The sequence below is a fragment of the Puma concolor genome, chromosome B3 (genome assembly GCF_028749965.1).
Source record: "Puma concolor isolate L17-30 chromosome B3, mPumCon1.1.hap2, whole genome shotgun sequence".
Classification (NCBI taxonomy): domain Eukaryota; kingdom Metazoa; phylum Chordata; class Mammalia; order Carnivora; family Felidae; genus Puma; species Puma concolor.
The window spans coordinates 112,715,767-112,858,167 of record NC_141672.1 but is presented as its reverse complement, the minus strand read 5'-3'; the positions used below and the strand labels follow the sequence as shown (position 1 = coordinate 112,858,167).

The 142,401-nt window shown below is 50.4% G+C and overlaps 1 protein-coding gene, 1 long non-coding RNA gene and 1 pseudogene across 6 annotated transcripts; 1 reads left to right on the top strand and 2 right to left on the bottom strand.

Moving 5' to 3' along the window:
- Positions 1–68,306: 68,306 nt before the first annotated feature.
- LOC147580298 (uncharacterized) lies at positions 68,307–85,809 on the bottom strand. Its single transcript, XR_015252750.1, has 2 exons — positions 85,465–85,809; positions 68,307–68,623 (listed from the first exon to the last, which is right to left on the bottom strand). It is a non-coding gene; the product is annotated as an uncharacterized LOC147580298 (long non-coding RNA).
- A 217-nt stretch (positions 85,810–86,026) lies between these two features.
- On the top strand, positions 86,027–87,850 carry LOC112855536 (suppressor of cytokine signaling 5-like; annotated as a pseudogene).
- A 5,047-nt stretch (positions 87,851–92,897) lies between these two features.
- NOX5 (NADPH oxidase 5) lies at positions 92,898–138,529 on the bottom strand. 5 transcript variants are annotated; one of them, XR_015252749.1, is made up of 18 exons: positions 138,338–138,529; positions 132,860–132,983; positions 131,071–131,221; positions 126,288–126,498; positions 124,502–124,736; positions 122,596–122,749; positions 122,233–122,411; positions 121,114–121,296; positions 119,499–119,631; positions 116,118–116,254; positions 113,696–113,887; positions 111,540–111,584; positions 111,015–111,139; positions 110,655–110,739; positions 109,885–109,984; positions 106,182–106,348; positions 94,743–94,857; positions 92,898–93,862 (listed from the first exon to the last, which is right to left on the bottom strand). XR_015252749.1 is itself a non-coding variant. In XM_086711063.1 (17 exons), exons 1-17 carry the CDS (start codon positions 138,385–138,387, stop codon positions 94,798–94,800), a joined length of 2,331 nt encoding a protein of 776 aa, XP_086567189.1. In that variant the 5' UTR covers positions 138,388–138,529; the 3' UTR covers positions 94,580–94,797. The 5 variants fall into 5 exon arrangements, 4 of the variants coding, with proteins under 4 accessions (XP_086567189.1, XP_086567187.1, XP_086567190.1 ...); XM_086711063.1 differs by lacking the exon at positions 92,898–93,862 and having other exon boundaries at positions 94,580–94,857; XM_086711061.1 differs by lacking the exons at positions 92,898–93,862; positions 94,743–94,857 and adding an exon at positions 99,041–105,151 and having other exon boundaries at positions 138,338–138,524.
- Positions 138,530–142,401: the final 3,872 nt, after the last annotated feature.

Below are 142,401 nucleotides of genomic sequence, written 5' to 3'. Positions count from 1 at the left end.
GTGTTGGACTTCAGCTCAGGTCATGATCTCACGGTTCGTGGGTTCAAGCCCCATGTCAGGCTCTGTGCTGACAACTCAGCCTAGAGCCTGCTTCGGATTCTGTGTCTCCCTCTTTCTCTGCCCACCACCACCCCCCCCCCAAGCTAGCACTCTGTCTCTCTCAAAAATAAATAAACATTGAAAATATGGCAGACATGATGGTATATGACTTCTGAGACTAGGTTGTAAGAGGCATTGCAGCTTCTTCTGTGGTCTCTCTCTTTAATTGCTCACTCTGGAGGAAGCCAGCTGCCGTGCCATAAGGACATTCAAGCAGAGGCTAACATGGCAAGAAACTGAGGCCACCAACCAACAGCTATGCGAGTAAGCCATTTTGGAAACTCCAGTCCCAGTTAAGCCTTCAGATGCCTGCCACCCCAGCCAACACCTTGATATAACCTCATGAGAGACTTTCAGCCAGAACCACCTAGATTCCATACAGAAACATGTGAGATAATACATGTCTGTTGCTTTAAGCTAGTTCATTTTTTGACACCATTTGTTACGCAGCAATAGATAGCTAATACAAGAGTGTTAGAGTTGTTTGGTCTTCTCCTATTCCCAGACAAACATCTAAAAACTCACCTCCTGCCATTCATCAGGCACTAACATTACCTAAGAAGCAAAGAACAGTGAATTTGTAGCTATACTTGCTACATCTACAACCCAAGTGGTGCTGATCCAAACGAAAGTGGAAGAAACCATTTCTTGGTGGGAACAAAGATTCCAGTGCCTTCAGACTATTTAGAGCATCATGGCAATTAGTGATAGCAACTGTGGTGCCGTTTGGAGGCAGTTAATAGTAGCCTGGAACAGTAGAGAAACTTTTCACTCTCAAAAGCTTGGAGTGTTTTACAAACATACTACTGTTATCCAGTCTTATGGGAAAGTATACGTTTCCATGAAAACGGGGAGGGGGGAGGGACCTCAAACATCCTCTTGCCCATCCATATTAACTGAGTATGAAGAGCTGAAAATTCCATCTATCAGGGCCCTGTCAAAATTAAATTGACATCCTGACACCATTAAGAGCCCGTGTGAAAGTAGAGTGTGTTTGACAGCAAGAAGATTGAAATTCTCTCTGAATGAAAAAACTGTGTTTCTGAAGTCTTAACATTGTGAATTAAGATTCAGTGGGAGAGCAATTTCCCTATTAAAAAAAATGAGGAAAAGCCATAGAAAGAGGAGACCAGTTAGCCAAATTACATACACTGCCTGTCTAAATTCGTTTTACATGTGTAAGAACTCTATAGATGGGCCATACATACAAAGAGTCGAGTAATTTACAAGTTGAGGGAGAACTTACAGCCAAGAAGATATATCTGAGATGCATCCGCATCTCCATGATCCAAATGACTGTGACACAGATGTGGTGCTTTTCCATTTTCTTTAGCAGTGAGGGCAAAAATTAAGTCTTCAAACAAGATCCCAGAAAGACTGACTTCTTGGCCCTTCTCTCAACCCCTCACCATCAAATTTTTAAAACCAGCCAATACTCAAAGAGGTTAGAGTGGGAGAGAGCCAAAGCATAAGAGACTCTTAAAAACTGAGAACAAACTGAGGGTTGATAGGGGGTGGGGGGGGGGGTGATGGGTATTGAGGAGGGCACCTTTTGGGATGAACACTGGGTGTTGTATGGAAACCAATTTGACAATAAACTTCATATATTGAGAAAAATAAAAAAAAAAAGAAAAGAAAAAGAAAAAGAAAGAAAAAAAACCAGCCAATACTTCATTGAATAGCTACTAAGTGCAAGGCATTGTAAAGATGCAAAGTATAAGCCATAGTTCCTGCCATTAAACAGAAAATGTCATATGGACTAGATACGAATCAGAAATATATAGCGCCTTGCATGTGGTAAGTTCTCAACCGCTAGCAGATAAGTTGATTAAAAAAAAGTATCCAGGTAGCCACTCTTGGTGACCTAGCCGATGGCAAGGACCTCACCCCTTCCTTCCTTCCTTCTAACAAAACCTCGCTTTTGTTCAGCAATGTGCTCAGCCCCAGGAATGAAACATGTTTGGGCTAATCCAACCTCAGCTATTCCACTCCCCTTTGCCAGATATTCATTTTCCCTGCCTCCTTGCCAAGTGATCCAAATTTCTTGGATGGCCTCTAAGGAAGCTTTCCTGTCTCTGGAAAAGTCCTTTTTCCAACTGCTCCCTTCTTCCTTCTGCTCGGAATACTAGCATTGAGTTGTGGTGGTTGGGACTCTGGCAACCATCTGATGACCATGGGGAAATAAATAAATGAATAGGGTAGACAAAAAGAGCAACAGAAATTTGGAACCAGGAGAGTCCACTCACATTTGGAGAGTTGGAATGGATCTGGGCTGTTTTTGCCTGCCTGGCACCCATCCTTCCTTCTTCTGGTAACCGTATCTCATTTTTCCTTTGGGGAGCCACCCAACTGTCATTCTTCACGCCCGCAGGGCTGACCCCACCCATGGGTCCCAGGAGTAGACATATGACCCAGACCTGGTTAATCAGAGCATCATAGCCGTAGGCTTTCAGGATGGGCATGAGACCCATCCTTCTCTGGGACTTCTGTTAGAACTTTTAAGAAAGATAAGTTTTTTTTCCCTGAGGTTGTTAAGATGATAGGATGTGAGCCTTGAGTTTCTGGGGCTACCACGTGAACCTTAGGTTCACCCACTCCACCCAACTCTGAATGAAATCAACAGGTTAGACGAATCAACACAATCAGAAGAGATAAAGGTCACTAATGATATTTTATGTAAAGTCATACTTATAGTCTATCATGGACTTATTGATCAGGTAAACTAATATATATATGTATATACGTATATATACGTATGTACACATATATATGTATACATATATATACATGTATATATATACATGTATGTACATATATACATGTATATATACGTACATATATATACACGTGTATATATATACGTATATATATGTGTGTATATATATACACATGTGTGTATATATATATACGTATATATATACACATGTGTATATATATACGTATATATAGTACATATGCAGAATATGCATAAAATAATATATATAAATAAATATATGAATTATAAATAAACATATAAATAAATATATAAATATATTTTTATACTTATGAATCTATAAATTTATAGATATATATATTTACTTAAACAAGTTTGGGGTTTGCCTCACTATTTGCAACTGTAAGTGTCCTAATACAGGTGGCTCAGGACTATTATACAGGGAAAGTGGGATATGAGCTGTACTATCAGGATGGATAGAAGTTTGATAACAGAAGAAGGGGAGCTTCTGGATGGAGCAAATAATGTAAACCAAAGCTTAGAGTCAGTGAAGAAAATTGTCTGCTGGAACAAACAATTCGCTTTAGAAAGCAAGCTGACACAGAAATATAGGTCAGAATCAGATTACAGACAGGCCTGAAGGCCAGGCCAAGTCTGAGCTTTATTGTGTAGCCAGTTCTACTTCAGAGGCTTTTAAGTAGAAGAGTGATCTGGTCAAACCAGTCTTTGGGGAAGACTAATGCAGGAGGATCTCACAGGCTGGACTGAAGTGGGGAGAGCCCAGGTATGAGACAACCTGGACAGAATCCAAGGACAGAGTCTGCCCAAGATGAGATGACCTCAATAGTAAGTGACCACCCAGCAGAACAGAACGAATCGGTTTTTTATTGCCAAATAGTAAAGGAACTCTTCTTGATGGAGATTTGACTTAGAGACAGAGTCCTTACGATTGGTCATGCATACATTCCACAGACATTTACTATGAGCCCAGCGCTCTGCCAGGTGCTTGGAACATAATAATAGATAGCTGTGAACACTAGTCAATGAGGTATACTTCCATGAAACAACCAGACACAATCACGATAGGTGCTCTGAAAATTATTGGGTGCTGTGAGATCATGTATCAGGGCACCTAATCCCAGTCGTATTAGGTTCTTAGGAGTCAGGGAAGGCTTCCTAGAGGAAGCAACACTTAAAAGGAGACCTACAGCAGGAGTAGGAGTTAGCATGGTGGAAGGGATTGACAAGTAGAACACTTCAAGCAAAAGCATGCTAAGCATGCTAAGGGATTTCTACCAAAAATCTGATGAAGTTCCAATGTAGTTTTCCTCCAAGGTGTAGAAAGAGCCTAAAGAGTTGAGCAGAAGGCTTTACCATGCAGGGTCTTACGTGCTGTGAAAAGGATTTGGAGATTTATCCTGAGAGCCGTGTTAGCATGTTTTTCTGAGATCAGTCAATTCCGTTCTCTGACTTGATCATAAAAAGGGGCCAAGGAAAGGACCAACCCCATGCATTTTCCAAGTGGGTGGTCACTAGACGGGGGGGGGGGGGGGGGGGGGGGGGGGGGGGGGGGGGGGGGGGGGGGGGATGGGGGATGGGGGGGGACGACTCTAAGGTTTTGCAGAAGGTCTTCTACTTTGCAAGTATCTCCCCTGCTTGCAAACTGATGTTGAAAGTTTCATGAATAGGCAACCATTTGATACAACAAGGAAAGATCAAATGTCAAATGCTAATTCCTCCAGGAAGAGAAGCACATTTGCACGAAGGTGCAAATGACTGATAGCTGAACTTCCCTGGGGATGGTTTTTGAGGTCAAAGAGAGGGAGAGGACAGGAGGAAGGAAAGCAAGAAGCAGAAAAGTCACAGAGAGGGGAGACAGATACAAAAAAGAAACACTGGAGGCATCAGAGAGAATGCCTAGTACACGCTCAACAAATGTTTGTAGGAAGAAATGGAAGAAAGGAAGAAATAAACTTCATAATTCTACCAAGGCTTGGCATCTATTTCAGGCAAGCACGTTGGCTCTTTCCTCCCTGAGTCCACACATGTGATGCATTCGAAAGACCAGGGGAAAGGAAAGGAGACAAGAGAGACAAATCTATTCTCTGGAAGTCCAGAAGCATGCACGGAGCATGGCTTGTGATCCAGCTCATTCCTGGGACCAGAAGCTTAGAGTATGGCTTTGCCTTCCAATGAAGAGGAAACCCAACTTCTCCCCAGGAAGGCCGGGTACCTGGGGAATGGGCTGGGACCGAGCCCTGTGAGCCAAGCAAGCAGATAACCGTGACAGACATTGCATTTCCATGTCTGCGAGCTGGAGACCCAGCACCTGCACTGTGGCGACTCTACATCTAAGGTCTCACTTGCAGAAGCCATTGCCTTTCTTCTGACGTTTCTTTAGTAGCACCTGTTCATTAGCAACCCCTAGAGGATTTCTTTAAGTATTTGATATTGAATCATTGTTACTGACCAAGAATCATCCACACCTATAGACACTTTTCCCACATATGTTGGGGCAGAAGAGTCTGAGACAAACTGTTTTTCGGTAATTAAGGATGGTTTCTTTCTTCCTTTTCATGCGATACAAAAGAGGAACCTCCCACCTTCCTTGTTCACATTTCCACTAAAGATATATTTTCGCCATATTCTTATAAGCCTCTGCTGTCAGAATAAAAATCCTTCTGGAAGAGCTTAGTAAATGCACCGTGTTAATGGTAACTTGACCTTTCACTGATTTCAAATTAACCAACAGGGAAACCGTAAGTTGCCTTAATTAAAGCATTATCTTCATTAAAGATTATTAGATGGGCGAGAAAAGGCTCCCTGAAAACCAGACATGTGCTCTGTGGTTGTAACAACCCGGCACCTTGAAGGTAGCCTGATTGAAAAGTTGTGCTGCGAAGCCAGAGCCAGGATACTGAGTTAAGACTATGCGGCTATGACCTGCTGAGGGGAAGGGCAGCCGTGGGGGCCCAGGTCAAGAGCGAGTGAGAAATGAGAGAGCAAGGTAGCAAGCACCTGTTACTTATAAGGCAGCTGGGGTGAAGGCCACTAAGTTTTCACAGGCTCAAGTCCCCGGGAGCAGAGCAGAGCAGAGTGAAGCAGGAGGGCAGGAATCTGCCAAGGAAACTTGGGGGAGGAATCCTAAGCTCTGGTTCCTAACTAAATATCAAGACTCTGGGTATGAGCAGGGTTGTCATACTGTGACATGCCTCAGCAGCAACTCAAAATAGCTGTTTTTCCATCACAAAGGTCCAGAATTGAATTTGGTGATTGGATATCTCTGCAAAATACGAACCATGTTAACAATGATTCCTTCTCCCCAGTGTGTTCTAAAGATTGTTTCCATGGCAATCTACATTGTTTTGTCTAAATTATGCTTCATGCCATTTTTTTCCCCTCCATCTAGATATTTGCGAAGCACCTATCGCTTGAGTATCTCTTCTGTGAACAAGTCCCCAGGAGGGGACAGAGAATTTTTCTTGGAAGAAATGAAAGGCTGGCACTTGTCAAAAAGAGCCCAATTTGCAAGATTATATGGGGCCTGAGGTTCTCTGCAGGGAGGCCTCCCCTGCTGGGATCTACCTTGTGCTCTTGTAGTGGCAAGGCGAAAGCCCTTCTCCACGTTTTCCGTCATCTCCGAGATGTCTTCCGAGGAGTCCAGTCCTCCTTAGGCTTTGGACGGAATGATAAACTGGACGGGGAGGGGATGGCCCTTAGAAAAACAGCTGTCCCCACTGCGTAGCTGAGACAATGCTACCTGATTCCATTTTCTCCTGGCGCACGGGAGGATTTCACTTTCTAGGTGCAACCAGGAGCAAGTTGTAGCCAATGTCAAGGGCAGAAGCAATGGACACCACTTCTTGGTCAGGCCCTAAAATCTCCTGAGATATCCCTTGCTATCTCTCCTCCTTCCCTTCCCTGGCTGGCTGGACACAGAGGAGCCAGTTAAAAATTCCAAGGGCCTGGAAGACGGAGGGGCACCGGATGGAGGGAGCGATCCTGAACTGCCATTCGGTAGACTGTCAACACTCGAGCTGATGCGAGTGAGGAATAAACCTGTTCAGTCCTAAGCTACTGAGATTTGGGGTTGTTTGTCACAGCAGTTGGCCCACCCTGGCACTGACTGATGATCTATGGCAGGTTTCTGGACAGACCCAGTGACAGATGGCAGCAGGAAGTGTATGCGGGGAACGAAGTGCAGTGGCCAGAAAAATAAGGTGGACAGGAAAAAGGTCAGATTCCAGATCAGGGCCTTCAAAGTGATATTAGCAGCCATAGCCCAACATTTGCTGAGTATAATAAGAGAGACTCTTTGGGATCCAAAGACTTGGGCTCCCACTGGACTCCAGCCTCTGGGACCTGGTTAGCATAGGGAGGGCAAGACGGGGCCTTCATTCCGAAGGAATGAAGTGGAACATTTCGAAAGGAGTCGGGCAGGGCAGGAGTTCGAGCAAGGATAAGACATAGGCCTGGTGACGAGGACCTCAGCACAAGGCAGAGAGGCTTGGACGTGGGAGAACAAGGCAAGAAGTTGTGTCCTGGCCCAGGGACATGAGAGAAATAGAAGCGATGGCTACAGCAAGGGCGACTCAATGGCAGTCTTCTGGGGGTGATATTATCTGAGGAGGGATTGGGTACTGCTGTACTTAGTGGGGGACACCAAGGGGCCTTGGCAAGCAGTCAGAGGACAGCAGAGCCTGGAGAAAAGGCACTGAGCTCTGTGGGAGATCAGGTAGCCAGAGCTCAGGAAGTGAGAAAAGAGTGAGGAAGCCATCTATGGGATCAGGCAGTGAGAGACAGTGGGAACAGGAAGTTAGAAGAAGAATCTGAGAAAAAGCAGCAAGAACAGAGCTTAAGGATCAGTCAACTGCCTGCTAATACCAGGTCAGGTAGACTGGGAGATGAGAAGGGGCGCCGATGAGCCAGCCGGTCAGGCAGTACCTGACAGCAATCAACAAGGGAAGGAAACCAGTCACCCAAGGAAACACGCTCATTCGTCCCTGGCGGCACCGTGAATCAATGGTGTCAGCACGGTGGTGAAACCTGGCTTTCCCTGAGCATCGCTCGAACCTAGCTGCTCTCGTGTAAATAACCAGCCCTCACCTCATTCAGCTAGTAAGAAGAGGTCGGATCACCACTCCAGCTGTAGGCACTGGACAATCGCCGGTTACTTAGACACCGTAAAAGAGTTTTTATAGGCAGTGAGCGATGAGACTGTTAACATTTACATTTTGCCACATGTCTAGGAGTTTGACTTGCCATATGTGAAGGGTAAGAGTTCCGCAGGCTGATCATTATGGGGCACGCTGTATTTTATTGGGAGAAATGGTTGGCAGCTCTTGGGATAATGGAACTCTCATCCAGAATACCAAGGGAGCTCAAATACCCAGATACCAGGGATGGTGCAGGCACACTGAGCTGGGCAAATGGTTAGTTCAGTCCAGGATTCTGACTCTGGTGAAGAGTGGCAGATGTGTTTCTCCATAAGACTCTTAGGCTGGGATTTCACTGGACTGGGAATTATCTCCACGACGTTCTTTCAAACAAGAAAGATACAACCTTTTGTTTTACACGCTGAAATACAATTTCTTTCTTTCTTTTTTTAACGTTTACTTATTTTTGAGGGAAAGGGCGCAAGCAGGGGAAGGGCAGAGAGCGAGAGAGGGACAGAGGATCTGAAGCAGGCTCCACACTGACAGCAGCGAGCCCAATGCATGGGACTCGAACTCACGAACTGTTGAGATCATGACCTGAGCCGAAGTCAGGTGCTCAACCGACTGAGCCACCCAGGCACTCCTGAAATAAAATTTTTAACAAGAAAAAAAAAAAAAAACAACCTCTCTAAGAAACAACACATTGACTTATAGGCAATAGATAATCTCATTTATACTATAGTGTATATGACTGATAGCAGGCACTTCCCAGGGCAGATTTTAATTATGGAGAGGCAGAGAGCAGGATCTCAGAACTGGGGTAGAACTACGAGGAAAAGGAAGCTCACAGGAAGGAGGATGGCAAGGAATGCTAATGGTACTCCTTTACAAGGTGACCTCTGCTTACTTCTCTCCCCGCTTGTCTGGCCATCTTTCACACCTGTCCTCCTCCAACACTGACCAGATACCTCCTTTTTTCAAGACACATCATGGCCTGTTATGTCTCTGTGCTCCTATGTGTATTCCCCATGTTTGGAACTTTTCGCACCCCACAATCTCTGTCTGGACAGCTCTTAAGTCTCCCTCCTAGGCCAGATTAAATGTTTTCTCCCCTGTGAAGCCTTCCAATCTACCAGGCAGTGCCTGTTGCTGCTTCCTCCATGTTCCGTCAGCATTTTTGTTCAGGCTCTGTGTCAGTGCTGGTTGTTTTAGGGATCTCTCCCTTTGGGCTGAGGGGCTTTCGACGGCAGGGACCATCACTTGTCTCTGTGTGGAGCGTAGGACCAGGCATTGTCACGTCCCAAAAGATGGCTGCTGGATGGATGAAAAATTTTTCTGTTTTGCGACTGCCCCCAACATCTAATTCTTTCCTCAGATTCCACCCTGTCTCCTTGGCTCTTAGTCTCTCAGCCCTCATTTTTCTCACTGGTAAGTTGGAAGTAAATACACTTAGGTATTGTGAGAATGGATGAAGAGAAAAGTAAGCTCCAAGTAGGAACGATCAAAGCATCAAAGCCACCTAAGAGAATTGTTTATATGGCCTTGACTTTGGGAAGGGTTTAAAATCAAATGTTGAGGGGCGCCTGGGTGGCTCGGTCGGTTAAGCGTCCGACTTCGGCTCAGGTCATGATCTCACAGTCCGTGAGTTCGAGCCCCGCGTCGGGCTCTGGGCTGACGGCTCAGAGCCTGGAGCCTGTTTCAGATTCTGTGTCTCCCTCTCTCTCTGCCCCTCCCCTGTTCATGCTCTGTCTCTCTCCGTCTCAAAAATAAATAAACGTTAAAAAAATATTTTTTAAATCAAATGTTGATTCATTAAAACACAACAACACAATCTTTTGCAAAGTACTGGTTATGCTTCAGATGCTGGGCTGAAGGCTACCCTTTTACCTTTAATGGGATTTATGTACGTTTTCCATTCTAATTTTCCGAGAACAGATGAGACCAAATGTTTCATCCACTAGAAGATATTGTTCTTCTGGGCTGGTCACCCATTACCACGACGAGGCTTCATATTTGAATCAAGTCTATTCATGAAAGTAGTGACCAGTTAATTCAGAAAGATAAAACCCCGAGCCGAAAGCAGCGTGGTAAATAGGACTGCAAATCTGAAGGAATTGGCTTAATAAACTCTGCCCTGAGGAGATGCGTACCAATTCTTGGTCTCTTCATCTTTCACACGAAGAAGGCTCGGCAGACTGTATTTTCCAACGATGGCCACGATATTATCTCCCTTTCGATCCCTTCTTGTCCTCTTTTTTAACCGTGGTTGAAACTCTGGGACTGCCTCAACCAGTAGAGCACAGAAGCAGCATTTCATGACTTCTGAGTCTAGATTATTCTAAAAACCTTGCTCTCGGGACACCAGCTCTTTGACCTCAGCTGCCATTGTGTGAGGAAGCTTAAGCACGCCCGTGCGACACAAACCACAGAAAAAGGCCATGTGTAGGTAGGTGCTCAGTCCATAGACAGATGTGAGTGAAGATACATCCAGAGGAGTCTAGCCGTTAGCCATTGAGACACCACCCCCTCCCTCCCGCCCCGTCAGCCTTCAAGCCTTTCCAGCTGGGGTCCCAGACACCACGGAGCAGAGAAAAACACTTCTCATCGCGCCTGTCTGAAATCCTGACCCAAAGAATTTGTGAACATAATAAGATGGTTCTCTCATGTTATCAAGTTTTGGGGTGGTTTGTGCAGCAATAATAACTTGGAATGGGAGGTAATATCTGTCCTGGCTGCCTCATGAAGTTGTGACCGCATTAGATCAGTATGTAAGATCGTTCTCTGCACATTTTCAAGTAGCCTACAGATCAAATTCAATAAGCTTACGTGGAGGCAACTGGGTGGCTTAGTCAGTTAAGTGTCTGACTTCAACTCAGGTCATGATCTCACGGTGGGTGAGTTCGAGCCCCACGTCAGGCTCTGTGCTGACAGCGGGGAGCCTGGAACCTGCTTCGGATTCTGTGTCTCCCTCTCTCTCTGTCCCTCCCCCGCTCATGCTCCGTCTCTCAAAATAAATAAATAAATAAATAAATAAATAAATAAATAAATAAATAAATGAACATTAAAAAAATTAAAAAAAAAAAAAAGCTTACGTGAAGTGGCCGTGCCTGGCACTCGCTTACCTCCCCCGCTCCCTGCCCGTGCAGCTTCTACGGCACCACCGTGGACCAGTAAGACGTTGAGGAACCCGGTTTGCAAACCCCTGTTCTCATCCAACCTATTGTTCTCTGGATGAAAAATCACCGGCCCAGAGCGGCTCGTCCCCAATCACCCAGCCAGCTATGTGCTCGCTCCAATTTGTCACGCTGCCTCCCCAAAGAGAACTATTTAAGGCAGGACCATCCTTGCCTGAGAGCCAGAAAGTCGCAAGCAGGGACGAGCAAGATCATTATGCGATATTTCTTTTCAAGTCTGGGGCAGACACTCTGAGCTGTTGCCCAAGCATGCCAAAGACAAGCCTATTTCATTTCCCCCGTTCCCTCCCCTGCTCCTCTCCCACTCGGTCCTAGGAGCATAGATCATTTCGTCGGGTAAAACAGAAAGACTGAGAGGCATGTTCTGCATCGAGCTGTGCAGGCTGTCAGCTCAGTGATGAATGGAGAGCTGAGCTAACGCAGAGGTCCGCCGGGGTGCGGGTGAAGCTCTGTTTGATCACCCATCTTTGGCGCTCCCGGAGAGCTCCTAATTGTCACTTGGGGATGGGGTGCTGCGCTGTGGTTGAGCGCGTGGGGTCCTCTCTGGGCTATTAACCTCTGTGTTGTCCCTAAAAGCAGTGAGGGCAAAGGCAGGCTGGCACTCTGATCAAGTCACATTTAATGCACTGCTTCTCTTACTCAGCTAATACCTCAACTATTTCAATGGAAGGGAAAAAAATTAATAAACCCCCAAACCAAACCAAGCAGGAAGGATAAAGGTGAAAACTATTGACCTGAATACAGTAATGTCTTTCCATCTGGCGTGATATGTTCCTCTACCTGGAAAGGCCCTGTGGGTATTGATGAAGGACCCCTGACATTCTGAAAGCCACAGATTCATAAATCACTGGGTTTGAAAGAGGCTTTGATGCTTGTCCCCTGAAATAAGGGTGTCGTTCATTTAGGATTTATGGCTCTGGGGAAGACAATTTATCTAAATGGCTACAGAGAACATTAATGGGAGACTTTAGTGTTTCTGAGCCACGGAGCTGGGAGCTTTCCATGGGGACCCAGGAGTATCAGGTTTAAATAAACCTTCAAAAAAAAAAAAAATCTACGGATGCGGTAATCACTGAACGATCATTCGGTTGGAATATTAGTGTCTGCATACGCGAGGAAGAGAAAATGAATTATCTTTAAAGGCAAAGCAAGATGTTTATTCCAGTGCTTCATGGCAGAGAACAGGGATTTTGAAATTTAAAAAGATTAAAAAATGAGCATTTTTATTACCGTAAAAGCGCATGTTCTCTGAAGAAAACTTGGTAAAAATAGAAAAGTGTAAAGAAAAAATTAAATCGCCCATATCCCCATACCGCAATGATAATCACGGGAGATATGCTGGGTGTCTTTCCTTCCAGTGTTTTTTCTTGTGTGAGTATGTGTCCTCACGCACACACACGTATGCATACACACACTTGATTTTGTCATATATATATACATATGTACATATACACATATATATACACATATACATATATATACATATACATATATATACACATATGCATACATATACACATATACGTATATGTGTATATGTATGCATATGTGTATATATATGTATATATATAAATTTGTACAAGTAAATTCCCATGTAATTCAAAAAAATAAAAATAAAGATATATAATTAAAAATGAAGAACTTCCGTACTATTGATTCGCATTCTGCTTCTTTACTTGAGATTATGTGATATTATTATACATTCTGTGTTTTGTGGAAGCCATGTAACATTTAGTCCCCTTGTATGTGGCAAAGCGCATTCAATGACTCCCCCATCACTCGACATCTAGTGCTTGCCAGCTTTCACGCTGTCTCTGAAATTTTCTTTAGGTGAAATCCTAGAAGGGAGATTTCTGGAAGGATATATACTTTTTTACAAGGCACTGGACACAAATTGCCTTTACAATTTTCGATCACTTTATGTTCTCGTTTCTGTTGCAGTGTGAGCCACGGGGCTTCGGCCTGGCTTTTCAACCCCTCCTCCAAGGATGATCACGGGGAGCCTCATCCGCCCCCCCCCCCCCCAGCAACCACTACCCCCCCCTCCCTCCCCAACCCAGCTCCCTAATTCCAAGTTTGGTTGCGTGTGTTTACTTACTCCCACACCTTTCCTGCAAATTTGTTTACTCGATGTTCCCCGGACGTTTGCTGCCTTTGCCACTCGCACTCACCTTCCCCTTTTTTCCCCTTCCACAGACCCCACCCACCCTCGGGGTCTCCCTTAACTCCCTCCTCCCCCACAGAACCCTCCCAGACCACTCTATCCACAGGCTTGTCTCCTGAACGGCCCCATAATTTACTGTCTTCACACTACTCCTCCGACAATTAATCACCACTTACCAGCTGTATGACCTTCAGTAATCCCAGAAGCTTGTCGTGAGAATTTAATGAGATCAAGCCTATAAAATAAATACCTATCACAGAGTGGGGAGCGCACTGCAGCTGAGCAATAAATGGAAGCTCTTATTATTATTACGGCCAGTTCGCCCTGTGACATTTCTTCTGTTTAATGTTACACACGCCCGTCTCCGCTGCTATTTAACCGCGTGCGACCTGGATTCCTGAGGCCCTGAGGGCGGCCGCCGCGTGGCACCTAGAGCTGCGTCCTTCCCGAAGAAGCTCACCGGGAACTTTGCTGCTTGTGACCAGGTAGTTGGGTCACCCAAGTCTCTCTCCCTTGCTTTCCCCCAACTAGCTTAGCTTCTTAGATGACCCTGGCACCCCAAACTCTGAACGTTTCTGCCTCTCGAATGACTGCGGAAGCTGCTGACGCATGTGGTAACATCAGCGGGGGGCGAGGGGGCCGTGGGTCCAGTTGGGGCCAGTTTGTACTTAATTTGATGGAGAGGTGGAGATGTGACTCTGTATGTGCATCAGCGTTTCTGAGTTGGAAGAGGGCATGGAGGTCCTTTGTCCCTTGTACCCATTGTCTGGATACGAGATACCTTTTCTCTCTCTCCCTCTGACCGTCTCCGCAACTCTCCCTCTCTCTCTCTAAAATAAAAAATAAAATTAAATGAGAGGGTTGGCCTAGATAATATCTGAAGTGCCTTGCAACAAAATTCTATGAAACTGAAGCCCAGAGAGGTTAGGAAACTTTCCCTAAAGTACGAAGAGCAGAACTAGAAATACGACTTACATCCCAGAACGTTGTCAATCCTCCAGCCCATCTCGCCAACCAGAGGCGCTCATCTCGTGCCTCCCACACGCTAGACGCCTGGAAGGATCACGCACGGGTGTACGTCAGGGCCCCAGTTCTCCCAGAGCTTAGAGTCCAGCTGGGAACACGGACGCAGAGAGAAAATTACAAACGTGCTAGTTTGTTCCCCAATATCTACTCCCCCCTTTTCGCTCACGCAATTAATAGAACTCCCAAGTTTAACTGGCTAGGTAGCGACACAGAATAAAGTTAAACGTCTCAAGCTTTGTTGCAGCTAAGTGCGGGCATGTGATTGAGCTCTAGACAGCGGGACGTGATCAGAATGTTCTGGGCAACCTCCAGGTCACTGCTCTCCCTTCACTCATTTTCCTGTCTCCCACTGGCTGGAATAGAAGCAGAGTGATGAGCCGTCTTGGGCCACGTGAATGAAGGCACTATGCTAAGAATGAGGGAAAAGATAGCAGTCTTGTGTGTCCCTGATGCCCTGGGGCCACCACAGTACTGATCATTCTTGCACTGCTAAGGAAGACAGACATATATTTCTACGTGTTAAATGAGGCAGAAATGTGACTCCGGGTCACTGTTACCGTTGCAAAACTTACATCTTTACTAATATATGTAACAGCTGAGGGTCAAAGGTATTCCTGGAATACAGGTAAGCGGGCCATTCCTGGAAACTGTGGTGGTCAAGGTCTTCAGAGAGGTGACAGAGTGTGAGCTGAGTTAAAGGCATGATGGGGAGAAATAGAGAAGAGCCAATCTAAGTGAGGTCTGTGATGTCGAGCCAAGTCACAGAAATGGGATTATAGGTGGCAATTTCGAGAGGGACTAAAGGGAAGGTTTGTGTAAGACAATGGTTTCGAAACCAACCAGTCACTATAATCACATGGGAGGCTTAGAAACAGATTCCTGGGGCACCTGGGTGACTCGGTGAAGCGTCTGACTCTTAATTTCGGCTCAGGTCATGATCTCATGGTTCGTGAGATCGAGCCCTGTGTCGGGCCCCCGCTGATAGCTTGGAGCCTGTGGGATTCTCTTTCTCCCTCTCTGCCACTCCCCCTGATCTCCCGCTCCCAAAATAAATAAATAAAACTTAAAACAAAAACAAAAACAGATTCCAGGATCCCAGCGCCAAATATTATGATTACAATAAACTAGGGATGGGATCCAAGAATCTGAATTTTAAAGTTTCCGGGTGATTCTAATGACGGAAGGCACTTTGTCTGCCATAAGGAGCAGCTGGGGTGGGACCAGATCGCGGAGGGTCTTAAATACCATGCGAAGCATCCATCGTTCCCCCAGACTGTGCTTGGTACACATAAACTTCTTAAATTGGGTCTTTAAAGCTAATTGTCAGGTAGGAGGAATTCTAAGAGAGAGCCCACATGGTATCCTAGCAATAAGTCAGACCCGACTCCCATTCCGGCTCTTCCCTTTGCCAACTGTGTAACCCCAAAGCATGAGTCTCAATTTCTTTATCAGGGAGAATAGAGACGATAAGCGTTGCTGTGGGGATGAAACGGGAAAGTGTATGCACAAATATCTAGCTCGGCGTAAACATGCAGTCATGCCACTGAAATGTTAGTTGCCCCTCCAGGCACGATGCTCTTGCTCTGCCTGCTGTGCATGAGGCAGGTTGGCAGGAGGAAGTGGGGAGGGTGGTCTAGAGACCAGGGCTTGGGTCCTGCCTCTGGCATCCAATCACCTTGGACCGGGGGACCTTGGGACGCTGGCACTCTGCCAGAAGTGGACTATGCCATCATGAGTCATTGGCCCCTGGATAAATAATTCAACCTTGTTATTATTTAGCACCCTGTGGTCACTGCTGGAGACCCGCCAATGTCAGGCCAGGCCTCGGTGACACTAAAGGGCTCTCGTGGGCATCCCTGCAAGCTCAGCCTTCAGCCTTGATTTCCATTAGTTCAGGATGGAGGAGAAAGGGCACATTCTAGAAGCTCCCAGGGTTCTGCATTGTGACTTGGTGAAAATAAAAGGGCTTAATTACTTTGGGCTAAAGCACACAGGCATTTGACATTTTGAAAAATGGTTTTATGACATTTCTTTAGATAGGTCTGGACCAACGGCAGCTGCTTACTTTTTAGGGAGGTGACAGAAAAGGAGAAGGGAAGAAAGCAAGGGAGGGACCTCAGTATTTTAAGAATACTCCCTGGGGCGCCTGGGTGGCTCAGTCGGTTGAGCATCCTCGGTTGAGCATCCGACTTCGGCTCAGGTCGTGATCTTATAGTTTGTGGGTTCGAGCCCTGCATCAGGCTCTGTGCTGACAACTTGCTCAGAGCCTGCAGCCTGCTTCAGATTCTGTGTCTCCTTCTCTCTCTTTGCCCCTCCCCAGCTCATGCTCTGTCTCTCAAAAATAAATAAATGTTGGGGCGCCTGGGTGGCTCAGTCGGTTGAGTGTCTGACTTCAGCTCAGGTCACGATCTCGTGGTCCGCGAGTTCGAGCCCCGCGTCGGGCTCTGGGCTGATGGCTCAGAGCCTGGAGCCTGCTTCTGATTCTGTGTCTCCCTCTCTCTCTGACCCTCCCCCGTTCATGCTGTGTCTCTCTCTGTCTCAAAAATAAATAAACGTTAAAAAAAAAATTAAAAATAAATAAATAAATAAATAAATAAATAAATGTTAAAAAAATTTTTTTTATTTATTTTTTTTTTTAATTTTTTTTTTCAACGTTTATTTATTTTTGGGACAGAGAGAGACAGAGCATGAACGGGGGAGGGGCAGAGAGAGAGGGAGACACAGAATCGGAAACAGGCTCCAGGCTCTGAGCCATCAGCCCAGAGCCTGACGCGGGGCTCGAACTCACGGACCGCGAGATCGTGACCTGGCTGAAGTTGGACGCTTAACCGACTGCGCCACCCAGGCGCCCCTTTTTTTTTTTTTTTTAAATTTTTTTTTTTTTTAATTTTTTTTAAAGTATACTCCCTTATATTTACAAAGTGCTTTATACTTTTTAAGGCAGCTTTTCATTCATTACCAAATCATTTGATTTGCACAATTATTCAACAAGGGAGAACAGGGGAGGGAGGAAATACTGCCATTTACTAACTGGATGAGCCTTGGTAAATAAACTTCTCTGGCCTCAGTTTTCTCTTCTATGACATGGGGATATTGCCTGCTGTGCAGGCTAGTGGTGACAATTAAACTACATGCAAACTGTAAAAGTCCCTAGCATAGCAGCTAGCAGAGTTTCTGTATTCTCCCATTATACAGATGAGAAAACTAGGAAAGAAAAATAAAGTGATAGGAACCAGTGTCTGGGTCATGCCTGGTCTGGGGATTTTTCTTACTATATGTAACACATGGACTCTCAGAAACAGCAATTTCACAAAATAAAACAAAACTCTGCTTTCCATATTTCCCCCCTCAGTTCCATACTGGGAGGAGAGCCTGAAATGGAGTCGTGGGGGTCCTAATATACAGCAGGAGAGGCAAATGGCTGCAGAAGAAACTTACCAGGAGGGCAAGAGCCCAGCAGGTGGGTGAGGGGAGAAGGAAGCTCCTGGAGAGTCTGGCTTCGGGCAGGGCGTCTTCTCCGCCAAGCCGCTGGTGGAACCAGCTGGAAGAGGACACAAATGAAAAGCATCCAGAGCTAGAGGAACTTCCCACACAAGGCTGGGAGGACCAGCCGTAGCAATGCATCACCAAATCACGGCTGGAAATTACCTAGGCAGATTGAACAAAAGCAATGAGACGAAACCCAAAAGAACCAAAGCCAGGCTCCTGTGCTGGGTTTAAAAACCCAGTAGCACAAAACACTGAATGAGGAAAAACTGACTTGAAAGCGGGAGATCCTGAAATGACAGCCAGCCAGGAGGCAGTCTGATACGGCAGGGAAAGAGCAGGAGATCAGGAATTAGGGGTCCCCGCTCTGCCCTGGTTCTACAGAAGCTGTGAGTCACTTGACCTCTCTGGGCCTCAGTGACCTGTAAAATTAGTGGCTTGGACTGCTAGATAATTCTTACGGTTTAACCTTAGCCTACAACTCTATCTATTTCCCAGGTCGAGAAGACTGGGTACTTTGAGCTGGCTGTCCATTCAATAAGAGCTAATAGTATGCGAAGAAGTGGTTAATGTGAATTTAGGGTGCACGAGTAGGAGGGTAGTGGTCGCCTGAGACACGGCTGTAGCCCAGCTGACCTCAGCTGCTGGGCAGACCTCTTTGTAGTGGTCAGTTTGGGAAGAAAGCACAGTTTGGGAAGTCTATAGGAAAACTAGAGTCTGTCCAGAGAAAGCTCACCAGGATTGCTAGAGGTCATATTTGAATTTGGGAAAGTTGAGGAATTGGAAGTACTTACTCTCAAAAAGAAAATCCTGAAAAGGAACATCATAGCTATAATCCCAACATCGGAAAGGCTGCGGCTCAAAAGATGACTTGGGATTATCCTGAGCTCTGTAACTTCTGCAGTCCGGACAAAGTGGGTCAACTTGAGCTCAGTTTCTGAGTGGCACTGGGACAGGGGAACCATCGTGCGGGGCGCACAGGCTGCTGCCGGGAGGTGTGGGCCATCGCCCAGGGACCGGCTTCAAGGAGGCAGGCCAATGCTTCTCCCTCTGAGCTCCACGACGAGGGGAGCAAGGTGAGGGGAGGTAATGAGGAGAGAGGGCCCGGCTGTCTCTGGATCTGCTGCATTAATTATGCGGCCAGAGCAGGCAGTTAGCAAGTGGGCAAGAGGCAAAGCAACATGGCGGGTCGGCTGCCCCCTGCACCCTAAATGGTAGGCCACTGATGAGGGTCCATGGAGCCAGAGGTTTCTGATTCCTCTCGGCTTTGTCTTGTAGATTGTTGGACTCCAGAGAGCAGGATCTTGTTTCGATCTTTCTGCTTCCCCCTGGGTTAGCTCCTGGCACCATTTCAGACTCACCGCCAGGGCTCAATACGTGTCTTGTCAAGTGCCTGAATGAATGGATGGAGGAACGGCGGGAGCTCAATAAATAGTTATTGACTTAATTAATTAATTAATTAATGGAGAATTGACCCAGCCTTTCATTCTGATCTCAGGAGGGTGAAGGCCTGAGAGGTAAGCTCACAACGGAGACAAAGACGAACGTGATAAAAACTAATAAAAACTAAGGAGGCAAGGCCCGTGTTGGGGGAAGGTAAAGCGAGAGGAAGTAGGGAGAAAAACAAAAGGCGAATAAAGATTGGTGAGAGGGGACCATCAATCCTGGCACCCAGGAATGGTACTCCATCCAACCATCCATCCATCCATCCATCCATCCATCCATCCATCCATCCCATTACTCCTTTATTCATTCCTTTGACCAGCCTTTCTTGAGGGCCTGCTGTCACGCCAGCTTGTTCTAGAGACTACCTAAGACAGCATGAGGCATAAAATCCAGCGACTGCCTCCGGTGTCTATACGAGATGCTCATGAAAAGAATACTTCTCAAAAAAAAAAAAAAAAAAAAAGGTGTAAGATGCACGATGCCTCGAGATCACGCACCAGCTCTGTAGGCTTCCTAGGTCACCAGGGGCTGGGCTGGAGGGGATCTCTAAGAACACGATTTTTAAAATGTCTATCTGGTGCCTCCTACCCATTCTGTGGCACCTCAAACTTCCTTCCGCGTTACTTCTGGGGGTTCCCAGTGGGTGACACGTTGTGTTCATGGGGGCCGCAGTGCACCTGACAGCAGCCTGCCTCTCTGTTTTGCCTTGCTGAACTGAGGTCTTTGGTTACCACCAGTGGTGCGTACGGCAGCCACAGAAGGTGCCTGGCAAAGCCTGGTGCACTGGGGGCGCCACCCAGGTCCCCGCTGCTGTACTCTCTCATATTTGTGCCAAAGCCGCTCGTGCCCAACACCTATCCACGCCTAACACCCAGCATAGGTGTCCAACCTGGAGACAGTGTCTCTTCCCACTGGGGCAGCAGTTGCTGACCCCAAAGTGGCAGCTCTCTTAGACCATTAGGACCCATGACCACCGTTGTGAAGCTGCTGGGGTTTTTGTAGCCTTCCTACACAAAAGGGCTCAGCCATCAGTCCAGTGGGGCTGGGCAGAGGTCATTCTGAGCGACAGGATCTACATCCCCCTCCCCCCCCCCCCACTGGGCCATTATCCTTAAATCAAACCTCCGTGACTCCCTTCTCTCTTCTCTTAGGATAAATTCTTTCCCAGGAGGCTCCTTTGCTCCTTATGGAAATAGATCTCCAGTGGGTCTCCCGATAGTCCCCCAAATTGGGACTCCCCTACTATTAAGGGAGGAACCAAATGAGTTGCACAGAACGTGGTTCAGAAACTGGATGTGCAGCTTGGAATCCTGGATTGAAGATTTAGGGCTTTATGTAAGCTTAGCAGGACTGAGCCCAGTGCAGTCGTTAATTACTGGTGCCTGCCATATGGGCTGGAAGGGTGTGGGCACGATGTGTGCTCCGTCTATGCCCTCCCTGGTCTAGGTTACTGTTTGCCTTAGGAGGGCAGAGAGCAGTAGGAAGGGGTGGGACTTAAGATTTGCTTATACAAATATTTGATAGTGGATCTCTTTTTTCTTTTTTAATGTTTATTGTTGAGAGAGAGAGAGGGAGACAGAGCACAAGGGGGGGAGGGGCAGAGAGAGAGAGGGAGACACAGAACCCGAAGCAGGCTCCAGGCTCTGCGCTGTCAGCGCAGATCCCCCAACATGGGGCTTGAACCCCTTGAACCGCGAGATCGTGACTTGAGCCGAAGGTGGATGCCCAAGTGACTGAGCCACCCAGGCGCCCCCAGTAGTGGATATCTCACTATATCTCACAACTCTGAGAGATATTGTTAACAACCCTTTTTCTAGATGAAAATCTACAACTCGGGGAAGGTGAGTAATTTGCTAACAGCCAGAGAGCTACTAAGTGGCAGAGTCAGGATCCACACGCTGGTTGGCCTGATTCCCGGAGCTGTGCTTTGTCCGCCACCCAACGTGGTGTCCTAGAGGTCGGCTGAAATGGGAGGGACCGCAAGACCACTGGCAATGAGGACTCAGGTCCTATCCCGGACAGGGCTTTAACCAAACATCGTACATAAGCAGGCATTTCAGTAACTTTCCCTGGCAATGACGATGGCTGATCATGATAAAGACTGTGGGGCTATTGCCCAGGTCCCCACCCCCCTCACGAAAGGTTAGACTTCACAGCAGTAGAGAAAGGGTGAGTTGCCCCCAAATCATCTTTGTAGGTGATAGATGATCAGACAGACTCGTGATCATTTCAAAACTCACATATTCATCTGCATTATCCACAGAAGCACTCAGCCCACAGACGTACCCGAAGGCTTTCCCTAACTGCAGACTCTGACTTTGTCCTCCTTGCTGATACCAACCATGGCAGGGCAATCACCTTTGACCGCTGGCTGCCCTTGACCGTTGAGGCGTCTGCGTGCAGTAACTGTATTTTATGCATACAGCTTCCCCGTGACATTTTACGGTTTACCAAATACGACACAGGCACGCTTCGATTCCACATCAGGCACCTCCAAATCTGGCCACTCCCGTTAAGGGGTGTGAAGTTTTCACGGGAGGCAAGTAGAGTACGCTCCTGTGTCCGCCCTCCTCCAAGCCACGCACCCGGCAATTTTCACCTCCCTCGTTCCGTGCCCCCCTGAGGGTCAGAAAGTGGAGTCCTAGCCCAGAGGTTCTTCCAGTGACAGCTGTACGGAGCACTCAGCCCAGTGCTGATCACTGTGGAGGAGATAAGAAAAGACAGAATTCACAGAATTCACCCTGCCTCCAAGAGATGGGGAGACCACCCAGGCACAGCTGTACCGCATAGCAGAGAATTAAGTGCTGGATTTGGAGGAGGAGGAGGAGGAAGAAGAAGAAGGAAGGGGAGGAGGAGGAGGAGGCAGGGGAGGAGGAGGAAGGGGAGGAGATCTTAGGGAAGGCCTCATGAAAGGTGGCTTGCAGGGATTAAATCTAGTTCTTACTGAAGGCTAGGATTAGACTTTGAAGAAAACTCTAGGCTTGAATCTGGGCTCAGTCCTTCACTGTCTGGGTAACCTTGGCCGTGTGCCTTTTCTGAGTCTGTTTCTGAATCTCATCAAATAGGATAATCATATTCCCTTCTAGGGCTATGGTCCTGCCCCACCCCCCTGCTACCAACCGCCCAACGAAGTGTTAGAATTACAGCACAATGTGTTGATTCTGGTATCCCTGACGCGCTGAGAACAAAAAGTGATTTTTGTAACTCATTGGGCAGCCACATCTGACCTGACCTGATGTATTGGGTGAAAGAAACCTGGCTTGGATTAATAACCTTATGTATCCCATGTACGTATTTCACTACAGAAAAAATTAACGTGTTTGATTTGGGCACGCTGCCTCAAACCCCACGGTGGGTGACACATAATACACTATTTATTACGTATCTGTGTGCTAAAATCTGAACGGTTCCGAGCTCTGGAACACCTCCGGCCACAAGAGACCTGGATTATTATCACACCGCCTCAGCTAGGAGGAGAGCAGCAGGCATTTCCAACCCACTCAGCCCTATGACTGTTACGATTGCTATGGAGAGCGAGGCTTGCAGACTTTTTTCTGTGAAGGTCCTAGCGGTAAAAATTTTAGGCTTTGTGGGCCACCTATGAGCTCTGTTGTAACTATTCATCTCTGCAGCATGAAAGCGGCTACCACAAATGGGCATGGCTGCGTTCCAATAAAACTTTATTTACAAAAACAGACAGCTCGCTGGGCTTGGCCCACGGGCTGTGATGGACGAACTCGGAGGTAGAGGAAGGGGACGGAGAACTGGAACGAGCCCCAGCGGTCACCTGCTCCATCCTACTCCCGTTTCACATTCTGGTCCCTGAGAGGGGCAGGAAAACCCTGAACCGGGTCCAGAGTCCAGGCTGTGGCTCTCTCCATGCCCACATCATTCTGGTAAGTCCTCAAAGTAAACTCTGCCCTGCCGTGCAGGCCTGTGACACCTGGGAGCAGGGCAGAGGGCCAGCGAGCCTCTTTGATCCTGACCCAGTGCCAGAGAGCACTGGACACCGACAAGAATCTGAATTTCCTCATTCCACTAAATGAACAGGGCAGTTCCAAAATCAAAAGCGATGAGACGTATAAAACCGAGTCTCAGTGCCCTTCGTCTCTAAAGGGCATTTGACTGACTGCCCGGGCTGCAGGGTGCATGCTGCCGGCCAGGGGAGACCAGAGCCAGAGTGAGAGTGGCAGATGACAGCCACCCAGGGCCCGGGAGCGGAGCAGCTCTGCTCACCATCTGCTGTCCTCCCTCCCCTTCCTCCGTCAGAGGGGGAAGAGCCCTGCCTTTTGGCCAGGTACCGCGAGGGGCCACCTCCTTCCCCAGCTCCACGCCAAGAAGCAGGAAGGCAACGGCAGATGCTCACCGAAGGCCCTGAGATGGGAGAGGAGCCGCCAGCCTGTGGCTGCAGGGAAGAGGGACAGCGTGGGGCAGAAGCTGCACAGCCAGCCTGAGCCCAGGAAGCCAATGGAGAGATGGGGTCCCGGCAGCAGTGATGGAACCACAGAGCCTTAGCACAAAGGAGCCTTAGCAGTGCTGTGCTTCCGCCCCTGCTTTCACCGTACGGATGAGCAGGCCAAGACGCAACGTCACACGCTCGTCAGTGGCAGAGGGGGATCTGCAAGTCCTGTGTCCTGATTCTTGGCCCGGGCCTCTTTCTACCGGAGGCACGCGTTACCAAAAAGGCTTTCGTCCATGGGAAATGCGCCAGCGTGTAAAAACTGGATATGACAGCAATGCCTATGTCATGGGGTTATTTCAAAGGTTAAACGAGTAGGGGCGCCTCGGTGGCTCAGTCCGTTAAGCGTCTGACGTCCTCTGAGGTCCTGATCACGCAGTTCGAGGGGTTCAAGCCCCACGTCCGGCTCTCTGCTGTCAGCGCAGCGTCCGCTTTGGATCCTCTGTCTCCCTCTCTGTCTGCCCCTCCCCCAACCCAAAATAAATAAGCGTTAAGAAAATAAAAATTTAAAAATAAAGGTGAAACGAATAACTACACGGCATAAGCTTTTGCAGAAGTGGGTTTCGTCACTTAGACTGTCCTGTTCCTCTTCTCTGTTGGTTCAGACCAATTGATTTTTCTGTGGACAAAAAGCATGCTCTGACTGGTCATGATCAGCTCAGCATAATGACTTCTGCCTTTGTTATTAGCCGAGAGAGAAGGAATGATATCCCGCTGATATGTACCTATGTATACGTACATGTTTATATATCCATTCTCCATCTGTATCTGTCTCCTGTATCTTTCATCTTTATATTCATGTGTAAGTACACACACACACACACACACGCACACACACACACACTTAACCTTGTCCTAGAGACCTGCTCAGAAACAAACCAAATGGTCACCTTCCAGTGGCTCCCCCTCCTCCTCGACAACACAGCGTAGGGTCAGATAGCCCGGAAAGGCTACTCCGGCATCCCGGCCTCTGCAAGTAGGCCTTCCTCTCAGGAGCCCCAGGAGGCATCACCACTTGGCTGGAAGCTTCCTCTTCTCCACACACTGGCTCCCTTTCTCTATTATACTGATGGAGACAGCCTCACACAGGCGCTAAGGATTGAGAGTCTGGGAGCCAGGATGCTGGGTTCACGTGTCAGCCCTACCATCTGCTTGCTGGGTGACCTTGAGCTAGTTAAGCTCTCCGTATGCCAGTTTCCCTGTCTGTAAAACGGTAGCTACCTTAGAGGATTGCGAGGATCCACAGTTAACACACTATACGTGCATATTGAACACCAAACAAATGTGAGCTTACAGCGTCGCACACCTACAGATAGAGCTCTTACTTTTCCCAGGCCCAAAATGCGGGGCGGGCTCGGCCCTGGTCAGCCTGGGCCCCCGACTCTGTGCCCCAAACGTGCTTTCTGCTCCCCCCCCTCCCCTCACCGTGACCTCTGCCGACAGTGGCTTTTCTGTGCCCTGAAACCTCAGAGCGCACAACTCTGCCCTTCTCAGGGTCCACCCCTCAGACACTACTTGCCCTGCTGGTTTCTTTCTGTTTCTCCTAAAGAGGAAGAGTTAGTTGGCTTTCCAAAGTTTTTATTTCGGAACGCTCGAATGTAACTACCTACCCTGAGCCAGCTCTCCTAACAAGCTCAATCCGTGGGGACAGTCACACCCTGCCCCTCCTTCCGTCCTTTAATATTTCAAACCAGTGGTCAGCTTTCAAGAGTGGCTACTTTGTGGGGCGCCCGGGTGGCTCAGTCGGTTAAGCGTCCGACTTCGGCTCAGGTCACGACCTCACGGGTTTGTGGGTTTCATCTGGGCGTCGGGCGCTGGGCTGACAGCTCGGAGCCCGGAGCTGGCTTCGGATTCTGTTGTCTCCTTCTCTCTCTGTCCCTCCCCCGCTGGCGCTCTGCCCCGCTCTCTCTCAAAAATAAACATTAAAAAAAAAAAAAAAAGAGTGGCTACTTCGTAAAGTACCTGACAATGTTTTCTCTCTAGTACAGGCCTCAAGGCAGTGGTCAAGCACCACACTGTGGTTCTGTTCCCCAGGACACCTTAAGAAACGCTCAGTGAAGACAGACCTACCGGTCAATTGATTGGCTGGCTGATTGAACCGGGCGGGGTTCCAATGAACCGGGCGGGGTTCCAATGAACAAGGCCCCAGGGCCAGCTCCCTGGCCAGCAGTAGGGAGAGGAAGTGAATCTCAACTCCGCCCTCCTTTCTTTGATCTGACTTCAGTTTCCCCTCTCCTAGGGGCACACTTAGGCCCAAACCGGCTCCTGCAAAGATCCTGCTGGGATCCTGCTCTATCAAGGCCAGAAAACCAGCTCCCATGAGTACTGGAGCAGCCTTGATGAATTCTGCCTGGCAGGGGGACCGTAGCCCAGTTTCCCAATCGATGGCGCTCAGCAGAAACCTTTTCAGAACAGAGCCAAAGAAAAATAGAAAGGATGGTTTGCTTAGTACATGGGACCTTGCTGGATGGGGACGGTATTTTCTCTCTTCTTTTGCTCTTAGTTACTTGTCAGTTATTCTAGCTTCTCCTTCTTCCTCTTTTCCCTCCTCCGCCGTCTTCTCTCACTCAACACGGTAAAAGGTATTGTCTGTCTTCCAGTAACAAAGGAGTGGCTCTCAGCTTTGTTACATCTGCTTCAAATAATGTTTGGAAAAAGATGAGGTGTAAAATAAATGAATGGGTCCGTGATGGTTGAGTGGGTCACAGCAAACTAAGCATTCAGCGTTTGAGTTTGTTGTTAAAAGGGACTCTTTTTTCACTCGGGTTCCTAAAACCATCAGGACAGGGACCAATTAAAGGCTGGCTAACACTTCCTGATAATTCTGTTTTCTTTAAAGTGGGGTTCCTCGCTTGTATTTGTGGGTTGGGTTTATCAGGATATTGCATATTTCCAGAGTAATTGATCTGTAATCTAAGAACACCTGGCTGTCACCAGGTGGCAGGTGAGTGGTGCCCCCTTTGCGACCTGCTGTCCAAATGGCGAGTTTCCACAGCCAATGCTAAGAAACGCAACGTGAACTCCCTCGTTTAACATCGGGGAAACTAAGGATTAGTGGGACTAGGTGAGGGGTCCAAGGTCGTGCAGTGAGTTAGTGATAGAGCCAAGGCTATGGGAGACAAATGGCCTGACTTTCCTGGACCCCTAGAGCAAGGTTCTTTGGGATTAGAGTCAACTGAGGGCTTCCTGCAGTTGGAAGGGTAGAGGAAATTCCAATGATCGGAATTGCCAAGAGGCATCCCTCAAAGTTAAGCCACCTTCCTCCTGGATCTCTAATTTCTAGTTGCTAATATTTGTGAAAAAGGACAGAGTGGTGATTTTTTCCCCTTCAGATACATTTTTTAAAGACGAAGAGGAAAAGAAACAGAAAACAAAAAGGTGCTGCGAACATCGTCAGACTTACGCCTGAAGAGGAAAAGAGTTGGTTTGTAGAACCTGGGAGAAAATGTAGCGGACATCTGTGGGCAGCCCAGGCAACCACTGGGGCCAGAGGGGTAGGCATCTGGGTTGCTGAAGAGATGAAAACTAGATACCAGCTGGTCCCTGGCCACAATGCCTGCCTGAACCACCTCCAGTGCCCTGGGCCTGAGCTGTGGGCCTCCCTGAGTCCCCAGAAACCACCCCTCCCCAGCAGAAGACACCTGCCTGTGGCTCCCTCCGTTTGCTGGGCCCGTAAAGTGATCTCTGAGAGCAGGACAGGCTACTTGACAAGTCTCAGGAAACATATCCCTAAAACTGCCCTGAGTTCTGGCCTCAGATCATTCCCTCGCCTAAAGCAAACCTCAGCCTGCAACGGCGTCAGGCTGTTAAACACAGATTACTGTGCCCCACCCGGGTCTGGCGGGTCTGGCGTGGGGCCTGATAATTTGCATTTCTAATAAGTTCCTGGATACTGCTGATGGCGCAAGTCCTGCCATCGAGAATCTTGGCTTCAAGCATCACCCTCGTCACTGGCTCCATCTTTTAGGAGGTGAAATGGCCTGGTGAGATGGGAGGAAGCCTCGATTTGGAATCAGGCTCACCAGCCTTGTGAGGTGTCGGGGGGGGGGGGGTGGCGGTGGGGGCAAGTCAGTTCGTCACGTCACCTCCCTACGTCTCAGTTTCCTCACCTGGAACATGAGACGTCTACTGAATAGAATATTCTTTCCCTGAAGTTTTTGTCTTAGACACACGGTGACGTTGATGTGGTTTTCTTTCCAGGGCTCCTGTCCCCACCCCCCACCCTCCCACACACGTTGGAACCACCCCGGGGGCTTGTTAGAATCGCGCAACCTTTATTCGGCCATCATTTGGAGTAGAGACTGGAAAGTGTGTTCTCCTTTGTGCCCCTCCCCCTTTCTGCCAGGAGAGAGAGTCTTGAACCAACTTCAATCAAAAAATATATATATATGTATTGAGCGTCTACCATGTGCCCGGCACTCTTGGGGGCACTTGGAATACAGCGGTGAATAAGAAGGACAAAGATCCCTGCCCCAGTGCAGCTTACAGTCTAAGAGGTGGAGTCACACATCACCTTCTGGGGGCCACCATTCAACCAGCTACGGGCACCAAGAAGCACGTGATGTATCGCCTCAAAGCGTGTGCTCAGCCACAGGGCTCCGCGAGTCAGATGGACTCTTTCAGTCCGCCGGGTGGATGTCTACGAAGTGGGCCAACACACTTGGGCTGCTGAATGTGCTGTGAGGTGCACTCCAGCCCCGTGCATGTGCCAGTATAGACTAAAGGTTACGAACAGCCCCTCCTGTACCACTTTACTCTTACAAAACAGGTTCACCTCTTTTTACCTGATCTGATCTGAAATCAACCCACAAAGGAAACAGTCATAAAGTCACATGGAGGAGATCTAAGAATATTTATAAAGCAGTATGTGGCGGGGGGTGGGGGGGTGGGGAGGCGGCCGGGAGGTTCAGTCAGTTAAGCGTCTGACCTCAGCTCAGGTCATGATCTCACGGCTCGTGAGTTCAAACCCCATGTCCGGCTCTGTGCTGACAGCTCAGAGCCTGGAACCGGCTTCAGTTTCTGTGTCTCCCTCTGTCTCTGCCCCTTCCCTGCTCATGCTCTGTCTCTCTCTCTCTCTCTCTCTCTCAAAAAGAAATTTACATTAAAAAAAAATTTTTTTTTTTAATTCAAAAGGTGATACATAAACAAGACACCGACCTCAATGTCTCAGCTCTGGATGGAAGAAACAAGGGGTGATATGAGCACGTGAACAAGGGTAAATCTTGGCTGGGCTTTGACTGAGGAAAACAAACTTGGGAGGCTCAACGCTGTGTAGTCTGAGGATTATAAAAACCACCATTTCTCTGGTGTCCCAGGAGTTAACGTGTTGGGCACCGCGCATACACTATCTTCTATCATCACAGCCAAGGGTGATGCTAACATATTTAACAACCAGGAAGACCTGATATCAATCTGCCAGAAACATCTCTCTGGAACCATGTCTGCAGGCTCCTGCTGGTGGGACATGAGCCTCGGGCTGGATGTCTTGGGGTCCCGGAAGGGGGTGGCTAGAATATTAGAAGCGGAAGGAAACCCAGGGGCTCAGGGCAGTGGCTCTTCAGCAACCGCTATGGATGCATTCGAACATTCTCACAACTGGAACGCCTCCACTTATGGGTGCAGGCTGGGTAACAAGCCTTGCAAGGTAGGCACTGATGTGATGTCCCCACTTTATAGATGAGGGTGCCAAGGCTCGAAGTGGGGGGAGATTTCCCTGAGGGCTAACAAGGGAGATACTTGGCTGGGAAGAAAGGATGCCAGAGTCGCCGGGAGGGTGTGGGAGCGTCTGGGCCACAGCTTTGGAGAGTGAAAGATTTCAGCTAAGAAATCTCCCCTGACGGTTGTCATCCGAGGAGCTTAGAGCAAAACAGCCACTCATCGGTTAGCTCACAACGGGTGAGGGGGATCTCAAAGCAGCTTCTTCCTCCCCAGGGAGCCCGGAGCCTCATGTTAAATAGGATGAAAACTTATCAGGCGTGCCCAGACGCTGAGGCCGCCCTCCCCACGAGGGACAGCGCGGCGCTCCAGCTGCCCAGCTGGGCAGTCCGGTGTGCAAGACACAGAATGGAATGGAATGTCCAGACACTGCCGGGCAGAGGGCCATGGAACAGAACATTTCAACGTGGCGGCAGGAAAGGGCTGGCAGAAATCAAAGACACTGGCCGATCAGGGGTATTTAGGAAACACTTGGCATGTGGAGCATAAGCCGTGTAACAGGTCAGCCAGGAGTCCTCTGCCAGGGTTTCAAATCACGCAACCGGCAAGCAGGGGGAGGCTGTGTGCCGCACCCCTGCTTCAGCCACAGCGCTTCTCTTTCACTTGGTTTATGCATTAGGGTGCCGATTCCAATTGCACGAAAGGGTTCCGCGGCTCAAAGCCATTTCCCTGGGTTGGCAAACCACCGACCTCATTCACTGGGCCCATTTTACTGATGAGGAAACTGAGGCACAGAGTTGGAGTGAGCGGCTGTCACCCAGTGGGTGTGGTCTCCTGACGGCTAGTCCAGTATTCTGTTCACTTGCCCCCCGCCCCCACCTCCTTATCTCTGCTAGGCACAGGGTTGGGGGAAGGAAAGTAAAATAATGCTTGTCCTTATGGGCGAATTTTGTTATGGAGAAAAGATTGAAATCCCCAAAGCTCTCATCCCCGGGTGGATTATGTCTGGCAGGGATGGGGAGGTCAGTTGTTCTGGAAGGTTGGTGACGAGGGGGTGATCAGCCAGGCCCCACAGGATGAGCCGGACAGGAAGGGGCAGAAAGGAGCAAGGGGGACGCTGGGGAGGAAGGGCGTGAGGAAAGCGGTGGCAGCCGGTGGTGGAAAGATCCCGAGGAGGCCTGGGACGTTGGCCGTGACCCTCCGCCAAGCAGCCAGTGTCTCAACCACAACTGGTCTCCAACTGTGTAACAGATCAGTTTCCCAAACTCCACTGGCCGACAGAACGACCTGGGGGCTTCTTCATAACACAGGGTCCTGGGTCCTGGCCCTTCTGAGGGAGGTCGTTCAACTAGTGCACTGTGAGAATCTCAAGACCCCCTGAGTTCCCCTCCCGGCTCTGAAATTCTCTGACTTTTACGATGCTTCCACGGGCATTTGGATCTCTCCCCATAGAGCTCAAACAGCATCCTTTTCTCCACCAGAGAGGAGTCCTTGACATGTGCACCTGTCCAGAGCCTCCAGGAACAAGAAGAGCTGCGTCTCTCAAGGAGGGAATTGGGTTTACGACTTCGGCTCAGGTCATGATCACGTGGCTTGTGGCTTCGAGTCCCGTGTCGGGCTCTGTGCTGACAATTCAGAGCCTGGAGCCTGCTTCCGATCCTGGGTCTCCTTCTCTGTCTCTGCCCCTCGCCCGCTCACGCTCTGTCTCTCTCTCTCTCTCTCTCTCTCTCAAAAATAAATAAACATTAAAAAAATTGTTTAAAAAAAGAAAGAAGGAAAATCACCCCAAATGTCATTTTTAATCATACCTGGTATTGAGATTCTGAGATATGTTCTTCTAAACTTGTTTCTATCCAAATGAAATCCTGCTCAATTTCTTTGGTAAATTCACTTCCCCCGACACTTCTCGTCTTGCGTTTCTTTGAAAGAACAGAAGCCCGGGGCGCCTGGGTGGCGCAGTCGGTTAAGCGTCCGACTTCAGCCAGGTCACGATCTCGCGGTCCGTGAGTTCGAGCCCCGCGTCGGGCTCTGGGCTGATGGCTCAGAGCCTGGAGCCTGTTTCCGATTCTGTGTCTCCCTCTCTCTCTGCCCCTCCCCCGTTCATGCTCTGTCTCTCTCTGTCCCAAAAATAAATAAACGTTGAAAAAAAAAAAATTAAAAAAAAAAAAAAAGAAAAAAAAAAAAAAAAGAACAGAAGCCCTTAATAGCTTCTCGTCACCAGGCTTTGAATGCCCCTCCGTCTTTACATGTCCTGGTCGTTCCACCTATTGTGACGGAAGTGGGTTTTGTGCATGTCAAAAACCAACCCCCCCTTCCCACCGGGGCACTGGATGCCGGCCTCTCTCTCCTCCCAGGGACCCCACTTGTCATTGCCCCAGCTGTCTTACATCCTCAGGGTCTCATGCCCCGGATCATCCCCAGTAGCATACGAACCTGCTCTAATATCTCCTCTGTTTAAAAATCCCCTCCTTGGGGGGGCGCCTGGGTGGCTCAGTCGGTTAAGCGGCCGACTTCGGCTCAGGTCATGATCTCGCGGTTGACGAGTTCGAGCCCCGCATCGGGCTCTGTGAGGACAGCTCGGAGCCTGGAGCCTGCTTAGAATTCCGTGTCTCACTCTCTCTCTCTCTGCCCCTCCCCCGCTCACGCTCTCTGTCTGCAAAATAAACATTAAAAAAAATTAAAACAAAAAATCCCCTCCTTGGGGCATCTGACTGGCTCAGTCAGTAGAGTGAGCGACTCCTGATCTCGGGGCTGTAGGTTTGAGCCCCGTGTTCGGTGTAGAGATTTCTTAACCATAAAATCTTTTTTAAAATTTTAAAATAAAAATCCCTTTTAAAATTTTTTAAAATAAAAATCCCTCCTTGGCCACTGTATTACTTTCCCAGGGCTCTTGTGACAAAGTACCACACACCAAGTGGCTTAAAACATCAGAAGTATATTGTCTCACAGGTCTGGAGCCTAGAAAGCCCAGATCAAGGTGTTGGCTGTGTTCCCTCTGAAGCCTGCAGGTGAGAATCCTTCCTTGCCTCCCCCCAGTTTCTGGGGGTGGCTGGCAATCTTTCATGTTCCTCGGTTTGCAGCCACATCTCTTCAATTCCTACCGCTGTCCTCACGTGGCCTCGGTCCTCTCTCCTTTCGTCTGAGTCTCTCCTCCTCTCTCACAAAGACTGCCCCGTTGTCCTTTGGGATTAAAATCCCACCGGACTCCAGTAGGACTTCATCTTAATTTACATCTTCATGACATCGGCAAAGACCCTATTTCCAAATAAGGTCACAGTCACAGGTACCAGGGGTTAGGACTCAACAGGACTCTGGGGGGGTGGGGGGGTGGGAGGGGGACGCAGTTCAACCCCCAACCACTGCTGCTTCCCTCCTGCACCTGCTCTGTCTCTGGTTCCCTCCCCCGACACATCTGGAAGCTGGTTCCATCACCCCACCCCCACCGCTCCCAATCCCACCCCCTCCCTCCTTAATCCCCTCGTCCCTGCGCACCACGGGGCTACTTGTGCCATCATCCAAGCCATTGCTACCCTGCCCTTCCAAACTTGTACCTGGCCTCTCTGCTCCCACTCTCGCCCCTGGATTCATTCGTTCACTGAACCAGAGTGCTCTCGTAGAAGTAGAAACCAGCTCTGCTTAAAACCCTCCAGTAGCTTTGTATCACACTTGGAATAACATCTAAGTCCTTCACGTGGCCTGTGAGGGCCTTCGTCCTCTGCCCTGCCTGCTTCTCTCACACCAACTCCCTCATGTGTCCCTTCAGGCGCTGACCGCGGTTTAGGGTCTCCCCCCTCCCCCTCCCCTAGAAGGTGAGCCCCCGGAAAGCAGACGCCTTGTCTTTTTATGTCTGTACATTGGGGGTGACAGCCTCCAGGATGATCCCCAATGACCCCTGCCTCCTAGGATTCCTGCCGCTTCCTGCAGTCCCACACTGAAGAGGGCGGATTTGCATAATCAAAGGAATGTAGCAGGGGTGCCAAGGTGTCCCTTCTGAGGCAGGTCCTGACAGACCCTGCGAACTTTGTCCCCTTCTCCGGGATCACTTCCTCTGGTGAGCCAGCCGCCATGTTGTGAGGGCACTCAAGCTGTCCTACGGAGGCCTCCTCACAGCCACATGAATGAGTCCTCTCGGAAGCAAGCCTCTAGCCCTGTCAAGACTACAGGTGACATGGCTGCCCCTGGCCTTTTGACCATAACCTCATGAGCGGCCATGAGCCAGAAGCCACTTCTGAATTCCCAGCGCGCAGAAACTGTGAGGTAATAAACATTCGCTGTTTTAAGGCACAAAGTTTTGGGGAGTCATTTGTTACACAGCAATAGATAACTAACACACTTATAAATGTATTTTTTATTTTACTAAGAGTATTTATTTTGAGAGAGAGAGTGCGCGAGCATGGGGAGAGCAGAGAGAGAGGGAGAGAGGGAGAAACCCAAGCAGGCTCTGTGCGGTCAGTGCAGAGCCCAAAGTGGGGCTCGAATTCTCAAACCGCCCGTGAAAGCGTGACCTGACATGAAGTCAGGAGTCTGACGCTGAGTCCCCCAGGCCCCCCAAATATATTCCTTCGGTAAAAGGTGGCATCCTAAGATACATACTGTTCAGAAAGCAACTCTTTCGTTTAAATGGTGTCTCATGATTTTCCTAGGATAAATTCTTAGAAGTGGCATCTCTGGGTTAAAGAATGTATTTTGGGCTCCATGTTTTCAAATTGTGCTTCCAGAAAGCTTATGCGATCCTTTCCAGTAGGATCTGAGAACACCTGTTCAGTAGGCAAAGCCTGCAAAAACTTTTGCCATTTGCCCATCTGATAAGTTTTTAAAATAGCCTTTGATTATGGGAAGGTACATTCCTTTGATCCTTAATTACAGCAGCTTTGAAACTGCCCGAGAGCAGCCCTGGGTGGGTAGGATGCACAGGTGAGGGCCCAGATGGCACTTCTCCCCACCCCACCTCCCAACAGCCCTTGCAAGAGCCTGCACTTCCTGGGTCTCTAAGCTCCCCCCTCTTTTCCTCTCCCCAGGGAGAGAAAGGAATAAGGGCTTTCCTTCTGGAGGCCAGGCTGGGGTCTCAGTTTGTCCCTGCAGGTGAAGGCGCTGCCTTTGCTGAGCCCCCCCAGGCTGCAGACCCGACCTGCTGGCAGGGTGAGGTCCAGCGGTGGGACCTCCCCACTGAGCCGCCTGTTCCCCATCCTGAGGAGAAAGCCCAGCCTCCATTTCCCCACGCCCAGTCCATTTGTCCAAGGTGCTTAAGAAATGGCATTTAAATTAGTAATGGCACTGACCAAACCTGGGTTAGCTTCCAAGTGAGACTGAGCCATTTAGAGCTCCACTCATCAGAAAGAAGGGGGGTTCCCTGCTCTCTGGGAGGCCTCCTGATCTTCTGCTTGGGGTGCCCACAGACCTCTGCTGGGCTCGCTTCCCTCTTTCTGGGGAGGGGGAGGGGGACCTCGGGGAGGGAGGGAGGGGGGGAGCAGGGGCCAGCAGGGAGGGAGGGAGAGAGGGAGGGGAGAAAGGGGAAGTGGGGAAGAGAGAAGAAAGGAAAAGGGAGATAGAGGGGACCAAGGAGGGAAGGAGAACAGAGTAAAGAACAAGAAGGCAGCCAGGCGGATGGGTGCCTCACTCACACACACACACAAACACACACACACACACACACACCCCAGATTTGTTTGGCACTTAGTGGTGTCACCAAAGCATACAACTCAACTCCAGAGCGGGGGTGAGGAATGCTGATTTTACGGGCTTCTCTTGCAGGGAAGGAGCAGGTCACATGACACCCCAGCATAGTAGTCCCTCATCAAATGCTCCCCTTTTTCCTCTCCCCTAACTCTCCCAAAGCCTAGTTTTGAAAGGTCTCTTCAATTTGTGGGGGCTTCAGAACCCCACAGAGCAGGACCGCTCCCTGGTCTGCAGGCTGGCCACGCCTCTGGCCCCCGGAAGCCCTCCCTCTCCTCTCTCCATCTCCCAGCTCCCCTGGGTTATTCTAGAAGCCAGATCAGCCCTCTGGCCAGAGTTGTGTGGTTCTCCGAAGGCTTCTGTCTCCCTGCAGCCCCCGCAACCCATCAAAGGCCCAGGTAACTCATCCAGCTTCTCCCTAACTTATTTTTGCCCAAGAACAGGACAGATAGCGGCTGCCTGGTGGACGTAAGGGCGTCCAGAAAAAATTCACTGGGCCTCTGGATCCGTCTGTTCTTGGAGCATGCGTGTCTCCACCTTCAGTCCGCGTAATGAGCATTCTGACCTCGTACTACCTGGTGCCTGTTTCCACGTTTCTACACAGCTCACAGCTCCTTAGAGATGGAGTGAGAGGCAGGGAAGAAGAGAAGCCCTGGACTGTCCCCTGTACTTGCAGGACTCTGAACCACAAAATGGATCATTTGCTCAAGGTCACAGGGTTAAAAGGTCCGAGGAAGCACCACGGCTTTGTCTCTCCAGTCCCCGTTCAAGTCTCTTCCGTACCCCCTGCTCAGGACTGAGATACGATTTCCCTGAGCCCTAGGCACTTTTGCCTTCATGGACCCCTTCCACCATAAAAAGTATATTTTAGGATTGTGTTGGTATGAAGACAGACAAAATCCCAGCCGGATTCGTTATTCCGTGTTCATTAGTATGATACGCGTTTTTTTTTTTCCTTCGGATTTTACAACAAGCTGAAAACCTTTTCGTGGCCCCCGAGAGTCCCGTGGGCCCCCGACACGGCGCCTGCTGTCCTCAGGGACCAGCGGGCCAGCCCTGCAGCCCGGCATTAAATGCTCTGCCCACTTTCTGAAGTGTTTCCATGACGTGGAGAGAGAGGAGATTATTAGGAAGAAGAAAGATCTAGCTGATTAATAATGTAAATACCCATGTGCCTCACAGGCCTCCAGCTGGGAAACACACAACAGCCGGAATTGATCCCCCAAGCAGCCAGGAGGCTGGAGTTCAGCTTCCCCTCCGGTGCTTGGGTTCCACTGGGTCCCCCTTAACCTCTTAGTACTCCCTCCATCCTTCCTACTCCATCACACCGAAACTAGCTTCCGGATCTGTGCACCAAACACCTGTCACTAGGGCCACTACAGAGACAGATTCTTCGCTCTCTCTCCCTGCGAGTCCACATCAAGGACGCTTATCATGAAGATCAACGGGAAATGCGTGGTGACTGGGGACATCACCGATGGTCCAAAGTGATGTCCGGAGAGCGTTCAATTAGGAGGCCAAGTCGCTCCTTCCATGTGAGCCTTTGAAGTTCTCAGGCAATGGCTTCTATAATTCTCCTTCAGGTAATGACAAGGGTCACGGCTTGTCTTTGGCCTTCAGGGGGGAGTCGACTAGAGCACAGACGGCACCTGTGGTTTGGAGATGCTACGAGGCCCCCTGCCCAGGGCGGAGCAGACATTTCCACCCCGTCACGCACTCCGTCGAGGCTGGGGTTGCCCTTGGAATCCTTCACAGCCCCGGCAGGGTGGCGTCCCGCTGGCACCCGCCAGACCACACCCAAGCGAGCGTCCTGCTGGAGACCTGTTAGCTAATCCCTGATCTCAGCCCTCCACGTCAGTCCCTGTCCTCCATTCTTTTTGTAACCTTGAAGAAATGTGTTCGTTAGGAATCCAAACAGCACTGCCTATTTCGAACCCTTGAAACCATAAGTATGTGTGTATATATATTATAAAAAATATATTATCACTGTACACATAAATAACCACGGTCCCCGTTTCACAAAGGCTGAAAGTGAGGCTTGAAGAGGTGGAATATTGAACCCAGAACATAACAACTAACAAATGGTAGGGCCGGGGTATGCAGGCAGACGGAGTAGCCCAAGCCCAGAACACAGCTCAATGGAGATGTGAATTCTACTAGGGATAAACCCTTACACTGATGATGAAATGTTGACTCTGGGATTCCTGGCGGTGGGGAGGTAGGAAGATCGGGGTGTCATTACCCCAGAATCACATCATGTGAGCCTGCCTCGTGAGACTGAGATCTTCATGTGCTCTCCCCTCAAAGGCTTTAAAGGAAAGGGTAAGCGGGCTGCTGTGGGGCCATCGATCTGCTTCTCCAGGGCTCACTTGCCTCTCCTGGGAGGCTCTCAACCTCCTTGGGAGACCCTGGCAGTGTCTGGGCAAGAGGCAGATCTCCGCGGCGGCCTCCGCAACAACGGTTGGCTCTCCTCTTAACTCTAGGGACCCAGAGTTACAGGAAAGCTCACCGCTTCTCTATTTTCACCAGTCATCTCCCCAGAGGAACCCTTGAGACCTGTAAGTCATGCGCCCAAAAGAGATTAGAATAAAGCAGGGGGAAGGAAGCATAGAATCGGCCCCACGCTGCATGCTTGCATCAGGGAAGGACGGTGTTGAGGCTGCAGTTTGAGGGTTTCTCCTTATTCTCTTGTCTGCTCCTCTCTTCTCTCTTGGCCTCCTATCCGCTTCCACTGACTTCCTTTCCTGGTCCAGGCCTTTGGGATAGCCCTTTGAATTGGTTGCACAATCTGAATTTTACAATACAAAATTGAAGACATTAGGTAATTTGCCCAGGGTCACGCTGCTGGACGGCAGAGCTGGGAGTCTGTCCCATGTTTGTTTGGCTGTAGGAGCCAGGTAGGACCTTCCCTCCCTGCCTCCTGTCCCCGTCCCAACCTCCTCCCCGCCCATCAAGCTGAGCAATACATCAGAACTATCATACGGATGGGTTTTATCCTTCTGGGTATCATCATCCCTTCCGTGGGGTCACCAGTGCCTCGGAATCACCAACAGGGCGGGTGAAACACAGATACCCTTCCCCCCCAGATCCTAATGCAGGAGGTCTGGGGAGGGGCCTTTGAACTTGCGTTTCGAATGAGCTCCCAGGTGCTGCTGCGGGGGGACCCCACTTTTAAGACCTCCCAAATCATAAGCTTGGCTGTCTAATGGTGGAGTTCAGGCTTATAACAGAAAACTAGTTGAGGCTTGAGGGATTTTTCCAGCGACCCTGGAATCACACCAAGCAGGCAGCTGCCTCCTCTCCCCCAGGCAGGCTGCTTTTGCGCAAGTCTTTGATGTTCTTCAAGGTGGAGCCAGAGAATGTGCTGTGTAACTGGATCTTTGGGGAAGGAACCTCGGCGGCCCTGGCCCTGGCCGTGCCCAAGCGCAACAAGAAAACAAGAGGAAAAACCGGGACAGCAGGTGTGGGGCCACTCCAGAGGCTGCAGTGAGCTTTTCATTAGCAGGAGCCCTATTTGTCCTCAGGGTGAATCTGACAGGGGGTTGACAGGCCACAGCAGCTGTGGCCCAGTCACAGCAGCTGCCCCCACCTGGCCAGCAATTAACACAAAGCATCACGGGGGCGGGGGTGGGGGGTGGGGGGTGGGGGGTGGTGAGTCAGGGACTTAGAAGGCAGAGCAACTGCTCCCCTCGGAGGACTCCACCGGGGGTCAGGGTAGCTGTCCCACTGCCTGACACGTGGAGGGCACAGGGAAGTGCTTCCTGGTCACCCAGCTGCCCCCTCCTTAAGAGGGTGGGAAACCCAGGTTCAAGAGGAGGTAGGTAATGAGGACGGCGTCTGAATGACCATACAGGCTCAAATACCGGCCCCCGGCCATTCTAATAAGAGCCTAACATTTATTGGGCATTTACTAGTTCCAGGCACTGGGCAAAGCACATTAAATGGATCCTATCATTTACTCCCTGCAATAACACTATCAGGACTTTACAGTCCTCATTTTGCATGTAGGGAAAGTGGGGTGCAGGGAGATTGAGTAACTGGCCTGAAGCAGCACAGCTAGTAAGCAGCAGAGCTGGGATCTGAGCAGAAACCTTCCCTCTCCAGATCCCATGCTCTCTGTTACACTGCATCCCGTGTGAGCCTGGATTCCCACCGGTCACTGCTGCTTTCAGTCATACATGCATTCGTGGATTCCCTCGCTTAAACATATTAGGCCCTAGGGGCCCCTGGGGGGCTCTGTCGGTTAAGCGTCCGACTCTAGCTCAGGTCATGATCTCATGGGTTGTGAGTTCGAGCCCCGCGTCGGGCTCTGTGCTGACAGCTCGGAGCCTGGAGCCTGCTTCGGATTCTACATCTTCCTCTCTCTCTGCCCCTCCCCTGCTCATGCTCTCTCTCTCTCATAAATAAACATTGAAAAACCAACCAAACAAAACATATTAGGCACTGGGTAGTAAGAAAGGAAGACAAGTTCACAGGATGTGGAGAAGAAAAACAAGAGATTCATAGCATGACAAAGGCCCTGAAGGGTTAAGAACAAGGACTGGGGTTGTGATATGAAGGACCCTCACCCTTAAGGGCAGGGAAGGCGCCCTGGAGACACCATTAGAAGTTGTAACACTTGAATAAGTAAATGAATCAACCAGTCTCCTGACCCGTTAGGGGCTCACTTGGTCTGGACGTGACATAGGTTAGGCAGATAGTCCCATCTGGGAAGCTTGAGAACCTCCTTTTCTGGTGGTGTTCACTTGGGAATCATCTGGAGACCTTCCAGAAATCCCTACGCCCTGCCTCATGCCCGTCAATCAGAATTCAGGGCGGGGACTTCCCAGATGACTCCAAGTGTAACAGAGTTTGGCATCCCTGTTCTAGACAGTTCCCGTGCACTCCAATAGAGAGCTTAGCAAGCTCTTACAGGCTTCTTGCTCCTGTTTTGCAGCGAATGAGCCAGGGTTCGAGGAGAGCTAGAGTGGATCCCTGGTGATCCTGGAGTTTCCAGCAGAGGCACTGCAAAGAAGGGCCTGGGGGCACCAGCTATGCTTTTCTGACTGCTTCCGGCTGAAGTTTCAAACTTGAGAACAAACAGTGTTTGTGAGGAGGGGTCGGCTGGATAGACGTGTAAAGCGAGATTGGAACTCCAGATCTGTATTTATCTTTCCCTCTCTCTCCGTGCATACACAATCACAGAGTCGAATCTCTGGATCCGGGATTCCAGACCTCGGCTGATGCCGAAGAAACGGGTGCCTCCTAGCAGAGGGATTCAGTGCATCTCAGCAAGACTTGGAAGAAACTTTTTGGTAAAAATAACGTGAGCAACAGCAATGGCCATTTCTGAGTTCTCACTAAAGGCTGCTCCAGGCCAAACACTGTTCCTTTAACCCTCACACCAAATTCAGCAGGGAAGTATTAGGATTATTCCCATTTTAGGAACGAGGAAATGGAGTCCTAGGGAGGCCGCCCGGCCCCTAAGGGGAAGAAGCAGGGTTTGAGTCCAAGTTCCAAAGCTCTTCCCACTAGACCATGCCGTCTATGGAGTATAAAGGAGTCACCGACGTGAGAAAGGGAGGCTTGACCCAAAATTTAAGGGGGATGAAGGAGTCCAGATAAAACTGACTCCACGGAAGGCTCCTTCTCCCACCAATCCTTCTATTCGATCATTTCCATCAGTAAAACCTCCATCTTTTAAAAGGCCCTCCCTTGACCCCACCAGCCCTCTGGTTACTGCTCCAATCTTGCAAAGTGCCAAGTTATCTGTGTTTGCACGAGAAGGTATGTATGAGAGATGAGCTGGAGGGAGACGCAGGGGTATCCCCTGGATTGGGAGGACTCTGTGTCCTCGGAGCTGTTGGGGGCGAGCCCATTCTTATCTTCCTTCCCCCGTTTCTCTCTCTGCCTCCCCAGGAAGGACCCTGTCGAGGCTGGGGCAGACGAAGAGCTGTGGATGGCCAGACAAGGGTGAGGGCCTAGGGAGCCCGGGCCACGAGCTGAGATAGGTGCCTGGGTCCTGCTCACGGGCGATCCGGCCAGCACGACCTGAGATGTGGTCATTATCCAGACTTTATTCTCCCTCGAACGGTTAGGCCCTGGGTTATGTAATTGGAGTCTGAAGGAAGTCCTAATTTGTAGGAAACCCACAGTATGTGAGATGCGGCGTCAGGATGTTTAACATACTTTTATTTCATTCACGGCCCAAGCAGTGAAGTAGGGAATGTTGCCTTCGTTTTCTGGAGGAGGACACAGGCACAGGAAGGCAAAGACCAGCACATGTCGAGCCAAAAACTTCAGTCCAAGAAACAGCTTGAGGGGGCAGGGAGTGGGGGGGTGGGGAGAACCTGCCTTGCTGGCTGTCTCTCGAAGAGTATTCCGAAGAGTATGTGGGTGGGAGGAAATGGTAGCTTCGGTGGCCACGGAAAACCCACCCACGCTGTCATTTCGTGCTTCATGCCCTTGGAGGCGGACAACCTGACTCCAGCCCCGATACTGGGTCCGCTCACGGGGAACGTGGCACGGTGATCGCCAGACCCATGCGTTGCGTAACCCCACACGTCAGGACGAGCACCTGATGCCGTCGTTTTAAACGGGATGTCAAGAAACAAGCGAGGGACTAACCGGGGCAGCCTCTTGATCCGCCCCGCTTGCCGGGGAAGCTTCTCGGAGGAGACGGGGTTTCAGAACGGCTGGGTCGGGGTGGTGGCTGGAAGGGGGTGTGGGACTCAGCGTGCTTTCTCACCTGGCTCTGCTTACCAGCTGTGATTACTAACTTCTCCCAGCCTCAGACTTCCCATCTGTAGAATGGGAACAACCTTTCTTCACAGGGCTGCTGTGGGAGTTAAAGGAGACCCAACATGTAGGGCCCTTGGCACAAAAATGGCAGCTCAGTGAATGGTCGCCCGCTGACAGAGAAATGGCTTGGCTTTCAGAAGTGAAGGGAGGGGAGCTATAGCTTAGAGAGGAGGGAAGCTGTTTCTTTGTACCCTCGGACCCGAGAAGGGACAAGGGCAGCCCCTTGCCAGCCCTTCAGGATTCTTGGAGAAGAATCCCAGGAGTTCATGGAACTTCTCCACAGATTCCTGGAGAATTCTGATCCCGAGCTGCTAAAAAAGGAGAGGATGTCTGGATGCGGCTCTTTTCCCTGCGGTTCCTTGTGAAGAGAGGACGAGAGGCTTAGAAACAGCTTCACCCCTTAGACAAGACAGTCTGCAAGATGTGGAGACCACAAGGCATGTCCCTGCTTTCAAAGAATGTACTGTGCAGCCAAGAGCACAGAGGAAAATCACAAAGCATGTTATTAAGGATCAGAAGGAATGTTCCAGACAATAGGCGTGTGAACCGTTTGACAGAGACAGATCTCTGGAGTCTGGGGTGCAGCAGGGAAGGCTGAACAGCAAGTGTGGGGTTTGGGCTGGCCTTGGGAAGAAGGATTTTACTAGGAGACAAATGGAAAGGATTTTTCATTTGTTTGTGTTCTTTCCCCAGATGGGGCGGCTGGCACGAGCAAAGGTGTGAGGGCGGGAAACTGCAGGGCATGTTCAGAGGCAAGCAGGTGGCCAATTTTTAAAGGGCAGCCTGGGTCCGGGCAGGAGAGGAGGCAGGGGAAGTGGGTGATGTTGTGCCTACCAGGCCAGGGCAGGCGGTGAAAGACGGCCAGGACAGGTGTCCGGGAGGCTTGGACTTGACTGTACGGGCAGAGGGGAGCCGTGGCAGGGTCTTGAGCCTGGGAGTGGCCCGTTACAGCTTGGCAGAAGTGTACAGGGCGGATTGTGGGGTCGAGGAGAGGATGTAGCAATGCAGGGGCACAAGAAGTGAATGGAGACGAGGGCCCAGACTGCTCGTGGCAGCCACGGGCACAGACAGCAAGAGAGAGTGGCAGGTGCCATTGGGAAAAGACCTGACGGGGTGAGGCGACTCCCTGCCCGTGTAGTTGAGGGGAGGTAGGAGTCTGATGAGACTCCAGCTCTCCAGCTGGAGAGACTAGATAAAAGGTGTCCTAGAACCACGGAAGGAAATGAGGTGTGGGAGAAGGAGCCAAGTGTTCAGGGGAATCTGGCAGGAAACTCGGATGTGGAATAGGGAATAAGGAATCTGGAGTGTGAGACGGGTCCTGAGAAGGTGTCTCCGAGAATCCAGAGACAGTGCCAACAATATCAGATGCTCACTGGGGAAGCCTCAGAGCAGATGCACTCCCATCTTTACCTCCTGGACCCCTCTTCTCCCCGACCCCTCGGTCATGAGTAGAGGCTCCAGAAAACAGCCCCAGCACTGCCCTGATGCCCTCATCCCAAGTCATCATTTAATTATTTCACGCTCCAATAATAGGGGCCATGTAATAATGATGTTATTGCACCCAACAGCAAGTGAACAGTAAAAAGGTTAATTACATTTGTTTTTTTTTAAAATCTGTGCAAAAGGAAGATGTTCAAACAGTTGGGCAGACTAATTGAAAGCTAATGTTGTCACTAAATTGAATTTCAAATGAATTTTATATCCACAGTTCACTTTGTTAATTTCATTCTCGGCATCCTGTAATTTGTTGACAGTGATTGATTATTTAAGTGAATAATATCTGTGTACCAGGATCATTTAATGATAGAAAATGCCACCCACGATCGTAACATCAATGAATACCGTTTACTTAAATTTTCACCACCTACTTAGATTGTAAAAGGTACTGGGTTAAAGGAACTAGCCCTGAGATTCAGGGGATCAGAGATTAGAGCGACTATGGGGGGGTGGGGTGCATGGGCATTGGGGGTGACCTTCACAGTCGAGACTGGATGGATCCCTGTACCTGTAAGACACCAGGCTACACCTTGATGTATTCATGGGTCGTCTGTCACTATTTTTTTTTTCCCCCAGCAAAAACAAATTAGAACCACAGACAGATATCTGGGTTTGGAATCCAGGAATCTCTTCTGGATAGATCACTAGCTATGCTGGTGATGAAGAAAGCATGACTTGTGTGTGGGGCATGAGGAGGAAAGGTGAAGAGAGGTTTGAGATGGAGTCAGGGTAGTGCTATCTGGATAGAGTTACATGCAATCTCCACTCTTGGGGAAATCTACGAAGAGGACTTGGAATCTGCACACTGAAAATAAGCACCCAAAGTTATGCTAATGTGGGTAGCCGTTGATGACAATTTAAAAAACACTGTTCATCCCTAAATATTCCCGGGGACCTGCCTCCCACTCTTTGCCCAATGGTTTCTGATCCACTCTAGTCCTTGCTGCCTTTTTTATAATAAAGTCTTTTATAATAACGTGTTTTTTTTTAATTTGAATCTCCCCCCACACCCACGATGTATGCTTTTTTCTTTTCTGCCCAGTTTCCTTATCATTTGCTATAGCTTGCTTATTTTGGATTCATGCAGCCTATGTTGCAAATCTGTCTTATCTAGTAAACTGAAAATTATTGCTTTAAAAAAACACCCGCAAAACACCCTCTCCCACCCTCCAAACGACTTTATGAAATAGCCGCTATTGTAATCTCCGTGTTATAACTGAGGAATGGGAGGCCCAGAGAGGTTAAGTACTTGTACTGATTATAGGTCCAACTTTTAGAAAAAAATCTTTTTTTTTTTTTTAAGATCTTAAATTCAAGTTAGTTAACATATAGTGTAGGATTGGTTTCAGGAGTAGAATTTAGTGATTCATCACTTACATATCACACCCAGTGCTCATCCCAACAAGTGCCCTCCTTAATGCCCATCACTCATTTAGCCCATCCCCTCCCCCGCCCTACCTCCCTCCAGGAACCCTCTAGAAAAGAATCTTGCTTTTGGTTCTCACTGTGTAAACCTGGGTGACTGAATTACCCAGCCACTCTGAGCCTCAGTGTTTTCAACCGTAAATAGGGATTCTAATCCCTCCCTGACAGAGCACTGAGTGGGATTAAGTACTTTGCATCATGTCAAATGACTCTTAGCCGGCTCTGAAGACCAGCCCCACCCAGAATGAGACCAGAAAAGCAGAGCACACAGGGCATGGCAAGTCCAGCGGGGGCATGGGGAGGACTCCAACCTTATAAACATAGGATTGGGCCCAGCGTTCCTGTATTAAAAATGTCATGATCAAAGTTCACTTATTTCCAAAATGTACTATGCTGCAGCGATATATTCACAAGCCTGGAAATCATCTATATACAACATTCTGGCATTGTCTGGAATATCAAGAAATGGGAAACAAACTAAATGTCTACTAACTGAGGGCTGGTTAAACCTTTTAAAGTTTTCTACATACCATTAAATGCTATGCCACTATAAAAAGGAAAAAGTTCTTATGCGCTGGCGTGGAATACCTTTGCGTTTCAAATACCTTTGAGTGAATTAAAAATTAGAAATAGATGGGATGCCTGGATGACTCAGTTGGTTAAGCACAGAAATCTTGATTTCGGCTCCAGTCATGATCCCAGGGTCATGGGATCGAGACCTCGCACTGGGCTCCGTGTTGAATGTGGAGCCTACTTAAAATTCTTTCTCTCTAAAAAACAAACAAACAAACAAACAAACAAACAAACAAACTAGAGATAGGTGATAGGTCGATAGAGATAAAAAGACAGAGAAAGGGGTATAAAGTCTAGTAGGATAGAAAAGAAATATCAATTGTACTGGGGTAAGGAAGTAAAGAGGGGCTGGATGGACATGGGCTGGAGGAAGGCTTTTTGCTGTAAATCTTCTTGTGCCTTTTGAATTTTGAAAGAGGTGAACGTATGACATATTCGGAAAATAAATGATAATTAGAATCGGAAAAAGTGGGGGCGCCTGGGTGGCGCAGTCGGTTAAGCGTCCGACTTCAGCCAGGTCACGATCTCGCGGTCGGGGAGTTCGAGCCCTGCGTCAGGCTCTGGGCTGATGGCTCGGAGCCTGGAGCCTGTTTCCGATTCTGTGTCTCCCTCTCTCTCTGCCCCTCCCCCGTTCATGCTCTGTCTCTCTCTGTCCCAAAAATAAATAAACGTTGAAAAAAAAATTTTTTTTTAAAAAATCGGAAAAAGTGCACTAACAGCTATTTATTTATTCCTTCACAAAACAAGTGTTGGTGGGACCCCTGCTACGTGCCAGACTGTCTTCAAGGTGCTGAGCGCTCAACAGTGAACAAAACAGGCAACAATCCCTGCCCTTTGGCTTCCATTCCAGTGGGAGAGAAACCATAATGAGTGATAAAAAACATGATAAACGAAGAATCTAGCACACTAGAGACGATAGAGGCTATGGGGGCAAGAAAGCAGGGTAAGCAGAGTGAGGAATGCTGGGCGTCCACATTTAACAAGGTGGTCAGGGCGGGGTCTGAGATGGTGAGTTCGGAATAGACTAGAAGGAGGCCAAGGAGAGAGCAGAGGATACGGGCGGAGGGCGGGGGGGACAGCCTTCCAGCAGGAGGGAATGGTCAGACCGGGCTCAAAGGGGGCAGATGCATAGCTTGGAATAGAGAGGAGGTGGTGGCTGGACTGGGGTGGGCAAGACGGAGAGGAGAAGGCGAGGGGGTCCAGCAGGGGGTGGGCGGGGAGGGGCCAGAACAGATAGGGCCTTTGGGGCCACTGTAAAGAATTTAGCTTCTATTTTGAGTGAAATTGGAATCACTGGAGATTTTGAGTAGATTGGAGAGATCTGGCTTAGGATTTAACAGGATTGCCCTGGTGTGTTGAGGAAGGACTATAGGAGGGAAGGATGGAAACAGGAGACCAGTCAGAGGCTCTTACAACAATCCAAGTGCGAGACGATAGTGAGGTACTCGCTTCCTAGGGCCTGCCTTAACAAACCAACACACGCTAGGTGGCTTGAGACAGACGAAAACTAATGCTCCAACACTTCTGGAGTCCAGGAGTCCCAAAGCTAAGGGGTCAGTAGGGCGATGCTCCCTCTGAAGGCTCCAGAAGAGAATGCCTCCTTGCTTTTGCCAGCTTCTGGTGGCTCCAGGCATTTCCTGGCACGGGACTGCAAAACTCCGACCTCCACCTTTGTCTTCTCGTGGCCTTCTCCTGCTGTCCCTGTGTCTCTGACCTCTCTCTGCCTCTCTCTTACAAGGACACCGGTCAACAGATCTAGGGCTCACCCTGAATGCAGGAAGATCTCAACTCAAGATTTTTTTTTTTTTTGAGAGACAGAGAGCATGTGAGTTGGGGAAGGGCAGAGAGAGAGGGAGAGAGAGAATCTTAAGGGAGCTCCACACCCGGCATGAAGCCCAGCTTGGGGCTTCATCTCACAACTGTGAGATCATGACCTGAGCCAAAGTCAAGAGTCAGAGGCTCAACCGACTGAGCCACCCAGGTGCCCCTCAACTGAAGATTCCTAATTACATCTACAAAGACCCCTTTTCCAAATGAGGCCACAGTCACAGCTTCCACATATCTTTGGCGGATAATTCAACCTGCTACAGTGTGCTAGGGCCGGGATGGTAGCAGTGAAAGTCTTAGAAGATTCTTAATATATTTGGAAGAGAGAGCCCAGAGGACTTGAGGTATCAAGAGTGACTGCACAGGTGTTGGCTGAGCTCCCGGAAGGTCAGAGTTGCCACCAATGAGATTAGAGACGTGGCAGGTGGCTCAGACTAGGGGGAGGGTTCAATCCAAAGTTAGGTCTTTTTTTTTTTTTTAAAGTTTATTTATTTATTTTTGAGAGATAAAGAGAGAGTACAAGCAGGGGAGGGGCAGAGAGAAAGGGAGAATCTCAAGCAGGCTCCACACTGTTGGCACACAGCCCGACGAGGGGCTCGAACTCACGAACCGTGAGATCGTGACCTGAGCTGAGTTGGGCGCTTAACTGTCTGAGCCACCCAGGCGCCCTGATCTGAAGTTCAGTCTTGAACGTTCTAAGCTGGAGATGAGAATTTGGCACCCGGATGGAGATTCAGGTAGGCAGACGGATATAAATGCCAGGGTAAAGGAGAGAGTTCCAGGCTCAGGATATAAACGTGGGAATTGTCAACATCCAGATGGCATTTAAAATCATGACGCTGGATGAGACGGTCTCAGCAGCGAGACAGCACAAGCAGAGTAGAGGGATCTGTGCCCAGGACCTGTGCTTGGCTGCGGCCAGAGAAGAATGTGATGTTCCCGCTCCCCAGACACCCACGGGCCCGGGTGGGAGACGGACAGATTCACAGATCACCGCTCACAACTGCCAGCCAGCCTTCCTTCCCAACCACCATGGGGCATGAGCACGCCTCCTGCATATATCCTCCAAGTGGCTGATAGGTCATGGCTTCTGTTTCCATAGACTCCTTTTAACGGTCAGCTCTTCTGGACACACCCATACGTATAAAAGCGTAAGATCTAGAAGAAGGAAGAAAAAGCCCCTGGCGGTTTGGGGAAACCCCCTTGCACTCACCGGGAAGGACCTGGGCCACGGCGCCCCCAAATTCATCTCCACCACAGAAGACAGTTCCCGTTTCTGATCTTTTCCTTTCCAAATAAAAGCCCAGCCAGGCACATCGGCTGAGATCAAAACAACGCTGCCAACCTCTGTTCATTTCTGCAGCTTTCAACTGCCGTTGCCATTTGCTGAAAGACAAGAAAACAAAGATATTGGCAGGTTGTCATGAAATATTTCCTCCCGAAGTCCAGTATACTGTATGTGATTCAAATCTGTTTATGCTCTTAAAAGATTAAAATCAATGCTTCTGTTTGTAGCATGGCTGTTTGTTCTAATCAAGTTTACCTTCACCATGAAGGGACTACACAGTCGGCTGAGAGCTTTCTCCGCTCACGAACCTTGGGTGTTTCTGCGGGTGGTTGATGATACCAAGGTTTTGGAATAGACAGGGGTGATCGGTGTGAACAAAACCGAGGTCAAGAGGGTCATCTTTTTTTTTTTTTTTTTTTACATTTTATTTATTTTTGATAGACAGTGAGAGACAGAGCACAAGTGGGTGAGGGGCAGAGAGAGGGAGACACAGAATCGGAAGCAGGCTCCAGGCTCCGAGCTGTCAGCACAGAGCCCGACGTGGGGCTCGAACTCACGGACCGCGAGATCATGACCTGAGCCGAAGTCGGACGTTTAACCGACTGAGCCACCCAGGCGCCCCTAGCCTCCGACTCTTGATTTCGGCTCGGGTCACGATCTCATGGTTCTTGAGTTAGAACCCCACATTGGGCTCTGTGCTGACAGCATGGAGCCTGCTTGGGATTCTCTCTCGTCCTGTCTATCACCCCGTCCCCCTCAAAATAAACAAATAAACTTAAAAAAAATATATAAAAATAATGTGTTGGGGAGGGGCAATGTAGGAAAACATCAGCAAGGACACAAACCAGTCAGCAGTGGCTCTCTCTGGAGAGTAGGCTAGGAGCGCAGAGAACTCCAACTTTCTATTTTATAAATCCCTATATTGTTTGTTTGAATTTTTTTTTTTTTTTACAACAACCAAGCAATACATTTGCAATTTAATTTTTGCAAATCTGGCAGGATAAAAGGAAGGCTGCTCTTGCCCCCTGGGAAGATCCGATGACCTTCAGTGTCTTCATCAATGTCGCCATATCCAGGGCCTTCCGTGTGCCAAGTGTTTTACTCTAAGTCTCACCTGATTCCCCACCATCGTGCCATAAGCTCCATATCAGCACCCTCATTTTACAGACGGGGAACTTGCGCTCCGAGAGGGCAGATGGTTGGGCCCAAAGTTACCCAACAAGCAATGGGCAGAGGCTGGAGTCAGGCCTGGGTCTTCCAGAGGCCAAATCTTCCCCTTTACTAGAAAAATGACGGAGCCCCTGCTGCCGAGCTCACTGATGGTAGGGGAGTAGTGGCACTTCCTTGGAGAAGGAGCATCTCCTCTTTGGCTACTGGGAACCAGCCAGGGAGGTGCCCACAATGAGTTCTCCAATTGTCACTCCTTCGAGCTAACGTCACGTGAGTGCCCACTGCCTGCCTAGCTCTGCCGTGAACGCTTAACATCTGTTAACAGATCCGTCGCGACAACCCCATTTTGTAGAGGAGAACAGCGAGGCACAAAAAAGCTCCCCCAAAGAGAGAGAATCTGATAAGCCGCTCACTGCTGGCTTTGTACAAGCTGCTGAGCAGCTCAGCGCCTTGCTCGCAATTACTCCCAACGAAGCAGGAACAACACGATACAAATTCCTTGGTGATCAAACAGGATCGATTGGGAAACGTGGGCCAGATGGCAGTGGAAGTAAGTAGATTAGCCACCATTAAGCGAGATAGTGGGTGCTGTGGTGCCAAGGAGAGTGCCTGGCACAGTGTGTGTCCTCCTGGACAAGCAATTGTTCAGTCTAAGACCACAAGCAAGGGGCCAGGTGCCTAGGATGGGCAGTAGGCGGGGACCACACTGATCCTTGAGTTGCAGGATATAGGCATACATCCGGAGGTGAACCAGGGATCTAGAGCCAAATGCACCGTCCGATCTGGAATCGATTTAGGAATTCCAATCCAGAGCTGAGAATTCAGATGTAGTGATGGGGGTGAAGCCTGGGGTGTCTCCTCTGTCACTGCGCAGAGCTGCAGGAGGGGTCTCTGCAGTGGGTGGGACTTGGGGATGAGCGAGTTAACAGGCTTGAGCTCACAGTACGTGCCCAATGCAGGCTAGTCGCCTTCCATCCTGAAGCCAAGGAGTGTTATTAGCGCACTGGTAAGATTTGGGGGTGCCTAGGGGCGCCTGGGTGGCGCAGTCGGTTGAGCGTCCGACTTCAGCCAGGTCACGATCTCGCGGTCCGTGAGTTCGAGCCCCGCGTCGGGCTCTGGGCTGATGGCTCAGAGCCTGGAGCCTGTTTCCGATTCTGTGTCTCCCTCTCTCTCTGCCCCTCCCCTGTTCATGCTCTGTCTCTCTCTGTCCCAAAAATAAATAAACGTTGAAAAAAAAAAATTTAAAAAGATTTGGGGGTGCCTTAGAATTCCATATTTCCAGCCAACGCTAAAGCCCTCTGAACCGGTCAGAGTTCATCGGGGTATCGGGCCCAACGGGTGATTTCACGGAAGCGGCATTGTTCAAAGCTGTGCACAAAAGTGGGTTAGGAAGAAACAGACAAAACTCTCCCAGACAGCATGGGGACCAACAGGGATGGGTGCAAAGGCACGCAGAGAGGTTCAAAATATCATGGCACAAGATGGCTGGAGAGGCCGGGCTGGACAACACTTTACATGAAGGCTTGAAGTTACTTGGCCACAAATTCCATAGGAACTTAAAGCAGAAAAGGACACAGCTGTGAGGAAAGCTATTGCAAACGTAGCCGGCATTCCTAGAAGTGTAGTGTGGAGGGGAAGGGAAGGGAGGGGAGGGGAGGGGAGGGGTGGGGAAGTAACCCCCGCCCCAGTTCCTCAGGACTGGCCAGACCTCACTGGGGTTTGGGGTCCGGCGGGTGAACGACGACGGCAGCAGTTGTAAACCCGCAGCCCAGGGGCTGGATCCAGCCCGTAGGCACATTTTGTTTGGCTTACACGATGCCGTAAAAAACGAAACTCACAAAAAGGGATCTGATAAAAATCAAAAAATTTCAAATAGAAACCCAGATTTCCAGCAGCGTTGGAAAGCTTCGGAGATCTGGCAGCCTCGCTCAGAGACAACTCCAGGCTGGATCCGAACAGCAACGGCTTCCTTCAGACCAAGCATTTGCTTGCCCGTTTGCACAGTGCCCGCCACTCATGGTCGTCTCTGACGGTGAGCCTGAGGGATGGTTGCCTTTTATCACTGAATTTGCAGAGAAAAACTTCTTTGTATCCCTGTCTCTATGAAAAGCGGGTCAATGGCAGAGTGAGGCGGCCGCGAGATTTTACTGGAGTTGGCCTGCTCTTTTGGCGTCCGTGACTAGCCCGGCGTCTGCAGAAGCCTGAAGTCACGGTCTGACAACAGTCCACACAGAGGAGGAGGTACAGCATCTTGGAAGGGTCACACTGTAGATAATCAGCCTGGCGAAGAGTAAGGCTCAGAGAACGCACGATTGTGGAGAGCGGATATTGGAAGGACAGTCAGGGGCAGAGGGATTGGCCTGTGTGCTGCTTCGGTGGGCAGACCAGATGATACAGACGTTAAAACCACGTTTCCTCGGGGCGCCTGGATGGCTCAGTCGGTTAAGCGTCTGAGTCCCGATTTTGGCTCAGGTCATAACCTCATCGTCGCGAGAGCGAGCCCTGCCTTGGGCTCTGTACTGACAGCGTGGAGCTTGCTTGGGATTCTCTCTCTCCCTCTGCCCCTCCACCACTTGTGCTCTCTTTCTCTCTCTCTCAGAATAAATAAATATTAAAAAAATAAAATAAAATCTTGCTGATTTTTAGAGATGCGGTAAAAGTAAAATTAAAGAGAATAAACGATTTTCTAGAACATTAGGCATGTAGCAAACACTCAATAAATGTTAGCTATTATTATTTGCAACTGGGTGAAAGGTTGGATAATTTATTTCTACGAGCGTGGCCAAATCCTAGCTCTGTGATTTTATGTCTCATTCATCTCCATTTCCTCCCTCCAAGAAGTTGCTAAAAAGAAAGAAAATGAGTTAATTTCAATCTCATTTTCTTTTATCGCTCCTCTCCCACCTCCCATCAAGACACTTCTAACTTCTGAAACGGCCACAGGCTAACTCTGTGAACTACAGGCTTTATCTTTAGCTCCTTCTATGGCCTCTTCCTTTGTGCCAAACACCCTGGAAGTCAGCGAAGGTTTGCAGAAGGTACGCTCATTTGAAAATGTTTGCTCATCTCTTTTGCTTCAGATTTCAAGTTGATTGCCCGGAGACCTTTTATCAGTAGTGATGATACCAATGGGCTGAATCAAGTTCGAGATCAATTGGCTTCTTATGAAATGAATATGGAAGCAGCAGACAGACGAACATGAAATGTCGAGCCTTTAAACTGAGACAAGAGACTTCTTCCTCTGAGCGCGGGGTAAGTATGTGCTGGCTGTAGGCAATGCCGGGCCTGCGGTTTTATGGCTAAATTTGGCAGGGAAGGAAAAAATTGTGAGAAGAAACACAAGTTTCTTTTTCTAGCAGAAGCTGGCTGTGGCAGACACGGCAAAATATATACCCATTCCTCCTTCCTCCTTACTAGTTAAAACCCCAGTTTGGGTCAGGATGTGAATGTGCCCAGTGAGTCACACTTCCCTACTCCCCGGGGCAGATTGTCCTTATCGGAGACACAAAGGTTGACTTTTGTTACAGGAGTTGATAAACCTCCTACGAGTCACTGTTTATCAGATGTTGTTACCTCCAGCCAATCGGGGTCTCTGTAATACTCAGATCCTCAACTGGGTGTCCAACAATTCAGTTCTGACACGGTCTACCCAGAGTTAGCATCAGACCCCACGGGTTAAAGACTCAGCCTCACAAACCTGCCCCCCACTTCCGATGCGAGTCATGAGTCCTGGGCCGTCCATACTGCTAATCAACCAGCTATATAAATTGGGGGCGGCACTGTCCTCTCGTCAGTTTTGCTAATTTGCTAGAACCGCTCACAGAATTTTACTTGTGTTTACTGGTTTATTATAAAAGCTCTAGAACTCAGGAACAGCCGAATGGAAGAGGTGCCCAGGGCAAGGTCTGGGGGGTGCCTGTGGAGCTACCAAACCCTCTCTTTCAGCATTTCCAGGAGTTTACCAACCCGGAAGCACCTGAAACGGTTCAGGGGCTTTTTGATCGAAATCACAGGCCATTCATGATGGAACTCAATCTCCAGCCCCTCTCCCCTACCTGGAGGTGAGATGGGGCTCAAAGTTCCACTCCTCTAATCAAGCCTTGGTCTTCCTGGTTCCAGCCTGAAGCTAGCTGGGGTGGGGAGCAGTCACTGGTCACTGCATTAGCAAATAAAAGACGGTATCATTCAAGAGATTCCAAGGGTTTTAGGAGCTCCTGGGCTAGGAACCAGAGACAAAGACCAAGTGAATTCTATCGGGTTCATAGGCCAGCTACTTACTAGGTGTTTCCCTTCACTGTCTAACACAGTACTCCAAAACTTAGTGGCTTAAAACCACCTTTTTTTTTTTTTAATGTTTATTTTTGAGAGAGAAACAGAGGGAGACACAGAATCCAAAGCAGGCTCCAGGCTCTGAGCTGTCAGCACAGAGCCCGACGTGGGGCTTGAACCCACGAACTGTGAGATCATGACCTGAGCTGAAGTCAGACGCTTAACCGACTGAGCCACCCAGGCGTTCCCTAACAACCACCATTTTATTTTTTCTTGTGAAATAATGAGGCTCTGTTGGATGATTCTTCTGCTGGCTTCTCTTGGGGTCTCATGTGGTTGTGCTTGACTGGCATCTTGGCAGTCACAGGTGAAAACCGGGGGCTCCTTTCTCTATGGTCTTTCCACATGTCTTTTTACAAGGCAGCTGGATCCCAAGGATAACATTCCCATCTACAAGGACTTGTCAAGCCTTTGCTTGCGTTATGCTTGTTAATGACCTACTAGCCAAACCCAGAGTCGCTGTGCGACCAGGTTAATAGTCTACCACACCAGGAACATTGTGGAAAGAATATACTCTTTACATAGAGGATAGGACTACATTAACCCCCGGGTCCCTTCTAGATAGTAGATTCCTTCTTTTCACAGTGTCTTCCACGATTCCATCCTTCTTTCCTTTCTTCCTCTTTTCTTTCTTCCTCTTTTCTTCTTACAACTAACCCTCACCCCCCAAAAAGGCAAAAAATGTGCCACGTTTCCACAAAAGCAGCTCAGTGACTTAGAATCTATGGATTAGGACCTGAACTCGTTAGGGTTATAAATTGATAGGCTACAGACATTTTTTTTTTCCTTAATTGTTTAACGGAGTTTTTTTTATTAAGTATTTTTTAATGTTTATTCATTCCTGAGAGAGAGAGAGAGCGCGCACAAGGGGGATGGGCAGAGACAGAGAGAAGGAGACACAGAATCCAAAGCAGGCTCCAGGTTCTGAGCTGTCAGCATAGAGCCCCACTCGAGGCTCAAACTCACGAACCATGAGATCGTGACCTGAGCCGAAGTCAGAAACCTAACCGGCTGAGCCACCCAGGTGCCCCACCTACAGACACGTTTTGATTGGAGCTCATTTCTTTTAAAGTAGGGAAATTTCAAACAAACACAAACAGACTCAAATACTGTGAACACACCAGTGGTTGGCGGGTGGGGGGCAACACAGGTGAGGGGGATTAAGATGTACAGCCTTCCAGTTAGAAAAGAAACTTGTCCCGGGGACAAAAAGGACAGCATAGGGAACACAGACAATAATGTGATAACATCATATGGTGACAGATGGTAAGTGCACTTACCGTGGTGAGCCTTCTGTAATGTATCTAAGTGTTGAATCGCTAGGTCATAAACTTGAAACTAATATACTATTGTTTGTCAACTCTACTTCGATTTCTTAAAAAACTGGGAACTTTCGCGTGAGAATTCAGATTCGCAGCTTCCCTTGGAAATGGGAAAGAGCAAGGAATTTCTGGCCTCCCCTTCCTCCATGGCAACAGGCTGTTGGGGCTTCCCTTTTCAGGAGGGCCACGGCTCCCCAGCTCACCAGGCTCCCCACAACGGATTCCAATTCGACTTACCTGCCTCACTCCTTCCTTTTATGGGGCAGGCCTCTGAAAGTTTTTGAGTTGCAACCCCTGCTTGAAACTAATTCTGAATTTTCTCTCTTTCACCATACCTCCTCCCCCCGCCCCCACAATTTATCTCCTCTCTGTAAAATGTGCTCATTGTTATTTTCCACTCACTCACCGTAATTCCGTTGTTGTGCTGTGCCCGAAGTCTTGCCCCACTTGAGGACAGCTCAACAAAAACAATGCCTTGCCTTTTTGTTTAAGCAGTGCCAAAAATCCCACCTCCTCTTAAAAGCCCTTGCTTGACTTAATAATGGTAGTGGATTCATCTGGATTCAACCACGTTTGCATTCAGGACCCAGGATCCAACGCCTTCGTGATGTCTCCGGTCAAAGCCCGATTACAAAACCCTCCAGAAGTTGCTTGCTTAACTGAGCCACCCAGGTGCCCCTCTGCTGCCTTTTTTATATTTTCCAGAGTCCCTTGTGGCAGCAGGTTAGTGAGTCCCAAAGTGGCTCAGCATCGGTACCACCTGAGGACTGGTTCCCAGCTCGCCCCCATCCCCACGTGAATCAGCAGGTCTGGGCTGGAGCCTGGAAGCGTGCACCTCTAACAAGCTCCCCAGGGGATGCTAGTGATCGCTGACGTGATCACTTGTAGAAAGTACCTGCTAATGGGCTCATCTCTTTCTACCCACCACTAAGCATGGGGTTGGGAGGGCAATCTGGCACTCCAGTTCTTAGAAAACCACTTTCGAAGCCCACTGGTTTTGGAGGGGTACTGAGTGCTGTGGGGCTTCTGCGAGTCATACACCGAACCACTTCTGCGGGCAAACTGCAGCTCTCCGGCCCAAATGCCCTCTCTGCCAAAGTGTTTGGTAGGCCTGCCCTTTGGGGTTTTTTGTAATGGCATTTGACCCATAATATGCTTTCTGCCTGGCCACAGGGGATTGTTTGCAGACCTTCTGGAGGGTTAATAAATAAATGATGGGCTTCTTTCTGGCCACGGGAAACCGTCTCAAGGTCAATGCTATTGCAGAGCAGGGCTTTACAGAGCTTGCTGAGATTAAAAAATCATCGACTCCCACTAACCACATCCCCTCTTTTCTGAAACTTTGAAGCTTTGCTGCTGCAAAAAGAAGCACAATTAAGCCTCGATAAAATTTTAATAGCGGGAATTATGCACTCTGCAACCAGCCTACAATTAGCCGTTGCTATGCTACGGGCAGAACCTAATCACGATAATGAGGCAAACAAAGGGAGGGAATTAATCAGGGCTATAAGGTTAGAGCACAGCCGGTTCCATCTCGGGAGCACTGATTTCTGAAACACAGCAGTGGGGCCCCTGGGAAATCTCAGTCCTACGCAAGGTTAGATTAGCTGGTGTGGGGTGGGTGTGTGTGTAATATTCTGAGTAAGGAAGGCACTGAGAGTGCAATATCATTCCTACACCACCATGAGGATGCATTCATTTTAAAACATGACAATGCCCCTACTCTGTGCAGGAAACCATGCTAGGTTCCGCGGAGGAGATATTGCTACCCAACACACGAGCCCGACCCTCTAGGACTTTGCTACTCCAAGTGTGCCCCTTGGACCAGCAGCATGGGCACCCCTGGGGGCTTATTGGAAATGCAGAATCTCAGGTCTCACCCAGACCTCCTGAATCACAGTTGGATTTTAGCAAGATCCCCGGGTGACCTGGGTGCACACCAGAGAGGAGACACTCTGCTCTAGAATCCGTCCTAGTAATTAGAAGAGTTGTTATTATAAGCATGGTTTCTGCCAGGTTCTGTGTGAGGCATTCGACATGTATGGCTATCTCATTTATGCTTGTGAAGCTTCCCCCCATTATGCGTGTGAAGAAGCTGAGGCTCGGGGAAGTTAAGAAACTTGCCCAAGGTCACCGAACTAGCAGCAGGAGATAGTCACATTGTAATTCCGGGGTTTCCTGATGGCAAAGCCCGGGGCCTCACCCTCTGGTCTGAAGTGCCTCCTATCATGGATGGACGGATGGACGCAGGGTGAATAAAAACAATCACAATTCAGATCTGGGTTTGACAGAGGGTCACGAGTGAGTCCAAAAGGGAAGATGGTTTTAAGAGATCATAAAGGGGGTAGTAGTCCCTTTTGGTTGGGGTGAGCAAGGAGGGAGGAAGTAGCCTGGGAGCTGGGATTTGAATGATATGTGGGAATGACACAGACATAAGGGTGGGCAGGGTGTTGCAAGCAGCAGGGTCAGCATAAGCAAAGCACAGTGACTAGAAGGCATGGAGAGTGTCCGTGGGGCTAATGAGCAGAACACTTGAGTGTGATCCAGGTGTGAGGCAGGGCGGGCTTATGGTAGGCCTTGAATGTCAAGATAACTCCATTAGGAGGTGATGAGGATCCATGGATGGTGTCTGAGCTGGGGGGGGGGGGGGGGGGGTGTCACGGTCAGGCCAAGCCCCGGAAAGAGCTGTCCTGGATGTTATAAACGGCATAGAGAAGAAGACCAGAGGGCAGACTGAGAGCACGAGCCACCGTGGGGTCTTTGGGGTCTGAACTGGGGGTGTCAGTGAGATAGGAAAAGAAGGGGTGCCAAGAGATCCCACGTGGAGTGAGGGGACAGGGCACTGGGATGAGTCAGAGCCTCTGACTCCAGACTCCACCCCTGGTGACTGGGAGGGCACCGAGTCAGAGGGAAAGATGATTTGGGGAGAAAAACGGCGTTGTGATCCGAGATGTATTACGGCGGATGTGATTCGCAACCTCCCATCCGTGACATCAATGCTCATCCAACGGATGTTTGCTGGGAGGGACAGCAAAGTGAACGAGGCGTAGAAGCGAACCAGTTCACAGTAACTGAGCACCACGTGGCCCGAGCTCAGTGCTTTACAGGCATTGCCCTACTGGCCCCTCCACAGCCTCCCAAAGTCCCTCAGAACCCAGGATGTATATTCTAATCACCCAGGGAGCTTTAACAAAAATACCAGGACCCAGTGCCCACGCCCTAAAAGATGTATGCACAGTCACTGAGTTGAGGGAGGGTCCTGGGCCAAGGTGGTGAGAGTATCAGCTGAGTCTCAGTGAAACCTCCAATTCTGTCCATGTTCTTCAGCCAAAGGGCACCAGGAGCATATCTGTAGTTAAGCAAGTGAATGCACTTGGCTTTGATGGGTGACTTGGATGGGGCTGGGGGGAGGGGTGGATCTCAGGAAGTGGGGGTTGCTCTAGATTGGATGGGGGGGCAATGACAGTAAGTGGGGCAACGCTATGAATATCTCAATAGAGCTCCTCTAGGGGGAGGGGAGACTGGAATGAAGACAAAGTTGAAATCGTCAAGAGGTAGTCACTCGTCATGGCCAAGAGGGTGACTGACTGCTGGGTGGCAGAGTGATCTCGTTTTGTCTGGGCTTAAACAAAATGATGGCGTGGCCTTGCTTCGTCTCATTTCATCTTGGTCTCAGTGCAAACTTGTCCGAGGTTGGCGTTCTGTGAAACCGTGTTGATCTAATAGGAGCTTAGCCCGGCTTGGCTCCGCGTGTCAGGCCGGCTTCCGGATGTCAGGTCCCCACTGTTTTCTCTCCCCGGACCAAACCCTCCCATCCATCCTCCTTCCCAGCCAGCGGTAAAGGAAAGTAGAGGGGAAGTTAAGAGTGAGGAAGGTGTGCGGCTCAGGAAGTGAAAAGAAGAGGCAGAGAAGGAAACGGTGCTGGTGGGTGCGGGGACAGTAACCCGATGAACGAGTTCCGCTGCCCAGCTCCAAACCGAACCGCACCTCAGCTGAGCACGGGTGGCTGGGCCAGAAAGGGCCCCGACTGAGCATCAGCACGAGGTGAAGCCATTCATTAATGTTTCACCGCCCTGCAGCCCAGCCCTCGCGTGTCAGCGGTGACCTTGCAGCCCACCAGCACCGCCCCCCCCCCCCCCCCCCCCCCCCCGGCAAAGCAAGCACTCTTTCCCGCCATCTGTTTGGCATCGAGCGGCTGGTGATGCTCAGCGTGGTGTGAAGGGGGACCTGCTCACGGAAGGGGAGGCGAGCAGGTGGCTCCGAGAGGATCCAGGGAGCCAGGCCCGCAGCCCTGTGCGGGAGGGGGCGGGGAGAGGGGCGTGTGCGCATGCGTGTGTTCACTCCGGTTTAGGGAAGTCTTGCCCAGACTAGGCCCGTTGACACACAAGGTGTGTGGGCTGAGGGCTCTCCCCGAATCTGGAGTCCGGCCCCCTGAGCAGGTGTCTGCAGCCTCCCTGTCCCTACTCCAATGTACCTAGAGAGGGAGGAGAAGGCACCGGAGCCCTTTGATGCTCCTACTGGCTCAGGGCCTGCCATCTGGGAGGCCTGTGTCATTCCTCCACTTTGGGGCTGGCTCTGGGGAACTCTGATGATTCAAGGGCTGTGGAGGCCACAGGGTCCAGGTGGCCCCAAACCTGCCACGTCTGTTATGTCTTTCGTGCCTTGGCTCAGGCTTTCCCTTTTCCTGGAAAGCTGGTGCCAACCGGGCCCCAGCTACCCTTAGGACTGAGTGTAAATTCCTGCTTCCTCCTACAGAGTCAATTATCCCCTCCTCCGTGCTCCCAGAGGGAGGCCATTGCCCCTGCTTCTACGGAGAAACTCCTTGTGTTGTGTTTATTGTTATGTGTTCCTCACTTGAGTGTCTCTCCTACCTACAGGGAACGGGCTTATTTATCACTTGGTCCCCAGCCCCTGGAACTTGGCCAGACTCACAGCGGACATTTGGTAACTGTTTGGGGGAGGCAAGGAGAGAGAACTCGACCGCCATTCTCAACTCCCAGCAGAGTCCTGGGGGGGGGGGGGGGGCGGTGAGGGAACTGTAGAAGTCAGCCCTGGTTGCTGTTGAAGGCAGGCAGCGGGCTTCCCATCTGGGCCAAGCCACAGCCGGTCACCCCTGCTCCCTTCTCTTCCCATCTCACTGGGGCTTTTACGGAGTCGAGAGTAGATAAGGCAGACGTGGGAGAGTTCCAAACTCAGGAAGAATCTAGGCCACAGGAAGCAGCAGGTGTTCTGCTGTTAGTTCAGGAGAGCCTCAAAGGAAGGGGTGACTGGCAGGTGGCTCCCCTGTTAATACAATTTTAATCCACAACTTGGCTCTCCAGAGCCAACTCCTCAGCAAAGCCCCAGAGACAAACAGAACCAAACCATAAACCTAAAGCAAAATTCTCAGGGCAATAAGATGGGGGGACGTGGGGGCTAGGAAACATTACTCACCCCCTGGGCTCCCTCGGGGGAAGCAGAGTTAGATTCAGTACTCGCCTGGGGTGGCTGCGTCCTTGGGCAGGTGCAGTATGTGGCCGTGTCTCCGGGCCCCTGTCAGGGCCTCTGCAGGGGGACCTGCGCTTTGTGATGTTTAGGTGGTGCCGGTCTCCTCTTTGCAAACAAATGGTGCGTCTCTCCAATTATGCACTTCAGCACCCGAGCCTTTGAGCATTTGGTGGGGACGCTAAGTGAAAGTGACAATCAGCACACGCATAATGATTCACAGCATTTGTAATGGGTGAGACACATCAAGAGACTAGGGAGAGGCAGGGAAGGTAGGAGGGATTTCTGTTCTCAGCCGGAGATGAGCGTGGTGGTCGGCACCTCAGCACTCAGCAGCCTGTCAAGTCCTACCTCAGGCCGTGTCAGGAACCACAGAGGCTCCTTTCAGAAGTTTTGGGATCCAGCCAGGGGCAGGGAGGAGGTGGGAGAGAGTTGGGAATAGCATTTGAAATGTCTGCCGGAGCCCGTCCCCATGGCGCACAGGGGCAACATCTTGGCAGCTGTGATCTCAAAGAGGCGAGGGAAGAGCTGGATGTCAGACAGGCCAGGGTTCAAATCCCGGCTCTACCCCAGCTAGGTCTGTGATCTTAGACAAAGCATTTGAATTCCCCAAGCTTCTGTTCTATCATCTGTAACAGAGCTCATGTCCCTCCTCTGAAGCTGTTGGGACTTGGATTAAAAGAAAGGAGGAGTGCCTGGGTGGCTCAGTCGGTTAAGCCTGCGACTTCGGCTCAGGTCACGATCTCATGGTTCATGCGTTTGAGCCCCGTGTCAGGCTCTGTGCTGTCAGTTTGGAGCCTGGAGCCTGCTTCAGATTCTGTGTCTCCCTCTCTCTCTGCCCCTCCCCCCCCCCCCCCCCACACTCTATGTCTCTCAAAAATGAAAAAAAGTTAAAAATAATTTAAAAAGAAAGAAAGGAGATGGCCTGGGCCACCTGGGTGGCCCAGTGGGTTAAGCGTCCAACTCTTGATTTTGGCTCAGGTCATGATCGCGCCGTTCGTGAGATCGATCCCCGAGTCTGGGGCCTGCTTGGGATTCTCTCTCTCTCTCCCTTTCTCGCTGCCCCTCCCACGCTCTCAAAATAATTAAATAAATATTTTAAAAAAGAAAAAGAAAGAAAGAACATGGCCCATAGGGAAGGAGGGAGCACAGCTTGGCCCACTGGAGCTGCCCAAGGAAGTTCCCTTCCCTCCACCCACCCCTCTTCACAGGCTAGGAGCATGCCCCACCCCCCACCCCCCATGCCCTCCCTCCCCATACACTAGACAGCCTAGTTTCTCACAGCATGAATTACCTAGGAATTCTCTTGCATCTAGAATTACCTAGGAATTCTCTTGCATCTAGGCACTCTGTGAGTGTGTGCTTGGCAGAGAGGAAGCGGCTGGCTTGAGGCGCTGGTTGGTGGGTTCCAAATATTGGCTGTCCTCTGTGTAAAGCAGAAATTCTAATTTGCCCTAAAGAATGGCCATCCAACTGCCCGGAGGGCCTCAAGCTGGAGCAGGCTGGGAGTAGATAAGAGTCTCTCCTTTCCCATCACGATTTTATCGACTGTAATCGCCTCTCTGTCCAGACTTCCAGCCTCCAAGTTTTCAGCTTCAAGTGATTCATCTCAAAGGCCACCCCCATGGGCCCCTCATCTGCTGTTTAATTGGAGAAGGGGGTGCTGGAGGCCCCAGAGCCTTAATTGCATTTGTTAATGGGTAGGTGCAATTATCCCTGCCACACTCCTGCACACTGCCAGGCAGACAGAAGATGATTAAGGGGATCTTTAAAACTCCAGCTCCCTACAGCCCTCTCCGCTAATTGAGCAGTGGAGGAAGCGATCTTGAGCTCCCCCACTCCTTTCTTTAAATTAACTCCTGGCTCCCAAGTCCTCCTCAGAGCAGTGCATTGGCCACATGGCTCAGAGCATTCTGTTCCAACCCCATCTGTCACCCGTCACTTAGGCACAGGGCCCAGCCAGATCATCAGTGGGTCCATCCATCACCCATGGACTGGGAGTAGCAGACTGGGGCTGGGGGGTACCTTTACGGCCCCCAGAGGGTGATATCATCCAAGCTGATTTAACTGAGAGGTGACCTGAGAGTGGCCCACTGTCCCCTGCCTTGGACCACCTGTGCTCAATCTGGACTGCCACAAGTGCCTAGTGACCGGTCCACCGTGCCCTGATTTAGTGTATTCTCCACCTGGCAGCCAGAACAGAGTGATCAGCTTGCATCATAAACAGGGTCAAGCACTCATGCGAAAAATGCCTTAACAGCTTCCCACCTTTCCCGCAATGCAATCCAAGCACCATGGCTGACGAGGCCCCCGGGGGCCTGGCGCCTGGCACGCTCTCCGTTCTCAACCTGTATCCTCTGGCCCTTGGCTACTAAACTCTAGCCACACTGGTCTCGTCATTCCATTTCCCAAACACACTGAGTTCTTTCCAGCCTCAGGGCCTTTGCACATGCTCTTTACACTTCTGGGAAGAATTGCCTTCACACCTCTCGTGGTCAGCCCCTTCCTATCCTTTAGCTCTCCCTTTAAATAGATGTTGCTGAAGAGAGGACTTCTGTCCTATGACTGCCATATCTTGATTTCCACTTCCTTATTCCTTTTTTTAAAAATACTTGTTTCCTTCAAAGCATATATTACAATTCTCAGTATTTTCATTCTGTTCTTTTGCTATCTATTTTTGCTGTGGTTTGGGTCTCACTAGACTATAGCTCCATGAGGTCAGGACCTTCCTTTAGTTCACTGTTGTATCCCACACGCCTATCGGAGTGCTTGGTACTTCCTCACTCATTGAACAAATATTTATTCAGCACCTACTATGTGCCAGGCACTCCCTCAGGCATGAGGGATACAGCAGTGAACAAACAGGAGAGAATCCCTGCCCTCCTGGAGCTTATATTCTAGAAAGGACAGGAAAGGCAGGCCATAAACAATGACTATAATAAGTAAATTATATAGAATATTAGAAGGTGACCGGACTTTTTCTGTCAACCAAGGCTGATGCTAGACATTTGTCCACGACCCTGGGAATTAAATATTGGGTAAGAAGCTAACAAGAAAAGGAATGTGTGTGTGTTGGGGTGCTGAAGGATGATCAGTTAACAGGGTGGACATAGGTGCATATTGTTTCCATGAAAGCAGACAGGTCAGCTTACACCTTCTTTCTTCTGGGTGCCCGTCTCCTCACTGCTGCTGGCCCTAGCTTTTCTCAGAAGCACCCCCTCTATGCATCTTCTATCCCCTTCTTCATTCCCCGTAGGAAGTCTCCCACCCTGTGTGCCCATCACCACGGGATGGTCAGGGGAACTTGGGCTTTGGCCTGCCTGGCATTCGTTCCCCTTTCTTCTGGAAGCCGCATCCCGAGTTTAATTTGGAGACCTCTCCCGACCCCATGAGATACGGGCTTGGTAGGACTGTCGATCACAGCGTCTGCCCTCTCCCGGCCAACAGGTGGCACTGGCCCCAGGCCTGAACCCGAGTCCTACGCGGAGAGACAGGAAGATTTCAAAACAGTTTATTCATGCTGACGAAATGACTGTCCATTCGTTCCTGCCCCACCCCGGGTCCTCAAAGCCGCCCTGTTCCTGTCCTTATCAGTCATGTGTCTCACTTGTTTCTTTCTGGAGCTGCACCACCGTCCTTCCATCCACACTTCCTTGTTCACCGTAGTGGGGGCTGGTCAGTTTCAGTTGCTGGCGGCCAGAGCCCCTGACCGGTGTTGACCGCCGCTGCCGCATCAGTGCAAACGGATGTGGCTGCAGATCAGTGCTCTTGTTGGCTGGTGGGAGAACTGGGGCTAGAAGCCGATGCCTTTGGGCCTCGGTTTCCTTGCCAGTAAAATGGTAGTAACAGCGCGTTCCTTGCCGGACTGCAGGTGTTTGCCTGTGAAAGTGCACGACGGCCCTCTCCCCTCCAGTCTTCGCCCCGACCTCTCACACAAGTCCAGGAGGAGGAGGAGTGAAGTGGTGGAGGCGGCAGGTCCCCACAGAGGTTGCTATGGGAACCCCAGCCACATGTGCAGCATCCTGGAGTGGGGAGGGGGTGCGCAGCTGCTGGGGGGCTGGCGGCAATGACTCTGCGCTTTGGGGCAAAAAGGCCCAGCTGTTCCCGTCCCCCCAGGTCCCAACTTGGCTCGGTTCACGGGACTCAGAACAGAGCAGCTGTTGAGCTTGGGGAGAAGGGAGGGGGACCGGACTCTCCGTGGCTCTCGCCTTCCAGTCTCGGGGGAGGCTGGGAGGGAGAAGGCGCGGTGCTCAGCTCAGAATCTTCGGACGGCAAACAAGCCTTCAGAGAGCCGTGTAGTTGATCAATCCCACAGCGAACCATCAGTGAGTCAGTCCTGGAAGCCCGGCACTAAACTGAGTAGGCAGTGAGGGGGACGAGAATCAGAAAACAGTGGTGGGAAGACCTCAGTGGAAATAAAAATAGACGCTGGCAACAGCAAGCTTGGCTATTATTGATGGAGTTCCCACCATGCGTTAGCCACTCAGCCCAGCTCTTTACATGCATCCCGGTGACAGCCCCCACCAGTAACTGCAGCAAGATGCCCCTTCACCCGCGTGGAGGCAGAGCTCAGAGAAGTCACGTGCGTGCCCGAGGATCACCTAGCCGGGCGAGATCACCTCGTGTGAGGTGAACATCATACAGGCCAATTCATTCCCTGGCCCGCACCCACAGTCCGTTTTGGGCTTCGTATCTGCCATGCTGGGAGCTCCGCGAGAGGCTGGTGTGCACACCGGTGACAGCGACACCGGTGAGGGCCAACCAAACGCCTGTGAAAGCGGTGGGGCAGGACGGCGGCCGTGCCTTGAATATCGGGGTGAAGTGGAGACATGCGGCTGAACTGGGCCTCGAGGGATGGCCGAGTGGTAGCTTAGCAAAGGAACCACGACGGAAGCCGGGAGGAGGGAGCTTCCCGCGGCGCGCGCGGTATGGGCGCAAGTGTGGTGCAGGGCGGCTTCCTGCAGGAGTCCCTCGGCTGGAGCGCCAGGTGCGTGGGGCTCCGTGCCAGCTCATGCCACGAGCTGAAGCCAGATCGCAAAGGGCCTTTTCTGGGAGGCCAGAGGATTTGAACTGCATCTGGGGGGAATGGGGAGGCGGCAGACGGGTTTTAAGCAGGGGAGGGATGGGATCAGATCTGCCCGATACCCACACAGCCCCTGCTCTTGTGTCTAGGGCCGGAAGAGAGGTGGGGACCCTGTGGCTGTCGTCCAGGGGTCCAAGTGGGGGGTAAAGGGAGCCAGGGCCGTGGGAGGTGGGGAAGAAGGACAGTTAGGTGAGACATTCGGGGAGGGAATCAGTAGACCCTCGGGGGCAAGACGTTGACGACAAGATTACGTTCTTTGCCAGGAACCTCTGGGTGTGTGTCTGTGCGTCTGCGTGTGACGGTGCGCGTCTGTTTACGTGCGTGTCACGTGTATGCGTGCATGTGCGTACGTGCACGTGACGCTGCTCTCTGGACGCACGCTGGGGCTGGCACGCACCTGTGTCCGTGAGCTTCTGGATGCTCTCAGGCACATCTGCACGCACGACCGTATCTGTGTGTCTGTCTCATGGTCTGTGTGTCCACCTGCTGCTCCCAGTCCAAGGGCGAAGCCCCCGCCCCTCACGCTCTGGGCTCAGTGGAGCACTCACTCAGTGGAGCACAACGTGTGCCACGCACCTCCAGCGACTTCGGCTGTAGATGCTCCCACTACTAAGGCGAGATGCACCTTCTGTCCCTGTTTGATGCTGCAACGTGAACCCCGAGGCAGTTCTTCAAAGGGAGCACTGGGGGTGGAAAGAAAGGAGGCACATGTCAGGATTAAAACTGCGAACTGACCGTGCCCCTGCTCAGCCCTGGCCCAGGGATCTTCCTCCACAGACAGGCAGTGATTTGCAACTGCATTTCCCCCAGGCCAGGATGAGGGGCTTCTGGGAACGAGTGATGGGCAGGGCTTGGGGAGGGGAGAGAGCTGCCCCCCCAACCCAGCAAGTCCCTTCACCAGCCGCCAGCAGCGAGCCGGCAGGTGGAATGGGCTGCCCATAGGGGCTGAACAGAGGAGCCCTCCTTCCTTCCTTCCTTCCTTCCTTCCTTCCTTCCTTCCTTCCTGTCCTCCTCTTTAGCTCGTTCCCTTCCTCTCTTCTCTCTTTCCTTCTCCCTGTCCTCCTCTTCCTTTCCCTCCCTCCCTTCCCTAACCCTCCTTCCCTATCCACCATTTCCGGAGGACTTGGAGGCTTCGCACCGACTCCCTGATGCTTAGTGATGGTGAGATGGCATGATGGCGGGCAGGTGCTCCCCTCTCACCTCGCAGGGTCGTTAGAACTATGTGAATTCAGGCTCCAGTGCACAGCACAGTGCCAGGCTCCCCGGAGGAACTCAAATGGCAGCCATCCATTTGTGCAGTGGATCAATAAGGCATCTCCCCATCAAATTGGCTTTACCAGTCAGAGACATGGTCAGATAAACAAATAGTGCAATAAGAGTTTTACAAAAGGTGGGGGGCTAGGGTGCTCGGAGGAGGCTCGGAAGAGGAAGGGCCACCCTTCCTAGGAAAGGTATAGGATCAGGGAGAGCTTCCTGGAAGAGGTGCCTCCTGAGTCTTAAAGGCCGCTGCCTCCCCTGCCTTCCCTCCCTCCCACCGCTGCGGATCCCAGGGGCTCCCTAACCAGTGGTCCGCTGTTGTCACCACTCGCGTCCATCCGAGTCTGCGGCTGAGCCTTCGGCCTGAACGGTGCCCTTGCAACCTTCTTCCCCACCCCGCCTCTTTGTCTAGTAACCTTCCTTTTTGTTGAAGTGCCACATGCATACAGAAGGGTGCAAAGCTCTTTGAATTATGGACAACTCAAATCCTTGCAAAGTGAACCCGGCCCGTCACCGTTGCCCAGATCAGGAAGCAGAATTTTAGCACCCTCGCCCGAATCTCTTCGTGCCTGTCTCCGTCCTGAAGGTAACCACTGTCCTGACTTCTAACACCATCGGTAGATTTAAGGTTTGCTGGTCTTCGGCCCTTAAACTAATGTGGTCACCTTTAGAAGAATGTGTCTTCTTTTACTCAGTGTTACGTTTATGCGATTCACGGTGTTGCAGGTGGCCATTGTCACTGCCACACACATTTCCTGTGTCTAAATTTACCATATTGTATTCATTTATTCACCGCCCAGAGTAGTTTGGGTCCTTTCCAGTTCGCGACTATTACAAATAACTCTACTGCGAACACGATTGTACAGGACTTTCGGTGTTTTAGAAACTAGTTTCTGTTAGGTGTATACACAGGCTCAGGGTTTTGGGGGTCGGTCTGAGTATGTCCATGTTTAGTGATATTTCTGAACTGTTTTCCAAAGGGGCTATGCCACCTTCCTCTTTCACGTGTAGCTCATGAGGGCTCCAGTTACCCCGCACCCTCACCAAAACTTGACATGACCTGTCTTTTTAATTTCCATGGTGGTATAATTCTGATTTCAGAATTATATTCTGTTTCCGTGATGGCCAACGAAGCCGAGCATCTTTTCATGGGTATTGGCTATCTGGACACCCTCCTGCGTGAAGCCGCTGCTCTAAGTCTTTTGCTTATATATTCACTGTTTTTTTTTTTTCCTTATTGATTTGTAGGAGTTCTTTATATATTCTGTATACAAGTCCTCTGTCAGATCCCCATGCTCCTTTTTTGAAATTCAAATATCCCCAAGAGAGGAGTGGGGGGATGGGGCGGTGGGAAGGAGGAGGATGAGGCAGCGATGAGGCCCAGCATCACCAATACCTGAATGGTACCAAACTTCTTTCTTCCCTCTCTGAGCCTGGGAAGCCCTTCTAGAAAGGAGGCGTCCTCGGTGAGGCTGCATTTTCCTTCCTCCTACCGGTCTTCTTCCAGCTGGGAGAAGCTGAGATATAAAAGAGGAGTCACAGAAGAGCCAGCAGCAAAGACCTGGAATTTTCACAGTCAGGGAGAGGAGCCGAGGGAAGAGTTTGACCTCCCCCCTCCTTCTGGGCCTGCACTAGTGGTGAGCATCTACTGTCAAGAGGACAGGGGAAAGACAGCAGGAGCACCTGGGCTCAGGATGCCTGGCAGTGGCTTCTTCCAGAGAGACAGTGACTGAGTCCAGGGGACACTGGAGCCCAAGGGGATTGGAGAAGGAGAAGGAAAGACCGGGGGACCAGAATGTCTTGAGGGGAGATGTGACCCCCCCCTCAATGTACAGGATTCTATCCTCTTTATCCCCAGATCCCTGGCCCCTTAGCACAGGGGCCCCTCTCAGAAAGTAAGGGGCCTGTGGGGCTTTCTGAGAGGAAGCCCAGTGAGGGGAGGGCCTGGGGGGTGCTCATTAGTGTGGGTTGAATGAATGAAGCTCAAAATGGCACGTAAATGACCATGGCACCGTTTCTTGAGCGCCTGCCCTTCGCCAGGCACATTTACTTACCAGCAGCTCCTGTCCTACAAAGAAGCACCTCCAGTTTGCAGATGAGAATAAATAATTTGCCCATGGTCACAAGGCTGTAATTCGTCCTCAGCTCTGCCGGACTCTGAAGTCTGTGTGCTTCCCGCGAAGCTGCACAGCTTCTGATTAGGGCCCCCCCTATCTAGTCGTCCCCACCCCCCCCCCACACACACACTGCAGAGAGCAGTTTACCAAGGTGTTCCCAGCAGGCAGCGCGCTTCTCCCTGCCAGGTGTGGGAATACAAAGCCGGTAGGCGGGGCTCCAGGAAAAGAGGAGGGGATAAAGGGGAAATCAAGGGCTGTCTCTCAGGCTGTATGTTACCTGCTCTCCTGCCTCCCTCCCTCCCTCCCTCCTTTCTCTCTCTCTTCCCTCTCTCTCTCCCTTCCAGAACACTAACTGAGCCCTACTGTGTGCTAGGCCTGTGCTAGGGCCAAAGTGAAGAAAAGAGGCACAAAACCTTGCCCTCGTGCAGCCTATTTATGGTCAAACTGGCGAACACCGGAGACGGTCATTCATCAAATGACTATGCAATCGCAACCGGAGGTGGGAGGGGAGGGGCTCACGTGTGCTTCCTTGGCTCCTTCTGCAGCAGATATGCCCCATGGGAGGGCATGGGAGGGGGCCCAGTGCCTGTGAGTTCTGTTCCCAGAGGCCTCTGTGCTGCAGGGGGAGCCAGCCATAGGCTGCTGTTGCCAAGCACCCTGAAGACATCCCTCCCCGTCCCGGCTTTTGTTTTGTGAAAACCCGTTTTCAGGGGAATTATGCTGCATTGTCTGAGGGATGCGGGGCTTGGAGGGAGTGGGCGTGGGGGAAACAGCTGGAGGAGAGAATTGGGAGTGTCTCCCAACCAGAAAAGGGTCAGGCTTGGGAGGTGGGGAGGGTGTGCTGGGGGACCTTAGAGGGGGAGTGGTCAGCCCCATCACACAGGCTTCCAACACTGTCAAAGATGCAAACAATCCTTCATACACACAGAGGCTTGGCAGGGACACCATGGAGCTTCTAGTCTTTGGGGTCTAGGAAATTTGGGCATAGCTATTACCTGTGGCATCCACAGCGGAACAGAGACTGGAGTACCTAGCCTCAACAGTGCATATTCCGTAAGGCCCCGGAGACCCTTGCTTGAGTTGAGGGGGATTCTCAATGTCAGCTAAGGTGGAGTTTCCCACCCTCGTGGCCACCTCCTCCGTTCCTCACCTAGAGGCCCCCAATTTATGTTCAAACTCCTGGCCTCTGAACTATCATATTTTTGTCTAACTACGGTGGTTGACTTCCAGCCAGGATCCATATCTGCTTTCCAGCATCTTCCGCCACCTGCTGGGGCACTGACCGGGGTGACACCGGGGGAGGAGGAGGGATGGCACTATTCATGGGGGATTTGTAAGGATTAAATGAGACAATTCGCGTGCAGCGCTTAGTACAGCGCCTGGCGCACAAAAGTGCCCGATAAACATTAGCTATTGTTATTAATTACCTCTCCAGGCAGAGTGGGAAGTGGAACAGAGGCGCGGAGGGGCATGGCACGCTCAGATAGTTGGATCACCAGCAGCTGGTGCAGCACGGGGCTCAGGGGATGGTATCGGACGCAGGAGAGTGACCCAGGACCTAGAGCACGTATGGGATCACATGCACCATGCCAGCGGGTTTGCGATTTCTCCCTGCAGGCCATGGGAAGTACCAGCGTTTTATCAGCAGGAACAAGTGTTTCAGAGAGCCCACTCCGCTGCAGTGTGGAAGACGGATCTGAGTGGAGAGAGACTCAGGGCGTGTTGTTACCTGCCGCTGACCCTGGTGTACGAGGACGGCGCTTCGGCATCGGAACAGGCAACATAAGGAGAAAGGGAGTCTAACCTATTTTCCAGCAACATCTCATTTGTAAGTGAGTAAGCAACTTTAGGATGTTAACTGTACAGTCAGGGAAGTGATACAACAGGAGAAACAACAACAACAACAACAACAACAACAAAAACCCGTAAAGAGATTGCAAGTGTGGCTCTGCAGGTGACAATGATTCAGGGACACAGAAGTGTCAAACTTTCCGAAATCCTGACACTTTTCCTCCCATCGTATGTTCTACCCACCGGCCCGAGGAGACCTCCCCTTCAGCTTGTGCATTAATTAGGACTCTGGGTTGCAAGCAGCAAAGCAAACAAAACCTTTGCTCAAATGGGGTTGGGCAGTAGAGGGAAGTTACTGACTTGCATAACTGAAAAGCCTAGAGGTAGCTGGCTTCAGGTGAAGCTTGATCTAGTGGCTCAAACAGTGTCATCGGAGAATTGGCTGCTCTCTGTCCTGCTATCTGCAATTTAGACTTCCTCCTCAGGCCTTAGACAATCTCCAGCCACCCCAGGCTTCCTCCTCACAATTATGAATGGCTGCACTGGTGCCTGATTCACATCCTTACTTTACTCTTTCCAAGGCCGGATGGGTGCTGTATGTGTGTGGGGTCTCTCTTCTGGGAGAAGTATTCCTCTAAGAACAGCCGCCCTTTCCTCCCCTCACTCAGTCCATGTCTCCTAGCTTTCCATTGGCCTTGAGAGCTTATACGGCCCTCCCTAAACCGAGCCATGCGGTAGGGGCTGGGAGACACAATTGCCCAAGGACGGACCCTCCTCACTCAAAACACATGAAAGAATGACAGGAGAGGAAGGGTGATTTCCTGAAGGAAACTGCCCTCAGAAGTAGCATATGGACACAGGCCACCATGACATTGGTTCTCCCTATGTCCTTAGCTTCTGTGACCACTCCTCTTAGAAACTGGGGATCCTTCTCATTTCCCATCCTTGAGGTATGAGGGTCCTCACAGTGCTGTCTTAGGCCTTCTCTCTCCCTCTTCCACGTCCCCTACCCACCCAGTTGTTGGCTCCTGAATCCACACCGCCCGTCCAGGTCTCACCCTGTGCCATGAGACCACGAGTCCAACTGCCTGCTGGACCCGCTGGGGCCTGAAACCCAACATCCCTAAAACCTGACTCATTCTCACCCCCACCCCCCAAACCACCCGCTCCAAAACTGCTCTGAAACCCGGTCAGCCTTGACCCTTCCTCCCTCTCCCCCCCCAGATATAACCAAGCCCCAACTATAAATCTCTGGGGAATCCATCTACCTCTTTCCAGCCCCACTGCCCAGCTCATGTTAGGTGCTCGGGAAGCACGGGGTGACCGATGGCTTCTGATTCAGCCAAGGCCACACCCCCTATTCTGCACAACCAGCTCAGCACTCCCGCAGCCGCCAGAATGGCCTTGCCACGAGGGCAGGGTCTGTATTGTTGTAACTGCTGCCTGAGCAGAGCCCGGGACGGTGCCTGGTGCTTAAAGATCTCCCCAGGACTGCGTGGATTCAACACACGGACGAATGGACGAGAGAGAAAAGAAAAAGGGACTGCCTCCTGGGGAAAAGAGTCAGCATCTGTGAGGCCCTGTGAGGCGGCCAGTAGGGCAGAGGACTCTGAAGGTCCTCTGGGTCTCCAGATCCTGGGATCCCCTCAGGCTCGGTGTGGTCAGGCCCGATGACCATGGGAGCAGTTAAAAGCTGAATCGCCCCGTTTCTTGTTTGAATTCATCAGAAAACGAGCCTCTCGAGGCCAGGGGCTCTGGGAACAAAGCGTGCTTGTTCTTCCCCCGCCCGGGTCACGGTCACGGGTGCCGGGTATGTGGGTTAATGACACCTAGGATTTCAGCTCCTGCGGTGACATGAAAACGTGTATCGAGGAGAAGGCAAAATGGGCCTGCTGGGCTGTAAAAAGCTCACCAACTTTATTAACCTCCTGTGACTTGGCAGAGACGGTAAGCTGGTGGCAAACACACGGATGTGGAAACAGACGTGTGGCTCTGCGACTTTGGTTTTCTCTATGAGGTCTCTGTACTTTTCTAGACAAAGACTCGCGCTTACCTCTCTCCTGCTGAACAGGAGCCTCCTTCTGCCCTCGGCAGGCTCGGAACAAAAGGGAAAGGAAGGAGAAGACTCTGTTTTGTCGTGTTCCTGCCTGGGCCAGTTTCCACGGACACCTTCCGAGCATGATCTTATTTAAACCTCACGGTAACCTTGAAAACAAACATCTTCACCTTCCTCCTTTTTATAGAGGAAGAGACAAAGGCCCAGAGAAGGCCCCCGATTGTCAGAGGCTGAGGGGTTGGCGAGTGTCAATACTGCGCCCTGCGTGCAAATCTGTTTTTCCTATAGACCCCGTCACCAGGCTGATTACACGGCCATGGTTAGATTTTAGGGTCTCTGTAACCTGCATCACACATGTCAGAAGCACAGGGGACGGGTTGGGGGTGGGGGGTTCAAACTGCCTTTGGCTCTGGCTCCCGAGGAGAAGCCTGAGTAGTAAACTTTACAGAACAGTCCAGGTTTCACGTTTGCAAGAAAATAATACATGCGTACCATGATAGATTCTCTGCCTGATTTCTCCATATGAGGCTTGTCTTATATTATGCTGCTTAAAACTTTTCCTTTTGCTTTTTTTAAATATTTATTTATTACTTTTGAGAGTCAGAAAGTGAGCAAGAGAGAGCAGCAGGAGAGGGTCAGAGAGAGGGATACAGAGAATCCCAAGCAGGCTCCACACCTTCAGAGCAGAGCCCAACATGGGGCTCGATCTCACAAACCACGAGATCACAACCTGAACTGAAACCAAGAGTTGGATACTTAACCAACTGAGCCACGCAGGCGCCCCTCTTTTTCTTTTTAATATGGAGAGATTCCAAGAAGAAAACCCAAAGTGAGTCATTAAGCTCCCTGGTCAGGTTAGACTTTGTGGACACTAAACTTATTGTGGTATCATTTCACAAAAAACACACGTATCAGATCGTCATGTTGTACGCCTAAAACTTACATAATGTTACCTGTCAATTATATCTCCATAAAACTGGGGGCGGAAAACCTAAGCATAAATTTAGGAAATTCAAACAGCAGGAACATTTTTAAAGTTAAGTACTATTACCTTCTCTCTCTCTCCCCCAAAGGCAATCTTTGCTAACATTTTCTTGTGATTCCTTCAGCAAAAAGGAACACATACGCCTAGGACTGTATTTTGTTTGTGACAGGAGTAGGGTCACATGATACCCCTGAGATGTTCTTTCTTTACCTTGTTCTTTTTCACTCTGTACCACATCTGAGAGGATCTTCCCACTTGAGCACCAGACCATCCACCTTCCTTTTCCTGAGCACATGGTGTTCATTTTCTTTGCTCGTTTGAAAAACCTGGTTTGGGGTCTTTTTCCCCATCAAACTCTTAGAACTTACAGAAGTCAGCTTTCGGTCAACTTTAGGTGTTACAAATACATTGTCCTCATTTTTCACTGTATAATCTCAAACACATGTTTGCATTTCTCATTCCTAGAGGTAGCTCAAATGATTGCTTCATAAGGACCAGGAGGAGGGCAGGAAGGGGCTGTATTTGTTTTCTACTGCTGCCGTAAGAAATTACCACAAATCTGGTGGCTTAAAACCGGTCGAATTTACCGTCTGAGGTTGGCAGTCTGAAGTGGGTCGCGGGGCTACGTTCCTCCGGGAGGCTCTGGGGAAGAACCTATCTCTTTGCCTCTTCCAGCTTCTAGGCACCCCCCCTTGATTTCTGGCCCCTCCCCCCAAGCCAGCATCATAGAGTCCTCTCCTCCCTGACTGTTTCTATCCTTACATCCTTCCTCTCTATTTGAGCCTCCTGATTCCTCTTAGAAGGATCCCTGTGATTACACTGGGCCCATCCAGATAATCCAGGATAATCTCCCCATCTCAAAATCTTTAATCACATTGGCAAAGACCCCTTTGCCATGTAAATTGTGACTATGTCCAGGGATAAGGACATGGACATCTTTTGGCGGGCGGAGGAGGGGTGGGAAGAAGGGTTGGTAGTATTGCTCCAAAGCATAGCCACCCCTCCTCCATCTCTGGCACTCTAGAACTTACTACATGCAGTGTGACCTAAGCCTCAGTGCAGACCTCTTCTTCCAACCCCATCTAAAAGGGGAAGCCTGGGGCACCTGGGTGGCTCAGTAGGTTAAGGGTCTGACTTCGGCTCAGGTCATGATCTCACGGTTTGTGAGTTCGAACCCCGCATCGGGCTCTGTGCTGACAGCTCAGAGCCTGGAGCCGGCTTCAGATTCTGTGTCTCCTTCTCTCTCTCTGCCCTCCCCTACTTGTGCTCTGTCTCTGTCTCTCAAAAATAAATAAATAAGTGTAAAAAAAAAGGGGGGGTGCCCTTATTCTTCAAGGGCTGGCACATCACCGTGTTTGTTTCTTTCTCGCCCCAACAAACCCCCCTCCCATCTGGCACAGGGACAACTTCTGGAAATCAAGCTCTTGGGCTAAGAAATTAACTCTCCCAGCTGGACCTTACTCCCTGACCAGGCTCTAAGCTCCTGGAAGTTTCAGCTTTTGTTGTTTTGTACCCAATATGCCTGTTGTGGTACCACCTGCTGTCAGAGAGAAAAGAAAGGAAGGGGGCTGGAAGAAAGGGAGCCGGTTGCTTCTCTGCAGCCCGGCGGGCCTCCCTCTCTCTTCCTCCTGCTCACCTGGGGCTCAGCTTGACTTCTCTCTCCCCTTGGGTGCCTGGGTTTTCTAAGGGCCACCTCGGAGCAGAGACCTTGCAGGAGGATCTTGCCCTATTTTCCATCTAGCTATCGGTGCCCTGGTTTCTGTTCTGCACAATGCTGGGGCCACCACAGGAGCAACAGGGACACTTGGTATGAAGCTGAGCGTCTTTCGGGGTTCCGCTGGGGGTGGAAGGGTGAGGAGGGCAAGGGGTGGTTTCCGGCGTAGGGAAGGAGTTCAGATATTGCGTCTTGTTCAGGTACTTCGTCTCAGAGGCGGGGGGGGGGGGGGGGGGGCGGGAGGGTGGACTGGATGGCCCCTCGGGGTTGCTACCAGTCCCATGTATCCGCAACTGCCACACCCCCACCCCGGCAAATCTGCCTCTTTCTCTGAAACCTCCAGATTTGAGACCTCCCTGGGCAAGTGGCCATGGAATTTTTGTGCCTCCTGATTATAAAAATAGCACATGCCTCTTATTATTAAAAAGTTGACAGTCTCAGAAAAACATAAAGAAGCAGGAAACTATGATACCCCTAACCCAGGTATCCAGGAGGAACCACGGTTGACCTTTTAGCCTATGTCCTTCTAGTCTTTCTAAGCATATATATTTGTAACTCCTGTGAGAGGCTTCTTTCTGGGGTCTTCTGGGGAGGGGGCGTCTGGAGATTCACTTAGGACCTCCAGGTATCCCCAGTAGGAGGTTGCTGGCCATGCACCGTGTTGCTTTGGCCCATGCCACCAGGGAGAAGGTTGAGCAACCTTTCTCGGCAGCGGTCCTGGGACCTTAAGGAACATTTCAGTTCCGTACTGGATGACAGCAGAAGACCGTCTCCAAGTCTTACAGAATGGGAGTCCTATTTGGAGGGGGTGGGAAGGTGGTGTAGGTATCTCATGATATTCCGCGCCTCCCCCCCCCCCCCCCCCCCCCCCAGCCCAGGAGCCCTCCTGCTTGGACATCTTTCTCCTCTCCTCTCTTTCCTGTTGCCCCTCTGACGCCGCACCTCTTCCTGCTCAGAAATCCAGCTCATCCCCTTCTGGAACAACCTCTCTCCCTGAAACAAACCAGAGACTCTTAAATCCACTTCTGTACCTCCCACGCTCCCAGCTCCGAATGACCACGGCTCGTCTCCACTGCTGCCACAGCTGCTCCTGTCTGGAAGACAAGGGGGCCTCTGCAGGGGGGTGCAGGGGATGAGGGAGGAGCCCTGTTCTCTGAAGTGCAGGGACAGAGTGGGGCGGGTGGAGGGTCCTTCCTCCAAATCATAGCCGCTTCACCCAACAATGTACCTATAATACAACATGTCTCACGAGTTCAAGACTAATTCTTCCAGGAACAAAAATACCCACAACCATACAAATAATATTTGACACACATAAGAAATTAATATTCTTCCTATTACTATACTCGTAACGCTATTTCCTGTGAGCAAACTGCCTGACCTTATTAGCTCGAGAGAACATTTACCTCCTCTCTGTCAAGGTTAGATGACAAGATATCCTTCATTAACTTGACAAAAAAGCATATTGCTTTAATTGCTCGGAAAGGAAATTGGGGTGGGTGTGGGGTGGGGGGGGATGGGTGGGGCGAAAAGTCGCCCTTTCAGTCTATCACACACATATTTTTAACCTACTTGAAAATACACAATTTTGTATTTTGCTTTTTTTCACCATGTGATAAACACTGTCCCCCCATTTAAAAAAAAATTCCCCAAACACCCTGTCTTACATAAGCACCATTTAAAACCATTGTGTAACATTCCATCGTAGAACAGAGCCTGGGCTTTTTAGGGGCAGAAAGTCAACATCCCAGGATCATTCTTGCTAAAGTAAATCCTTAAGAGCCCTAATAACTAGCTTGGGAATTGCTGGAGACTTTCCAGAGAAATCACTAATAGGGAACAGCTTACGTTAAGTTGGAAAGGCTGTTCCAGGATATCAGAGCTGTGTGCAAGACAGCTTGAGGCCAGCCCTGCTGTAACCCGAGTGAGCTGGGTCAAGAATCATATCCTAGGAGGGGCCAAGGTAAAAGCATTAAAAAAACAACAACAAAACCAAACAGACACAAAAGGTACTCAACCTGGGTGATTGTGGCAGCAGCCATCAATGACATTTCATCTTGGACACAGGCAGACAGCTGTATTCCTGGATGGGAATGAACAGGCGTAGGAGCAGCAGATTCTTAATTTCAAGCTCTGACCATCCCTGAGACTAGGTAGCCCTCAGTTCTCAACGCTGACTGAACATTGGTGGGGGGGGGATGGGAAGAAAAAAAACAAAACACAAATCCAAAGAAAATGCCCAGGACTTAATCACAGTCTGATTAAAAATAAAAATCAGATCTGCCCCCACAGAACCCTAGGGAAAGCCAAAGCTGTCTGTTCAGTTTGTGCGGCTTAGATACCCTAGAATGCCTTTCTGAAGGCAGGGGGGTGGACTGTATGACCTCCAGTATGTGTCACATCCACCCCCGCTAAGACTTGGCAGTAAATCCTGGGATGTCAGGAGTAATTTTTGCCCTTTTTTTTTTTTTTTTTTAATTTTGCAAACCTATTTTCAGGTCTCGTCATCCAGGAGACTTGGTTAATAGGACAGAAATTTGGGGGTATGACAAGGAACTCTGACTGCCTTAGGTCTTCCCAGATGGGTCTAGCAGTCCCGAGTTTCATCCAGATATCTGCAGGGGACCTTCCAGGGAAGTGATGGGCTGCTCACTGCCCCATTAGGATTCCTCTGTGGTCTTCCCAGAGGGCCCAGCCTGACCAGATGTGGCCTGGAACTGGGCGGGAAGCCGCGGAAGAGGAAGCTAGCTCCCTGCTACATCACAAGCGGCTTCTGGTAGCCAGCCCCGAAATGGTCCCCCATACCCACTCAAACATGCAGTCAGCCAGTGAAAGTCATCCACACTGCCTCCAAAGTCTGTCTTGGATCCACTTCTCTTCCTCTCCAACACCAGCTCCCCAATGTCGAGATGATCGCCTCACTGGCCCACCCACCTCCGGTCTTTCTGCCGTGGGTCTATTCCCCGTGCCACAGCCAACGTGATCGTTGGACTTCTGTTTCCAAGATGGTGTAAAGGTAACAATGCCCCCTTCTGTTACTGGAAATAATCCAAAACCAAAAAGGAACTGAAAGCAAAGCACTAACTCCGTTTTTAGTAAAAGTAGAACCTAAGACACAAAACAGGCGGAAGAGTGACCCCCAAACGATGGATCTTCAGCAGAGGCGCTCGTAGGAGGAGGCGGAGAGAGCATACCAAACTGCCAGCTTGCAAAGAGGTAAGGGGCGCACCTGGATGAGCAACGCAGAGAGCCCTCTTTGGAACAGCTGGAAGCAGGTGCACGTGCTGGTGACATGGGTTCTGCTGGACCGGGACTAACCATACTTGTAGGAAGTGGTTTGTCTCTGTGGCAACAGGGGAGGAGCGACTTTGCACGCTGGGAAGAGCCTCGCCATTGGTGAAAAGAATTCAAGGCTAAGTGCCCTTATATTGCCCCCGGGTCATAAGGAAAATTTAGCCCACCTGGAAGACAACCTTGTCCACTGTCATAGAGGAGGCGCAATGGGAAAGGAGAAAAAAAAATCACCTGCTTCAGTGACAAGAAATCTATACAAAACAATGACAAGAAAAAAAGGAGGGGTGGGGGGAGAAACAAACAGCAGGCAAAGAAGATACACCAAAAAATGTTGCCACAGAGCAGATGAAAACTCTAACCGCAAAATGAAGAGAACGTAGGGAAGCAATCGCCTCCGTGAAGAAAAATACAGACCTTAGAGATCCCGGAAGAGGTCATGAAACAGTAGGAGGAAATGGATCCTGAGCCGGAGTGCTCAGAAAAAAAGACAACCATCCAAACTTCATTCTTAAAATAAAGTCTAAAATCTGAAGGAGTAAAAGGGACCATAAATTCTGTTAAAAATGCAGTGAAAAATAGCCAGAGGAGTACAAATTACAGAAATGGATCGGCTGGGAGACAGTAGGTATGAAGGACAAAAAAAAAGAGCTGTTTGTATGTGCGCGAACTACTTCTGAAAGATCACACAAGAAATTGATCGGATGGTTTGTCTCTAGGGAGGGGGTGGGGTAGTGGGAAGAGGGCAGGGATGGAAGGGAGAATTTCCACTTTTCTGCCTTTTAAGAATGTTGACTTGCATGAACATAGTAGCTCTTCAAGAAATATTCTCATCCGGCAAATCCCAAAAGCCCCCAGCACACATAACGCATGCACATTTACCAATCTGATCGTGTTATTTACTCTGCTCCCTGAAAACCTCTGAATGGCTCTCCTTGCCGTTAGGATAAAGAGTGTACATCCATCTCCAGATGGCTTAGCCGTAGGGCGACCATAGAATTTATTGCGCAACAGGGCAGCGTTGAGGTGGGACGGGGGTCGGTGCTACATGTGTAACCTGAGACTAAAGTCGCCCACCTACGCGGGTGGTCACGACCTGACCCTTGCGGCCCTCTCCAGCCTCCCCGCTCAGCCCCCAGCTCTCTGTGCCCAGCCACACTCCAAAACCCTCCACGGGGCTAGCCCTTTGGATCTGAATGTACCTCTCACCACTTCACGTATTTTACTAATTCTAAAATGCACGTTTCCCTCTCTACATTTGTATGTCTGAAATTAGAACGGGTCTTACAATCCACAGTGTGTCCTAGTTTTATCCGAAGCAAGCTTGTTGGTGGGCCCTAAATGAATGGCACATCCTACAACAGAAGGCACATGTTATCACTCTGAACTGTAACTGTCTCGTCCCACGGCTAACAGTAGTTACATGGTAAATAAATTCCACAAGGAAGCAGAAATTTTCAGGAAAAAAAAATCGGGTGGGGTTAAGGGATTTTCTCTTGAAAACTTCTGAAAGTATTTTTTTTCCCCCCGAATATGACTGGTTTTCTCTAGGTCTTTCAGGTCTCCAAATAACCCAAACTTGATTATAGAATGAAATCAAGCTCCATATCAAATACATCTTTATGTTTCTAACAGTAGGACTTTTGATCTATAAAGGAAAGTGAAATAAAGGTGAAAAATATATATATATTTCTATTGCAGCATCTCCACCTCATCCTTGACTTGGGTCACAAGGTAGAAGTGACAAAGTGCAAAAGAACATGTTCACTCATTCAAGAAATGTCCACGGAGCATCCATGGAGCCCCCATGATGATCTGTCTGCCCTTGGTTCCATACTGAAAACACCCCAACAAAATAAGACCAAGTCTCCTCCCTGCAGAGCTTACAATCTAGTGATGGGTATGAAACAGGAACATACGCACAAGTAAAAATATGACATGTCAGAAGTGGTGGTTATAATGATGATAATACACTGACTGGAGGGGCGCCTGGGTGGCGCAGTCGGTTAAGCGTCCGACTTCAGCCAGGTCACGATCTCGCGGTCCGTGAGTTCGAGCCCCTCATCGGGCTCTGGGCTGATGGCTCAGAGCCTGGAGCCTGTTTCCGATTCTGTGTCTCCCTCTCTCTCTGCCCCTCCCCCGTTCATGCTCTGTCTCTCTCTGTCCCAAAAATAAATAAACGTTAAAAAAAATTTAAAAAAAAAAAATACACTGACTGGAGATCTCCAGGGGAGAGACTTGGCGAAATTATTTGAAAGAATGTTTCAGTTGATTCTTGTGATCACTGGCTGCCTGGGCTGTATTAGAGGTTTTGAACTTAGGCTGCAAGTTCATGATAGAATCACATGAAACGCTTTCATGTGTACCACAGCTGGGTCCCTCCCCTAAAGATTGTGATTTAATCCATCTGGGGGAGCCCTGAGCTTTTGTATTTATTTAAAAGCTCACCATGGGGCGCCTGGGTGGCTCAGTCTGTTAAGCGGCCGACTTCGGCTCAGGTCATGATCTCGCGGTCCATGAGTTCGAGCCCCGCGTCAGGCTCTGTGCTGACAGCTCAGAGCCTGGAGCCTGTTTCAGATTCTGTGTCTCCCTCTCTCTGACCCTCCCCCATTCATGCTCTGTCTCTCTCTGTCTCAAAAATAAATAAACGTTAAAAAAGTTAAAAATAAAATAAAATAAAAGCTCACCAGGTAATGCTAGTGAACTGCCGGGGTTGAGAATGGAGGGCTGTTGCAGTCTCAGGGATGTTTGGAGATCGGAATTAGGAGCTCGCTCCTCCCAGGCTATCCACTCCTGCCCAGGAGTCACGATTAGGCTCTTACACCCACCTGCCTGCCCGTGTCCAAGGCTAAATGTCTTCAGATCTACACCCAGGGACAGACTGATGGCCAGCTGGAGTACTGTGCCTTCGCATCTGCTTTTATACTTTTGCTTCGGCTCCTCCTTGGCTATGCTTCCTGTACAAAGCCAAGTCTGGGAGGTGACCCCTACCATAACATTTCAGTCAGGCCCTAATGCCTTCTGTGCACAGCTGTGACTGCCTGGAGGACAGTCCAGTCCCCGAGCACAGGTTGCTTTCCGTTAGCAATTTCTTTGGAAAGTCCCCGGTGTAGAATTTCCATTAGTGACTCCATTTTGAAATCCCATCAAGTCTACCAGGTTCTATGCCAAGAACCCAATATATAAACACCCTAACAACTCCCTCTTAAAAAAAAAAAAAAGAAAGAAAACAAAATGTTTTCCTTTTCAGATCAAAATTTACAAAATTATCATATCCCTACACCTGGCCTCTGAGGGGGATTGAAGAGGGAAAAGATTGGGGTCCCAGGACATCCAGGTGAGAGGAGCCTAGCTATTCTCTTTTCTTACGACTCGCCTCTGAAATCACTCCCACCCTGACATGAACTTGCAGGAAAGCTCCCCAACTGGCCTTGGCTGGAGCTGGGTGACATCTGTGAGCCTCAGTTACTCCATCTGTCGGTATTATTGAGAGAATCAGGGGTGCGGGGGCGTCTGCGTGGCTCAGTCGGTTGAGCGTCTGACTTCTGCTCGGGTCATGATCTTACGGTTCGTGAGTTTGAGCCCCATATCAGGCTCGCTGCTGTCAGCCCGGAGTCTGCTTCAGATCCTCTGTCCCCCTCTTTCTCTGCACCTCCTTTGCTTGTGCTCCCTCTCTCACTCTCTCCTTCTCTCAAAAATAAATAAAATGTTAAAAAAAAAAAACAAACAAACAGAATGAGCCGTGCCGGGACTGAAGCAGCAAGTACCAAACCTTGCACATAGTAGGCAGTTCTGGTTGTTATTACCTCCCTCTGCCTTCCAGTGTTTTTCTTCTAGAGAACTGATTGTGTCCGGACTATTTTATGTCATTGCTCAATGAGCTGGAAACGGCAGCCGTGCTGATTAGAATGCTGGTTTGCAGGGAACAAACAGTAGTGTTGACATTTGCAGAAAGCTTTCTTGCTAAACTTTAAACACTTTGCAGATCTAATCCTGCTGGCATTGCCTGTTAGTGATATTTCTATGGCTATGATGGACGCGCCGAGTTCAATCAGACACCCGGGGAAAGGGCAGGATAATTGGTTTCCTTTAGGGTTCCAGCAAAGGTAGGTGGATACCAAGTTCATTTTAGCATGAAGGAGGCTAACTTGTATTGAGCGTTACCTGTCTGGCACATAGGAGGAGCTCAATAAATGTTGACAAGCTGAATAATGTGAAGGAATGATTAATTAATTGCATAGGCCAGAACGAACTCTGCATTTTTATTGGGTACTATCTGTTCTATATGCACAAAAGGCGAATTTCAAATATTGATGTATTTATTTGGGCACAAAATGGCCACCTTCTCGCCGTGTTCTCATATGGCCTTTCCTTGGTACACGTAAAAGAAAAGAGCCGTCTGGTGTCTCTTCTTTATTTTTCATGTTTTGCTTATAGATTTATTTTGAGAGAGAGTGAGTGAGCAGGGGAGGGACAGAGATAGGGAGAGAGAAAATCCCAAGCAGGCTCCACACTCAGCACACAGCCTGATGCGGGGCTCGATCCCACCACCATGCGATCCTGACCTGAGCTGAAATCAAGAGTTGGATGCTTAACTGACTGAGCCACCCAGGTGCCCCTGGTGTCTCTTCTTATAAGGACACTAGTCCTATTGGATCGGAGGCCACCCTATGGCCTCACTTAATGTTAATTTACTTCTTAATTCTGATTATAGCCACATGGTTAGGGCTCCAAAACATGAATTGGTGGGGGGTCAGGGGGAGGGGACACAAACGTGAAGACCCCAACATTACCCTACAGTGCAGTAAGTCCTGTGATGGAGAAAGCTCTGATTGTGAGCTCCTTAAGGCTAACTGGAGCTTTTGAAGGGTTTACGCAGGGGAGGGAGTAGCAAATCATAGCCCAGCGTACTCTTCGCTTCATCTCAGGTGCCCAGGGAAGTTGGTTCAGTAAGGCTGCTGAGATGGGGGCCCAGCCTGCAGGGAGGAAGGCGGAGGAGGAACTCCGTACTTGGCGTGTCTGACATCCGCAGATGCCTCAGGTCTGCAGTCCCCTGTCCGACGCCAGGTCCAGAGCCCCCTCCATGTCCCCTTCTCTTGCAGAGGCCTAAGCAGGGTGGGGACAAGCACTGCGGCCAAGAGGCCAGATCCCAGAGCTGGAGGCCAGCTCCCTCCCCTGCACCTTGTAGGGTTGTAAACCGGCTCAAGCCTCTCTGTGCCCCCTCCTCCAGTCTCTGGTTTGTGCCCAAGGAAGGGCCCAACTGAGTCTTCCCCAGGCCTTTATGCAGAATCTTCGTGGACTTCCTGAGCCTGGGGACTCTGGGGCAGCCTCTGTCCCTGCAGGGCAAGCAGTACAGCATGCCCAGGGGACTGAGAACACCCCACACCCCACCCTGCTCCAGGCTCACCACCGCACCCCTTTCCACCTTCTCCCCTAATGTCCCTCAGCCACTCTGCGTGGCCTGCAGCCTGCCCTTTGGGTGTAGACACCCTACCCCACCCCTGCACCCCCTCTGTACCTCAAACCCCACAAGGGGAGCACGGGGTCCAGGGACAAGGAGGGATCAAATCAGGTAATTACCATCCTCCTTCTCCTCAATAGACCACCCTGAGCACCACTGCAGGACGGCGCCCAGCAAGGGCAAGGCCACAGAGAGGCTTCCTTCCTGTTTTCAGGTCAGGTGCCTGTAGTGAAGACTCAGTCAGTTGTGAAATGCCTCTCCCTCTCCTCCGCTTCCTTCCATGTCCTGTCTGCCTGCCTCTTTCTCTTTTCATGATTTTCCTTGTTCCATCACACACGGGATACACAACCGCATTTTCAGGTTAAGACGTTGAGACCATACATGATTGAGATTACAAAGCAAAGCGTCAGCACCCTACCGTGCCTCCACCTCCCCCACAACCCCCCTTTCCTCCTCCCAGGTGGAATCACTGCCAGAGTTTGGTATGCACATCTCATCCCCGTAGCTGGGGGAAGTTCCTGCATTTACACATATGTGAATACACACGTCTGCCCAGTATATACAAATACGGCCTTCTTACCTATACGCCTACGTGTACATGTACGTACGTATAACTTTTGCGATGCTTTGATGTAATCGAGGCCATACCATAAGTGTTCTGCAACTTGCTATTTGCGTGTGATGTGTTTGGGGGAACCGTCAATCACCGAACACACAGGTCTACACGGAGCCCTGTCTCGTCCTAACAGCTGCACGTTCCAATCTGCAGATTTCTGCAGGTTTTTTAACCTCTCCTTATGGACAGTTCTGGGGTTTCAAAGGTTTGTTGTGGTATCACAAACAAGGAAGTGACGACTGTTATGATCAGTTATCTGTCGCTGCCTAGCACATCACCCCAAAACTCGGTGGCTTAAAACCATAATATGTGTTTATTATCACTCACGGTTTTTGCCAGGCATTGATCTGGGAGCCGCGCAGTCAGGTGGCGTCTGCCTCCGCATTTTTCACGAGGCTGCAGTCACTGGGTTGTGGGGGGCGGGGGCTGGAGGGTCCCCTCGCTCACAGGGCTGGCAAGTGGGTCTCAGTTGATGGCGGCGAGCCTTCGTTTCTCCCCATGTGGGCCTCTCCACTGGGCACTCTCACAACATGGTGGCTGGTTTCCCCCAGAAGGAGTTATTCAAGAGCGAGCAAAGCAGACGCAGCAATGCCTGTTAAACCTCAGTTCAAAGGTCACACGTGGTCAGTAGGAGGTATTTTTCCATTCCAGTGGGGGCTGGGGGAGGGGGGACGGGGGGGCTGGCTGGGGACGGGCAGTCCGGAGGAAGCTAGACTGCCTTCCATTGGAGGGGACTGGACCACATCAGCCAGGGAGCCGGCGGACTCTCAGCGACCTCTCCACCGGGCCTGCGCCGTCTGGACCCGTCCAGGGTCACAGGTGCCCCTGATTGAGGCCGCCTCGCCCCCGCCGACAGATCTCATCATCAACGGGTTAAGCGGGGCAGACGGGGGATAATTTCAAACGCAGGTGCCAGAATCTCTTCGGTCATGACGGAGGAAGCCACAGTGAACACGTGGACGTGAACTGCCAACAGTTACTTGTGTGCTAAAGAGAGAAACATCAGGATAGGTGACTCAGCTCCTCAGCAACAAAGCAGCCCCTCGGGAGAAACATGACTCGCAACAAGAGACTCCTACTCTGGGCACGTTCCGTGGAGTGGAAGAAAAAAACTTTCTTGTTCTCCAAAGACACAGTTCATCGGATACTGATAAAAGGTTTGGGAGAGCTCGAATTGGACTCCAAAGAAGAGAGGTATGGCGTAAGCTCTGTGCACAAGACGGACAGAGGGTCCAACAGAACTGTAGGAAGTCGCTCTCTGACACAGAGGTTGCGGGAAACTGTGGGCCTGTGTTTTCCCATGAGGACTCACACCAAGCGCCAAAATCCCTCTTCTAAAAAAGGAAAAATACACCTTTCTGATTTAGTGCTTGAGAAATGCCCTTTTCCTGCTAGCTCAGATTTAGCCCCCAAACGGCACTTATTACATGGCATATAGCCCCTGTGAGCCTACACTCAACGTTTTTTGATACATTTGATAGATCCTCGGTTTCTAGGAAAGATGGAGGAGATCAGCTTTGGAAAAGAAAGCAGCAGGGCGCCTGGGTGGCTCAGTTGGTTAAGCCTCCGACTTCGGCTCAGGTCATGATCTCATGGTTCATGAGTTCGAGCCCCGCGTCGGGCTCTGTGCTGACAGCTCAGAGCCTGGAGCCTGCTTTGGATTCTGTGTCTCCCTCTCTCTCTGCCCCCCTCCCTCCCCCACTCACACTCTGTCTCTCTCTCTCAATAAATAAACATAAAAAAAAAAAAAAGAAAGCAGCAAAGTATTGAAGAAGGGGTTGACCCCCCCCCCCCCAATGCACACATATGTACATCTGAAGCAGACCACACAGGTCAATCCATTTTAAAGTGGGACCGACGTTAACCTGGAATGACTGAAGTGGGGACAATCCTGCAATTCCATAAGCTGATGTGACTCAGCAGGGGATACTACCACCCTGTGTCTGAGGTCAAGTAGGCAGAAGCAACAGCAGGTGTCTGGAGACAGCCTATGCTCACAGGTTAGCAGACAGGGAGCTTGGAAAGCCCATACACAGATTGATTACATCCCCCGCTTCGTGCCTGATTTGCTTCAGATTACAGGGAATCCCTGTTGCTGGGGAGTGATGGACCGTTACGAAGCATAAGCCTCCTTGAAGGGAAACCTGAAGGCACATTCTCGCTCAGGGACTCTGAGCAAAAGGTCTACCTCTTCTCTATGAGCTCCTGGCACTACAACAGATCCCTGTGTGCCCCGACTGAACAGTGGAACCACAACGTTAGTCCTGACGCCCACGACCATGTGTGTTTCACTCCTCCGCTGTCACAGGACTTTCGGAACATTATAAAGGTCCCAGTGCTGGCATGGTTTTTTTTTTTTTTTGAACCATCGCTTACTATCTCACCAAGCAGGACTTTCCCTTTTAGCCTGCAGTGTATCTGCCATGCCGTAATCTGCAGACGCACTAATATGATGGAATTGATGGGCTCCCTTTACCATCAGCGTTGCAGGACTTTTTTTGAAAGAGTATCGTTATAGGCAAAAAGGTAGAGTTCGCTGGTTAGAATGAGAACCAGTGAAGGCAAAGGAAACTCTCCTGCCCTCAAAGGGCGTTAACTAAATCTGCTTTTATGTGCATCAGACAATACACCTATAGCAAGTACTGTATGCATCAGTGTTAGGTTTTTTCAGTACAGGATGTAGGCTTAGTATCCATCAGAGGCAATCTGCTGTTACTTACTCAGATAAACGTGGTGCCTATGGAGACAACAGAGGACAGGGCTACAGGTGTTCAGGAAGGCTACAAACACATTTTGTCCATTGAGCTAACAGTTTGGTTTTTGCAAACTGTAGTAATTGAGTGAGGCAACTCCGGGGCATTTGCCGTGAAGAATTCTATTTATTACTAAAGAACAAATTATTAATATTGGATGAGTGTTTCAACAGTGTGACTAATGTTTAAAATCGTTATTTTTTTTTTCAGACTTTTTCTGTGAGCTTCCAAAAGTAATGATGTTTGTAGTGACTATAAATCAAGCTTTGGAAGTCCAAAAAATAAAGACGGCCTTCCTTTGAGGAAAAAAAAATGCAGTTTTCTGGCCACAAGGGCATATAGTGCATTTCACTTACGTATTGGTATAGTTTATAGTCAGTCCCCTGTCTCTTCTGCAAAAGGTACTGTTAAGTAAACCAGGTTTTCTAAGTAGTTGTTCTAAATTTTCAGGCTTCTAAACTTGGCAATAGAATTTTATTTAAAGGCCCTATGTATTAACTTTTTTTAAAAATGAGTGCTTTAACTTAAAACACACTGGGGAAAGCTGCAATGTAGTCCTGTGTGTGATTTTTTAAATTTCTTAATATTTTTATTTTATTTTTGAGAGAGAGAGCTGGAGGGTGAGCTCGGGGTAGGGGGGCAGAGAGACAGGGAGACACAGAATCCAAAGCAGGGTCCAGGGTCCGAGCTGTCAGCACAGAGCCTGATGCGGGGCTCAAACCCATGAACAGTGAGATCATGACCTGAGCCAAAGTCAGATGCTTAACGGACTGAGCCACCCAGGAGCCCCTGATTTTTTAGGTTAATACATGTAGTCTAACCGTTGATTAAAGTTGCATCTTTTCCTGGGCCCATGATGAGTTTGTGAACCATGAAGAAAATGAGACTAGAAGATGCCCGACCAGGTCAGATCAACAATAACTACAGTGGTTGCTGATGTTGCGATTATTGTTAAAGTGTAATGAACAATTTGGATTTATCTCTTTGTTGTAAACTCTTATAGCTGAATTGCTTAAGTACAATTTATAGAATTTCAGTGCAGTTAATTTCTAATGGAAAATCTGAAACTTACATTCTAGATTTAAAAGGTACTGTACAAGGGCACCTGGGTGGCTCAGTCAGTTGAGTGTCTGACTTTGGTTCAGGTCATGATCTCACAGCTCGTGGGTTCAAGCCCCACACTGGGCTCTGTGCTGACAGCTCGGAGCCTGGAGCCTGTTTCAGATTCTGTGTCTCCCTTTCTCTCTGCCCCTCCCCTGCTCAAGCCCTGTCTCTTTCTCTTTCTCAAAAATAAACATTAAAAAAAATTTTTTTTAAGGTACTGTGCAACCATTATATTTGTAAATTATTTAGCATGTTTTTGTCACCTAGAATAGCGTGCCATACTGCTCGAGGGGGCTATCTTGCAAGTAATACCAAGTTCCAGTGTTTGCTTCTTAGTATTGAACTACATTTACAGTTCTGTCCTAGACACGTCGCACCAGTTGAATCCATTCGTGTGTCTTTTTGTTCACGTGCTCTGTACCACTGGTGAGTGCGCCTTGGTTTCCTTACCTGCTGCCACAGAAAGTTCTTTTACATCCTGATGGCTATTGCCAAGGCTACACGAAAGAAAAGGTATATTTGTATGCAACCCTAACCCTTTGATGGCTAACCTAGGTTCCTGCTTGCTGCGCCTTGTTCCATCTGTGTTCTTATGCTAATAAAGTATGTTTGGTGTTCTCCTTGTAAAACAACAACAACAAACGAGTCACATGTTGTCACTTCTGCCACATCCTGTTCATCGGAAACCAGTCACTAAGTCCAGCATTTTTGAAGGAAGGAGTGCAAAGGATTTGTGAACATATTTTAAAACCATCAGTTCTGCCCTGACGCACGATCTGTGTGGACTTATGCGAAGGTATCCTTAGAACAGATTTCTAGAACTCAACGACTGGATCAAGTGATACATGCACTTTGAATCTTGACAATTCCTGTTTGTGGCAGAAACCGTTCATCGTCCTCCAATAGCCATCGTCTCTCTTTCTCCATTTAGCACTGGACCTCCTGACTTTTAGCTGGCACAGCTCGAGAATGTACCTCCCAACCTCCATTGCTGCTATGTGGAGATGTGCGACGAAGTCCTGTCCAGTGAGAGGTATTGTGTGAAACTTCGGGTCGTGCCCTTAAATTAAAGGAAGCTATTGGCATACTTCCTTCCCTGTGCAGATCGTGGGGTGACACGTAGAAAGAACCCATCCCTGGATCCCCTCATGGAGCCGCCCTTCTTCGCAGGACTTCATACCAGCCTAGACTTTTGTATGAGAGAGAAATGGAGTTACACTGCCCGCCTGCATGTCCCATCTCTGCCGCTTGTCTGTGGTGACATGTACCTGAGTGCCCGCTAAGCGCTAGGCGCAGTTTCCCTCGAGAAACTGCTGTATCCGGAGCTCAGCTGTGGAGGGCCAAGAGGGACAATAAGCCAGGCTGGGCTGCAGTCCCCTCACCTGGAGGGTGGGGACAACTCCCAGGGCCATTGCAAAGACCAAATGAAGTTACAAGAGCATCGGATTGTGACCACAGCACCTGGAGGCAGCAAAGCCTCCGTACCGGCAGCTGTTATAATGAAGAAAAGCTATATAGGTGCCTGGGTGGCTCAGTCGGTTAAGGCTCCGACTCTTGATCTTGGCTCAGGTCATGATCTCACAGTTCATGAGTTCAAGCCCCACGTTGGGGTTCAAGCCCCACGTTGTGCTGATGGCCATGGCTCAGAGCCTGGTTGGGATTCTGTCTCTCTTTTTCTCTGCCTCTCCCCCGCTTATGTGTTTTCTTTCTCTCAAAATAAACAAACTTTAAAAAATAATTAAGAAAAGCTATAAAAGAAAGCCTCCAGCACACCCCCCCCATTTCCTCTCTGTGCCCTTTTGTCCCCTCAATGGTAACTTACATAGACTTTAATACCCATCTCCCTGGGGTGGGGGGGGGAGGGGGAACCTGCTTTCATAAAAGATCTCATAAATTCTTTCTCACCGAGATAAGAATGACTGGTATTGTTTAATGCACTTCTCCTGCTACACGTACACTCTAGTGGGGGACATACTGTGCTTGACTAGACCACACACGTGAAAAGCCTAACTATGAAATTTCGGGCACCAGTGAAGCTAGGTGGGGGCGCTTGGCCCGCTAGGAGGGGCTTCGCTGATGCTGTCGAAATTGTAATTTTTAGGGAGCCGGCCCTGACCTCCTCTTCCCTCTCTTCTTTAATATCTTCTTCCCTCTCTTTACCTTTTTTTTTTTTAAGGTTTATTAATTTTTCCAGAAACAGAGTGTGAGCAGGGGAGGGGCGGAGAGAGAGGGAGGGAGACACAGAATCGGAAGCAGGCTCCAGGCTCCGAGCTGGCAGCACAGAGCCCAACACGGGGCTCGAACCCACGAACCGTGAGATCATGACCTGAGCCGAAGTCGGACGCTCAACCGACTGAGCCACCCAGGCGCCCCGCTCTTCCCTCTCTTCTCTCTTCAGCTCCCTCTGGGTCTTTTCCTTGCCTAAGCGGCCATCTGAGTCTCTGATGATTCAATGTGATTACGTTTCCACAGGCAGGTGTGTGTCTTGTTTAGTCACATTAAAAATAAATCACTTAGCCCCACACAGTCAATGCATCAATCTGTTGCTCTCCTCTGCTTTCCAGGAATGGGTTGCTCAAAAAGCAAATGACTCGTGGGTCACATGAGTGGGGAAGGCCGAGGTGGAGTGACAGCACCCTTCTAGTTCGCCCACCAGCCTCCCGCCGGAGCAGACAGGGAATCCGTCGTGCCCGCGACTATGCCCATCTCAGAGTGCACGCTGTGTTCTTGCGGCCCATGACGGTGAGCTATGGAAGAAATACGGCTTGGGGAGGTGGGGTGGGGCTCGGATTTACTGATGCTTCCTATGTGCCAGGCCCAGTACTTTCTTTTTCATCTCTTCCCTTCTTCCATGGGGGAATCAGGATTCTGGTCGTGGGAGTCTGGGCACGTTGGTCTTTCAGGGCCTCGTTTCTTGAAACCAGAAACATTACATCTTTCTCTAATCATTCCTTCTGCTATGACGGAAGAGTCTGGGGGTTAGGCAGACCTAGCTCACCACTGTGGGCACGTGGCTTAGCCTGTTTCTTCAGCTCTAAAATAGGGCCAGAAATCAGGATCGAACCAGATAATATATTTAAGACACCTTATAAATAGGCAGCTAAAAAAGGATGGTGTGTAATTCCTCCTTCATAACACAGGTGACATACTTCACCGTCTTAGAGGTTTGGTCATTTTTACAGGTTGGGCTGGCAGTGTTCCAGGAGGGGAGTGGGTGTGGGTGTGGGTGGGTGTTTCTTGATGAAAACAGTGTGGGGGAGAGAGACCAGAGTCTTTGTAGAAATCTCAGCACTTTAGAAAACCAGACCCCAGCCTCTATCAAATGCTGCTGGCGGGGGGGGGGGGGGGGGGGGGCGGCGTATCAAAACCGTCCTCCCCAAAGTCTTGCTCGGTGTGGCCTCCTTCCACGTCCCATGTGGGCTGGTCTGTGATTTGCTTTAACCAATAAAATGTGGCAGAAGTGACGCGGAGGCAGTTCTGGGCCTAAGCCTTAAGAAGCCATGGAAGGTCACAATTTTGTGCTTTGGGGAGATCTGGAGCCAATATGTAAGAAATTTAGTCTCTCTGGGCTGGAGAGACCATATAGAAAGAACACGTGGAGAAGGAGAAACCCTAAGAATATATGGAGAGAGGGAGAGACAGACGGACAGTGGGAGAAAGGCCCAGCCACTCCCGTGTGCCACGGAGCCCAGCCCTCCAGCCACGGCTCTGAGGCACCAGCCATGTGAGTGACCCAACCCAGATACTCTAGCCCAGTCCAGCCCCCACATGACTGCGGTCCCAGCCGACATCGTGGGCAACGGAACTGCCAAGCAGATCCCAATCACCCCACAGTCTCACGAGAGACAATAAAACAGTTGTCTTAAGCCATTAAATTCTGTGTATTATATACAGCAATAGATAAAGAAGCAGTTAGTGGGATCTTGGAGTTATCGCTATGTGACAAACCATGGACGCTCATTATGAGAGGTACACAGGCACCGCCCTTGGGAGCTTGGTTTGGGCAAGGAGGTTGCACACGGGCAAGGATGAAGATTTGAGGCTGTTATTAATCCACACTCAAGGGTGTGCTTAGAAGCGGGATGCACGGACTGTTGATGATGGCGTTGGGAGGGGGAGGCAGGAATACCTCCTAGAGAAAAGGAGTTTTGAGCTGGGTTTGAAGGAAAGAGCAGATGACCTGAGAAGATGTCTCAGAGAATGAAGGGTAAGGCATTGATAGCAGCATGGTGGGGAAATTAGGACCCTGGGGAGGAGGAGTTGAGAAACTTAAAGTCTGGTGTTAGCTGGGTATAAAAAGAAGGGGGCTGGGGAGCCTGGGTGGCTCAGTTGGTTAAGCGTCCCACTTCGGCTCTGGTCATGATCTCGCAGTCTGTGAGTTTGAGCCCCGCATCAGGCTCTGTGCTGGCAGCTCAGAGCCTGGAGCCGGCTTCGGATTCTGTGTGTCCCTCTCTCTCTGCCCCTCCCCTGTTCATGCTCTGTCTCTCTGTCTCTCTATCTCTCTCTCAAAAATAAATAAAAATTAAAAAAAAAATAAGGGGGGCGGAAAGGGGATCTTGCCAAGCTAGGCCTGTGGGAGCCTCAGAAAAAGCTGGTTATTTCATGAGCTTTACTTTCTCCATCCCATTTGGTAAAAATATAACTTGTGAATGGCAGCATCCTTCGCTGCAGAATTGCACATGCTCGCGCTTGCCACTGCAGTCTCTTGGGGACTCTTCAGCACCCCCTGGAGGAGGCTCAGGGGGTGCACAGGTCTCCTCCCAGGATGGCATGTGGGGGGCGGGAAGTGAAGCTGAGGGAGGGGGCTCCGTGTGGCTGAAGAGGAGGGGAAGACTTCAATCTGTGGAAGCAGCAGCCACCAGAGCGAACTGGTTGGTAATTAACAGGTTAATTAACAGGTAATTAACAGTTAATGGCTCACTTCAGGGCTAACGTGAGGCTGGAGCCAGGGCAGGAAATGACTTTAAAATCCCTTCCTTGCCCTCCGTGTTTGGTGGGGTTTTGACCTCTCCTACCTGGGAAGATCTGGGTCATGTTTGTCTCCCCGGCTCCAGGAGTCAGGGCCAGAAGGTGATGGCTAGCCCCAAGAAACATCAACTCCTTAGAAAATGAGCGATTCTGCCCTTCCCTTGAGGAAACAGGGGCCCAAGTGCAAGTTGTAGGGAGAGGGGCACATGGTCCCTGCTCTAGGCACGGAAAGGCTGACAGGGTCAGGGGCCAGGCAGCTTACCCCGCCACGTCTTCTCAAATTGTAGGGTGGCACCTGAACTTGTGGGTCCACCCAGCTTACTCCATTGATAACTTCAGTATTCACTGTTATTAATTTTTATAGGCATGGAGTGAATCGGTTAGGAGCCTGCTTAGCTGTGAGGAATACAGCGCCCAACGAACTGTGCCCTGAGCGATAAAGATATTCCCCCAATCCACAAAGAACTACTGAGAGGTGACCCCATGCCAGGCACTGTTGTAGGAGCTGGGGAGAGAGCAGAGAAAAGCGAACTTCCTGTTCCGGAGCAAGAAGGTAGCTCCTGTGAGGGCAGGGGCTTGACTTTGCCTTGATTACCCCGGACACCTTTCTCCTCCAGTCCCCCCTTGTATTGGCTTCTGCCTCGTGGTCAGCAGATGGCTTGGGATGTCCAGGAATCTCAGTGGAGACAGGAAGCAGGAGACAGAGGTGACCAGCCATCCCTGTTCCCTCTACCAGAAGGACACAAGCTTTCCCAGAACCCCCAGCAGATTCTTGCTTACCATCATCACTGGGGAGACCCTGGGGCAGCATGCGGCTACCTCAGATTTTTCATGACTAGTTAATCTGGTTGTCATTTATCACCTGGGGTTGCCCAGAACAAAGTCGGGGTTTAGTCTGCAAAAGAAAAGGGGGAAAGAACATTGGGGTCAGGCTGTCTTGTTCCCCCCGTGGCTCTTGGGGGTCGGCAGCCACCGACAAGGTAAACACTCTCTGGTCAAATCTTAAGTAAATAGAGAAACAAGTTAAAAGTGGCATTAGATACAACCCCAGATGAAGCAAAAAGGCTTTACTCATTTACTGCTGTTTACTGAGCTCTTTGGCGAGCGCTCTTCAGGACATGTGAAGGGGGATGAAAGGCTCCAGCCTCAGGGAATGTTCAGACCAGCTGGAGATGACAGGCACATGAAACAGCCTACGCCCGTGAGAGAATGAAAAGGCTTTGGTGGGATCTCAATGCACAGATATCGAACAGAGGTCCAGGTAAAGGCCATCATCGCATGAGGCACCCTCATGGCCCTCCCTGCCCACACCCCTCCTGGAGAACACATTCTGCTCACAGCTCTTAACGGGGAGTCCTGAGACACGCAGGCCCCTCCCCACCCCCAGCAGGCCCCTCCCCACCCCATGCAGGCCCCTCCCACCGCTGCCCACGGCTGTGGGGACCACACATGGGCCTTGAGTCAAAGGCAGCGGATCCCCTGGCTGGCGGCAAGGAGGCGAGCCCAGCCACTCAGGTACTTTCTCTCTCTCTCTCTCTCTCTCTCTCTCTATCTCTATTTAAAGTAAGGGACACAGAGACAACAGCCCCTGTGCAAGAGGTCCTGATACCAGATGGAGCCTGAAGGGAGCAGAGAGCTGAGGCCTCTCACTCCTGACTTGGGTCCATCCTCTCTGGTTCCATCCTGACCATCAACTTCCCTTTTACTAGGGCTGGTTTGAGTGGGTTTTGTGTCTCGCCTTGAATGCCATTGGTGTGGGAAGGCTTGGCCTCCACCCTTTACCCTTCACCCCTCACCCCTTCACCCACCTCCTACCTGCTTCCCAATCTATCCCCCGCCTCCACCTTGCTCCAGATTCTCTTCCCCCAACTGGTCTCCCTGCATTGGCTCTCCTGCCTCCATTTCATTTCCGCATGTGGACAGTGATCTTTCTAACATGACTCCGGCATGCCCTTGCTCTAAGTCTCTGAGTGGCTCCTCACGGCTCGGCCTTGCGGACCCAGCTCCACCGCTGCCCTCCTGCTCTGCCAGCTACCCCCCCAACCCCTCCCCCCCGCCGCCCTCCACCACCCTGAGACACACAGTCCCATGGGGAAGCCTGTGCACATACTTGGACCTGTATGCATGAATATCCACTTCCCTCCACCCCTGTTTCCCACTCCTCCTTCAAGACCAAGGCCTGGGTTCATCTCACCCCACCCTGACCTTGGTTCCCTCCTCTGGCCATCACAGCACTTTATGAGGACCTCCCCTGGTATCTACTTCATTGTATTGGGACCACACTTGCTGTCCTTGTCACCTGGCACAAGGCAGGCATTCAACAAATGCTTCTAGAATGAATGAATGAATGCATGAATGAATGATTTTCAAATGGTGAGCCAGCAGGCCTCAGATGATTCGATAGGGTTTTGTTGGGGGAAGAGGGCACGAGGAAGGGGTTTTCCTTCCTGGGAGATTAGCCTCAGTCTAGCCTGGGTGGACAGCCAGGTTCTTTTTTGTTTGTTTGTTTATTTATTTATTTTTGAGAGGGAGAGAGAGAGAGAGAGCACAAGTGAGGGAGGGGCAGAGAGAGGGAGAGAGGATCCCAAGCAGGCTTTGCATTGTCAGCACACAGCCCAATGCAAGGCTCGAACTCACGAACTGTGAGATTAGGGCCCGAGCTGAAATCAAGAGTCGGACACTTAACTGACTGAGGCACCCAGGCGCCCCTTGCCAGGTTCTTTTTGAGGCCCTCTTGCCTCCTAAAGCCCACCCCATCTCCCTGCTCATCTGGGGACATGGGGACAGGCTATTTGAAACCGGCCTTCTTGTCCTCAACACTGAATTGAAACCCCCAGGAGAATTTTGCTGTGTTCGTCTTCTGGAGAAGAGGAGCACAGAGCCGAAGGGCAGAGGCTGCAAAGTGTGGCTCAGATTTGATAAACAGGCAGGAGGTTTCAGAAGCAATCAGGGGAGAAAAGAACATACATTATTCCTGGAATTCACAATGAACCGCTAATGAGCTAGAGGAGCTATGATCTGATCTTGTCCTGCCTCCTACAGCCCAGGACTGCTGGGTGTGGGACGGGACGCAGGGAGGGGCGCTGTCTGCCGCACCAGCATGCACACGGCCTGGCCAGGGCACCCCCCAGGACATGGGGGGTGGCGCGGTGGCGTTTGCTGACCCCTGGGAGCCTGGTGGCCCTCCCTGGGATGGGAGGGTGTTTATTAGCCCTCCAAAGGTGGCCGGTCATAAAGGACCTAAAGACAAGGACTACAGGTGCTTCCTGACAGCAGTGCCGGAAGAGTGTCCTCCCTAGAACCCAACAGTGCTGGCACCCTGTCCTTGGACCCCTAGCCTCCAGAACTGCAAGAAATAAATCATGTGGTTTATAAGCCCCCAGTCCGTGCTGTTTTGTTACAGCAGCTCAAACAACCAACAGTTATTGAAATGTACTACATGCAGAGGACTGTTTTAAGCAGCTCTCACACATTACCTCATTTAATCCTTACCACTGTCCTATCTAATAGGTACCATTATTATGATTGTGCCCATTTTACAGATGAGGAAACCGAGAGCAGAGACCTTGACCCTTCTGTCCACTGTTGAACTCCTGCACCCAGAATGGTAGGAATTCAACACTCGTCTGTTTAACGGCACCATGATGTGCTCTAATGGGGAGCTCAGGGGCCAACAACCTCCCGGATGATGGCCCAGTGGGACCTGGGAAACGGACTGAGGCCCTGATGCCATTCAAGAGGTCTGCCCCTGCCTCCTGCCCTCTTTTCATCCACACTTATTTTTCAAGGCCACTTATATGCAGCACTTTCACAAAGAGAGAAATCAGATTTAGGTTTGGCTCCCGAGTAGATTATAATTACAATTTAAATCAGGGATAACCTATGCAGAAAAACCATGGCAAAGTAACAAAAATCACAAAGAGAAGCAAACAATGTGCTGTAATAATTTTCTCATTCGTTCGTTCATTCGTTCATTCATTCGTTCACTCACTCAAGGAGCATTCAGTGGGTTCAGCCCTGGGATGCAGAGATGAGAGTGACTTAGGTCCCGCTTCCAGTGGGAGGAGGCAGTGAAGGGTAGCAAAGGCCTGGGGCCAGCAGCTGAGGAGAGCGGGCTCCAGGCCAGAGGCCTGCCCCCCACATCTCTCTTCTCTCTGCTCTGAGGGGACCTTTCCCCAGAGCTGGCCCAGCCTCGAGTGCAGCCTAAAGGGTTCTGGTCTGCCGAGAAAAGAAAGTCAGTGGACCTTGTCCCAGGCCTTGGGGCTAGCTGACCCCTTTCTGTGTCCCTCTGTCCTCCCCCGTCCCTCTGTGATAGCTGGCAGAGGGCTCCAGGCTCCTGGCCTGGCTGCACACTCATGCACCTGCTCACTCACGCGGAGCCATCTACAGACAGCCCGGCCTCTTCCCCCATCTGCCCACGCAGCTCTGCGGGGTGATTGATGGGGCTGCTCTCGCTCTGGGTCCCAGAGAGCTCCTTTTGAATAATAACTTGGCAAAATTACTCTCTTTTTTTTGCTCTCCCTATTTCTGATTCATTTGTTCTTTCTAAGTCATTCATCTTTTTTGAGTCAGAGGAAGAATGAGGAAGAGGAGGAGGAGGAGTCACAGGTGCGAGGGGCCAGGAGCCCCGCCTCCTCCTGTCACCGACTGCACCCGAGACAACGGCACCTCTCCCACTAGGATGTCTCTATTACACCTGACCTCTGCCCGTGGGAGAAAAGCCAGTGTGGGAGGTAAGGGAGGTGGGGGAGGGAGGGGCCTTTCTGGACTGCTGAAGCCCCACCTTGAAGGCAGCCGCCTGCTCTATTCACATGCAAGGTCTCCTGACACGCTTGCGGGAATGTTAGGGTTTTCTCACCCTCAAAGGGGAGCAGCAAAGAAGGTAGGAAGGAGAGATGGGGGTTCAAGTGGGTCCTGTCAGCTTACCAACACCTTCACTGGCCACCTGCCATGTGCCAAGCTCCAGAAAGACAGACAAACCGATTCTATTCCTGCCCCCAAGGGGTTCGCGGGCTAGTACACAGGTAAGCACGACACCTGCGGTACATGGTCTAGTGGAAGTAAGTCCCGTGCAAGCATATGGAGGAGACTATTTATTCTGTGACAAGAGGGACCAGCAAGGCAGTCTTCACAGATGGGCGGGCGATGAGCTCTTCCGAAGCCTCAGTCTAAGGGTGGGGGAGGATGCTCCAATGGGGGGAGGAAATAGCTTCTTTCTTTTACCAAAAAATGTGCCCTTTGCTCCTCTGCCACACAGAAACTCACTGCCTATTTCTCTTTATTTTGTTTTCTCCAGCAGGCTGCACGCACACAACTGGGATGGTTCGAATATGGCCCCAAATGTCCGCGGGCACGATCAGGGAGCCTGTTTGGGGCCATTTGCCGCATGGCTACGGTTGGGAGGCTGGAAGTTTCCTTGAGAGTCAAGTCTCCTTCCAGCCATCTCTGCCATTCAGCTTGAGTATTTTTCCCCCTGGGAAGGATTTCCCCATAAAATAAATGTCTCGTCTGAATTAATCTTATTTTTCAAAGGAGGGAGTCGTCATATTGTAAAGACAGATCATAAAAAGATGCATCAATCTGTCAGGAAGGCTGGTTACTATGAGTATTTGTTTAGCAGAAACAGTGTGCCCCATCCCCACCCCAGACATCTGGCCCGAGAGGCTGGGCTATTGCTGGGCCCAGCCCCATGCGGGCAACTTCTCCTGAGTGCCCCAGGCCTCTGCAGTCTTTGCGGACCAGCCCCAGTCCCGGAAGGGGCCTGGCTAGGGTGCCCAGGTTGGCATATTGTGGCAGCCTAACTTTTCAGAAGAGGCCTGGAGCGCCCCCCACTGGAGGGGCCAGTACCACTGCCCAGACATGTCCCAGACACTTTCATTCGGGAGCTAATGGTCTTTGGGATCTTAACGATACTCCAGACAATCTCTCCATTTTGTTTACACTTGGAAAAAAAAAAAAAAAAAAAAAGATCATATAGGCCTTAACCTCAGGTCATAGATTAAAAAGTAAACCGGTTAGGGGCACTTGGGTGGCTCTGTTGGTTAAGCGTCCGACTTCAGTTCAGGTCATGATCTCACAGTGAGTTCAAGCCCTGCATGGGGCTCTCTGCTGTCAGCACAGAGCCCTCTTCAGATCCTATGTCCCCCTCTCTCTGCCCCTCCTTCACTCGAGTTCTGTCTCTGTCTCTCAAAAATAAACATAGAAGGGGCGCCTGGGTGGCTCAGTCGGTTGAGCGGCCGGCTTCGGCTCAGGTCATGATCTCACAGTCCGTGAGTTCGAGCCCCACATCGGGCTCTGTGCTGACCGCTCAGAACCTGGAGCCTGTTTCAGATTCTGTGTCTCCCTCTCTCTGCCCCTCCCCCATTCATGCTCTGTCTCTCTCTCTCTGTCTCAAAAATAAATAAACGTTAAAAAAAAAATTAAAAAATAAACATAGAAAAAACGTTTTTTAAAAAGTAGCACAACCACACAAGCAATTCCTGAAAAGCATGATGTAAAATTTATATACCATAATATAAAACGTACACGGATAATACATGAAATACAAAAGAGAAAAAGGCAAAAGTCCTCCTTCGCCTCCTCTACAGCTGACCACTGTGAATGTTTGCTGTATCTCCTAATTCTTTTGACGCATTTCTACTGATGTATCCCCTGCTCCCCACGCATACACAGGGTATTTTGGGTTACATGAAGTTGTTCTTTTTTCTTTTACTTAATATTCTTTTATAAAAAATAAAAGAATAGGGGCGCCTGGGTGGCTCAGTCGGTTAAGCGGCCGACTTCGGCTCGGGTCATGATCTCGCGGTCCGTGAGTTCGAGCCCCGCATCGGGCTCTGTGCTGACAGCTCAGAGCCTGGAGCCCGTTTCAGATTCTGTGTCTCCCTCTCTCTGACCCTCCCCTGTTCATGCTCTGTGTCTCCCTGTCTCTAAAATAAATAAAACGTTAAAAATATTAAAAAAAAAAAGAATAAAACCTACAGACATTTATCATAGAAATTTCAAACTTTATGGAGGGTAAAAGTTTTTTAAAAAAGATAAAACGTAAAAAAAAAAAAAGATGAAAAGTAAAAAAAATCATAAAAAAAAGAAAATCCTTCCTGTTCCTCATTCCTACTCCCCAAAGCAGATACAAATACATATATATATATATATGTACATATATGCACATATATATGTGTATCTTTTAAAGAAATATATTTTATGTATACACCAGTATTTAAAAATATTCACATTCATTCTGGGGTGCCTAGCTGGCTCATGCAGCTGAGCGTCTGACTCCTGATTTCGGCTCAGGTCAAAATCATGACCCCAGGGTCATGGGCTTAGCCCCATGTCGGGCTCAGCGCTGAGTCTGAAGCCTGCTTGAGATTCTCTCTCTCCCTCTGCCCTTCTCCCCTGCTCCAGCTCTCTCTCTCTCAAAGTAATTTTTAAAAATATATTCATCCTTACTGTGTCCATTTTATAGACGAGGAAGTGACAGCTCAGAGAGGTCACAGGGCTTATCCAAGGTCACACAGCCGACTGGGACAGAGGCAAATGTGGAAACCAATGTCCTGACTGTGGCGGGCGGAGGCCCTTTCACTGCACGTCTCCAAGGTGTTTGCCCAGAGCCAGTCTCTCCTGGTGTCTCTAATCCCTCCCTAATCTTGACTTTGTGTGCAAGGCTGGTGACACCTCTCAATATTGCCCGTGTCACCGTCCCCTCCCGTGAGCGCCTGTTGGCTCTCGGTGTGTTAATAGACTGCACTTGTGCCTCTCGTCCGGGTGGGCCTGTCTAATCACTTCACGAACGCCTGCCGTCTCTGTCAGAGCTGTCCTCAGTGCAGAGTGGCCTCATGGAGCCTGACAAAGTGATTCATTCAGTGGGCTTTTGTTTCCCAGACTACAAATGACAGGTTATATGCAGAGGACCCTTCTTCCCAAGGATAATTCCAGTTCAGTAAGCCCTTGGCCTTTTGGGAGCTGCCATGCGGGGTAGGCCTTTTGCCCCTCCCTCTGTGCTAGATTCTGGGGCCACAGGCCTGACCTTGGGGAGCTCACAGGTTGTTGGAGGAGGACAGCACACACCTATATATAATCCGCCCTTTACCGCAGTTCGCCTGTGTTCCCTCTGTTCTCTTTGTGTGTGTCTGCCTTAGCCCTCTGAGACCCAGATGTGTCTATGGAGAACAGTCAGCCAGCCATATGGACACATTCGTTTCTAGTTGATAGCAGGATGGCCCCCATCTGGACGTCCGGCAACATCCAGATGGACACGCTACCCATCGATCCTGCCACCTACAGTGATAGGAGGTGGCAGAGCCTCAGGGCCTACAGGCTCTCTCCACTTACAGATGGAAAAGTGGGGAGCCCAGAACCTGGACAGCAAGGACCAGGAAGGGAGCGCTACGTGGGGGGTGTGGCAGGGGAAGGAGGGTCTGTGTATGCATTCGAGTGTTGGGGTTAGGGGCTGGCAGCTAGAGGAACTCTGATCCTGAAACTGAATTCTCCTGACTTCACAGAACTGCCCGAGTCTGGGTCTGAAGACTGGAGCCCGAGCTTCGGGGTGGGGCGCGGTCTCCCCCGGCCTTTGATTCACTGCCACTCCGGAACCGGTCTCCTTCCCAGCAAACAAAACCTCTGCGATCTCTGATTCTGCAGCGCCCTCCAGTGGGTAACGGGAGTGTGTCTGCAGAGAAAGTCTTAGGACTCCACGTGGTAGGTCATTACTGGATTTTAGAATCTATATGCAAGTTCCTCCACCTGCTCCCCACCCTCTGCGTGAGAGAAAATTCTAAAAGGACAGTTGGCTGTTTGTATGGAGGAGTGGAGGAGGGAAAGTCCCATGCTAAACAGACTCTGCTGTGCCAATTTTCCAAATGACTTTGGTCCATTCTTCTTTCATCCCCCAGCCCTAAGTCAGGACACCCTCTTAGTTAACTTCTAACTCCAGATAGTGCCTGTTTCCCCCCCAAGCCTTCGCAAGTTTGATGAAACTTGGGGGGGAAACCCTAAACCAGCAGGGGGAAATGGGTTCCAAGACTGTGCGACCTCAGTGAAATAACACAACTCCTCCAGATCCGAGTTTCTCCGTGTGAGCTGTGTGTGTACCCCAAGCGTGTTGGAAATTAAACCTGGCCACATGTGGAGGGGCCCCCAACACCAGGTCTCCCAGCTGTGGGGGCTCCCAGCCAGAGAGGGGCTCAGTGAGGCTCCCCTCCTCCCCACCTTCCCTCCCAGTGCGGTTGCCTTCCTTCCCTGCAGGTGCTTGGTCCCTCCTCCTCGCCTCCTCTTCCTCTTGCGCCTCCTGCCTCCTGCTTCCGGGGTCATACCCCTCACCTCCTGTCTGCCTCAGTCCGGAGCATACTGCCCTCTCCCCCAGTGGGCCCTTCAACTCCTTCAGCCACCATCCCCTTCTCTCGTGGCTGCTTTGTGAAGAGAACTTTTCCCACCTGCTTTGTTTCCTTGTCACCCATGTGATGCCTCCATCGTCCTCTCCGCTCAGCTGCTGCACAACCCCCCCCCCCCACCTGTGTCCCAGCTCCCTCCCTGGATGCCCAGACCTTTTATAAGGGGTGTCATCATCGTCACGGGTGTCACCCAGCTCCTTTACCTGTTCTCCCTCGGGGTCTTCCGACCCACACGAAAGAAAAGCACTTTCCATGGGAACGTGCCGGACCCCTGGAAGGCAGCTCTGGGGAGGAGGGTTTTAGGCTCTCACTGAAGGGAGAGAACTAGAAGGGCAGGCCGCAACACGGAGGACTCCCGGGAACTGTGTGGTTCACGGGGGCTTGCTGTGCGGGGCAGGCGGACAACAGCTCAGATCCGAGGAGGTGAGGCCAGCCCACCCTCCCTTGCCCTCAGCCCAGGGCCTCCCTTCCACAAAGTGTCTTCTAGGAGAACTTTGGCATTTGCTGTTTCTGTCAGGTACTCTGGCCACACAGTGACAGAAGGGGCCACGAGAAGATGCCGAGATAAAGAGACGGGCAGGGAGGGAAGACACGTGTCCTGAGTACGGACGGTACGGATGGTGATGTCTCCTCTTACTCACAGCAACTGTGACCGGGGGCGCCATTTTTCAGATGAAGAATCCGACTCAGAGGGGTTCCCAGGGCTACACCGCTGGGCCAGGTCTGAACTGAGCTTCCGGGAGCCACCTACCCAGTGTCCAGGCACACAGCCTTGCCATGTCCCCCGCCCCCCCCCCCCCAGACTGTCACCTTGGTATTTCTCTAATGACTCCATGCATGGAGAGAAGGGAGAAACTGACATGTGGAACAAGGGAGGGGCACAGAGGGACACACGCAGGGGAGAGGTAGAGAGAGGCAGGGAGAGAAAGGCGGGGGACGGCAAAGGGACACAGATGGGGAGACAGTGACCTAGAGAGAAGTGGAAATAAGCTGCTTATCTCTTCCTAAGGGAATGAATGGATTTGTAATAAAATATGCCTTCCAGGTCTCATCCCCAGAACTTCGCAATCAGAATTTCTGGGAGTGGGGCCCAGGAGTCTGCGTGGAAAGAAAGCTCCTCTGAGCAGCAAAGCGTGCTTTGAAGTGCCTCCGAAAGACAAGATGCATTGATGGGTGGAGACAGAACGGGGCAGACGGATAGTATGCAGTAAAGCAAATACAGCGGCATGTTAACGGAGGAATCCAGCAAGTGGGTAACCCCATTCACTGTACAATCCGTTTAGCTGTCTGATGTTTGAAAATTTTCATAAGAAAATGTTGGGATAAGATCCTGAATGACTGTGCTGATTAGGCAGGTCTGGGACCACTGTTGTAGGGGAAGGCTTCCTCCAAGGACTTTGGGAGGAGCAGTCGCCTGGCAAGCGCCCTCTGCACCCCTCTCCGTGGCGCCTTGGGTCTGATCAGTTTCTCAGCAATCCCAGAATACACAGAGGCCCCCGCGCAGGCCACTGCCCTGTCCCCTGGGTCCTGAAGGAAGTCCATCTGCCCCTGGGCCCTCCTGTGCCGGGTGTGGAGCAGGACTAGGCAGGCCCTCTGAGGCTGGCCCCTGTGGGGCACAGAAGCAATGTGATCAAATCGGCTGGCAGGGTGGGTTTGGCAGAGGTGAGGCTAGAAGTTCTCTTGGAAGAATCTGAAGCTGAAGTGCTCACAATGGCCCTTGAGCACCTTGGCCAGAGCTGGGGAGCCACAGAAGAAGACCTGCACCTTGCCCTTCTTCTCAGCAGCCACTTTCTGGAACACCTGGAGCCCACACGGGGTTAGGAGAGAGGGAGGGGGAGTAGGCCTGTGGACCTGCTCAGGTACCCACCCACCTGGAGCTGACAACATAATGGGGGGGGGGGGCGGGATGGCCTTCTGTCCCCACGAGGAAATCCAAGGCACAGCCATGTGGCTTCAGAGCAGAGTCCAACGTGCAGCCATTAATTTGGGGCCATTTGCTCACCCCCCAGCCTGACCCAGACCCCAGGAAGGGGCTGGGCCAGAACGACCCAGTTCTTCCACTCCCAGAGCGTGCCTGTGGGGAGACTGCAGGGCAGGGACTGGAGGGCAATCCCAGAGCATGCTGAACCCCGACTGCTCAGACCTCACACTAGTCCTCCCCCGGTCACATGCCTCCATTGAAATGTCTCTTTCCTAAAGTCCAGCTTTTCCCCCAGTGAGGACGCTTCCCCACCCCACATTCTGCTTAAGGAGGCCACTGCTGAAAGTCCTTTTTGGTGGCCAACCAACGGCAGCGTCCTGCTCCCTCACTGGGGACAATTGTCTCCAGCACTTTGAAAAGCAGTCCCTTCTGGCACCTCATGCAAACTCTGCACCTGATTGGGAAGTACTCAGCAGGAAAAATGATCTGAAAACCAATCTGAGAAATCAAATAGAAAGACCGTAAATTTCTGTGCCTTTGGGTCTCAGTCTTTTCCATTTGTACCAGAAACAATAAGACATGGTGCTACTTCCCCAAGACCCTTGTCTTCTCAGGCCTTCTGAGCCTCCCTTCATAGGGAGTTAGGGCTGGGGGAGGCCTAGGAGGTCATATAGGCTAACGTCTCTGAACGGATGGGGTAAGTGAGGCCAATAATACGACAAGGTAAGCTAGTGATGGCACCAGAACGTAGGTCCCCTGCCTCCCTTTGTGGCTCTGGGATCCCGGTTGGACTCTGAATGCTGGCCTCATGCTTGGTCCCTAGCTTCCTGGCCCTAATCTCCCAGCCACTGTCTTAGGCTCTCAGCCCCACTGGGCCCTGCAGGCTGTGGGGCCCTCGCTGGCCTTTACCTTCCTCCAGTCAGGCCGCCCAGGCTGGGTGCGTGTCTGGAGGCCCGTGATGGAGTCCTTCTTCTCCTTCTTGGCCAGGAGGTCGAGGGCCATCTGCAGGCCAATGGCCTTCATGTCATTCTTGCCCAGTGCAGAGGTCATGTACATATGCAGCTCCAGGAAGGGGCCTGTGTGGCGAGGGGAGAAGGTGGCACTGAGGAGCTCGCGCCCGTGATGAGGACAGGGTAGGATGTCAGCCCCTAATCCTGGGGCTTGGATAGAGACCAAGAGTGCTCTGAACTCACACCTTCAGCCCACTGCGCTCGCCCATGACCTCCAAGGGACCAGCGCTTTAGAAAGGAAAGGTGGTCCACTGCTGGAGTGGAGCCTACTCTGTGCATGGCATACACAAGTGACTGTCCATCCACTCTCTGATGTGCGCCCCACAGCCACCCCAGGAGTAGACGGGGAAATGAATCCCAGGACAGCACAGCACAGCAGTCCTTGGGCTCTGAGCTCATGCCCTTTCCTGCCTCGTGGTGTCTGCTCAGTCTGCTTGGACACAGGCCAGGCACACCTGGAAATGTAACTGAGAACAAAAGGTCAAGGGTTATATGAGTGGCAAATGCTACTGGTCTACAGGAAATGGATGGGGCAGACTGAGCCGCTTCCTGAGAGGGTTGGGCAGGGCGGTGGGGGGCTGGGATAGGTCTTGAGAGAGGACCAAGATTCCAAGGTGGGGGGAGGGGATGAATACAGGGCATCCTAAGAAGGGGGACCAGGTGAACCGAGGATGAGAGGCCCGAACAGATGTGGTGTTTGTGGGGCATGATGTGACTGCCTGCCTGGAACACAGGATCCTTGAATGGGAGCAAACGCGAGATGGGACTGGGCACCCACTGAGACCAGAACGTGAAGGGGCTTGAATTCCCAGCCAGCAAAAGGGGGAAGGGAGTGGGTGTTGGAGCAGGGCATGATGGGATGAGAACAGCACCCCAGAAAGGGGAGCCAGAGGACAGGAGGGACAGGGCAGAGTTTGGCCTGGACCTGCCTGGACACTGGTGAGTGCCCACAGCTCAGTGCCTGCAACAGGACAGGTTTGCTGAGACACCGATCCCTTGAGCTCTCAGGGCAACTGGGGCTCCCTGGTGGGCACCTCTGGGCTCAAGCACCTTCCTCCGTTTCCCCCGACATGGCATACAACTGTTCTCATTTCCCAAGAGTGCCACGATGGGGAAAAGGCTGGCGAATGATGCCTTCCACCTGTGCGTTAGTCCAAGCTAATGACAGGCCCCGATTTAGGACGCTGGGTCCATAAGCTGATGATCACTTCATCCTTCTCTCCCAAGACTAAAGGATTCACACCATGCCGGCTGGCTCTCTACTGTCTTGCGAGATATACCATTAGCCTGCTTTTCCTTTGGCTCAAGGTCTCAGTCACTGTTAAAATGCAAATGGCCCTAGGAGAGATTCCACATTTTATTTCACATATCACTCCAGTTGAGTAGGGCTGGGTGGTGTGGGAGGGAAGAAGATGTACCATAGGGGACGGTCATCTGAGAGAGCCCCGACCCTTCTTCCCCCCTCCCTGAGACTCCCCATCCCCCTGCGAGGGGTAAGGGGGAGCGACACCACGGTGGGAGGGAGAAGAAGGGGCTCTGGAGAATGACCTGACATGGTTTTCATCCTCTCCAAACAGTCGTGTGGGAGACAGTCAGTCCGTTTCTGGGACACTCTCTTAAGGAAAGACTTGAACTATGTGCACATACATATTAATTGCAGCTATATACACACACACACACACATATACATATACATATATATACATATACATACATATACATATATATACATATATATGTATATGTGTGTGTATATATATATATATATATATATATATATATACACATACAGTGGAGCATCAGGAATAAATATAGTGTCTAGTAGTCGAAGCATGGCAAACCGTTAACTGGATCATTCATTACACAGCCATTAAATGCTGCTGTTAGTGGTGACGCTGAGGCTTTTCTTTCCAGGAGGTAACTTTACTTGTGCCGGCACAGCTCACTTGGGTTTGCACCTGAGCCCCGAACGCCATGGGGCGTGGTTCTTTATGTACTTGCTACTTCTTTGTCTCCCGTATCTGGTAACGTACAAACGCGCAGTCTGATTAAGTGGTCTCAGGTTACAAGGTCATGAGGGATGTCACGTATGCACATAGCCAGCTTGGCCTGAGTTTTCCTTTTTTATCCTCCCAGCAGCCCTATGGGGTAGGCGCTAGTCGTATCCATGTTTTTTTTTGTTTTTTGTTTTTCACATGAGAAAAGTAAGCAAGGCAAAACCATGCCCAGGTTTCTACAGCGATTACAGGATAGAATAAAAATTAAACCCAAACAGAATGTTCGAAGCCGAAGCTACAGAAACTGAACACGATGAACCACAAATTCTAGGACTCAAACCTTGGTAAATAATTAAAGACGAAATCAGAAGTCGCGGGCTTCAGCTGCCGTTAATGAGAAGCCTTGGAAGAAATGTGAGGTAATAAAGTTGTTGACTCAAGGGGCTTCGAGAACGCAAAGCACCAGGTTGGCTGTTACCCTTTGTTTATACAGATTACGAAGAAGCAAACGGCAAATATTTATATACCAGTAACCAGGAAACTTAAATGAAATCTAAACTTTCCCCCTAGCTCGTCATCATAAAAGTGAGTTTCTAATGAATTAATATACATAAAAGCATTTAGAGCAAAGTCGAGGCTCTATAAATATTTGCTATAATTGTTATTTACAAGAAAGAGCGAAGAGCTTTACTGTAACATTCTAAAGTTTGCCGATTCCATGGCAAACACTGTTGACTTGTGCTTTATGGCTTTGAATATTTGTTGCAGTAAGCTTCGTCTGTTTAAACATTTCTTATAGAAAACTGCATCTGAGTACTTGAACTTATAAACTGTTTTTCATAGGAATTTGAATTCGCTCATGGCAGCTCTAGGATAATTAAACAGCCAAATAAAATCTGGTTCCACTGACCTCAACCAGTGTAAGAAAAACCCACCAGTTTTCTGAAGTTAGAAACATATCTAAAGGTATTCCTCCACATGTTAGTTATTCCATAAGGAAAACGAAACCGTCAGGCTTTGCACTGACAGTGCGGAGCCTGCTTGGGATTCTCTTTCTCTCCCTCTCTCTCTGCCCCTACCCCGTTCATGCTCTCTCTTTCTCAAAATAAACAAACAAACATACAAATATCTATCTTTTAAAAATATAAGAAAATATATCAGGGGGTCCTTTTTAAATTTTTCTAAATATATTTTTTTAATGTTTATTTTTGAGAGAGAGAGACAGACCGAACGCGAGTGGGGGAGGGGCAGGGAGAGGGAGACACAGAATCTGAAGCAGGCTCCAGGCTCTGAGCTTGAACCCCCGAACCATGAGATCATGACCTGAGCCAAAGTCGGACGCTTAAGGCCTGAGCCACCCAGGCGCCCCAGGAGGTCCTTTTTTTAAAGACCGTTTGCATAGCCTGATGGGATTATGAATACATTTTTCTCCTCTTTTTTTGGTTTCACAAATGTTACATTTTAGTCGGGGGGGGGGGGGAGTCATCCTCCCCCATTCTCCCCCATTTTGCATAGAAATGGAATAATCTAGACACGCTCTTAAAAAGACCCTGAGCCTGAACCGCCACCCTGCTGCCACGCTCCTCAGCCCCTTCCTTCTCCTACCCTCTCGTGTCTCCTCGGCCTGGTCCAGCTCCAGTTTGGTCAGCAGGCTCACAAACCACTCGAAAGACCGCTGGTCTCGATTGATCCAGATGAAGTCCACCTAGGGGGAGGGGCCCTTCTGCTCAGAGCTGGTGCTGCCTTGCTCACAGCACGCTCACACCTGTGGTCCCCACCGCGGGATGACCACCTGGGGGTCAGCAGGGCACACATTATCACCCCCATTTAATGGAGGGGGAAACTGAGGCTTGCAGAGGTAGGAACCTTGCCCAGGTCACAGGGCAGCGTGGGATCAGGACCCAGGTTCCTGACTGCCGGCTTGGGGTTTTCTGTAATGATCTATTTGTTTATAGCAAGCAGGGTTCTGAAATAGGAAGCTTAGGAAGAAGCCAACAGAACATTAGTTAATTATTTTTTAGAAACTCTTTTCAGTGGTCTATAGAAAATAATGAATTTTCAAAAGGCAAACGTTTTCATTTTTAAAATCACCACCAGGCAATGGTAAACACATCATGGCTGTAACTGGATCCCAGGTGCCTGACTTTCGGGCTCCCAGGTCTTTAGTGGGATTCCATCTTCAGGGCCCGCAATGCCTCTCAGAAGTGACAGGGGAAGGCCTGGATGCTCGGGAGGCACCATAGGGAACAGTGGATCCAAGCAGGGGAGAGAGCCATCTGTCCCTTCCCCTCATCTGCAGCAGAAAGCCCACTGTGGTTCAGGGAGGTTTCCGGGAGACAGGGCCCAGAGGCCTGCCTGGAGGAGGTGGCGCTCACCTTGTGGAGCTTCATGTCCTCATCCTGGACGTCGTCCATCCAGGAGTGCTGGCAGCTGGGGCAGATGTGCTTCCTCTTCTGGTGCCTGGGGCGAGGTGATGAGGGATTTTGAATTTGGGGTGAGTATAAGACTTCTCAGGACCCCAAAGAACAGTGCAGGGGGCAGGGGAAAAGGGTGGGGTGGCAGGGCCTGACCTGTGAGGAAGCGGAGGGATGAGAGCCAAAAGAGAGAGGGAGGGGGAGCAGGGGAGGAAAGAGAAAAAAGGGTGAAAGGAGATGAGGGAAGCGCAAGGGGGAGGGAAGAGAGGAGAGAGGAGAGTGTCTCTGGACTCTGTCCCGGGATGCAGCCCACCCGCCCACCTGTACATGATGCTCTGCAGGATGGAAGCGAACGGGGTGATGCCGATGCCTGCTCCGATGAGCACCGCATGCTCAGAGGCAAAGATCCTGCGGGTGGGGGTTCCGTAAGGGCCGTCGATATAGCACTGTGAACAAACAGGAGGGCGTTCGAGGGGAGGGCTGGAGGCATGGGGGAGAGCTGAACCCCAAGGCTTCAGCATCTCCCTTTTACATGCAGGCAGTCACCTCCCGGGCTGGAGCCCCGATCTAAGTGGCTCCCACTGCACTGCCTGGAGCCCAAATCGGGGAGAGCCCTGGAATATTAGAAGGCAGAACTGGTGAGAGTGGGACCCAGCCAGCATCCCTGTGTGCACCTGCAAGGGGACGGGTTCGATCCCCTTCTCTGGATACCGGGAAGTCAGGCCCTGGGGACTTGAGGGACTGGGGTACCCGGGGCCACGGCAAGCCCTCCCTGCAGGCAGAGGCTTCATATTCTCTGGTTGCGGCAGGGATTCTCGGTCATGTCCACCTGCTGGAGCCTCCTACCTTGATGTTGCAAAACAGATGGTTCTCAGAGGACATCTCGGAGACCTGCGATGAGCAGAGAGTTGTGGGTCTCTGGGAGTGGAGGGGTCAGGCAATTCTCAGAGGCATCCTGGCCTCTGCCAGTCTGGGCACCTTCACAAAAGGGGAATTGCTTTTTCTGCCCCAAGCATGGCAGGGAGCATGGAGTGTGCCGGTAACCCGGCTCTTCAGGAAAAGAAAACAACAACACGCTCCTGACTGGTAGCGTCTGGAGATTTCTGGTAGAAACACTGCCATCATGGCGGCCACCATCATGACTGTGTCTAAGGACCGGCTCTCAAAGCTCCTGAAAATCTAACAGTTGGCTCTTGTGATCCAATACAAATCAGCTCCAGTGGGTGACTGGAGAACACTCCCTCCCCCTATCTCCGGCCACCACTATACCTTTCGCGTCTCCAAACACACCCCCTGGCCTTGACCATTCTTTTCCCTCAGCTGAGAACAACACCCTTTCCTCTTCCCCAGCTGGCAAATTCCTATGCATCTTCCAGAGTCCAGCTCATCTAAAGTAGCTGCTCCTTCTTGAAGTTCTGCCCGGCTTCGCCAGGCAGAAAAGCCAGTGGCTGGCCTGGCTCATGGCTCCACTCTGCCCTTGGGACCCTGTCCTGGGCTTGCTGATGGGAGCCACTGGGGGCAGGGAGGAGGCCTCTTCTGTCTGCTCTGCCTGATTCCTCCAGGCCTGAGCACATGACAGACCGGATTTGGGAGGTCAGCGCACTTCCTCCCACAAGGTGAAGGAAGTAGAACTCCCCCACCCCCCCCACCCCAAAACAGGCTATAGGGGCCTGTGATAGTTCCCTGTCTGCTGCTGGAGGGCAGAGTTAGGAGTGACCTTCACAATTACCCAGAGCAGTCCCTCACTTGACAGAAAAGGAGCCCAGTCTAAGAGTGGGAACAAGCTCAGGGGAGAGCCTGGGTCTCCTGCTGACCGTCCAGTGCCCGTCACACTACAGCATGCTGCTTCTTTGTCCGGGGGCCACTGAATGCTGTGTCCCCCACGGTGTCAGACTTCAACTACTTGTGTAGGAGGTACCCCGGACAAGAGCTACTCTCTTTTCCGTGGTCTTTAAACCTTCCAATTGCAAGGAGAAAGCCCACATCGCGCTTAGTAATCTTTAACGTGCTACGCTTACCAAGCCCACCTCTTTCTTTTTCTTGTACTAAAGCAAGAAAGAGAAAGAGCATGAGAGAGAGAGAGAGAGAGAGAGAGAGAGAGAAGGAGAAGGAGCAGCAGAGTGTGGCTTCAGGCTCAGAGCGTCAGCAGGCAGGAACATCTGGCCAGAATTGATTAAGATTGGCTTTTATTGATTTTACTTTTTTTTTCCTAAATTTTTTTTTCCTTAATGTTTTTGTTTTTTTGAGAGAGACACAGAGTGTGAGTGGGGAAGGGGCAGAGAGAGGGAGACACAGAATCCGAAGCAGGCTCCAGGCTCTGAGCTGTCAGCACAGAGGCCGTCGCGGGGCTCAAACCCACGAACTGTGAGATCATACCTGAGATGAAGTCGGATGCTCAACCGACTGAGCCACCCAGGCGCTCCTTGATTTTACTTTGAGAGTTACCTTCTGATTAGGGCACACGATACTAGTTTACCATTCAAGATAGCAATCTACAGCATCCTTTTAAATGCAAGTAAGTTTATAGGGACACCTGGGTGGCTCAGTTGGTTAAGCGTCCTACTTCAGCTCAGGTCATGATCTCACCACTTGTGGGTGCGAGCCCCGCGTCGGGCTCTGTGCTGACAGCTCAGAGCCTGGAGCCTGCTTCGGATTCTGTGTCTCCCTCTCTCTGCCCCTCCCCTGATCACACTCAGTCTCTCTCTCCCTCAAAACTAAATAAACATTAAAGAAAAAAAATTTTTTTAAATACAAGTAAGTTTAAAGTCATGTTGGGGTATGAGGAGAGAGACCAGGTAGGAAATATTCCCAGTGAGGAGCGAACACGGCAGAAGTTAGGAAGGCAGTGTGCACATGCCTGGCTGCAGGAGCACCACATAATATGCACGGCTTCGTGCGTGTGGCTGCCCTTAAGGACCTCTCTCCTGAGTCCCATGGATCCACCACCCCGGGGACACAAAGGCCGGCTCTCCCACCTCCAGCCCCAGCTTCCTGAGCCTTACCAGACCCCACTCAGACGTGGTTCTCCGCTGTGCCTGAGCCGATTCCTCTGTCCCTGTGGGCACCGGGCCTGGGTCCCCATGCTGTGGAGTCCCCCTGGGCCTGTAGGATGTCAGCTCCACGATGACATCCTTGCTGGAGGCCACAGCTCCCTGCACCGCGGCTCCGGACTGGACGGGCTGGCACTGAAAACTCTGTTTGGTTTTGAAGTGGAAATGGCTTTATTATTTAAATCATGAAACTAGGGTGCCTGGGTGGCTCAGGTGGTTGAGCATCCAACTCTTGATTTCGGCTCAGATCATGATCTCGTGGGTTCGTGAGTTCGAGCCCCACGTCAGGCTCTGTGCTGACAGTGTGGAGGCTGCTTGGGATTCTCTTGCCCTCTCTCTCTGCCCCTCCCCTGCTCAAGCTCTTTCTCTCTCTCTCTCAAAATAAATAAACATTTAAAAAAATTTAGGGGCGCCTGGGTGGCGCAGTCGGTTAAGCGTCTGACTTCAGCCAGGTCACGATCTCGCGGTCTGTGAGTTCGAGCCCCGCGTCAGGCTCTGGGCTGATGGCTCAGAGCCTGGAGCCTGTTTCCGATTCTGTGTCTCCCTCTCTCTCTGCCCCTCCCCCGTTCATGCTCTGTCTCTCTCTGTCCCAAAAATAAATAAATGTTGAAAAAAAAATTTAAATCATGAAGTCAATACATGTTAGTTTTTAAAGATTCACATGTTACAGAACTATAAAGAATAAGGTGAAAAAGTACCCTGAATAAAGTGGAATCACTTCTCTAAACACTTTTTTCTATGTCCTTCCAGACTTTTACTCTCTCTCTCTTTTACATAAATGAAACATATTGCTTTGTAACCTGCCTTTTCCACTCACTACATCTTGACTAGCTTTCCATGCTAATGCATATACATTTACATAATCTTTTTTAAGGAACTTACTATTCTGTGATAAGGGTGATCAGTAATTTATTTAGCTACATCCCTAGTGTTGGACAATTTTGATTATCCCCATTTTCTCATTAGTGTTAATTAACAACCACCATATAGAAGATAACATCTTTCCCATCTCTATCCCTTTACCCTGATTTATTTTTCTTCATGGCACGTATTATCACCTGACACATTATGTCTGTATTTTGTTTGTTTATTGTCTACCTCTCCCTCTGGAATGGAAGCAGGCACTGCATCACTGTTGCTTACGGATTTATCTCCAGCATCTAGAATAGCACTTGGAAAACAGTAGGTGCTGTGCTCAGTAAATATTTGCTAAATGAATGAAGGAACAAGGTGATTAATGTACTTCCTGTGCAGCTACCCAATTAGCTTTTTAGGACAAATCCCTAAAAATGGAATGGCTGGGCCTGTGGGTATACATATTTAAAATGTTGACGCATGTGGCCAGACTGCCTGCCAGAAAGATTATGCCAATCTATTCTATGGCGGTGGTACCTTAAGGTCCTAAAGAAACACAGTCTTTAAGTATCTACCCACAGATTCCTGGTGTGCATGACTCTCCCGGTTTTCAAAGCCAGCTTCCTCCTTCAGAAAGGTTCCCCTGATTAAGAACAGAGAACGTTCTGCTTGTTTCTACTGACCCCTTCATCTTTCTAGAGGGCTTCATGATCTGGCCTGGCAGGATTCCGCCTGGTTTTTCTCCCCTCAGAGTTTAAATTCCACAGGGGCACGACAGGGCTGAGCCAGGCCCGGGGCTGCTTTTCCTTTGACCTTCAGCAGGGGCTTCCCCACATTAACATGTCTCCCAACTGAGCCGTACAGCCTACTAGGTGTGGGTTCGGGCGCCTTAGCCTCCTTTGTCCGTTCTCACTGTCATCTCGCTGCCCTCCTCCAAAACCTCCCCGAGTCAGTATTCGTTCCAGACACTGGCAACTTGTCAGCTTCGTGGGTTCATCAGGGCTCAAAAGATAACAGTGCTGCCGCTGATGCTGCTGACGCTGATGGTGAATGGTCCACGTGGACCGTGCTGTCCCGTTAGCTCAGGGCTTTCCCTGCATTCATTCCATCATTGGCCCTTAAAAAGCATCACGTGAGAAAGGGAGGCCAAGGACGGGAACCATCTGCAGTTAGTCCATTGATGACTAAGCTAAAGCTCGAGTAAGCGAAGGGACATACAAGGCCGTACAGTCACAAGGTGCTGGAGCAGGGACGTGGAGGCGGGGTTTTCCGATCTCAATCTCCCCTCTCTTTCCATTGTCCACCTGGCTTCTAACGGAGGACTTGGGACTCGGGAGGTCCTGGGGCGGGTGGGCTGTTGGATCACACTGTCCACAGTTGCCTCGCCCCCTGTGCTGCCGTCCAGCCAGTGTATACAGCCGTTGCTCAATGATTGATGTTCACCATTGAGAACATCAGCAACTCGGTCCCCACTGGGTTTGACTCCACAGTGGACCCTTCCTCCCCTGAAGCAACCTACCTGGGGCTTCCTCTGGCTCCTTCTCATCCTCAAACTCCTTGACAGCCGTTTGGAGTCCACAGGGTCTGATGTCTTGAAGGACTCATACAGCCTGTTTGTCCACTGCCCTTGGGACCGGACGTGTAGCCAGATGGTGTCTGAGCAAGAGACAGGGCAGGGGGAGAGGGGGTCAGCGCCGGCCTCCACCAGGGAGCAGGCCCGTCTCACCTGAGGGACTGGGGCTGGGCATCTACTGCTCAAGCTCCAAACTGAATGTCCTTCTGCGGGCCCAAACTAGCAGTCCCAGCCCTGGGACTTGGAAATCTCATCTCTCTGGTGCAGATATTGTAGTCTTCGTCCATGAAGTCAACTTAAGCCGTCTGCTCTGCCAAGACCAGGGTCAGAGCGGCCCTGAGCACGCTAGAAGCTCTGTGGGGGAGGGGGCCCTGCCTCCTCCATCAGGCCAGGGTCTCACCAAGGTGGCGACCACTCCCTCCCACATTCAACCAGGTGCTTGTCAACGACTCTGCACACAGTAGGTGTTCAGCCTGTGGCACGAACAATGGCTTTCATTGTGCCCAGTACCTGGGATGTAGCTTCTCGCTGAGGGGTGACCGGCAGAAAGGTGGTGTGGGTGGCCACCCCTCTGCTGAAGGGTACCAGAGAGAATCCACAACATTTGAACAAGGAGGACCCCCCCCCCCCCAAGAGATCTCGTGCTCAGGCATTCTTACCCTTTAAACAATTTCTTTAAACCATGGGGGCGCCTGGGTGGCTCAGTGGGTTAAGCGTCCGATTTGATTTCAGCTCAGGTCATGATCTCACTGTTCATGAGTTTGAGCCCCACATCGGGCTCTGTGCTGACCCTGCAGAGACTGCTTGGGATTCTCTCTCTCTCTCTCCCTCTCTCTCTTGCTTGCACTTTCTCTGTCTCTCTCAAAATAAAGAAATAAACTTAAAAAACATTTTAAACCATGGACTCTCTTGGCAGTCCTGTGGATACAATGGAGAGACTCCTTCTCAGAGCAAGGTTTTTTAAATACGCAAAGTCACACATATGGAAATCACAAATGAAACAGCATGTATTTGTTTGCAAAAAAGCCAAAAAGCCAAAAAACAAGCACCCCCCCCCCCAAATGTGTGATTGAAGAATACGTCTGCTTCTTTGCCAACACAGGACTATGAGGTCCCGCCAGAATTGCGTGGCCACGGAAACCTGAAGTCGTTGATGAGCATAAAGGATATCCCGAGGTGCCGGCAACCATGACAATGCGATCTCAAAGAACCTTGTGATTTTTATTTTGAAAGAGTCACAGGTATTGTTAATGCTTCTGTGGCTGGCTGTGGGCATTCACAATCGAAGAAGATGCTAAGGTTCAGTTAATTCCCCAAGGCTTCCTCTCCCTTGACCCTACAAGTACCAGGGGGGCTGGGCTGTGACTTGTTTACACAACACACTCTGAGGCGCCCCACACAGTGAGTGCATGTGGGGGGGGGGCCTCCCTAAACGCTGGGAGAATGCAATCAGTTACTACTGGCGACCTGAGTCCACTCCTGATTTCTGTGAGCCAGCTCCATAAACCAACTCGGAGTATGTACCAGCCCTCATATGGACTCACTCAGCCCACCACAGGAGGCTCAGGGCCCGAGAGACAGGCAGGTTCCAAGCAAACGCCCTGAAGAAACCCCATTCGAGAATCAGCCAAGTCAATGGCACATCCATCTAGTGCATGTGGTCATTTTAATCATACTGGTATCACTATACTGGAATACTATGCAGCCATGCAAAGGGAATTTCTTATTTATTTTTTTTTGTATTTTTAAAAATGGTTATTTATTTATTAGAAAATTTTTTTAACATTTATTCATTTTTGAGAGACAGAGAAACAGAGCATGAGCCAGGGAGGGGTAGAGAGAGAGGGAGACACAGAATCCGAAGCAGGCTCCAGGCTCTGAGCTGTCAGCCCAGAGCCCGAGGCGGGTCTTGAACTCACGAACTGTGAGATCATGACCTGAGCTGAAACTGGACACTCAACCGACTGGCCCACCCAGGCACCCCTTAGAAAGTTTGTTTTTTTTTTTAAAGAACTGACATGCAAAGACTTTTATGACATACTGCTCACAGAGAAAAGGTGGGCTGCAAAACAGTGTGAAGAGTCTGACCCCGTGTAGGCAAAACCATCTCCACATCTATAGAACTACGTGGGTATATAAAGACAGATCTGGAAGACTGTTCACCAGAAGACTGACAAGGGCTTTCTCTGGATGGCATTGTTTGAGGGATTTTAATTTTCTTCTGTGCATATTCCTATACGGTTTGAATTTTCTGAGAGCAGATCTCTTCTGGAGAAACAGAACGGGAAAGAAAAATAGGAGAAAAGAACCTTCCCCCTCCTGCCTCCGCCCCCACCTTTGCCCCGTTGTACGTCCAAGCCACCACTCAGGTGACTCCAGGGCAGGTGGTACGTAGCCTCACATGAGGAACCCTTGCCTTGGGTCTGAACTGTGGGGGCTGGGCCACGGGTCCTGCTGGGCCGGCGCTGGGAGGCATCCTAAATGGAACTAAAGTTTTTAATAGGGATGGGTCAGAGGAAACAGGCAACCCTTCATCCCTCATGAAGCCGAGCAAGGGTCAGGCAAGGCATTTGCTGCCAGAATTACCACTTAAGGTGGAAAGGCCGATCTCTGGCCTAGGAAGAGGGCACAGGTCTGGGTGCCGGCTCAACAACCTTCTGGTCCAGGACCAGAAGGATGGCATGTACATGGGTGGAGGCCAGAGGTCCCCTGGGTGAAGGGAGGGTCAGCTGAGCAGTTCCACAGGTGTGCTGGTGACTCAGAGAGCGATGGGAGTGGTCCAGGGATGGGGAAGAAGGATTGGAGGGATTCTGCTGCCTTGGGGCTCCACAGAGATGGGGGAAGCCTGGCTTCCCGCCACAGCGCCCTTGAGAACTCCCTGGCTCCTCTGAGTTCACTCCTCCTCTGCCTCAGACCCCTGCGGGCTCCCAAGTGCTGGCACCAACCATCCCCATTCAGAGTCCCCCTCGGGCCCACCCGGGCTCTAGCCAGCTTTGCCAGCCACCTTGTCTGCCTTTCACCTCTTCTCTGACCCTCTCTCCTGCCTCCCCGCCCTGTCCTTCCCTTCTTCCCTCCCCGCCCCACCCCCGATGTAGCGCCGACTACATTAAATTGCCCTGTGTTCCCAGCTTTCCATGCTGTTCCTTACGTCTTTTGCTCTGTCTCCTCCCTCATCTCCTTCTCTGTCTAGTAAGCTTCCTGGAGCTTTTGGAGGTCGACTTTGTGGCCCTGGCCTTGCTCACGTCCGGGTTCCCAGTTCCCAGCCCGCGCTTGGCACCAGGCAGAACTCGGTAAATGCCTGCCGAGCGAGCAGCGGGGCTGGCGTACCTTTCTGCTCCGGCGCGCTGCTGATGGTGAACGGGTGCCACTCGTAACGCGCAATGGTGGGGACGTTCAGATACAGGTAGTCGCCCGGCCTATAGTGGAACAGAGGGGGCCGCTTGATGAGCAGATGGGTGACCTGGGAAGAGAGGAAGATCGGGGTCATCCGTGCAGGCCCAGGGGCCCCCGGGCAATAGGGCAGAGGCTGGGTCATCCTCCTCTGTCACACACCAGGCCAGCCCTGGATGTGAGACCCTCCGGCCTGTGAGTGGGGCTTGGCCTGTGGCACCTCTGCCAGCCAGGTGGTAGGTGATGATCAGAGAAAGGGACAGTAGGGTTTGATCCTGGTTTGATCCCACTTCTTATGGGGTGAACACTGCTGGCAGTGGCCTTTCTCGGTGAAGCCCCCTGACTGCTGTAGCCCGTTTCTTGCAACTGCTGTAGTATTTGGCTGGCATCCAACCACTAATGGGCATCTCCCCCAGGAGAACAATATCCCCCTGGACAACAGCTTCTGTTTATTGGGCACCCACAGCATGCCAGACCCGCGCGAGGCACTTAAAAGTGTCATCTCTGGTCCTCATGGCAGTTCTCTGAGACGGATGCCATTCTTTCTCCGCTTTACAGATGAGACGCTAAGGCTCAGAATGGTTAAGGAGTTTGCTCAAGGCCACCAGCTAGGAAACCACGGGATCCGCAGCTAATCACGGCGGAGGCTGTCCAGAGCTGAGCCACCCAGAACTGCCTTCCCTTTCTCCATAAATGGCCTGGTCACTCAGCCACCCAGGAGATGTCCTAGGCTCCTTCCTCTCCCCGCCCCCAAATGCAGCCGGTTGCCTCTTGAGTCTTTCTGTGATATTCCACCCCTTTCCCATCCCACAGCCACTGCCCCTGTTTAGGGTCAAGGCTCTCATGAGCTCTCGTCTGCATATTGTGCAACAGCCCCCAAATGGTCCTCACTGGACCGTCTTCCACAGAGCCACGGCAGAAATCTAGCTGGAAAATAAACTGGCTTACTACCCCCATCCCCCTCCCCCTGATCAGGCGTTCCACCAGGCCCCGCCCACCCCTCTCCCTGGCACCTTGTAGCTGTGCTAAATTACCCATAGTCCCCAAGGACAGCACCCCTACCACAACTCGGTGCCTTTGCTCAGCCCGTTCCTTCTCCCAGGAGTACCCTTCCTTATCTTGTCTACGCAACAAACTCCTGCTCATGTCTCAAAACCCCGATGGGGCATCTCCTTCCGCATTCTGAAGCTTTCTCTGACCTCTCAAAGATAGTTTCCTACCTCCTGACACTCTGCTCTCACCCATACAGCCCTGCACTGTAACTAAAGGGCAAAGTAGGACAGTGCCCAAGCCGTCTTTGTGACCTGGCATAGGGCCTGGCAGTTTGCAGGCTCTTAAGACTGATCTTTCATGGTATCCTGCCTACCTGTCATGCCGCTTCCTAAAATGTCCCTCCTGAAGGCTAGACCAGATCCCACACTTTGCTTGTCTCCTCTGCTGTGCAGGGGCCATAGCTACGCTATTCCCTGCTTCCTTGCGGGTCTAGCAGGGTACCCAGCTGCTGCGCCCTACCATCCGCAACGCCCCTAGGCACCTCAGGCCCCCTTCACACCTTGGAGGGAAGGAGATTGACTTCCACGATGCACAGGGCTGCCATGCGGGACACTGCTAGCCCGATGGCCTTCTCCAGGAAGAACAAGATGCCAGGGACCAGAAGCCACTTCCAGAAGCTGGGCCCGTGCACAATGAGCAGGATCCACATGGGGAGGTAGCACAGATGAGTCCAATAGAACACCTGCAAGGGTGAGGAGGGAGGGGGCAGTAAGCTTCCAGAGCTCAAGTCCTGGGGGTGGAACAGGGAAGCCCCCAGAGCCTTGGTCATGCACTGCTCTCCTGGGGACAGGGGCTGGGGCTGGGAAGCTTTGGGGCTTATTTATTCTGGGCCGTTGGCCCAGGGATCGTATAAGGGTTCCTGGAGCTCACACCAAACATCCGAAACCTCTGCCTGGGGATGTTCTGGGCAGAGTGGAGTGCCCCCAAAGGGCTCATGAGCATCACGGTCCCCATCACATTGACCCTTTCTCAGGGGGACACAAAGACAGCCATTTCCTGAGCATGGAGAAGAAAAGAGCAGAGCACCGAGCTGGAATGCCTGCTCTACTACTGACTGTGGGAGCGTGGGCTAGGAAATTACTTGTCTGAGCATCAGATTCCTTGTGGGTCAAGCGAAGATGCAGATTCCGACTTCAAAGGATTGCTGCTGGTGCTCTCTCTCTGTCTACCTGATGTGGTTTGGTTTTGGGCTCCAAACCAAATCTGTGACCTCCTGCGCAGAACTAACGCTGCTCCGTTGGAGCATCAACGTGCCAGGTGTATACTTAGCGGCTTCACATATAGTATCCCATTTAATTCCTAACATAAATTCATAGGTAGAGAATTATAGGGCCATTTTATAGATGGGGAAGCTGAGTGAGCCTGTGTCCCTTCCCCTTCCTAGCTTAATCCCATTAGGGCAGGGGGCATGCCAGCAAACAGGCAGAATCTTCCAGAGCAGAACATTTTTCGCTTTGCAGACACGAACTGCAGCCCAGGGGAAGAACCCAAGTCGCGGGCACATAACATGCAGAGCAGCCTGGGCACTTCCTGGGCTCTGGAGTAAGTGAGAGGGGACACGGCATGAAACGAAGTTGGGAGGCCAGCCTGGGAGAGCAAAGGGGCAAGGGCCTGGCACCTCAAAGTGGCCGCTCCTTCGGATGCAGGAGCTGGAGCAGACAAACATAAGGAGCAGCAACAGCAGCAACGCCACTCCGGTCGGGGAGGCGGAGCCACGGACCCAGCCAATGCCGGGCCTCGTGGTGAGCAGCAGTTCCCAAAACCGGAAGGGGCTGGCCCCGGACTGAGCCTGGAGCGCTGGAGACAAGCACAAGACAAGCTGTTCCCTCTCCACCTTTCCCTTGGGGTCCCCACCCTTCCCCATCAGGCACCCACCCAGGCAGAGACCCCTTCTCCACCCACCGGGCATGCAGGGCACACAGGGCTGATAATGAGTGGTTTGTGGGTGGCCCACCGGGCTCCCGGCCCCCAGGCGACTCACCGAAGTTCGCAACGTGGGCCACGGTGTGCACAAGGGAGAGCCCAACCACCACCCAGCCCATGAGCTGGTGGAACTGGATGTTCTGGTCCAGCGGCAGGACCTGAGCCAGCCACGTGGCCCGCAGCCAAGTGAGGCAGCGTCTGAGCATCAGCACCTGGCCGGGCAAAGTGGCGGAGAGCCTCAGCTGGTGCGCTCGCGCGTGCTCGTTCTCTCTCTCTCTCTCTTTCTCTCTCTCGGCCCCGTTCTCTTTTCCCCGGCAGCCAACTCCCAGCCTCTTTCTGAGCTGTGTTTCCTGCACCGGCCGCTTCCCCATCTCCCCTGTCCCCAGGCCTTCACTGCCCCCCTAGGTCCACAGCTGGGGTGTCCAAAGCAGCGTCTCCAGAGTTGGGGCAGGAACAGAAAATGTTGCAGAATGACTGCTGGTATTACTTTGATCTAAACACAGGAGGAGTACATAAGCTTTTTGGTAACATTTAATATCTGTGTTGACATGGTGCCCTCATTTAGTCTTTACGTCAGACGTCACATGTTATGTCTAGTTCTCAAGGTGTCCTGGAGGAGAAAGACTGGCTTTTCCAAGGGGCTTTTGACAAGGGCTCCCTCCTTGCTCATTTGCTTTCAATGTACGTGTGCCCAGATATGTGGACTTGTAGATTACATTGTCTGATTCTAACAAAGCTAAAGTACCTCTCACAGAAAGGACAAGTAGCTTAAAAAGATTCCCTGCAGAGAAAGTGCTGATTGAAAGCAATGTTAATAATGCAAGAGCAAGTAACCAAGAAAATAAGTCATGGGTCTCCAACTCCCACACATAGCCAGTTCTGAGGATAAAAATAAAACCCACGGGGCACCTGGGTGGCTCAGTCGGTTGAGCATCCAACTCTTGATTTCAGCTCAGGTCATTAGCGCAACTGTTCAGTTGGGTTCGAGTGTCGAGTCGGGCTCTGCACTGGCAGCATAGAGCCTGCTTGGGATTGTCTCTCTTCCTCTCTCTCTGCCCCTCCCCTGCTCACGCTCTCTCTCTCTCTCTCTCTCTCAAAATAAACATTAAAAAAAAAACCCACATAAGAAGCTGATATTATCAAGAAGAGTATTTGAACTAAAGCTGTACATCCCTGATCATTAAGGATAACTCTTGCCATATAGTTAGTGTGCCGTAAGTCTAATAGCTAATGATAATAGGGCATGCACATAATTACAAGTAAATGAGCATGAATTGGGTTATTGGAAGGGATTTTTGTTTTAATTGTAGGAGCAGAATCGAAACCACTTGGAGACCTCACTCCCTGGCCCAGAGTATCATATTCTGACTCATTAGCCTGGCATTCAAGGGCTCTTACAGCGTGCTCTCTGCTTGGAGCCCTGCACAAGAGCCAGCCCCACCTCCTCCAGGGTCCACCATAAGGCTATTGTGAACATCAAACGGAAAGTGCTTAGCCCGGTGACTGTACAGAGTAAGTAAGTGCACAAAAATGCCAGCTGTGTTGGGCACCTGGGTGGCTCAGCCGGTTTGTGAGTTGCCCCCCCCCCCCGCCCCCTCCCTTAGCGTGTCAGTCTCTGTGCTGACAGCTCAGAGCCTAGAGCCTGCTTCGGATTCTGCATCTCCATCTCTCTCTGTCCCCTACCCCGCTCACGCTCTCTCTCTCTCCCTCTCGAGAACAAACTTAAAAAAAAAAATTTTTTTTTTTAAATAAAATAAAAACGCCAGCTGTGTTTTACGTGCTGCGTGACTATGGACACGTCACTGCCCCTCTCTGGGCCTCATGTCCACCGCGTATTGCCCCAACTGACGTCTGAGGTGCCATCCTGCCCTGAGGCACCCCAGGTGTCCACCTGTCGGTCTATGAGGAACCTACATCATCAGTCCTCCCGCCCGTTTCCCTGCCCTGGGACGGCGGAGTGTTACCACGATGAAGCTGCAGTCAAAGTTGAGGCACTGTCCGCAGCCCTTGGCCACCATGACGCTGGCGCCCAGGGCCCGGTGCGCGCAGGCCGCCAGAGTGAAGAGCAGCACGTGGAGGCCCGCGTAGGCGGCCAGGCAGAGCAGGTGGCTGCGGTGGTTGTGCCAGTAGGCGGAGGTCAGAGGGCGAGGACGGCGACTGCGCGGCCGGGCGGCAGGGGGCGTCAGCCAGTGGGCGGCGCTGTGGGAAAGGGGCTCCGCTCAGGGGGACTCGGCCAGGCGGGCTGCGGCGGGCACCACCGAAGTCGGAACCTAGAGACCCCCCCCCCACCCCCCGACCCTTGTAACCGACCAAGTCTCTGGAGCCTCGTGGCAAGTGGGCCGGCTTCCCTTGACACCAGGAAACAGAGAGGTCAAGCGACTTGCTCACAGTCACACAGTTAGGTGAAGCCGAGATGGAACTCTCATCTGTCCGATGCCGCATCCACCATGGCTATTTTCAATACCTCCCTTACTTGCCAATTGGGGGGGGGGGGGGGAGGGAGGGGAAGGGAATCGAAAAGGATGGAAGAATCTGAGACGTGTTGTGGTGAATAACCCACAAGTAAGTTAATACACGAAAAGAATGAATTACAAAACCGGCACTTTTCAGAGCTCGGAGTCAAACTTGGTGTGTTGTTACACCACGTCTATTTTATTTCCTCCGCAGCCCTTACCAATTTAGTACTTCCCTAGTTTATGCATTTGTTTATTGGTATCAATTACATATAAATTAACGGTGCCTGCTCCATCAAGTTGAATAAATGACTGCCTTTGCTAATTATTTGTGTGACCCCAGGTAAGTTACTTCAGGTGAGGTAACTAATTTCCTTTGGGACGTTGCTATAACGTGCACTGGTATATTTGTATAAATGCCCAGCCCACAGCAGGTGCTTAATACTGTGAGGTTGATTCTGAAAAGACACTGTAGAAAACGGAGGCAAGACCATAGCTGCCCCGCAGTACAAGACCTTTGTCCCCTATGAAAAAGAGGGCAAAGGCCGGACTTGGAGGGGCTAGGCAGAATGCAGCTGGGCGGGGTTGGGCGAGCCGGGACTAGGCAGGGTGCGGCGAGGTGGGACTGGACCATGGTGGGGCTGGGACTGGGCTGGGAAGGACCTGCCTGGGGCGGGGCGGGGGCGGGGGCGGGCAGGACTGGAGCGGGCCACGGGTGGGGCGGGCCTAGGCAGGTTGGGCTGGAGCGGGGCTGGGCGGGGCTGGAGCTGGTCACCGGTGGGACGGGCCTGGGCGGGGTAGGGCGTGGTGGGGCTGGGCCCGGGCGGGGCTGGAGCGCGTCACCGGTAGGACGGGTCTGGGCGGGGTCGGGCGTGGCGGGGCGGGGCCGGAGCGCGGCTAGGGAGCGGCTGGAGAGGGGTTGGGCGGGGCTAGGCGGGGCCAGAGCGAGCTACCGGTGGGGCGGGCCTAGGCAGGGTAGGGCGTGGCGTGACGGGGCTGAAGTGGGGGGGGGGGGGGGGGTGTCACCGGTGGGCCGGGCCTGGGCGGGGCTAGGGAGGGGCTGGAGCGTGGCGGGGCGAGGCTGGAGCGGGCCTAGGTAGGGTAGGGCGTGGTGGGGCGGGGCTGGGGTGGACCTAGGGCGGGGCTGGGGTGGGCCTAGGGCGGGGCTGGAGCAGGATTGAGCCGGGCTGGCCGGGCTGGGGGCGGAGCTGAGGGATCCCCGGGGCCTCGGGCCCCTCTGCGCACCTGAAGGGTAACCCCTAAGCGGGCAGTGCCCACGCTGGAGACAGAGCCGCACCTGATGGTCAGGTTTTCCATGACCCCGGGGAAGCGCTGCAGCTCGTTCCGGAGCTCGTCGAAGGTGATGGCGCCGTTGTTGTCCTTGTCGGCCGACTCGAAGAGCGCCAGCGTCAGCTGGTCCAGTTTCTCGTCTGGCAGCGAGATGGCACTCTCGCGCATGCACGATTGCAGCACGGTGCGCAGCTCATCCGCGTCGATGGAGCCGCTGCCTGTCCCAAGTGGGGATGAAGATGAGTGGGGGCCTGCCCGGGACCCCACTCTGTACCCACAGACTCCCCTTCCCATACACAGCCATTGCATCGAGTGGCGAACGTTCCCTAATCGTCCACCTCCAGTTTTCTGCGAACCAACTCCCTTTCGGGGTATAGACCAGGCAATCAAAAAATACACAGTATCACCCTCCTCTCAGAAACCTTCTATGGCTCCCTACTGCCCAGTTCAGGACAAATAAACTCCTCTTAGCCTCAGTGCATGTCTTTCTCGAGAATCTGCAGCCTCCTAAGTACTGAGCTTCCAAGACCATCTGCACAGAAGATGCACTTGCTTGCTTAATTTGTAAGGATTACTCTGCTTAGAGTATTAATTATCCGGAAGCAAATTGTACGTGGGGTGGTGGTGAGGGAAAGTTCCCTGTTGCTCTCTCACTTGAAGCAGACCTTCCTCTTCCATGTTGTCCTGAGAGGCCACAGCTGGGCACTCAAGTCCAGTCACATGACTTTACATGACTATGGGGGACTGAGAGTGTGATGGGAAAAAGAAGCCAAATCTCTCCACCGCGATGAGAATTAGAGGCATATTTTTTTCTGTGTGTATTTCCATTCTTCATGAGCAGCGGGGCCTGTGATTAATGAGTTCTTGGCCTGTTGGGATGTAGACACGCTTGAGGTAGCTTTGGATTTCTGCCCCTTACTAACTGCTGGGGGGCTGTAATTCTTCTGAGTAGTGAAACTTACTTTGCTCATCTATAAAATGGGGATCATAATTCCTCCCTTTCAGAACTGGTTCAAGGATGAGAGATCATTATATAGCACTGCAGTATCTGGAAAAAAGTAGTTGCATATAAATGGAAAGTCTTTACTGGTATTGTGATCGTCAGGAAGACCCAAAGCCAAAGTCTCAAATCACATGCCAGGGCAGAGTCTAAAGTACCCCTCTCCAGTCACACTCCTGTCCTTGGCTTTCCTAGTCAAGAGCCACCATGCAACAGGTTTCTAACCACATCTGGAGCTCCAGTCCCTCCCCTGTCCCCTTCACACCCTGTCATCCATCCAACTTTATTCTCTCCTTGGCTAATTTCAAATCTAGGGTCCTCCTTCATAATTATTCTCAGACACACGTTCTTCTTCCTTGTCCTGCTGTCCTTCTATTCCAATGACCTAAAAATATCCCATCTCTGAGGGAATCTAGCCACCTGCTCTCTCCCTTCCTGCACCAGGGCAGCTAATAGGACACTCCCGAAGAAAAGCACCCGAGAGGGCAGGAAGCTTTATCCCCAGCCAGAGCAAGGCCTTCAACTTGCCCTGCAACCCTCTCCTGCTTCTCTAGTGTGGTCACTTTTCTGCTCTCTGCAAGGACCACTTCTCACCTCCATGGCCATCCAGTCCCTCGCTGGATCTCAGAGAAAGCAGAAGCCACTGGAAGGGAATGCCCTCTAGTTCCTGCCATAAAATCTCCTTCCACCTGCCCTGCCCTGCCTTCCTCCCCGCCACTGCCTGCTAGGAGAACGTGAGTGTGCCACTCCTCCCGTCACAAACCGACCTCTCCATCTGAGGTCATCGGTAAACCTCAGGAGCGAGCAAAGCTTGATGCTCAGAAAGCAGTCAGTGAGGACTGTCCCATAGAGACTGGGTGGGGTCTGAGGAAGGTGTTCAGGAAGTGGGTATGACCAACTGCCCACGTACTAGGGGAAGGGGGTCAATTTGGGGAATGGGTTCCAGGAATGAGGTCTGGCTAGATTGAATCAGGTGCAGCGGGGAGCTAGAGAAACCCCATAGGCCAGAGGGCCCTGCCCAGCAGCAGGCCCGCACCTAGGTTGAGCTTTTCAGGGTGCAAATCCAGCCCAGTGACTTCCTTGCTCAACACTCTTCAATGACTCCCCGTTGCTAATTGTACTGAGACTCCAAACCTTGGCCACCGAGGCCCGCACAGTCTGGCCTCCCCAACCATCCCAGTCTCACTGGGTGCCTCTTTCTCACTGCAGTATCCCTTCCTCTGATGATTCCAGGCCTTCAGAGATGCTTGCTGCCACGGAGTTGCCAAATGTTTAAGTGTATTTTTTTTTCAAGTTTATTTATTTATTTTCGAGAGAGACAGAGAAGACAAGCAGGGGAGGGGGGGAGAGAGGGAGAGAGAGAGAGAGAGAGAGAGAGAGAGAGAGAGAGAGAGAGAGAGAGAATACCAAGCAGGCGCCTCAGAGTTGCCAAAGATTTAAAAGCAGGATGTTCATGGGGGCGGCTCAGTCGGTTGAGCATCTGATGCTTGATTTTGGCTCAGGTCATGATCTCAGAGTTTAAGTTTGAGTCCCACATCTGTCTCTGTTCTGACAGCATGGAGCCTGCTTGGGATTCTCTCTCTTCCCCACTCTCTCTGCCCCTTCCCTGCTGGTGTTCTCTCTCTCTCTCTCTCTCTCAAAAATAAATAAATAAATATTTTTTTAAAAAGTGGCGGGAAGGGGCAGACAAATTGTCCATTTTGGTAATGGAGTTTGAGTAAACAGTAACACATAGTGGCTGACACCTATAAAGGGTGTATCCTGTGCTGGGCACTGTTCTGAATTTACACAAGTTAACTAATTTAATCCTATCAACCTCATGAGTACATACTGTTATTATAACCATTATTCTCATGTGATAGGTAAAAAAAAAACCTGAAGCACAAAGAAGTTAAGTATCTTGCCCAAGGCTCACCATAATAATTATTATTTTTTTTAATGTTTATTTATGTTTGAGAGAGAGAGATCAGCGCGAGCAGGGGAGGGGCAGAGAGAGGGGGACAGAGGACTTGAAGCAGGCTCCGTGCCGACAGTAGAGAACCTGTTGTGGCGTCTGAACCCACGAACCGTGAGATCATGACCTGAGCCGAGGTCGAATGCTTAACCGACGGAGCCACCCAGGCGCCCCCACCATGATTATTAATAAGTGATGGAGCTGATTTTGAACTTAGGCAGCCTGACCTCCGAGTCAGAGATCTTAACTCCTAGACTCTGCTGCATGGGCCATACAGTGGAATATGATGTGGCCACAGGAAGTAATGCTGTAACCACACTAAGTTACCACTTAGTAGCCAGGGTGGCTACAATTAGAAAAACAACAACAACAACAACAACAACAACAACAGAAAGTAACGAGTGTGGGCAAGATGTGAACAAACTGGAGCCCTCGTACATGGCTGGTGGGAATGTCATGCGTTACAACCTCTGTGGAAGACTACGGCATTCCTCAAAAGACTAAAAATAGAACCACCATCTCATCCAGCAATTCTACTTCTGGGTCTATGCCCAAAAGGATGGAAAGCAGGGTCTCGAAGACCTATACCCGTATTCATAAGAGCATCATTCACAATAGTCGAGAGGTGGAAGAAACCCAAGGGTCCGCTGATGGATGTATAAACAAAACATGGTCTATCCATACAATGAAATATTGTCCAGCCTTAAAAAAGAATTAAGTCCTGTCACATAGAACAACATGGGTGAACCTTGAAGACATTATGCCTAGTGACATAAGCCAGTCACAGAAGGACAAGTATTCTATGACTCCACTCATATGAAATACCCTAGAATAGTCAAGTTCTTACAGACAGAAAGTAAAAGTGGTTTGCCAGGAGCTGGGGAGGGAGGAATAGAAGCTCGTGAGTGTTTAATGGGTATAGAGTTTGGGATGATGAAAAAGTTGTGAAGATGGGTGGTGGTAATGATCGTTCAACAAGGTGAATGCACTTAATGCTGTTGACCTGACATTTAAAAAATGGTGAAAGTGGGGGCGCCTGGGTGGCTCAGTCAGTTAAGCGTCAGACTTGGGCTCAGGTCATGATCTCACAGATCATGGGTTCGAGCCCCGCGTTTGGGCTCTGTGCTGACAGCTCAGAGCCTGGGGCCTGCTTTGGATTCTGTGTCTCTCTCTGTCTCTGCCCCTCCCCCCTTGCACTCTGTCTCTCTCTCTCTCAAAAATAAATAAAAACATTTTTAAAATGGTGAAAGTGGTAAATTTAATGTTATATATATTCTGCTACAGTAAAAATGATGTTACAAAGCAATACAGTCTTGCATAAACAAGTGTTTATATTGTTTAGTAAGAAAAGGCAGTATGCATAGTATAATCCCATTTTTTAATTTTAAAAATGTGTGTGTGTGTGTGTGTGTGTGAGTGTGTGACAGAGATCAATTAGAAAGCAGTAGAGAAAAATGGGTGATTTTTGCTTTCTTCTTAAAACCATTCTGTATCATCTAAAATGTTCACAGTGGACTTAACGTTCTTATTATAATATGGAAAAAGCAATAAAGCAATTTCTTTTTTCAAACATAGAAAAGAACAAAAGAAAGTTCTGGATTCTGGTGAGTTGAATCAAAGGCATTGGTCTCCTGGGCTAGAATGGCCCCTTCTCGCCACCTTCCACAAAAGGGAGGCAGAGATCAGACAGAGAGACGGGTCGGGGTCACGCCGAGGGAGACAGCCATCAGCCTGGCCTGGAGAAAACAATCCTGTTCTGCCCCAGAGACGCTGAGATGGGTCGATTCCTTTTGTCCCCTCCCACTGAGGCCACCCCCGCCCCCCAAGAGCCCTTACCGTCAACGTCGTACACCTGGAAGAGGAATTTGAGTTTGTCCATGGGGTTGCCGTGGATGAGCAGGGTCAGCGCCTCCAGCAGCTCCTGGAGCGTGATGGTGCCACTTCCATCGGAGTCAAACAGGGCGAAGAATCTCTCGGCAAAGAAGGACTGTGGCCAGAGAAGGACGGGAAAAGGCACAGCGTGGACTCGGGGCCTGCGCTTTGAAGTCGCGTGGTGTGCGCGCACGCATGCGCCGTGGGGTGGTGGGATTCCGGCAGCACTCCGTCCGGTGCGTGGGGTGTGATCGCAGGGTGTGATCTGTCCGCTTGGCCACACTAGGGGGCGGTGTCCATGGCCCATCCTGCCTGCCTAGGGCAAGTTCGGACTCCAGGTGGAAGAACTATTCAGATCCCTGCAGGGAGGATGGACTTGTGTCTGGGCCTCAGGCCCTCTGCCGGCACTGCAGCCTGGTCATTTGTATGGACTGTCTGTCTCCTACCTGCCATCGCCCCCATCAGCCTTGCAGTTCAGACCCCTCAACCTGCAAAAAGGGTCAGACAGAAGGTCCCCTGCAGGCTCCTCCCAGGTCCTGTCTCATCCCCTTGGGGTGAACACGAGGGATGAGTGAACCAGGACTGTCTTGGAGGATGGTGCTTGAACACCTGTATCTCGCCTGTACTAACTGTTTAAGCTGCCGGTAGCCTACACTTCAGGCTTGTTCTTAAGCGCCAATTCACTCACTCTATTCATTCATTCATTCATTCATTCATTCATTCATTCGCAGCCATGTCCCGCACAGCTCCTGCCTGCCGGGCCTGGTAATAGACACTCAACACAGAAATTAAGACACGCTGGGTCAGAGCCCCAGATATACCAAGCGCAGACGCTCCCCTCGGGGCAGGGGGAGGGGTTCGTAGGGTTCAGGTCTCACCTAAAGGGACCGTGAGGAGTTTACAAGCGCCAAGTGGGGGCCAAAGTCGGCTGTAGACAGTCAGCCCTGCCTTGGCTCTCCTCTTTCTTCCCTAGATCACTGGGTAAGACCTCAGTCTCCACCATCTTGAATGGTCTTTATCTTAAGGTATTTTGCAGCCTCCTGTTGAGAGTGTAATGTTCTGCCAGTCTTTTTTTTCCTTCCCCATGTTCACTATATAGAAGGAGGCATGGCATTTAGAGCTCTTAGCAGCATCCCTGCTACCAGCAAGTGAGGGGCCCTCTGGTCCAAACGGGGACATGTAGATGGTCCCTGGCGCGCCCCTATCAAGGACACAGGCCACCACCAGATGCCAGCCCACAAAACAGGTGGGGAGAGGTTGACATTTGCCGGCTCACTCCCCCTGTCTCTCTGTGGATGTCTCCCCAGTCTGCCCGGCATGCAGGCTGTTCCAGGGATGGGCAGAGACCCTATCAACTGGGAGAGGACAGGGGACAGTGTGGGTGTCTCACGGATACAAACCATTGGAAAACATTATTTCTTGGAAGGAGGCTTACGTACACGATAGCATCAACTCTGCCCGTGAGGCCGGTGGAAAATATGAGGCCAAAAATACTTCTTAAGATTTGGCAAGCTGCTGATACCCAACTTCACATGTTGTTTTGAAGACCTCAGGAGGCCGTGGCTACCAAAGGGACGGACGGGCATCGGTAGCAGAGACAGAAACGTCCTCCGATCCTGCTTAGAGGTGGGGCCTTGAGCCCCGAGGACGCCCGGGGAGCGATCTTTCCCTCCTTGTGACGTACTGTGTCCCTGAGAGCCGGATGGCTCTTCCCTTATGAACGCGGGGCCCTACTTCGGGAGCGGACACTTGCCTCTTTCACATTCAAGGCTGTTTTGAATTCTTGCAGGTTGATCTCCCGGTCTTCTCCCGCAATGGTCTCAAACTGGTGTGTCACCCACTGAAGCCACTTGGCGTCCTCCTCGGCACTCATGGTGCTTGAGACAAAGGAGACAGGTTTATGGCCTTGGGGTGGCCAAGGGCTCCGGGTGGTTCCAGGCCCTGTGCCTTCTTCTAACGAGGGCCTCGGGCCTTCCATGGGCTGGATCAGCCTCCCCTGGACTGCTGAGTCCCTGTCTTTCCCTTCCATCTGGCATCAGCCAGCCTGGGCTCGTGTCTCCTTAGGTTTCAGAATGATAGGGTCCCAGTGAGATGGAGTCCAGATTGTGGGCATAAGGTCAGAGAGTAGCACACTCTGGGAATGCCATTAACATGGTGACAATCCTCCCCCACCTCACATTTACACAGCTCTTTAGTGTTTTCCAAATACCTCCCACCCACCACTTCATTTGGTCTCTATCACCATCTGGTCGGTCACGACATTTTATAAGGAGGAAATAGATTCCGAGCAGTTGAGTACTTTAGCAAAATTTATTCAGCCAGTGAGAGAGAGAGAGAGAGAGAGAGAGAGAGAGAGAAAGTGAGCGCTCAAATCCAAGGCTGGCGTGTTTTCCATCATGCCCCAGTGCCTCCACCCTTTGCTTGAATATTTCTAGTACACGCCATGCCAGGACTCAGGCCTCGGGTCTTGACTCTCTGGGTCCAGGGCATATTCTATGATGTTCCAAGGGTATCAGTGGGCAGACACCCTCCCAGATGAGCTAGCTATACAATGACCTGAACAGAGGTTAGTGATAAATGAGGACACCACTTTCTGTGGCATCAGAATCTGACAAACCAGAATTGAGACTGTGACTGAGGATATATAACATCCTGTTGCTATCAACTTCCCTCTGAGAGAATGGCTTTGTCTGTATCCCATGAGTTCAATATAACCTTAAATGATTTAGCTACAATTGATCCTCATTATTTGCAGATTCCGTATTTGTGAATTCGCCTATCTGTTACACTTTACCTGTGACCCCTAAATCAATGCTTGTGGCATTTTTGCAGACATTGTGGACTTGAGCAGAACAGTGATAAACTTGAGCTGCCCAATGTACACGTTCCCAGCTGGGGTTGAACAAAGTAATGCTCTGCCTTCTTGTTTCTTGTTTCAGCTCTCATATTATGAACAAGTGTCCTTCTCATGATCTACTGAGTACTGCAAGGGTTGAATTTTTGTGCTTTTTGTTGGTGATCTTGCTTTGTGTGTTTTTTTTTTTTTTTTTTTTTTGAGAGAGAGAGGTCTCAAGTGAGCAAGGGCGGAGACAGAGAGACAGAGACAGACAGAGAGAGAGAAGTGGGGCTCACCCAACGTGGGGATTGTGTTCACCAGAAGCAGGGTTCGTGCTCACCTGAAGCGTGGGCTCAAGTTCACCTGATGTCAGACTTGAACTCACAAACCGTGAGATCATGACCTGAGCCGAAGTCAGATGCTTAACTCGCTAAGCCACCCAGGTGCCCCATTTTTTTCATTCTTAAAAAAAATTGGGGGGACGTGTGGGTGGCTCAGTCGGTTGAGCATCTGACTTTAGCTCAGGTCATGATCTCCCAGTTTGTGAGTTCAAGCTCCGTGTCGGGCTCTGTGCTGACCACTCAGAGCCTGGAGCCTGCTTTGGATTCTGTGTCTCACTCTCTCTGCCCCTCACCCACTTGTGCTCTATCTCTCAAAAGTAAATAAATGTACAAAAAAATTTAAAAAAACATTTTTTTTTGGATGCCTGGGTGGCTCAGCCGATTAAGTGTCTGACTTTGGCTCAAGTAATGATCTCAAGGTTCATGGGTTCGAGCCCTGCATCGGGCTCTGGGCTGACAGCTCAGAGCCTGGAACCTGCTTCGGATTCTGTGTCTCCCTCTGTCTCTCTGCCCCTCCCCTATTCGTGCTCTCCCTCTCTCTCAAAAATAAATAAAAATTAAAAATAATAATAATAAAAAAAATTTTTAGGGGCGCCTGGATGGCTCAGTCAGTTAAGTGTCTGACTTTGGCTCAGGCTATGATCTCACGGTTTGTGGGTTCGAGCCCAGAGTGGGGCTCTGTGCTGACAGCTTGGAGCCTGAAGCCTGCTTCAGATTGTGTGTCTCCCTTTCTCTGTCTCTGCCCCTACTCTGCTTGTGCATGCACACTCTCTCTCTCAAAAATAAATGAACATAAAAAAAATGCTTAATTTTTTTTTTTTTTCTTACAGGGGACACACAATGTTACATCAGTTTTCAGGTGTATAATGTATCTCTACATGCTATGCTGTGCTCACAGTGAGTGTTAACTACCATCTGTCACCATGTAACATGATTACAATGTCATTGAATACATTCCCTGTGTTGTACCAGGGATTTTGCTCTTTAAAATGGCCCCAAGAGTGATGCTGAAATGCTGGCTAGCACTCCTCAGCACAAAAAGGCTGTGATATGCCTTATGGAAAAAATATGTGTATTAGGTAAGCTTTGTTCAGACATGAGTTTTAGCACTGTAGACTGTGAGTTCTACATTAACAAATCAACAACTTATATTCTTTTTTTTTTTTTTTACATTTTATTTATTTTTGAGAGAGAGTGAGCACAAATGGGGGAGGGGCAGAGCGAAAGGAAGACACAGAATCTGAAGCAGGCTTCAGGCTCTGAGCTGTCAGCACTGAGCTGGACGTGGGGCTCAAACTCACAAACCGTGAGATCATGACCTGAGCCGAAGTTGGATGCTTAACCGACTGAGTCACTCAGGCGCCCCTCAACAACTTACATTCTTAAAGGAGGCTTTAACTACAAGCACACATAAAACAGGGTTATACATTGAGGGGTGCCTGGCTGGCTCAGTTGGTAGAGTGTATGACTTTTTTTTTCTAAGTTTTATTTATTTATTTTTTGAGAGAGAGAGAGAGAGCAGAGGAGGGGCAGAGAGAGAGGGGGGCAGAGGATCTGAAGCAGACTCCAGGCTCTGAGCTGTCAGCACAGAGCCTGACACGGGGCTTGAACCCACGAATCACGTCCCATGTGGGGCTCGAACTCACGAACCATGAGATCATGATCTGAGCCAAAGTCAGACACTTAACCGACTGAGCTACCCAGGCACCCTGGAGTGTGTGACTCTTGATCTGGGGGTCATGAGTTTGAGCTCCACATTGGGTGTAGAGATTATAAATAAGTAAACTTAAAAAAAAAAAAACCCAAGGCTATACATTGATTTTTTGACAAAAACGTTGCACCCAGATGTTAGCAAGGACTTAACCCTGTATTTTCCCTAGGAGCAATGGCTCAGAATTCCCTAATTCATTGTTTTCAATGACTTTATAGGACACAACTGCCATGAATAATGAGAATCAACTGTATTTATATATTAAATTTAAAAATAAACAAGCTAACTTTCACTTAAGGAACTGGGAAAAAAATAAAATACACACACAATAAATAGAAGGATTGACTATTAAGTAGAAAGTCTGAAATTCAGGAACTAGAAAACTGAATAAAGTCAAAATAATAAATTTATTTTGATTAGGGCAATGATTTCACAGATGTATCCCTATGCTAAAAGCTCATCAAACTGTTCGCTTTAACTATGCGGTTTGTGTTTTGTCAATTACGCTTCAACTCAGTGAAAAAAGAAGTTGGGTCTTGGAAAAGCCTGAATAGAAAAACACGATTAAAGAAAAAAAAGTGAAAGAAATACATTAATATTGAGAAGGGCAATAAAAATGGAGGTGCTACAGAAATGGAAGAGTATTGTGTGTAGACTGTTGGTGAATTCAGGGAAATGAATCGATTTCAAGAAGTAACAACCTGAACAGACCAAAAATCATTCAAGAAAGGAGAAAGGCAGTGAAATGTTAACCCTTTACAATAATATCAGGCCCAGCTTGTTGTTACAGCTGAGTCCTATCCAATCTTCAAAGAATAAGTCCAATGCCAAATCATCTCAGACGGTAAAAAACAATGGTAAGACTCCCAATTTACTTTACAAAGCCACCATTACCCAATCCCGATGAAGATAGCATACAAAAAAGCAAGCAAGCAAGCAAGCAAGATAGATGGATAGATAGAAAATTCTAGACAAATGTAACTTGTAGAGATGCAAAACTCCAACTAAAATACAACCAAGCTAAACCCTGGGGTTTACTTAAAAAATAATAGGGGCGCCTGGGTGGCTCAGTCCGTTGAGCGTCCAACTTCAGCTCAGGTCATGACCTCACAGTTCGTAGGTTCGAGCCCCATTTCGGGCTCTGTGCTGACAGCTCAGAGCCTGGAGCCTGATTCAGTTTCTATATCTTCCTCTCTCTCTCTCTGCCCCTCCCCTTCTCACACTCTGTCAATCTCTCTCTCAAAAAAATAAACATTAAAAATTTTTTTTTAAAAATAATCCACCTGTATCACGAAGGACTTTTCCCAGAAATACAAGGATAGTTCACTGTTAAGTAATCTATGAAGTGCCCTCTGCTGGCTAGTAGTGCAGTATGGGAGGAGTAGTGATTCCCAAACTGTGATACATGCCTGTCAGAAACAGGGAGGGCTTTGCTAAGATGCCCATTCTGACTCACCAACTTCGGCGCGGAGGGGCTGGGAATCCGCACATGTAACCAAGCACCCTGGAAGTTTGCGACCCACAGTGAGTGGTCTAGGCTCACACCTGGAGAACTGCTGCCCTGAAGGTTAAAGCCCCACTTACTTCACCTCTCGGGACCTAGAGGAAGGCATTCCACAAAGCAGAGAGAATTCTGGAAAACAGGCTGCATTGCATGCAGGTGCTAACCCAGGGAGGGTGGGGATGGGTTTCTGATGTTCACCAGCCCCTTCTCAGAAATATGAGTGTTTTGGGCCTGCAGAATGAGAAGAAATTCTGGGAGGCTGGTGGAGAAGAGGCTGGAACAGCTGGCAGGAAGGAAGGAGGGAGGGCATGGGGGAGAAAAGAAGGAGACAGAAGTCCTCGACAACGAGCGAGGAATCCAGATTTCACAGCTCCAGGGGAACAGTATGCTCACCAGAGGCCAGAATTTTCCTCAGGAGACCAGGATTTTGGGTCCGGGCTTGCTTGGCCCTAACTGAATAATAACTGGCCCCATGCACTCTAGTTTCCTCATCTGTAAAACGTGACAAGCATTCTTCCAACAGGAGCTGCCGCAGGGATCACACGAGGTGCCATTTGGGAAAGTGCAACTGGCAAACACTGTACAAATGCCAGATATCGTCGTTAGTCTGACGATGACGATGCCTGATTTTACAGATGTGAAAACAGGCACCAGAGAGGACTGGTGACTTGCCCAAGATTGCACAGCTTGCTAATGACCAGGCAAGACCAGGCTCGGGTCTCCTCACTTCTGTCCCGGGCAGACAGTCATCCTTTGTAGCTTACCCCATCTCCAAAGGCAAAGAACCCTTGCCTTTCCCTTGTCGCTGGCATGGAAAGCTAGACAAATGAGCCACTTACCCTCTGCAACTTTCAAGGTCTGGTTGGGCTGGGTCTCCCCGTGTGCTCATCCTTTCTCCTGTTTTCTAGACCACAGGTCCCAGAGAGGCTGTGGTCTGTATGGCAGCCTGCATCGAGGAACCCACAGTTCACTTCTCTCCAGCTCCTCCTCTTCCTGAGTCTTCTAAAGCCCTGCTCACACCCACAGCCCCTCGGTCACCCACGTGCTGGCCACTGGCCAACTTGCTCCTGAGAAATTCCAACAAGGAGCCTATTGCGAGGGTGGGGCAAGGATTTATCTGGAAAGATGTTGGCTGTCTTCCATCTGGCCCGATATCTTGCATTTCCCCTCCCTCAAGGAGATCAATAGGTAGGAGATCTAGAAATGCACCATGCAATAATAATAATAATAAATCACCAATAAGTCAGAGTAGGCTCTACTCAACACCTAATGAGCCAACTGAGACTTCATTGATCCCAATAGCATTGATTACCAACAGAAATGTTGAAGTACTCACTCTGAGCCATGCAGTGTGCTAAGGACTATATACACAGCATTCAGGTAAATATATAACACAGTCCTGTCTGGTGGGCATTATCATCATTAAGCCACTGAAGAGGAAAGTGGGGCTCTGAGATGTGAAATAACATGTCCAGATGGCGTGGCAGGCAGGCATTCAACCATGGTAGGCTAACTCCGGAGACTGTGTTTTTATTTTAATGTTTATTTATTTTTGAGGGAGGGGAGGGGGAGAGGGGCAGAGAGACAGAGACACAGAATCTGAACCAGGCTCCAGGCTCTGAGCAGTCAGCACAGAGCCCAACACAGGGCTCCAACTCTCGAGCTGTGAGATTGTGGACCTGAGCCGAGGTTGGAAGCTGAACCTTCTGAGCCCCCCAGGCGCCCGTGGAGACTGTATTTAACTACCCAGGGAGCAAAGCTCAGTCCCAAAGTACTGAGTAAAAACATATTGGAACAGTCCTGTGAAGAGGTTGCCAGTTCAAGGGACCTGGGGAGGGAGGGAGGTCTGTGAGCTCTATTTGCTAAAAACCTAAGAGAGATTATACAAACACAAAGCCATGCCACAACTAAAATTTGAAGTGCTTTTTACTTTTAGTCCTGCCTGGCAAGAGATCAGCTGAGGCTGAACATCTGTGGCAGATTAGGACCCCTGACTGGTGATTTTAGAGGTCTCTGGTTAATTTCCAAAATGAGGGCAATAATAATTGTTTGGTTTATTTATTGTGAGAGACAGAGAGCAGGAGAGGGGCAGAGAGAGAAAGGGGAGGGAGAATCCCCATCATGCTCCGCGTTGGCAGTGGACGCTCGGCTAGAACTCACGAACTAGGAGATCATGAGGGGGAAATCAAGAGGCGGACACTTAACCAACTGAGCCACCTAGGTGCCCCAAGGAACGTGTAGTTTACGTTAAATCTCCTTACAGCTTGCAGCCCATTGATAGACACCTGAAACATACAGAACGTGACCTTCCTCCAGGAACTCATGGCTGCCTTAGTGCCTTAATATTTATGTCTGATATTATTAAAGACTAAAAGTAACTTTAGTTACTTAACAGCAGCTAGCTTCTCAAGATCCTGAAAGCCCTGCTTCCAAATTCCTTAGAGACTTATGCTCTCTCCAACCCCCCCAATTAAAAAGTATATAATCAGTCACTCCTCACAATCCCAGCACGGCTCCTTCTGCCCACGGGTCCCGTCCCAGTGCCATAATAAAATCACCTTTTTGCACCAAAAACATCTCAAGAATTCTTTCTTAGCCATTCTTTCATGAACCCCAAACTTCCAAATTTCATAATTTCATCACCATGATCTTGGTTTAGGCTTCATGTGCTTTCCTTTGACTCAGGATTAGAAAGACCTTCAAGGTCATAGAGCTTAACCAACCTTTTTTTAGCTTAAGTCTCTCTTCCGTCATTCCCGAACCACACTTGGTGTTCGTCAGCCCTGACTTTGCACACCCCCAGTCACAGGGGGATCACTTGCTTGGGAAGCAGCAAATGGGGGGCTATTTTGAGTATTCAAATAGTGTTCCTCTGTTCTAGAGTGAAGAGAGAAATAGAAACTTCCATTAAGTGACTTTAGAAACTATGTGTAGGAAATGGAAAATTCTTTTGAAGAAATAGGCAAAGCAGTTAGTATGAATTATGCTTTCAGGTGGTAACCAGTTAGGGAAGAAAAGGAGGACTAAGAAGAGGTGAGACAGAGCTGCCCCTGTCCTGGCGTCACTGTGATTACCCGTGGATGATTCTCTGTCTACTCTCACTGCACTCTGAGCTCCTAAAGGCAAGGACTCTGGCTCATTAATTTTGAATTTTTTTAATGTTTATTTATTTGTGAGACAGAGACAGAGCATGAACGGGGGAGGGACCGAGAGAGAAGGAGACACAGAATCCAAAGCAGGCTCCGGGCTCTGAGCTGTCAGCACGGAGCCTGACACGGAGCTCGAACCCACAAACCGTGAGATCATGACCTGAGCTGAAGTCAGATGGTTAACCGACTGGGTCACCCAGGCGCCCCTTTGGCTCATTAATTTTGAATCCCAGGAAACTAGCACAGTGCCCAACACATGGTGGGCACTCCAGGTGTATTTGTGGAATGAATAAACCTGCCTCAATTTGACAAGTATTTATGAAATACCATGTGCCATGCACCGTCTGGGTCTACAGAGATGAGTAAAAGAATCCAGCACGGTAAAGGCAGATACAGAAGGGCCAAGAAGAGAGTATCAGGAGGACTCCCCAGTGGAAGTGACTGACCTGAGATGGGTTTTAGAGTATGAATAGGAGTTTGCCAGCTGGAGAACAAAAAGGACATTCCGAGCAGCTGGAAGATCGAACACAGAGGCACGAAGACGGAAATGCATACTGTGTTCAGGAAGCCAGAAGCAGTGCAGGTATAACTAAACAGCGACATGGGGAAGGACGAGCTTGAAAACGGACCCAGAGCCAGGAGCAGGAGTCAGATCATGAAGGGTCTTGTACGAGGCAAGCTAAAGAGCTAGGACCCTACCCTGGGATGTGGGGTGCCTGTAAAAAATATAACGCAATGGAGCAATGTGATCCGATACTTGCCAACGTTCTGGCACATAAAAGTCTAATTTATATCCTAGTATCTGGGCAAAATGCAAATTTTTAAAGGGATGATAATAAACATTGTGAAATGTATTTTTAAACATGCCTTCCTTTTCACAAACATTTGGGGAGGATAGACTTTTTTCCCTGGTTACGTTTTTGCATGATCACAAAAATGATAAACATTAATTATAGGAAAAAAATACATAAAAGCACACACACACACACAGATTTAAAAAAATCACTGTAAACCCACCCACCCAGGTAAAGTCTCTGCTACAATGAAGGGTTCCTTTCTAGTCACATTCAGAAGATAGCCCAACATGGGATTCAGAGTGGAATAGTTTCTGAGGAACCCATTTGTATGAGCTGGTTTGCCTTTTGAAAGGTGAAATGGAATGGGATGGCTTAGGACATGGGGTTTTACCCCATGGGGTTTTACAATGGAGCTGGGAGGCCATTAAGGAGGTGGGCCTGCACACTTCACCAGGTAGACCGTGACCTTCTGAACCGGGCCAAACCACAAATATTCTAAGGATCCAGCCTGAACACCTGCAACTTGCTACACAAAGAGACTTTGCTTAACGATAGCCCTAGCAACCAATTAGATTCAGCCAACACTGGTTTTCTGCCACCAACAGAAATTCTTTGTAAACAACTTATACAAGCATTCCCTTTTGTCTTTAAAAGCCCTTGACTTGTGTTCCCTGGGAGGGCACCCTTTGGGTCACTGCCTACCTCTGTTTCCCTGAATTGCAATTCTGAGAGCACAAATATATGCTTTTGTTTTATTTTATTATTTATTTTAGCGAGTTGGCTCAAATATTTTGTTTGGTATTTTATTTTAGCGCAGCCTCTTTTCTGAGCCGACAACCTTGTGGGAAAGGCTTGGGGTGGCACCTGGGAAGAGGAGGAGGAAAGCATGGGTCTGTTCTACCCTTGACCTCTGGTCTGAGCTCTCGGAAAGCAGATCAGATGCTCTTCCCGCTTTTG

Bases quoted from the DNA above. Each gene is read 5' to 3' on its own strand.
- NOX5 (XM_086711061.1), bottom strand. From the start codon at position 138,387: ATGAGCACACGGGGAGACCCAGCCCAACCAGACCTTGAAAGTTGCAGA. The intron at 131,222-132,859 runs GCAAGTGTCCGC...CTCTGGCCACAG, and splicing joins CAGCCTTGAATGTGAAAGAG to TCCTTCTTTGCCGAGAGATT. The intron at 111,585-113,695 runs GTAAGGCTCAGG...TGCTCATCGCAG, and splicing joins CCACGTCTGAGTGGGGTCTG to GTCTCCGAGATGTCCTCTGA.